Source organism: Myxocyprinus asiaticus, chromosome 32, assembly GCF_019703515.2.
Source record: "Myxocyprinus asiaticus isolate MX2 ecotype Aquarium Trade chromosome 32, UBuf_Myxa_2, whole genome shotgun sequence".
NCBI classification, from domain to species: domain Eukaryota; kingdom Metazoa; phylum Chordata; class Actinopteri; order Cypriniformes; family Catostomidae; genus Myxocyprinus; species Myxocyprinus asiaticus.
This window is the reverse complement of record NC_059375.1, coordinates 9,117,435-9,261,613: the sequence shown is the minus strand read 5'-3', so window position 1 is coordinate 9,261,613 and position 144,179 is coordinate 9,117,435. Positions and strand designations below refer to the sequence as shown.

The 144,179-nt window shown below is 40.3% G+C and overlaps 2 protein-coding genes and 1 long non-coding RNA gene across 6 annotated transcripts; 1 reads left to right on the top strand and 2 right to left on the bottom strand.

The window, feature by feature from the left end:
• Positions 1-57,367: 57,367 nt before the first annotated feature.
• LOC127423377 (uncharacterized) lies at positions 57,368-62,423 on the bottom strand. Of its 2 annotated transcripts, none has more exons than XR_007894310.1 (5): positions 62,299-62,423; positions 60,827-60,885; positions 60,320-60,464; positions 57,809-57,942; positions 57,368-57,688 (listed from the first exon to the last, which is right to left on the bottom strand). It is a non-coding gene; the product is annotated as an uncharacterized LOC127423377 (long non-coding RNA). The 2 variants fall into 2 exon arrangements; XR_007894311.1 differs by lacking the exon at positions 62,299-62,423 and adding an exon at positions 61,098-62,233.
• Positions 62,424-62,576: 153 nt separating this feature from the next.
• Positions 62,577-102,183, top strand: LOC127423371 (phytanoyl-CoA hydroxylase-interacting protein-like). 2 transcript variants are annotated; one of them, XM_051667622.1, is made up of 5 exons: positions 62,577-62,782; positions 91,317-91,513; positions 93,320-93,494; positions 93,699-93,816; positions 96,952-102,183. In XM_051667622.1, the coding sequence occupies exons 1-5, from the start codon at positions 62,674-62,676 to the stop codon at positions 97,487-97,489; spliced, it is 1,137 nt and encodes a 378-aa protein (XP_051523582.1). In that variant the 5' UTR covers positions 62,577-62,673; the 3' UTR covers positions 97,490-102,183. The 2 variants fall into 2 exon arrangements, with proteins under 2 accessions (XP_051523582.1, XP_051523583.1); XM_051667623.1 differs by lacking the exon at positions 62,577-62,782 and adding an exon at positions 81,314-81,459.
• LOC127423368 (protein FAM13C-like) lies at positions 101,661-129,505 on the bottom strand. 2 transcript variants are annotated; one of them, XM_051667616.1, is made up of 10 exons: positions 129,204-129,505; positions 122,080-122,272; positions 120,183-120,324; positions 113,627-113,708; positions 112,431-112,636; positions 109,021-109,104; positions 108,813-108,908; positions 103,913-104,097; positions 102,200-102,301; positions 101,661-101,807 (listed from the first exon to the last, which is right to left on the bottom strand). In XM_051667616.1, the coding sequence occupies exons 1-10, from the start codon at positions 129,430-129,432 to the stop codon at positions 101,684-101,686; spliced, it is 1,443 nt and encodes a 480-aa protein (XP_051523576.1). In that variant the 5' UTR covers positions 129,433-129,505; the 3' UTR covers positions 101,661-101,683. The 2 variants fall into 2 exon arrangements, with proteins under 2 accessions (XP_051523576.1, XP_051523577.1); XM_051667617.1 differs by lacking the exon at positions 109,021-109,104.
• Between the last annotated feature and the right edge of the window lie 14,674 nt (positions 129,506-144,179).

Sequence of the window (144,179 nt, the reverse complement as noted above, 5' to 3'; positions counted from 1 at the left end):
CATATTTGGCAGTATATGAAGAAACAACATTGTGAATAAACTGTAAGAAACAGGAGATATTTAGCGTTAACACGTGACCAAAAGCAAGAGATTTAATGCAAGACTGGATTAAATTAAATTAAATTGGTTGACCCTGAGCCAGTGTGAAAGAGTTTCGGGCCAGTTCACACAACCATCACTTAGCCTATCAGGCCAGTGCTGCATTGTCACTTAATCTTACGTTTGCTGATGTGACGAGGAGTGAGTGCACACGGCCGGTCCCCAATCAGTTTAATCAGTCGAGGAGAGGGATAAGGCCGAGCCGGATGCGGCAGTTTGGGAGAGAGAGAGCCACACGCAGCTGCCGTGTGTGTTTATGTTTGTGTCTTTTTAAGTTTTCATTAGACATTATTTTGACTGTTCAGCCTGTTCCCGCCTCCTCCTTGCCCATTTTAACCCTGTTACATTGGTGCCAAAACCCAGGATAGAGGAGGGATGCACTGCTGTGGAGTCCTCGCCACTGCCGGCTGCCAAAAGGGAGCAGCCGTGGCTGTCCAGCGGGGGACGGAGGAGTCACTGCCGGCCACCATCCACGAGGGGAGGAGGGGCTCGCTGTTGGCCGCCTGGAGCAGTGGACCCACTGCCAGGGGCGGAGTGGCTTGCTACCAGCCGCCAGAACATGGAGGGTTTGGAGGAATGGCCGCCATCCGCGAGGGGAGGAGGGGCTCGCTGCCGGCCTCCTGGAATGGTGGAGCCGCTGCCAGCCGCCAGAACGCGGAGGGGCGTTCCATCCACCAGGGGTCGGAGGACTCGCTGCTGTCCGCCCAGGGAGGAAAAGCTGTCGTCCGGCAGAGGGTGGAGGAGTGGTCGAGGACCAGGCGACGGCGTGTCTGGGAACCGGCGGCAATTTTTTTTTCTCTCTCTCTCCTCTCTTTCTCTCACTGTCACTCTGCCTCGCTCTTTCCCTCTCCCCTTTTCCCTCCCCTTGTCTCCCTCCCAGATCTCGAGAGTAGTGGATAAAGCCTGCCAGCAGGCGTGGCCGGAAGGGTAACACTGCCCCAGGGAGGAGTGTGACGAGGAGGGCGTGACAGGGCCGTGAGTGCGCACGGCCGGCTCCTAATCGGGCTAATCAGCCGAGGAGAGGGATAAGGCCGAGCTGGATGCGGCAGTTCAGGAGAGAGAGTCACAGGCAGCTGCCCTGTGTGTTTATGTTTGTGTCTTTTTAAGTTTTCATTAAACATTATTTTGGCTGTTCAGCCGTTTCCCGCCTCCTCCTTGCCCATTTTAACCCTGTTACAGCTGATTATGTACATTGCAAACTCAAACATTTGTATTTCTAAGTTTACCTCAACTTTTTGACCAATGATTTGCCATGACTCTTCCAGTTGTTCATGGGGATTGAATATATTGCACTCACAAAAGCAATTTACCAAACAGGAATGTGATATATGGAAATACATGCAAAACACATGTATAATGTATGTCCATGTATGGTTTTCACTTACTGTGTATAAAAAGTCAAAAACATGTACATAAATGCAACATATATTTGAAAATACAAAAAAACTGTATGTAACATACATTTTCCAAAATCATAGTCACATTTTCCTGAATTATAATTGTGTGCATATGTTCATATATGGCCATATATCAGAATTCTGTGTGGGATTCTGGCGATTAAATCCTTTAGAGTTAAGCATGAATAGGAATATATACAGTATATATATATATATATACACACACACATATATTAGGGCTGTCAATCGAATTAATTACATGGTACGCCAATTAATTCATCGAATTGATCGCAAATATAAATATTTGCTTAGAAAGCCCCTCAAATAACAATAATTAACTAAATAATGATTAAATACTTATAAATAGTTATATTTAAATCATTATAAATAAAATATATATTATAAAAAATAATAATATAGATAATTAAAATGCATTACAGCATTATGGCACAGGAGTAAAGCATTAAAAAGACAGTAACACTTTACAATATTTTTTTTAACATTTGTTAACATTAGTTAATAACATTAGTTAATATGAACTAACAATGCACAGTACTTTTACAACTTTTATTAATCTTAGTTAATGTTAATTTCAACATATAATGATACATTTCTCAAATCAAAAGTTGTGTTTGTTAACATTAGTTAATTCACTATGACTTAACATGAACTAACAATCAACAATTGTATTAACAAAAAGTACATATATAATATTAACAAAGATTAATAAATGCTGTAAACAATATATTGTTAATTGTTTGTGCAGGATACCTAATGCATTAACTAATATTAACGAATAGAACATTTGTAAAGTGTTACCAAAAAGACGATTCAAAAAGTGGCTTTAGTATGCAATATATTGTTTATTTCCATATTATCTAACTTATGTCATCTGCCTATCATTGTCCTATAGTTCACACGATCCATTTTGCAATTGAATTCATCAATCAGTCCGAGATTTATTATGAGGGCTTGTCTAAGGACGCACACCTACGTCAGACGCTTTTGGAGCATCTCATATGCGTCGCGTCATAAACATACCGTTTTTAGGTCGCTGTGTCAAGTTAAACATAGTTTGAAGCTTAGAAAAACACGTCTTGAGATCCCTTAGTTCGTATGGGCGCTCCATCAAGCTGTGTTTGAACGCAAGAACGTGTTCTCGTCTTGTTTTGTCTGCTGCCAGTGAGTGTGGTTTGTTCTCTGCAGTGTTGCCAACTAGTTTCAATGCAAAGTAGCTAAAGCCTGCTCAAAAAGTCGCTAAATGTCGCTAGATGACGTCATACGTTAATTAGCATATTCGGGACGTCATCGCGTCTCATTTGCATTTTACATAGTGTCCGCCCTTTACGTGTTTGCTTCTCTGTGCTTACCGTACATACTGTAATACCCTGTTAATTCCCTATATCTATCAGTCACTCAGAGAGAAAGTTAGAAGCGACAGAAACTTTCTTATCTTTTCTCTCACACAGCGCTCAGCCATAACAAACCACTATGTGCATATTTACAAAAAAACTATGAGCATATTTACAAAAAAAAAAAATAAAATAAAATAAAAATAAAAAAAAACAACAACAAACTATGTGCATGTTTAGGAAAAACTGTGCATGTTTACAAAAAATACTATGTGCATATTTACCAAAAAAACTATGTGCATGTTTACAAAAAAAAAAAAAAAGAAAAGAAAAAAAATCGATGTGCATATTTACAAAAATACTATGTGCATATTTACAAAAAAAAAAAAACTATGTGCATATTTACCAAAAAAAACAAAAACAAAAAAACTATGAGCATATTTACAAAAAAAAAACTATGTGCATATTTACAAAATAAAACTATGAGCATATTTACAAAAAAAAACTATGTGCATATTTACAAAATAAAACTATGAGCATATTTACAAAAAAAAAACTATGTGCATGTTTAGAAAAATACTGTGCATGTTTACAATTTTTTTGCATATTTACAAAAAACACTGTGTTTGTGATTCTGATCTAATTCCAGATCACTCCATGAGGGTGCTAAAACAGACTTCATCATCATCCACAGGATCCATAACCTCAGTGCTCTCACCCTGTGGGGCGATATTGGGTGCAGAGGAAGAGAGAGAACCTGCTGCAGGACATGTTTTAAATGAATAGGCAGCTGAAGTGCCAAAGAGCTGCAGCACCTTATCTGGCAGTTTGTGCTCATAGCATGCATCTCCAGATAGCCTCAAACCATATCTAATATAAAGAATAGAGCTGGGGTCTGAAGGGACATACGATTCCTGAGTTTGTTTTTAATTACACCCCTTTGACTGACCAGCCTTTCTACCTCAGCATTTGAGTGTGGGAGGGAGAGGACAGAAACTGCAGCAGAAGCCAAGTCTTCATATGGGTTTATACCTGCTGAATCCCGGTGATTCTTCACCTCAGCCCAGAATGCCATGGTGTTTGTTGTTTCCCACCATTTCTGTAAATGAATAGACCTCCACTGATTAATAATTGTATCTATTGTGTCTGGGCAATATCCTAAAAGGTTTGCAAGTTTTGTCATGTCTACCAGGCTCTTGCTGTGCTTTAGTGTCTCCCCCACACTGAACAAAGACAAGTGCTGCAATATCTCCACATTATCTGGGAGCCTTGCTCTTAGTTCATTAGCTAAGGAGATGGTGTAGCTCACACATTTTCCTTCGGATGCAGTCCTCCTCCTCAGGAGAGAGGTTCAGCTGTACTGCCTTGGACTCAAATGTATAGCCAAGGTATGGCTTGGGAAAGATGTGTCCATCTATTGGCTCTTTGAGCACATCAATTTTTGCCATTGGGTTAATGATCCTGCTGCAGACAGACTTTATAAGCCTCATTAAACAGTCAAGCAGCTTGAGTGGATCTGACTGTTCCCCCTCAAAAGCCTTAACTGCAGACTGCACCTCACTAATTATAGATTTTAGAAAAGTGAGGTACAGGAGGTTCTGTGGGTCACTGTACATGGAATGTACAACATCTGCCATGTAGCAGTGTTCACTTGCCATGGTGAGGCTGAAATGCAATTTTAGCTCCTCCTACTGATCTAAGATTCTGGACATGGCAGGCTCAATGGAAAGCCAGCATGTGGCACAGACCTTAGTTATCAGTAAAGGCCTCTGCCCACAGTTTATTGTCTCACAGATAGCCTTGTATGCTTCTCTGTGCTTTGGTGAAATAGAGAACCAATTATAGGTTTCTCTAACCAGGAATTCCACACTATGTGGAAGTGTGTTTTTGGAGGCAGAGCTTACAGCTAACTATAGTAAGTGACACACACAGCGGATGAGGACCAGATGTTTTAAGTCACCCTCCTCCCTCAGAATTTTGTGCACACCATTGTACACTCCTGTCATTACAGATGCATTATCTGTGCCAATGCCAAGCAGATTATCCCTCTTGAGGCCACAATTCCCAAGAAAATATAAAACGGCTCTGGCTATTGTTCTAGCATCTCCTCCCTTCAGCTCAACAAGGCCTAGGTAAGTGGCCACCACATTTCCCTTGTCCTCACTAAAATACCGAATTACAATCCCAAGGTACTTTGGGACACTTACATCGGTGCTTTCATCAAGAAGGAGGCTGTATTTGATGTCACCAATGTCAGCCACCAGTCTTTTTAGCAAATATGGTGCCAACACACCATTGATCATTTCAGTACACTTGGTACGGTGCATCCGAAAATGTAGGGCTGCACTGGAATCTGGAAAAGCAGCCTTACATGCCTGACCAATGCGGTCACACGAGAGAATGGAACAATGCTCTGCAATAGCCATTGCTGCCTCTGCCTGTTTGAAAGAGTTAGTGTTTTTTGAAGAAAATGGCAATGTAGATTGCTTAGATCGGTTATATGGCTTGGACTTTTCAGTGTGCAGTAACACAGTAAAGACAGTAACCCCTTGTGTCATTGCCCACATATGGCTTCAGCCACCCCTTGAACACAGGGATTAACTCCCATTCTTTTCTATACTTTTAGGAGTATATTTTAGAGTGTGACATGTTTTTTGAATGTGTATAATGTAATAATGTAATAAATGTAGTAAAATGTAAAGTTTGTTATGTGTTTGAATAAAGTACAATGTACAGAGTTGTCTAAGTAAGTGTCTGAATTCAGAGAGTTCAGAAACAGGAATGAACAACTGTCTAAAAAATCTCTTGTGATTAAGTGCATGAAAAGAAAAAAATAAACGGTTAAATTAAACTCTTTAAATTTAAAACAAAAGGGAGCAAACAATACAGATTCGTGATTGGTCCTTGACAACGCTGTTTGCACATGCGCAGCTCATTCACATCTATGTCAGCTGCCGTGCGGTCAACTGATTGTGCTGCTCCACCTTCTCGCCTGCTCACCTCTCTCTCTGTCAGTCTTACTGAACAGAGTAGGCGCAGAGAGAGGTGTGCCTCCGAGTCCAGGCAGGAAAGCAAGACCACGCGCTCACGGGGCAGTACTGGCGACTTTCTTCTACGGAAGGTAGCTAAGGTTTGTCCAAAAGTCGCTAGATTTGTTGCTAGGCGCTTTTTTGAATAAAAGTCGCTAAACAGGTCTGAAAAGTTGCTAAGTTGGCAACACTGGTTCTCTGTATAACCGTGTTGCCCAAACAGCTGAAGTTTCGCTTACTGCCCCCTGGAGAAAACAGATGGTACTTCAAGATTGAATTGCTCAGATGGAAGGAATATTCCTTATCATGGTCCGAGGACATGACTACTTGCATTATTTTTTATATAATTAATGCGTTAAATCGACAGCTTGATATATATATATATATATATATATATATATATATATATATATATATATATATATATATATATATACAGTTGTGCTCAAAAGTTTGCATACCCTTGGAGAACTGGTAATGTATGTCTCATTTTTAAAGAAAACATGAGTGAGCAGGCAAAACACATTTCTTTTATTTCTTATGGGATTCATATTCAACTGTAGGTTATAATAGAATGGCACAATCATAAAACAAAACACTGCAACAAAGAAACAAATGAAGAGACCCCTGTTCAAAAGTCTGCATACCCTTAGTTCTTAATACTGTGTATTGCCCCTTTAGCATCAATGACAGCGTGCAGTCTTTTGTAATAGTGGTCTATGAGGCCCCAAATTCTTGCAGGTGGTATAGCTGCCCATTCGTCTTGACATAATGCCTCCAGGTCATGCAAAGTCTTTGGTCGTCCGCATGTTTGAGATCTCCCAAGAGTGGCTCGATGATATTAAAGTCAGGAGACTGTGATGACCACTCCAGAACCTTCACCTTTTTCTGCTGTAACCACTGGAGGGTCAACTTGGCCTTGTGCTTAGGGTCATTGTCATGCTGGAAAGTCCAAGAGTGTCCCATGCACAGCTTTCGTGCAGAAGAATGCATATTGTCTGCCAGTATTTTCTGATAACATGCTGCATTCATCTTGCCATCAATTTTCACAAGATTCCATGTGCCTTTAGAGCTCACACATCCCCAAAACATCAGTGAGCCACCACCATGCTTCACAGTGGGGAAGGTATTCTTTTCACTATAGGCCTTGTTGACCCCTCTCCAAACATAACGCTTATGGTTGTGACCATAAAGCTCTATTTTGGTCTCGTCACTCCAAATTACAGTGTGCCAGAAGCTGTGAGGCGTGTCAAGGTGTTGTCGGGCATATTGTAACTGGGCTTTTTTGTGGCATTGGCGCAGTAAAGGCTTCTTTCTGGCAACTCGACAATGCAGCTCATTTTTGTTCAAGTATCGTCGTATTGTGCTCCTTGAAACAACCACACCATCTTTTTCCTGAGCAGCCAGTATTTCTCCTGGGGTTACCTGTGGGTTTTTCTTTGTATCCCAAACAATTCTTCTAGCAGTTGTGGCTGAAATCTTTCTTGGTCAACCTGACCTTGGCTTGGTATCAAGAGATCCCCGAATTTCCCACTTCTTAGTAAGTGATTGAACAGTACTGACTGGCATTTTCAAGGCTTTGGATATCTTTTTATATCCTTTTCCATCTTTATAAAGTTCCATTACCTTGTTACACAGGTCTTTTGACAGTTCTTTTCTGCTCCCCATGGCTCAGTATCTAGCCTGCTCAGTGCATCCACGTGAGAGCACAGACACTAATTGCAATTTAAAAAAGCCACAGATGTGGGAAATTAACATTTAATTGCTCTTTAAACCTTTGTGTGTCACCTTGTGTGTCTGTAACAAGGCCAAACATATGAAATCTTTAGTTTTTTGGCAATTTCAAGCATTGTATAGCCTTCATTCCTAAAAAACAAAATTATTGACTGACGAGTTTCTAGAGAAAACTGTTTCTTTTTTGCCATTGTTTACTTAATATTGACCTTAAGACATGCCAGTCTATTGCATACTGTGGCAACTCAAAAACAAACACAAAGACAATGTTAAGCTTCATTTAACGAAACAAATAGCTTTCAGCGGTGTTTAATATAATGGCAAGTGATTTTCTAGTACCAAATTAGCAATTCAGCATGATTACTAAAGGATACAGTGTTGGAATGATGGCTGCTGGAAATGGGGCCTGTCTAGATTTGATAAAAAAGTACTTTTTTCAAATAGTGATGGTGCTGTTTTTTACATCAGTAATGTCCTGACTATACTTTGTGATCTGTTGAATATCACTTTGGTGAATTAAAGTACCAATTTCCTTTCGATATAGCAAAATCTGTACATTATTTCAAACATTTGGCTGCCAGTGTATACAGTTGAAGTAAGAAGTTTACATACACCTTAGCCAAATACATTTAAACTCAGTTTTTCACAATTTCGGACATTTAATCATAGAAAACATTCCCTGTCTTAGTTCAGTTAGGATCACTACTTTATTTTAAGAAAGTGAAATGTCAGAATAATAGTAGAGAGAATGATTTATTTCAACTTTTATTTCTTTCATCACATTCCCAGTGGGTTGGAAGTTTACATACACTTTGTTAGTATTTGGTAGCATTGCCTTTAAATTGTTTAACTTGGGTCAAACATTTTGGGTAGCCTTCCACAAGCTTCCCACAATAAGTTGCTGGAATTTTGGCCCATTCCTCCAGGCAGAACTGGCGTAACTGAGTTAGGTTTGTAGGCCTCCTTGCTCGCACACGCTTTTTCAGTTCTGCCCGCAAATTTTCTATCGGATAGAGGTCAGGGCTTTGTGATGGCCACTCCAGTACCTTGACTTTGTTGTCCTTAAGCCATTTTGCCACAACTTTGGAAGTATGCTTGGGGTCATTGTACATTTGGAAGACCCATTTGTGACAGAGCTTTAACTGCTTGGCTGTGTCTTGAGATGTTGCTTCAATATATCCACATAATTTTCTGACCTCATGATGCCATCTATTTTGTGAAGTGCACCAGTCCCTCCTGCAGCAAAGCACCCCCACTACATGATGCTGCATCCCCATGCTTCATGGTTGGGATGGTGTTCTTCGGCTTGCAAGCCTCACCCTTTTACCTCCAAACATAACAATGGTCATTATGGCCAGACAGTCCAATTTTTGTTTCATCAGACCAAAGGATATTTCTCCAAAAGTAAGATCTTTGTCACCATGTGCACTTGCAAACTGTAGTCTGGCTTTTTTATGCCAGTTTTGGAGCAGTGGTTTCTTCTTCGCTGAGCAGCCTTTCAGGTTATGTCGATATAGGACTCGTATTACTGTGGATATAGATACTTATCTACCTGTTTATTCCAGCATCTTCACAAGGTCCTTTGCTGTTGTTCTGGTATTGATTTTAACTTTTTGCACCAAACTACATTCATCTATAGGAGACAGAATGTGTCTCCTTCCTGAGCAGTATGATGGCTGCGTGGTCCCATGGTGTTTATACTTGCATACTATTGTTTATACAGATGCATTTGGTACCTTCAGGTGTTTGGAAATTGCTCCCAAGGATGAACCAGACTTGTGGAGGTCCACAATTGTTTTTCTGAAGTCTTGGCTGATTTCTTTTGATTTTCCCACGATGTCAATCAAAGAGGCACTGAGTTTGAAGGTAGGCCTTAAAATACATCCACATGTACACCTCCTATCAGAAGGTAATTGGCTAATTGTCTAAAGGCTTAACATCATTTTCTGGAATTTTCCAAGCTGCTTAAAGGCACAGTTAACTTAGTGTATGTAAACTTCTGACCCATTTGAATTGTGATATAGTCAATTAAAAGTGAAACAGTCTGTCTGTAAACAATTGTTGGAAAAATTACTCATGTCATGCACAAAGTAGATGTCTTAAATTATAGTTTGCTAATATTGAATCTGTGGAGTGGTTAAAAAATTAGTTTTAATGACTTCAACCTAAGTGTATGTAAACTTCTGACTTCAACTCTATATATATTTACATATAAATTGTAATGACTTTTCCATGCATTTTTAGGATTTTGCTAATTTCCATAACTTTTTGAAGCCTGGTAATCACAATTTTAAAATCCAGTTTTTCCCATGACTCCATCTGTGTTGTATTAGACATTGTTGTTGCAAATTCTGCTGATTTAAATGTCAGGTGGATAACATTATATATAACATCCCTAATCGAGTTTTTTTTTTTTCTTCAAATGATGATTTATTGTTGATGTTTATGCAGTTATTGCTGATTAACTGTATAATTTGCAGTTATTTTCTAAATGAAAAATTATATATTGCAATTTTTAAATGAAACAATGCTTAACGAAAAATAAAAAAATTTAAATTTAAAATAACATTTATCAGTATTTATTTATTTTTTTTCCAGTGGGTCAGTAAAAAAGTTGTTAGGCTAAGTAAAATGCAACTACTTGCCCAACCAAGACAGCAGAGAAAAATCTTTGTTTCTGAGCCCTGTGAATGGACATAAAGAGGCAGAGACTATGGGTGGATGGAGGGCTGGGGAGAGAGGGGGAAGGGTGAGTTGGGTTTTCATGTAGGCTGCTAGAGAATGCTGCAGGAGGAGGGGCATTCAACCAGCAGATTATTAATTTAACAGCAGGGTGGGGGAACCAGATTAACTGCCTTCTCACTCTGCTTTAGGGGGGCATGACGACAATACTGTATCTCTAGCCGATTTACACCACCACACACTGTTCCAACATCCGCTAGCAGTGGAGATCTTGGTTAAGCTCTCTTTTGCCTCTGTTTGATCTGAATCAAAAGCATCTATAGTGTGACTGTTCAACCATGTGACCTTATTAAAACCTGACATGATATTAGACAGTCTATTGAATTACTTAATCATGTGAATGATTTGTTTCATGCATTATGGGCACAGTTAGATCTTTAAACCCTTAAATACATTCCTACATTCCAAGCTTTTAGGGTTAAGTCCAAAGTATTAAAGCCTGACCAGTATGGGATTTTTGGGATCGATACCTATTTTAGAGGGGGAAATTCACAGATTACCGATATGGTGGCCGATATTGTTAACTTTTTAGCTGGAATGCAAACAGACCTTTTCTATGTGGATTGTGCACCAATTTTGCACCGATATGATTATAAAAAGGTACTCAGAAGGCTGCTTTCTTAAACAAATATTTTTATCAAAGAATATTTGACATTATTATTGTACACTGTCAACACTGGAAAAAGTATAATATATCCCTCTGAAATGTAGTGGAGTGGAAGTATAAAGTAATATAAAATGCCATAGTAATACTCAAGTAAAGTACAAGTACCTCTAAATTGCACTAAAGTACAGTTTTCTTGCTTATCAAATAATCATTAGCAATATTTCGCTGTTAGCGTATAACAAAACAGTCACAAACTATAACTCATGGTTCGCTGCTGCCGAGTCAAGATATAAACAGCGGCAGCGATGTTACACCGTATTCCAGTGGAAAACCAGACTTTTAAATATTAAATTTTGTAAATGCAATGACTGGAATTGTTCGGTTGAAGTTTGGTGAATACATGTTTACACATTAGCTTTCACTCAGCTGACAAGGTATGAAAGTAGGTACGTGGTTAGCTAGTTAACTATAAGCTCATTGTCAAGGAGAGTAAAAGATGGACATTGTTTATTTACTATCCAGCATTGCGTCTCACCAACTAGGTAACAACGTAGTGTGAAATCAACACTCAACAGACACAATCCACCACCGCACCATTGTCTGTTGAGCTGCAAAAGATGTTCTGATGTTTATCTTTCAGTCTGCTACGTTACTGACTGCACTGACAAATTATAGCTGGCTAACAGCAAACAGATGTGATAAACATGAGTGACATGGTTGTCAGTGACAGGGTTAACGTTATATTAGTTATGTTGAAAAGGGAAAATGATGGAGACATTGTTTATTAACTTTCCAGTATGTATTTCACAAACTAGTTAGCAACTTACCGTGAAGACACCGCTAACCTCAGGACTGTCAGCAGAAGCACCGTCAGCTCAGCTCTGTAAACAGTGGAGTCGGAGCATGCTCTGCTGGACAAACTATGTTATGACACCAATTCTAAATCACCCAAGCATTGTTTTCTGCATTATATGTTCTGAAAAAAAGTTTTAATATCTGCGCATATCGGAAAACATATATGCCGATACCGATATATCTGTGAAAGGCTTATATCAGCTGACCGATAAATCTTTATATTGATGATGGCTCATACACAAGGCATATTGTAACAGAAATTCCTCTCATCTAATATTAGTAGCCTGTGTATACATATTTGTAATTATTTGTACTGTTGATAATAACAATGTCATTATTTGGATTCATTTGTAGATTTTAAGTATTGTCTTTTGTACTTTATTTACAGTTTCACTCTATTCAACTGTCTGTCATCTTGTCTATGTCAACTGTTTAAAATCATTAAAGGAGCAAGAAGGCTCGTTATCCTGGCTCTTGAATAGAGTTTGGCTCGCTGTTTAACTTTGTTAAGGCTGTGGCAGCAAAACATATAGAGAGAACAGTCCAGGACTAGTATTTCAAAAGTGGTTCATATGACTCAAGATGTATACCAAGTCTTCCAAAGCCATACAATACCTTTTTGTGAGGACCAGACAGGAATTAAGGTTGTTATGTACAGAAAATTTTCCTTTCCTTTGCAACTCTCAAATCAAATATGGCAGCATTAGTTGTGCTGCATAATATTTTAATATTATATACATAATATTTCATCAGTGATGTTTGGTCACATGACATGCAAGAACCAATGGAATTTAGAGTCACTTAGTGATTTTTCACAATTGGGCCCAAAGGTTCTGAGCACAGTGAGGACTAGTTCCAGTAGCATTTCCACTTGAGCACAGTTTGGCACGGTAGGATTTCAAACTGTTCTTGTCACAGATTTCTTGGCATGGTTAAGCCAGGTGCACACTACATGGCTTGCAGTCGACACACTGCGACTCACAGTCTTGTTTTCCATCATGATGGTGCGCACACTACATGACTGATCACAGACTGGGTGAATCAACTACACAACCTTTCTTCCCTGACTGAGGCCCTGTGTACACCTTGTATAAATATGCATTTTGGGTGATCTGATCATAAGTGCTCAAGCAATCACTGTTACACCTGGTTGTCTCTTTGGACCACTCGTGTTTGGATTTCGTGGGGAATGTCTCTGATTCCATGAGAACATATATCAATCATTACGTCTGTGTATTACTGAATTATAATAAAATGTAAAAAAGTAATAGAAGAAAAAGTGCTAAAATCCAGTGCACAGTTTATCTTAATTATACACAAGCATGCTGTTTATAGCTAAATTTTGAGTGATTTTAGTGCAATACCTGTATTTGAGCTTCTATTGTGTGTGCTTATATATGTCCCAGCATGTTGATATCAGACACACTGAAGAATTTTGAAGTTCTTTTGCATTTACATACATTTGCTTTTCAAAATTGTATAGATATATACCTTTAAATCCACCGTAACCGGCAAAGCTATTTTTTTTCAGGCGGTGCTCTGCTGCTGTGGCACTATGAGCCCAATGTCTGAATGTTTCTGAAGTGGTCTGGACAAATCTCAAAATAGTTTAGACCCCATTACCACTGTCTTGAACATCATCCCGTTTTAAATGGATCGACCAAAACTAGTGCCCGACCGATTTATCGGATATTAGCCTTTCACAGATATATTGTATCGGCGTATATGTTTTCCGATATGCGCAGATATGAAAAGTTTTTTTCAGAACATATAATGCAGAAAACCATGCTTGGGGTGATTTAGAATTGGTGTCATAACATAGTTTGTCCAGCAGAGCGCGCTCCGACTCCATTGTTTACAGAGCTGAGCTGGCGGTGGTTCTGCAGACAGTGCGGAGTTAAGTGGTGTTTTTACAGTAAGTTGCTAACTAGCTTGTGAAATACATACTGGAAAGTTAATAAACAATGACCCCATTATTTTCCCTTTTCAATAGAACTAATATAACGTTAACCCTGTCCCTGACAACCATGTATCTCATGTTTATCACATCTGTTTGCTATGTTAGCCAGCTATAGTTTGTCAGTGCTCTCAGTAACGTAGCAGATTGAAAGGTAAACATCAGAGCATCTTTTTGCAGCTCAGCAGTCAACGGTGCGGTGGTGGATTGTGTCTGTTGAGTGTTGATTTCACACTACATTGTTACCTAGTTGGTGAGATGCAATGCTGGAAATTAAATAAACAACGTCTATCTTTTACTCTCCATGACAACGAGCTCATAGCTAACTTGCTAACCACGTAGCTACATGCATACCTTGTAAGCTGAGTGGAAGCTAATGTGTAAACATGTATTCACCAAACTGTTTTGTTCAGGATTTGCAGTTTGGTACCCCCTTCAACTGAACAATTCCAGTCATTGCATTTATAAAATGTAACATTTAAAAGTCTGGTTTTCCACTGTTGAAAGTTTCCCCTGATCTAATATAGCAGAATACGGTGTAGAATATGGTGTAACACCGCTACCGCTGTTTATCTCTTGACTCTGCAGCAGCGAACCATGAGTTATTGTTTGTGACTGTTTTGTTATACATTAACAGCGAAATATTGCTGATGATGTTTTGATAAGCAAGAAAACTGTACTTTAGTACAATTTAGAGGTACATGTACTTGAGTATTACCATGGCATTTTCTGTCACATTATACTTCCACTCCACTACATTTCAGAGGGAAATATTGTACTTTTTCCAATGTTGGAAATATTATACTTTTTCCAATTTTGACAATGTTTAATAATATTGTCAAATATTCTTTGATAAAAATATTTGTTTAAGAAAGCAGCCTTCTGAGTACCTTTGCATAGTCATATCAGTGTAAAATCGGTGCACAAGGTCTGTTTTCATTCCAACTCAAATATTAACTATATTGGCCACCATATCGGTAATCTGTGAATTTCCCCCTCTAAAATAGGTATTGTATCGGTCTCAAAAATCCCATATCGGTAGGGCTCTACCCAAAAAATCTGATAACAAAATGAATTCACATATTTGCACAGTTTATTCGTGATAATGTCAACAATCACGAAAGAACAGCTCACACCCATTTTTGTGCTTTTTTACAAATAAAATAAATATGGAAAACCACTACAAATAATAAAGACCGTGGGTGGGGAGATGTGGGTGATTTTTAAAATTGATTTTCTGATCATTTTTTATTAGCATGTATGGCGCCCTGTGCGAAACCCGCTTCAACACGCCCCCAAAGTTGTTGACGGGGGGGATTGTATAAAAAAGTTGTTGACAGGGGGTGGTTGTATGGTGCCTTGGGTGAAACCCACTTCAACACAAAGTTGGGGGGGCGGGGGGGGGTGCCTCGTGCCGCCCCCCCCCCCGGAAGATGCCGCCCTGGGCAACTGCATGTCGCCCATGCCATAATCTGCTACTGGCCATTTGCATAATTTATTACATGACCAATACCAATATACACCAAATACTCCACATCCTAATGAATTATTGCAGATGTTATAACAGACTGTTGTATGGTTGATGGCGTTGTGACATTATTTGATCATTTACACACAAGACACCTATAATGAAGGGCCCAAACTGGAGGAACAAGAGCTGCTGCCATAAGCCAAAAAACACACTTTCAAAGGCTGCCATCTCATTAGCATCAATGACTTGCAGCTTTTGATAGTGGGTGGGGCTTCAATTAGAGCAATAGGATTTTGTGTGTGTGTGTGTGGGGGGGGGGGGGGGGTAATACATTCTGTGCAAAATCATCAATGATTGACGTCACTTAGAATTCACACTTAAGCAAGGATATTCCATTTTACATATGTATTGCTTTGTTTTCATTCTTTTATTCTGCACTTGCATAGTTTATGTTGCACTTGCAACTATTCTGTCTAAATCTGCTGCAAATCCAGGCTCTTCCAGTATTCTGCTACAATTACATATTTATCTAGTTGGGGCTGATTGGGGATTTCCAAGGACGGATTGAGACCTGAGAGGCCCATGGGCCGGTACACCATGGAGGCCCCCCATTACATGACTACATTCACCTTTACATTACAGGACGCTAGCCAGATTTGGTTGGATTTTTCAAATAGTGGAAGAAAAGTTTGTAGCAATGTCTAACACGGCCAATTATATGTACTTTTTAATTATGAACCGATTCAAAATCATGTGTTATTAATAGGGATGTGCATGGTATTCAAATGTCAAAATCACTATTTGGTTATTCTGCACGTGTATAGAGTTCTTCAACCCAATCTGAGTCCGACGGTACCCGACAAACCTACAGGTTTTGGGCCAGGTTCGGGTCAGTTTTTCAAAGTAGGCTATATGGCAAGTTACGGGCTGTTCACGTGTGCGTCTGCGCTGTTTTTAAATTGTTTTTCTATGTAAACACGCACTGGATGGACGTCTTTGATCGTTGCGCTGCGCCACAACTCAGGATCGTTGCATTTTTTAGACACTGCATTAAATTTAAAGAACATTAATATTTATAAACGTATCTCCAGACACCTGTGTTCTGTTTCACCATTTGTTGCGCTGCATCAAGCTTTTTCAGCGCTGGTGTCACAAATCAACATTCTGATGAAGTTCAGGTTGCAAAGAGGACTTAATGTGACTGTTACACGTGATTCCAGATTATTTTTCACCTGGCAAAAGTTTCAGCACTTGATAAACGGTGAGCCAATATTTTTCCACCCTTTTGCTCTGGTGTGCAGACAATAATTACACAAGTTAAATGCAGAATCATTTAAAAATCAAAGCATCCCGAAGAGGTTTATAAACCGTATTGTGAGCTGCCTCATGGAAAGTGAACCTGCCCGGGCAGAATTACGCATTTTCCATTGATTAAGTATAGGCCTACTATGTTGCAGGCAGTGACAGAGATTATTTTTGTTCGAATTTAATGTGATTTTATCATTTGAAGATCTATGTATTGTGCTATTTAGGCTCATAGCTCACTGTGCACTTTATTCCCTGCTATCTGAGATTGTGTTTGACACATCTATGGCAATAAACTTTCTTTATTCTTGAGTCCGACTCCCGACAAATAACAGAATAACCGTTCGTGAAAACTCACGGTTAACCAAATATTACAAAAGGTTACTGTGCACATATTTAGGCTATTAAGGCATATTTCGCTTTATCATTAAACATTAAATGCATGCACGACTTAAACATTTTAAAGTCCTCCATACTATTGCAAGAATTCTGTCGCTTATATGAATTTAAACCATCAGCTTTGAACACCGCCATGCTAAACTGCACCTTATTTTGGAAGCGTTTTGTAAATCAGACGCTGTTCTCTGTAGTCCATGAATTAAACGCGCTGCACCTGTGAGATGCAGATTCCCTGAGCATGCACTCGAGTGTCTGTGCTCGCGCTGCTATAGTCCAGCACGCATTCGGTCGAACAAATGGTATTTCACATAAGGCTGACATTTACCTGGATTTATAATAGATATCTCAAAATAAATATGAAAAAAATAAATAAATAATTGATTTAGAGCTCGGGGCCCTCTGGGTATAGTGGCCCCTTGGCAACGGCCCTCACATACAACAATGAATTACGGCCCTCCAGTGGCCCAGATCCGGATTTTCAGACAAGGGCCATGCATGGGCCATAACTGGCCAAAATCTCAGCCAATCAGTAACCCATAACCGACCCTGCACTGGGCCAGAACATGGATAATATCAGTACCGAATCTCAGCCTTATGTATACCATATAAGGCCTTGGTCACCAGCCTTTTAACCAGACACCCCATAACTGAGCCACACCCAAGCCTCATCTAACCCAATTTCTGCACAGAATCTCTTCTCAGCCATAATATCCCCAAATCATATACATGTAGAATAAACCACAAAACAACTATTGCATGAAAAGTTTTTATTTTTGTATATATAAAAATCAGGTCCTTTAGACAAATTACAATTTTGTTAATTTTGTGTGTTTTTTGTTCAGTGCACATACACAAAACATTTACAATGATCTTAACTAAAAGTAAAATAAAACAAACCAAATAAATTGAACTAAAATAAATAAAATTAACACCTGCAACAGGTAAAATGTAATTAATTCAATGTTTTCCAATTATCACAGTTATACATTTTGCAGAGGGGACAAAAGGAAAGCCTTGCCTTAATGCAATATACATGCACATTCTAAACAAATTAAAGGGATCAAACAACAGATTAAAAAAAAAAAAAAAAAAATACATTTGTATGATCACAGTAGTTATTTTATTGCCCCACCCTAATAGCTGCATTTGTATCTGTGTGTGTGTGTGTGTGTGTGTGTGTGTGTGTGTGTGTGTGTGTGTGTGTGAGAGAGAGAGAGAGAGAGAGAGAGAGACAGTCTAGTCAGAATTGAAGTGAGTTAACAGTGTCTTGCCCTTCTTTTCTCCTCAACCGCTTCTGCCTTCCTCAATTTCTTTCAGGGGCAAACTGAAGCCATCTATTTACATAAACTTTAGTCTCGGTGAGGTCGGTGGTGTTGCATGTCAGGCGATTTTTTTTTCTTTCCTCACAGCAGCTAAGGACACAAAATGAATAAATAAATAAATAAATACAAATCATTAAAACACAGGCATTGCTAGATACTATTTAGGGGTGCTTCAGCAGGGTCGAGTGCAGGATGAGCAAAGATCAGGATCTGCTGACCGTCTGAATGAGAGGAGACGGCTTGTCGTTCTTTTAGTTCAGCAATCTTGTTTAACAAGAGAAAAGGGCTAGATAAGTTATGAGTAAAATTAACTTATGACATTACAGTGACATCAGGATGTAATTGAACTTCAAATCATTTTTGGGCCATATTGTTGTCTTTTTTGTATAGTCATGCACAGCAGTTCACAAAATGAAAGGTATGCTTTATTTTGATTTGTGGGAAAAACTCTTATAATGCTAAATTAATATATAAGGCTAAAACACTGCTAAATTCTCTTGGTAGATTTGTAGACACACAAATATTAATGAAGTATAATTACAATTGTTTCGGTCACGAACAACTCAGTATGTTGTCAATGGTTTAAATGGATGGTTGGTTAGAAAAATGAAAATTCTCTCATTTAATCACCCTCATGCCATCCCAGATGTGTATGACTTTCTGTCTTCTGCAGAACACAAATTAAGGTTTTTGGAAGAATATTTAATCTCTATAGGTCCATACAATGCAAGTGAATGGTGACCAGAACTCAGAAGGTCCAAAAAGGACATAAAGGCAGCATATAAGTAATCTATATGACTCCAGTGGTTAAATCCATGTCTTCAGAAGAGATATGATAGGTGTGGGTGAGAAAGATCAACATTTATGTCCTTTTTTACAATAAATCTCCACCTTTGACCAGCCCCGACCTGTATGTGGCTGAATGTGTGGAAGTCACTTCCACACTAGTATGTGAAAATGACTTAAATATTGATCTGTTTCTCACCCACACATATCATATCACTTCTGAAGACATGGATTTAACCACTGGAGTCATATTGATTACTTTTATGCTGCCTTTATGTGCTTTTTGGACCTTCAAGTTTCTCATCACTGTAGCGAATTACATCAAATAACTAATTTAGATCTTTGCACGCATTCTCCCACCAATATATGTCGGGAAACAGTATGTTTGAGCTAGGAATTAATTTAAACTGGTCTTATTCTACATTATTATGTAAGGAAATTTATAATGGAATTAGTCACGTTCGACAACCGTTATAAATTAGATAAATGACAAATAACTAGTTTATTTGTCTGAATAAAATTCTCCACTATTAAAATTGTAATACAACATCTTGTTGTATCTGCTCACAATTTCTACTGTAAGGAATTAGCTTTAATAAGGGAATTATGGTTAATTCACTTATTGGATTAATATTATTCTCATGGCTTATTGAAAATAATATTACACATATTTAGGTACAGCTTTGAAGTGAAATCTTTTAAAAACAGGGATGGAATTATTTATCAAAATATACCACATTCAAATTATCTTTAAATACAGACAAACTTTATTGCTATTCTAAACATAAAACTACTCTAACACATACAACATGAAACAGGTTGGTGAGTAGTGACAGAATGTGAAATAAATGATCAATACATAGAGTCTGTTGACATTGCCTTAAGAACCATCTATCCTTCTTTGAGTCTACATTGATTTGCAATTGGATTACCCAAAGTATTTAACTAATACACCAGCACTTTGAGCAAAAGTCTGGAGATGTACTTGCATGTCGTTGCGTTTCCTTGTGTTGCTTGGTTCTTTGGCGTTTGAAGAAAGTTTGTTTCGTCGATGTCTTGGACTCTGTTATGATCGCTGATAGTTTGTTGCCTGGATGAAGCGAGGCCTTCTGCAAGGAGGACTCGCGACTCCCGTTGGGTGTCTGAACCGTAGAGCAGAGAGTGAGAGGCTTCCTCGGGACTCCGGGTCCCGAGTTTTCCTGAACTCTACATGGCACGGAGGATCTGGAGCTGAAGAGCTGCAGTGAAAAGCAAGAGACGAGTAGAGAAGAAGCAGCGAAGAAAGTAAGAGAGCGTGTTCTTCCTGTTTAGGAACTTTTGAACTGAAATTGGCCACACCCCAAAGGCGTCCTGAGCCAATCAGAAGTGGTTTTTCAGAGTCACATGGTCGACTGGTCCGTCCTTCACAGTTGATTTACGATCCTTTGTGTGGTAGATTCTCGCTCAAAATAGTGAATGTTTAATTATGAACTTTTATACCTTGAAAACGGTGCAAGAGACATGACATTCGTTGTCATCAACATTCTCTACGTAAACAAGCAAACATTTACATACTGTGACATACTTTCATGGGTATTACACGTGTAAGTAACAAAACATGAAAATCCCTGATTACCAATCATACTGGTTAATTCATTGGTTTTACAACATGGATAAAACATTACACGTTATGAGAAACCTGATTGTCAGGGTATATTATCAGTTTAGTTATCATTCTTAGTAGAATGAGATGAATAATACAAGATTAATGATTATACTTATTGATTTGTTAGTTAGAAGTGATTACAAATCACTACACATATTTTAAAAGGTACATCAGGCTATAATCATTAATTTGTCAGTTATGAAATTAATCACAGGTCAAAGTAATTTTCAGAATTATCTAGCAAGGCTAGGTATGGTGTACATTGTAGGTTTAAATGCATTCTGTACATTTAAGAGGGTTAACTCAGTGAAGGTACAATGTTCATGGATTCCTTAACGAGTTTCCGTTTCCTGATATGGCCGCAGATTTATGCATTTAAGGTCACAAGGTCTTACTTAGCCATTTGGTCTTACAGAGGGTTTAAGTTTGTGGAACAAAGAAGGGTTGTCCATATGGGTTAGCTCTGTCATTACAAACTCTAGTTTGAGATTAAGCAGGAATGGTGGAGATGGTCTCCTTCAGCAATTTAGGCACCATGGATTCGTTTTTATGACTCTCTAATGGCTTGGTGGCAACTTCGATTGCGGAAGTTTGAAGTGGAAGCAAACATCTGCAATTGCTGGAAAACAAGCAGAAGACAAACACAAACAAACAACAAGACAACACCTCCATAAAAGCTAAAGCGCTGGAGCAGAATAATGAATTATTCAGTAAGTGTTCTAGCGTTCAAAGTATTCTTGGGATATTTTGGCATTATTTGGACTCTTCTACGATTGTTCGTTTTAGAGTCATCTTTAATTATCTTTAGTGGTTCAGAAACCAGAAAGGGTAATTTGGTTTTGACTGAGGTGAATCGTCGTGAATACGAGAAATCGTTCATTTCCGTTAGGTGAATTCCTTCCGCCTTGTTTCTGTCACGATTCAGAACCAAGGGTGTAGGAGTACCCATTTAAAACCAGAAGGATTGAATTTAGTTTGACACTATTCACTCGGGAAGTACACATGAAGTCATAAACATGAAGGATTGCGTTCTTTTGGTTCAGTTGTGTAGCTTAACGTGGTAAGCTCCTTCAATTTAGTTGGGACGGTTTCTTTGTCCACAATATCATGGCATATCACGGATAAATGTCTTATTCACATGAGGCTTTCTGAGTGCTCTATGAATTCATAGTGGCTCGTGAACAAAGCATGAGAAGTCAATCCTGATATCATGCCCTTGACATTCTTGCTAGCTAACTGGATTAGCTTTAGCATTTTGCCTATTAAGTGTTTCCTATCATAATATGTGGGGAAGTTATATAACCAGTGTTGAGTGGTTAGTGTGACCTTGTATGGACTTAGTGTAGGGTAGCTAGGGTTTGAATACCTTAAAGTAATGTTGGGTGCGTTATCTATGAGGAAAACAGCTTGATATTTCCCTAAAGTGTTTGTGTGTGTTAAAGGTGTGTTGTAAGAACAGTTCGAACTATGTCGGACTTTTTTAGCTGTATGTGAGACTGTTGTAAACTGTGTGTCAGACTGTTTCAACCCGTGTCAAGACTGTTTTAAGCTCCCTCTTTTTCTGGTCTTGGAGATCGTTTCTGTCGACTTGGTTTCGGTGGACCCATTTGAAAATTGGCACTTTGTGTCTTGGCTAATCTGGATCCTCTAGGTGACTGTGGGTGCTGATGAAGCCACAGTTCATAGAAGTCTTTCACACAGTTCTTGATGTCTGTATATATCTCATCATGAGCTGCTGTATGACTGAGTTTCTGTCATGTTGAATTAGGATGTGGTTGAGGCTAATGGCTGAGTTTTCGGTCCGTAAGCCGGTGCCGTGTCAGTCACTGCTGTGCCTGACACCTGTATTCCTGTCACTGGTCGTGACAGAAGTATGGAATGTCTTTATGGTCGGCCTTGGGTAGATTCTGCTTGAAGTATGCTGTGAGTAGCTTCAGCAGTTCTGGTGAGTTTTCTGCAGGTGGCTCATCTGGTTCGTGAGCAGGCTTAGTTCTGTGTCTGTGTGCAGGCTCAGTTCTGTGTCTGTCTGCACAGTGTTGCAATTTTTTTCATCATCGGTTGCCTTCAAACGTCCATCTGGGTTCCCATGTCGTCCTTTTTTTTGGACTGCTTGAGGGACGTGGTCTGTTCCACGGTTTCTCCCAGTGGTTGGATGTGCATATGGGTCTGGCACTAATGTGGGGGTCACGCTCTTGAACACCATGTAGTTTACTTTGCTCTATGTTGAAGAACCTGGCTTTGCTGTGATGCCACATATCTTCTGATGCCAGCCTTTGGTTTTGAGAGTTAAGTCTTGAGACTGACGATGCCTTGTGGGCCTTTCTTGAGGCCATTCTTTGTTTAACATAAGCCTTGTGTGCTAAGTCACGCAGTTATTGAGTTGTCATCATGTGAGGACAGGCTGTGACTCCTAGATGGTATCTCACCGTGGGATGCAGGTTTCGGATGAAAATGGTTTTGAAGTTGAATTCTACTTCCATCTCAGGTTCGTTCCGAGACTGGAAGTAGTCTTGCCGTAGTCTACGGTAGTAGGCTTGAATGGTTTCTTTCCATCCCTGTTTGGTGTTCAGGGCAGTAAACAGTTCTTGCCCAGACTCTGGGTCTGAAAATTCTTTAATTAGGGCCTCTCTCAGATGTTGGTAGTCAGACTTTGTGTGGTTTGACTGTCTGTCAAGAAAACTTTGTACCTCATGGCTGGATGTTATCCATAGTAGGTATTAAGTGTCTCTGTTAGTCATCTGAGGCCTCATTTTCAGGTGGAAGTCTATGTCACGCAGGTAAGCATGGATCTTGTGACCCTCAGCAGGATTTGGGGTGAACTTGTCAATGTTCCTTGCCACCTTGTCTAGGTCTTTAAAATCCATTCCACATGCTGCTTCAGGATTTGTTGGGATGTTTACCCTTTCATTGCTGTTGGAGAGGGGTTCTTTGAAGAGGGCCACTGAGGTTTTGTGCTGCGGGCCATCGTGTCTCTCATCATGTGGAAGCTTTTGGTTGTAGGATGCTGCTTTGTCGACCAGGGGTGCTGCTGTGGGATGCCCATCCATCTTAAACTGTAGCCTTAACTCATAAGAGTGTTTCAGTTCATCTCTGACCATGTCAAGCTCATCTTTGGTGAGGTCAAGTTGCTGGGTCAGGGTTTCAATTTTAGTTCCAGATGGCCTTCCAAGGCCTTGTGTCGAGAGTTCATCTTTTTCAAATCAAATATGGCCTTTCCCAGTTGCGCTTCGGTGTGCTGGAGTTTCTTTTCCAGGTCCTCTTGGGTGGCTTTAGCCTGCTGCTCTCTGTGCTTGGCAGCTGTCAGGTCTTCCTGGGGCCATTTGATTTCTCACATTGACACTTGTTCAAGTTGTTTGGAGACCTTGCGTCATTCTTGGGCTTCAGCTTCTTGCTGGTCTATGCATGGCATGCATTAGCACCTTTTGGGTCTTTGTGGACTGCAGCTTTAGGTCATTTACTTCCTGCGTCAGATGGGTGGCATTCTTGTCACTCTGATTCATCTGGTCTTTGAGGTTTTGGGCCAAGTAGTTGGAGAATTTTTCCAGCATGTCACTCAGTATTGCCTTCAAGTCTTTCCAGTGGGCCATAGGGTCAGTCTTCAGCCACATGTTGGCACACCGTAATGGAAGACTAGGGAGAGAGAGCTGACACAGATATGCACGGGGTTAAGGGCCTAGGTGTAGTGTTACAGCTAGGTGTTGGCTTCAATGTGTGGGGACACAAGTGAAGGGTAGTAACAGCTAAGTGTTGTTTTCAGCAACTAGTGAAGTGTAATTAAATGTTTCATTCTTTTTCAGTCTGACAGGATTGACACCATACACCTGTTTATGTGGTACAGTTGAACTGCTTACCACAGATGCCTCAAAGGCACGCTCGGGGGGTGGTGATGGTTACCTGGTGCTTCTCTCTGCAGTTTATTTCCGGATGTGGCTGTGTTTGTATGCCGGAATTTGGATTGTGTTGATAAACACAAAGAAAGTAGTTGCGTGAGGTTAAAACTAGGGAGAACACACAAAATTTGGTTAATCCAAGATGACTTTTATTGATGACAAATATTTTAACCAGAATTATCTGTGGTTTGACAGGCTTTGTCTCTAGATTGTAAACAGTGGGAAGAGAAAAGTTAGAGGGAGACAGAGAATTAAAAATTAAGTGGAAAATAAACAAAGACTAAATGAACAAAATCCACCAATAAATATTCTAATGTTATGCTTAATAGCAATAACAGGGGTCCTGATTGAGGCTTGGTGCTTGTTGATCGTGATTGTGTAACAGAATTTTATTGGAGGGATTTTATCAATTTAAAAATTCCACAATGGGGAAATCTTATTCTGTATGGTCAGGAGATTGAGTCGATTATGTCTAGAGTGGGGGCCCTCCACACAGAACAGAATCAGCTCAGTGCCCAACACACAAAAGTGAAATAAAATAAAACCTACAGGCAGAAATTTAAATCAACCAAGCCAGCAGTAAGGACTCTAAAGAGATGGACCAATGAAGCAGAGCGAGAACTACAAGCCTGCTTCGATTGCACAGATTGGAGTGTTTTTGAGGCTGCAGCCACAGACCTGGACGAGCTCACAGATACTGTTACATCATATATCAGTTTCTGTGAGGATATGTGCATTCCTACTAGGACTTATTTAAAGTTCAACAATGACAAACCATGGTTTACAGCAGAGCTCAGGCAACTTCGTCAGGCCAAAGAGGATGCTTACAGGGGTGGGGATAAAGTCTTGTACAATCAGGCCAGGAACACACTGAACAGGGAAATCAGAATGGCTAAAAGAAGATACTCTGAGAAGCTGAAAAACAAGTTTTCAGCTAACGAACCTGCATCAGTGTGGAGTGGCATGAAACAACTCACAAATTACAGGACTCCTACCCCCAACCCTGTAGCGAACCAACAACTGGCTGATGACCTGAATGTGTTCTACTGCAGATTTTGAAAGGCCCAATCTCACACCCCACACCCACACTGACCTTCATTTCGCACAAACACTAACACCTCCTGCAACCCCCTCCTCCCCCCTCCTGCTACTCAACCTGCACTTAAGATCTGTGAAGATGATGTGAGCCGCGTCTTTCGGAAACAAAAGACGAGGAAGGCTTCAGGCCCAGATGGCGTATCACCAGCATGTCTTCGATCCTGTGCTAGCCAGCTGGCCCCCATCTTCAGATCTTCAATAGATCATTGGAGCAGTGTGAAGTCCCATGCTGCTTCAAACCCTCAATCATTATTCCTGTCCCAAAGAAACCAAAAATCACAGGACTTAATGACTACAGACTAGTTGCCCTGACGTCTGTGGTCATGAAATCATTTCAGAGACTGGTGTTGGCCCACCTGAAGAACATTACTGGACCCTTTCTAGATCCCCTTCAATTTGCTTATCAAGCAAACAGGTCTGTGGATGATGCTGTCAACATAGGATTGCATCATATCCTGCAACATCTGGACAGACCAGGGGCATATGCAAGGATCCTTTTTGTGGACTTCAGTTCAGCTTTCAACACCATCATCCCAGCTATACTCCAGAATAAATTACACCAACTCTCTGTTCCCATGTCTATCTGTCAGTGGATTACCAGCTTTCTAATGGACAGGCAGCAGCTTGTGAGACAGGGGAAACTCACTTCTAGCACCTGTACAATCAGCACTGGTTCCCCCCAGGGTTGTGTGCTCTCCCCACTACTCTTCTCCCTCTACACCAATGACTGCATCGCCAAGGACACCTCTGTCAAGTTCCTGAAGTTTGTAGATGACACCACTGTCATCGGCCTCATCCAAGATGACGATGAGTCTGCATACAGAAGGGAGGTTGAACAGCTGGCTGTCTGGTGCAGACAAAAAAACCTTGAGCTGAACATGCTCAAAACGGTGGAGATCATTGTGGACTTTAGGAGAAACACCCCAACACTGACCCCTATTCTAAACAGCACTGTGGCAGCAGTGGAGTCATTCAGGTTCCTGGGCACTACCATCTCACAGGACCTGAAGTGGGAGACCCACATTGACTCCATTGTGAAAAAGGCCCAGCAGAGGTTGTACTTCCTTCGCCGGCTGAGGAAATTCAACCTGCCACAGGCGCTGCTGATACAGTTTTACTCAGCAGTCATTGAGTTTGTCCTCTGCACTTCAGCAACTGTCTGGTTTGGTTTAGCTATGAAATCAGACATCAGAAGACTACAAAGGACAGTTCGGACTGCTGAGAGGATTATTGGTTGCCCCCTGCCCCCCCTTCAAGAACTATACACTTCCAGAGTGAGGAAAAAGGCTGGAAAAATCACTATGGACCCCACTCACCCTGCCCACTAACTTTTTGAACTGTTGCCTTCTGGCCGACACTTCAGAGCTCTGAGAACCAGAACCGTCAGGCACAGTAACAGTTTTTTTCCCTCAAGCTATCCATCTCATGAACAGTTAAATTGCCCCATTGAGCAATAACTTTGTGCAATACACAGTTTAGTCTTTCTTATATTTATCCAACACATCCAACCTCTTTCATTCCTCTGAGAAAAAAAAGAAAGAAAACATTTGCACTGTACATAACAGATTGTTTTAGATTTGCACTACCCATGTGTATGCGTGTATGTATGTATGTATGTATGTGTCTGTACGTATGTGTATAATTAGTTTTATTTTTTATTATTATCTATGTCTTGCTGCTTGCTACACTGGAAGCTCCTGTCACCAAGACAAATTCCTTGTATGTGTAGGCATACTTGGCAATAAAGCTGATTCTGATTCTGATTCTAATACACCAGCACTTTGAGCAAAAGTCTGGAGATGTACTTGCATGTCGTTGCGTTTCCATGTGTTGCTTGGTTCTTTGGCATTTGAAGAAAGTTCATTTCGTCGATGTCTTGGACTCTGTTATGATTGCTGATAGTTTGTTGTCTGGATGAAGCGAGGCCTTCTGCAAGGAGGACTCGCGACTCCCGTTGGGTGTCTGAACCGTAGAGCAGAGAGTGAGAGGCTTCCTCGGGACTCCAGGTCCTGAGTTTTCCTGAACTCTACATGGCACAGAGGATCTGGAGCTGAAGAGCTGCAGTGAAAAGCAAGAGATGAGTAGAGAAGAAGCAGCAAAGAAAGTAAGAGAGCGTGTTCTTCCTGTTTAGGAACTTTTGAACTGAAATTGGCCGCACCCTTAAGGTGTCCTGAGCCAATCAGAAGTGGCTTTTCAGAGTCACATGGTCCACTGGTCTGCCTCTTCACAGTTGATTTATGATCCTTTGTGTGGTAGATTCCCGCTCAAAATAGCAAATGTTTATGAACTTTTATATCTTGAAAATGTTGCAAGAGACATGACATTCGTTGTCATCAACATTCTCTATGTAAACAAGCAAGCATTTACATACTAACTGTGACATACTTTCATGGGTATTACATGTGTAAGTAACAAAACATGAAAATCCCTGATTACCAATCTGTCAGAGTTTTTTGCTTTAATGTTATATTTTGGCCACTAGAGGCCCTCATTGTGTTTCATTTCAGTTTCCCGCCATTTTATCATGTGTTATTGTTTTCACATTTGCCTCGTTCTGGGCTGTGTATTTAAGTTGATCACTTCCTTTTGTTTCTTTGCTTGGTTATTGATGTTCCTAGCCAGTTGCTGCCGTAAGTCTGCTCTAGTTCTAAGTACTAAACTTTGAAAGCCTTTTGGATTGTTTTTTCCCTGTGTTTATTTTTGCTGATTTTTGGTGTCTTTTTCCTGAGTTCTTTGGAGATTATTTTTCCTCTCATTTTGGATCCTTTTTGGATGAAAGATTTTTCTGTTTTGAGGTTGTTAGTAAGAAATTGCTTTTTGTACCCTTTTTGCTATTTTTGTTAATAAACTCTTCTGAGTTCTTTTTAAGGACGCATCTGACTATTGGGTTCAACTCCCTTCAGTGGTAGAAATTTAGACTCTTGCGCCAGAGACACAAGTTCGAATCCCGGCTCTGATAGAATAACCCACCTTACTTCTCTCCTTTGTCTCGTCATTTACCAGCACCAGGAGAGAATGTGCTTTCACCTTATACAGACTCCAGATTTCCCTATTATCCTCGGTCACCCCTGGCTCCTCCAGCATAACCCACACTTTGACTGGTCCACTGGCACTGTTCTCAGTTGGGGTCCCACCTGTCAGACTACATGCTTGGCCCAGAACTCCCCTGATCTTGTTCCCGAGTCCCAAGAAGCCCTAGATCTGTCTCAAGTCCCTGCTCAGTACTACCACCTCAAAGCAGTGTTCAGCAAAAGGAAGGCCACCTCCTTACCTCCTCATCGCCCCTATGATTGCGCCATTGAGCTGCTCCCAGGAACCTGTCCCCCCAGAGGTCGTATATTCTCTCTGTCTCTCCCCGAACGAACTGCTATGGACAAATACATTAACGAATCCCTTGCGGCAGGTATCATCCAACCATCCACTTCCCCTGCTGGAGCTGGATTTTTTTTTGTTGGGAAGAAGGATGGCGGGCTCCAGCCATGTATTGATTACAGGGGCCTTAATAAGATCACTATTCGAAACCGCTATCCCTTACCGTTAATGACCACTGCTTTCGAAATTCTGCGAGGAGCCTCCATCTTCACTAAGCTTGACTTGCGCAATGCCTACCATCTCGTGCACATCAGACAAGGAGATGAATGGAAGACCGCCTTCAACACGCCCACTGGGCACTATGAATATTTAGTTATGCCCTTCGGTCTCACTAATGCTCCTGCAGTATTTCAAGCTCTCATCAATGATGTTCTCAGAGACATGCTCAACCAATTTGTGTTTGTCTACTTAGACGATATCCTTATCTTCTCGAGTTCCCTCCAAGAGCATGTAAAACACGTCAGTAAGGTTCTCAGACGTCTTCTTGATAACCACCTTTATGTTAAACCTGAGAAATGTGAGTTCCATGTGACCAAAGTTCAGTTCCTGGGATTCATTATCAAGCCTGGCCAGATACAAATGGACCCTCAAAAGGTTCAAGCAGTTGTGGATTGGCCCTCCTTCTCGTCGGTAAAGGAAGTACAGCATTTCCTTGGCTTCGCCAATTTTTATCGCAAGTTCATCAGGAACTTCAGTACTGTGGTGGCTCCTTTATCTGCCCTCACCAAGGGGAACACAACCAGCTTTAATTGGGGACATGAAGCAGAGTTGGCCTTCAGCAAACTCAAAAGCCATTTTACCTCTGCACCTATTCTCATTCTCCCTAACCCAGATAAACCCTTCATCGTGGAGGTCGATGCTTCAGATGTAGGGGTTGGAGCTGTGCTGTCCCAAAGGGGGGAGGACAACAAGTTGCATCCATGTGCATTCCTTTCCCACTGCCTTACACCGACTGAGATGAACTATCATGTAGGGGATCGAGAGTTACTGGCAGTTAAGCTAGCACTTGAAGAGTGGAGGCATTGGCTTGAGGGGGCCAAACACCCATTCCAAGTATTCATGGACCACAAAAATCTGGAATACATTCAGCAGGCAAAGCGACTCAACCCCCGCCAGGCACGTTGGTCCTTATTCTTCAACCGATTCGAGTTCATCTTATCCTACCGCCCCGGCTCTAAGAACCTAAAACCTGATGCTTTGTCCCGAGTGTATGTAAACACTCCTCAGGAAGATTCTATTGCATCGATTATCCCCAGTTCCAAGATAATAGCTCCTATCAGGTGGGATCTGGAAAATACTGTAAAACAAGCCCAAGCCCGAGAACCTGACCCAGGAGGGGGGCCAACCCACTGCCTGTTTGTCCCTAAAGCTGTCCGCTCCCAGATCCTCCAGTGGGGACACTCCTGTCATCTCACTTGTCATCCTGGTACCTCTCGCACTCTTGAGTTCCTCCAAAGACGATTTTGGTGGCCAACTATCAAGGAGGATGTGACAACATTTGTAAACGCATGTCCCACGTGCAATCAAAGTAAGGTCCCTCACCGTTCTCCTCAGGGGCTATTGCATCCTCTCTCCATACCTCATAGACCTCGGTCTCATCTTTCCATGGATTTTATCACTGGACTTCCGCTATCACAAGGCAACACCACTATCATGGTCATAGTTGATAGATTCTCCAAGGCCGCCCGATTTATTCCTCTGCCCAATCTACCCACCGCTAAAGAAACTGCTGAATTGTTTATAAACCACATCTTCCGAGTCTTTGGCATCCCACAAGACATCGTCTCTGATCGAGGACCCCAATTTTCCTCCCGATTCTGGTGGGCATTTTGTCAATCTCTGGGGGCTACAGTGAGTCTATCTTCTGGGTTCCACCCAGAGTCCAATGGGCAAATGGAGAGGCTTAACCAAGACCTTGAGACTACACTGAGGTGTATGGCAGCTAACAACCCATCCTCTTGGTCTTCCTTCATCATGTGGGCAGAATACGCTCACAATACCCTTCGCTCCTCTGCTACAGGAATGTCCCCTTTTGAGTGCCAGTTGGGATACACCCCTCCACTATTCCCTGAGCAAGAATTGGAGGTTGCAGTTCCCTCTGCACAAACCAAATTTCCACTTGTGAACAATTAAGATAATTATTGTGTTCCATTGATTTTTATCACTGTTTATCACTGTTTTAGATGCCTTGATTCAGCAAATTGAGTGTGGGAGCAGTTCCTCTGGTGCCTCCAGCAACAACTTTGTTTTTCTTTTTTCTTTTTTTTTTTTTTACTGTTTATTACTTTTGTGATGAAGATAAATAAACTCTACAGACTATGTGAAAGTTGTTTTTATTTATAGAATTGTTTTTCACCAAATGTCTTGAATCTTTGTTGAAACTTCGATGTCGTTTCAACATGTGATGTTGAACCAACATCAGATTGCAACATTGATTCATTGATGTAAATACTGATTTTTGGTTGAAATGTCCATGCCGTTTCAACATTAACACAGGATGCAAAAGTGATGTAAGATCAACATCAGAATGTAACACTGATTCAACAACATAACCATTGATTTTTTTGTTGAAATTTCAATGTTGATTCAACAATTGTGACATAGAATCAACATCGCAGTGTAACATTGATTCAATGACATCATTCTTTTTTATTGAAATTTCAACATTGTTTCAACACCAACTGAGGGTGCAAAAGTGATGCAAAAGTGATGTTGAACCAGCATCAGTGTGTAACATTTATTCAACAACAGAAACATAGATTTTTTGATGAATTTCAACGATGATTCAAAATAGTGATGTAAAATCAACATTGCAGTGTAACGTTAATTCAATGCCACTAACATTGACGCATCAACGTTGACTTAACATTGTTTCAGTGGTTGCTTGCTATCTGGGTAATGGTGTCAAATACTGGCCAACACACCATTTATATAGTCCATGCCTGGGGTTTCAAAACCTTTTTTTATGCCAGGACCCACCTAGATGGGTATAATCTTGGGTTCACTGGTTGTACCCTCATCGATTTTTGCTGATGAAGATACACGTATTTTTTTAGAAGAAAATATGCTCGCCCTTTGTTTGTATAAGCAGAATATTTGGTTGTGAGGTGCCATTTGAGTTTTGAGGGTTTAATGCTAGCACTGCCAAACGTTTCTAAGCATAAAAGGATCTGAGGGGCTTCCTAACCATCTGGACCTATGCAGGCAATCAAATCAATGTCATTGTAAGACTGGTCATATTTTCTACGTGGCTCCTTTTTAGTTTTTTTGTTTGATCTTGGTCTGAACAGTTGACAGAGGTCTGTGATGCTTTTACTTTTAAAAACTTTTCCATTTTCGCTAGCATCAACTAACTGATTCCACTTGCATTGTCACTGAATGCTAGCATATGTTAATGATGCCATGACTCAAGTGAGTCAAATGACGGATTCAGTAATTCTTTCAGTGAATGATTTGTCAGACTAATTTAAACTGGCAGCTCCTGATTCATGAGTCTTTTTGAATTCCTTAAAATAGGGGAGATCAAACTATTTTATTGGGGGCCAGATACAAAATAACAATAATAATAAAATAATGTATTGCGGGCTGCATAATTGTAATAATTAAAATAGGTTAGATGCTACTAGATTGCCACTATTGCATCATCTTTATATTGTATGCTTAATATTATGTGAGCTTAATTCACTTTGTGTTAATAAAGGATATTTCTCTCACCAAAAACACTAGTAATGGAACAGTGAGGTAAAAAATTTTATATAAAATATTATACTGGGTAAGAGTTTCTGTTACTTTCACTGCCTTTGGATTTTGTGTATTTATTTATTTTTTACATCCATTCAGTGTCACTGCAAAGCACATATAGAACTGCTACTGTGCAGTGTTGGGTGTGACACTTAACAATAATCAGAACCAGATTACATTTTCCTGCTATGACTGGATTCAAGGAATTACTCTTTATTTTTTAGAAATCCAATCATAGTTTCTGTTGTTACTTGTTTTACAAATGCAATTTTAATTTGATCAAAATGATTGCTCTCCCTTTTATTTGGTTGATGCGCATGTGCGAGACTGCAAGCTGAATGCATGCAAACTTACTGCAAGCTGAACAACGCTTCATTCACATCGTAAAATTTTGATTTAGCAAGCACAATAGCATCTCAAAGAAACTGATACAATAATACTGTCATCGCATGTTTTTGCTGCCATCGTAGGCTCTTTTGTGAATCAAACAGTTCAAGAAGTCAATAAAAATGGTTTGACATGAGTATAAAGAATGTTCAGTTCACGTCGAGAGGAGAGTGTCCATCACCATTAACCTTCTCTGATTTAGTTTAAAGCACCAAAGTTAATTTGTTATCGCATTTGGCATGTGGCGAGTGTTAAATTTAGACCCTGTTTACATGAATATCTAACAAATATTTATTTGAGTAGCTATGTTGACACGTATGACTGACCTTTCTTTTGTAAGAAAATTGTCTACTACCTCTCGCTCTTTCTCCACTCCGTTCAATGCGTAGGTTGTAAAACCTTGCAAAGGTATTGGGTGTAGCCCAACCTGCAGCACTGCATATGTCTGCTAGAGAAGCCCCCCTTGCCAGTGCCCAGGAGGACGCAACACCTCTAGTGGAGTGCGCCCGGACTCCCAAGGGGCACGGCAGTTCTTGTGACTGGTTAGCCAAGGAAATGGCATCCACAATCCAATGGGCCTGCCTCTGTTTAGAGACAGCTTTCCCCTTCTGCTGCCCTCCAAAGCAGACAAAGAGCTGCTCCGAGCATCTGAAGTTCTGGGTGCGGTCCAGATAGATGCGCAGGGCGCGAACTGGACATAGCAACGACAAGGCCGGGACTTCCTCCTCTGAAGGGAGCACTTGCAGGTTCACCACCTGGTCCTGAAAGGGAGTGGTGGGAACTTTGGGACTCCAGGCATTCACTGGTGACAGAGAGCGCCTGTAGGTCCCCCACCCTCTTGATGGAAGTGAGCACCACCAGGAGGGCTGGCTTCAGTGACAAAGTGCTGAGCTCGGCCTGCTCCAGTGGCTCAAAGGGGGCTCTCTGTAGGGCAGGTAGGACCACAGAGAGATCCCAAGAGGGAATCAGGCGCGGTCAATGAGGATTCAACCTCCTCGTGCTTTTGAGGAACCTGGTGATCAGGTCGTGCTGTCGTGAGGGTCTCCCATCCAGTGTATTGTGATATGCTGCTATGGCAGCCACATACACCTTCAGGGTAGAGGGAGACAGCCGTCTCTCCAGCCCTTCCTGTAGGCCTGACAGCGCAGCTCTGTGGGTCTTCCCCACGGGAAGAACACCAGTTTGCGAAGAGATGCCACCGCTGGCAGAAGATCCGTTAGGTCTTCCGCGACCCTTCCAGGAGCCAGACATGGAGGTTCCAGAGGTCTGGCCGCGGGTTACGGAGTGTGCCCTGCCCCTGAGTGAGAAGGTCCTGCTTCAGGGGAATGCACCAGTGAGGGGCTACTGCCAGGAGCATCATATCTGAGAACCAAGCCTGGTTGGGCCTGTACGGTGCAATGAACAGGACTTGCTGCCCCTCCTCCCTGACTTTGCACAGAGTCTGTGCAATGAGGCTCACTGGAGGAAACACATACTTGTGTAGCCCTCGAGGCCAGCTGTGCCCCAAGGCATCCATGCCGAGGGGAGCCTCGGGCAGGGAGTACCAAAAGGGGCAGTGAGAGGACTCTCAGGGGGGCGAACAGGTCTATCTGCGCCTCCCCGAATCTCTACCAAATCAGCTGGACTATGTGGGGGTGGAGTCCCCACTTCCCGTGGAGCGTTACCTGCTGTGTCTGCTGACTCCAAAGGAGGAGGCAGTGGACGAGTTGCACCATGCGATGTGAGCGTACGCCACCTTGACGGTTTATGGATGCCACGGTCGCTGTGTTGTTGGTCTGGACCAACACGTGCTTGCCCTGAATCAACGGCCGAAGCCTCCTCAGTGCCATCAATATTGCCAGAAACTCTAAGCAGTTGATGTGCCATTGAAGTCAGGGCTCTGTCCAGATACTGCTTTCCCGTTGCACATGGCACCCCAGACCGAGTTCGAGGCATCTGTCGTGACCACGATGCACCTTGAGACCTGCTCTAAGGGAAGGCCCGCCCGTAGAAATGCCAGGTCCGACCAAGGGCTGAAAGTCTGATGGCACTGTGGCGTGATAGTCACACGCTGGGTGTCATGGCACCATGCCCACCTTGGGACTCGAGTCTGTAGCCAGTGCTGATGTGGTCTCATATGCATCAATCCAAGGGGGAGAAACGCCGCCGAGGATGTCATATGCCCCAGGAGCCTCTGAAATTGTTTCAGTGGCACTGCTACCTTCTGCCCGAAGCTTTTCAGGCAGGTCAGCACTGACTTGAGCACGCTCGGTCATAAGACATGCCATGAGAAAAGAGATGATCTCCATACCGAGAAAAGAGATGATCTGCGCAGGGGAGAGCTTGCTCTTCCCCCAGTTGACCTGAAACCCGAGTCGGTCGAGGTGCAGAAGCACAAGGTCCCTGTGCGCACACAATGGATCTCGCGAGTGAGCTAGGATTAGCCAGTCGTTGAGATAATCGAGAATGCGTATGCCCTGGGTTGGTTCTACTCTCATGCAAATCTTTCAATGCCTTGGCCTGGTGGACCTGCAGGATGGCCATTGCATGCAGTGCGGGTGTGGTCTGACCCGTGGCCTCGTAAGCCTTCGTCACCAATGAGGAAGAGAACTTACAGGCCTTGGAAGGGAGCCTTGGTCAGTCCCTCCAGGTGGCTGCACCCTGCGGGCATAAATGCACCGCTATGGCGCGTTCTACCTGGGGAAGCTCGACATATCCCTTATCCACACCGCTGTCGAGGGTAGTTAGGATGGATGAGCCTGCAAAGCGTGTACGGGCAGAAAAAGGTGCCTTCCACGACTTCATTGGCTCTTCGTGCACTTCTGGGAAGAAAGGATCTGGGATCCCAGAAACCAATCATCCAGCCGTGAACGCTCAGGGCAAGGTGGAGGGTTCCACTTTAGCCCGATGTTCGCAGCCGCTCGGGCAAGCATGGCTGCCATCTCAGCGTTCGCCTCATCCTGAGCTCTACAGCCCGTGGGCGGGAGCTCAGAAGATTCATCCGCTTCCGACAGCAGATGCCCACCCTCCGATGCTGCGACCGATAACTCATCCTTGTCATGAGCCGTGAACGAGACATTAAATCTATCCTGAGGCGGACCGCCTGCATCGCTTGAAAGCTCTTCCGGTTAGAACGAGCGTGCTGGGGGATGGGAGGTCCGCAGGGGCTGAGCTGGTGGAAATGCTCCCATGTCCACATCCAGATCGCCCGCGGCGCTCGCCGACCCGGCCGCCTGAGTTTCAGCCCAGGACGGAGCGGGTTGGGAAGCAGCCACGGTGGCTCCTTGCTTCATGAAGAAGGAAACATAACCCCTCCATGAAAGCTGCTTCAGCGTGCTGGCGCCCCAAGCACTCGAGACAGATTTCGTGGTTATCCGGAGGGGAGAGATAACGGCCACATCCAGTAGCACAAAAGCGAAAGGCTGTCTTTAAAAAGACGCCAATCATTTGTGCGAGCTCTTTTAGTAGAAAATATACTCTTTTAGAATATACTCTTTTAGCACCAGTAGACTCAGCTGCCGAAGCGCCCAGGGAAAGCACAACACTCGACCGTGTGAGGGTGACCAATAACATGCGCCGTAAATCCAGCAGCATAAGCATAGGTGATGTATGAACACAATACATGCATTCGGCTCTGAAGAAAAAATCTGAATGAGTGGTGCATGCAATCTCCTTTTATACCCGTATGTCCAGGGCGGAGAGTGGCCTGAAAATTCCACTCGCCAATTCTCATTGGCCTTTTCTATTTTAAGCAAAGGTGATTGGGGCTCTCAAGATCGAACCCCTAGTGTCACTACATTGACACAAAGTCGAGTGAGTGACAGACATGGAACCTCGGTTACACTTTCTTTGAAGCCCATATTTATAATGCATTGTAAAGCCTGTTGTTGGGACAATCTGGCACTTCAGAATCACAACCTGTAAGTATGCTTGATTATTTGTGGAATTATCTTGTACCGAGAGTTCAAATGTGGAGTTTTGTGTTGTAGCTATGGTGTACACCCAGTGCACAGCTGTAGGCCTCTGCTAACCTGCTAGCTAATGTTTTTGTGTTGAAATAGTTTTGCTAATCAGCTGTGGGCCCACTTTTACCTACAATTGTGTAGAATTATGCAGATTGTTTGTCGTTCTTACTGTCATGAATAGTGATCAAGTGTAGAGATGGATTTAGTTTTACAAATGGTAATTTTACGTCTGCAATCCATGGTAGTGCTCTGTTAATTTGCTATGTAATGTTATTGTTTTGGTAAGGGTTTACTATTCAGCTGTGGGCCGGCATTTACCTAAAACTGTGTAACAAAATGGTTGAGCTCAAGAGTCTTATATAAGTATATAATTACAAGCTGTAATGTAATGGCCGCTATCCACGGTAGTCCACGGCTAACTTGCTCACAAACCGGGAGTAAGCCTGTGTTCTCCGTCCATAGCTCGGAGTTCTATGTTCGGCTACACCCATTCCAGCAAAAGATGACTAACTTAGATGCACTACGTGTCTTTTACTTGAAGCTTTGTGAGGTTCACAATAATCAAAGTGTACTTGTACAAATGTAAAACTTACCACTGTGAAAATTCCTGCTCAAGTTGTGCTTGTGAAAGTGGTTCGGGTTTACAGCTTTTTCTTCCAAACTTTCATTATCGGACTCGGGCTAGAGCTGGAATGGCAAAAACTGACACCACAGTTACCATAGTTACAATAGTGTTTACATCTGTTAAGGAAGCCTGAAACTCAGTTATGGTAAGGGGCATTACATTTCTGACACGCAGCTGAACAATCACAACAGACTGGGCCGGCTGACCAATCAGAGCAGACTGGGCTTTTTGGAAAGGGGTGCTTTAAAGAGACAGTACCTAAATCAGAGTGTTTGAGCAGAGGATGAAAATAGGTTTAGCAGAAATGTACAGTATGAGAAAATAATGTTTTTGAACATTAAAGCATGTAAATCTATTCTAGTAGACCCCCAAAATAAAGTCATGAACCTGTAATTTAGCATAATATGGGATCTTTAAGTTTTCAAATAAAATTTGTTGTCGCAACGGTAATTTAGCAGAAAAATTGATGATGGGCACAAAAAGCTGTGCATTCGGAAAAATACCACAAGCTAAATTCAACTGCTTGACTGTTGTTAATGGTTCTTCTTCCCTCAAACAATTATTTAAACCCAAATAGGGAACAACTTTCTGTACATTATCTTAAGGTGTATTTTTTTCAAGACTCAAGTCATGTGATTAAAAGTTCAATCTTAGTTCAATCTGAACTAATGAGTCTGAAAAATAAAGAATATGAGATCAACTGAAATTACCATTAAACAAGATTGGTTTGTTAACCTCTAAGTTACAATTGTTTATTTTCCTATTTGAACTAGGGTAACGGTTTCTTAATGATGGTTGATCCAGTACAAGTAAAAAAAAAAAGTTTAGGTACCACACTGTAAAATATCCTGTCAAATATTTCAGTTGCAGAGTAGTTTAGTTCTACTCTGTTAAGGGTTCTGATTGCATAGGCAAGGACTTGTTCAGTATCTGGACCTGTTTTCTGTGTCAGTACAGCACCAAGACCTGTGGCACTAGCATCTGTATAGATGGTGAAAGGGAGTTCAGGATTTGAATTACCTAAGACAGGAGGAGAGGTCAAAAAAGTATTTTATTGGTCAAATGCCTGTTGGCACTCAGGAGACCAAATAAACGGTTAACCTTTTCTCTTTAAAATGTTTAGCAGCTCAGCTATTTCAGAGAAACCTGGAACAAACCTATGGTACCATACAGACAATCCAAGGAACCTTTGTACCTCCTTGAGGTTTTTGGGAACTGGATATGACTCAATAGCTTTCACCTTTTCAGGATCTGCTGTAAGACCTTTGGTGCCCACTATACAGTATCTCCAAGGAACTTTATTTCCTTCAGATAGAACTTGCCATTTTTAAGACTGATGGTAAGACCAGCGTGATGGAGCTTGAAAATTCCTTTTGAAGGTCAAGGAAATGCTCAGATACAGTGGAAGAGTAGAAAAAATAATGTCATCAAGATAAACTAGACAACATTGACCACGCAGCTCTCCAAGGACAGTTTCCATCAACCTCTGGAAAGTGGCTGGAGCATTTTTTAGGCCAAAGGGCATAATATTGAAATGGTATAACCATTTAGAGGTGATGGATGCTGTCTTGGATTTGCTTTCCAGATACATGACCACTTCCAATATGCACAATTTAAGTCAATAGTTGAACAGATGGAAGAACCTGCAAGAGACTCATGGATTTCTGCAATGTTCGGAGGAGGATAGGCTTAATTTTCTGTGTTGGAATTAAACTTCCAGTAATCGATGCAGAATCCATGGCCTCCGTCTTTTTTCGGCACTTGAGTTTTCCAAAGTGATGGGTACATACTTGGGGGTTGGACCAGTGTTGTAGTACTCGAGATCGGTCTTGGTCTCGGGACCACTTTTTAAAGGTCTCGGTCTCGACTTGGAAACAACTGCATTTTTACTCGGCCTTGTCTCGGTCTCAGACAAAGAGGACTCGGGATTTTATTTCAAGACCGGTCAAGACCACAACTGCGGGGATATCACTAAATTGCCTGTGCATTGTCTGATTTATTTGTTAACACCATTACTATGATTGGATGTAAAACTTCCTGCTTCAAATGCAAGCAATATCTTGACTCATTTCTAATTTGAAATTTTTGTTAATGTTAATGGCTGTCACCCTCTCAGCTGTCACTCATTATTGTTCTAACAAACTCTAGTCTGCTGTCAAACGCAACTCCTCACATGCCCACAAAATGATGCTTCACCATCACACTTGTAGTAAAAACATTCAGTCAGTGAACCGAATGAATGAATAGAATACAACAGGTGCATTGTTTTACTCAAAGACTAAAAGCTGTTTATTTGTGCACAGCATAGAGTTACAGATGTTATGAACAGATGTGGCTTACTTGTCACGTTTCTCTCATGAAAAATAAAAAGAATATGAAAAACTGTTACATATGATTACTAAAAGCAAATTCTCCTGTTTTAAACAAGTCCAAAAACACTGTGATTCGCTGTGTAGATTCTGAGGTACTGTAATCTTCACGGAGCGCATTTGATATCTTAACCAGTGAGTGGAAGCCGGGCAGCTGCTCACGGGTCCTAGTGCCTGCCGGATCCAACCTCTGTCAGTGCAACTTATGTGTTTTGTTTTCTCTCTATCAGCAACGCGATTTTGACCCGGTGCGACTTATAGTCAGGTGTGACTTTATTTTTGGAAAATACAGTAAATAAATGAAAAATGAAAAATTTAAAATGTATTTGCTGTGCCGTTGCAAGAATTAATTTGCAAGAACAAATCTACAAATTGGAAAAGACAAACATTTTTTGGTTTTTCATTATCCAATTAGCGTTCATGACATCTGTGACCACAGCATACCTATGTTACTTGCATATTTTGCATAGCCAAATTTCAAACATTACGAGTTCACGCTACTAAGACAGACAGAAAATATGGACAAGTTCTTCAAAAGGAAAACTATCCACGATGGTTATGTGGGATAGTGGTGTGCCATGGGATTTTTTAATCGTAAAAAGTGTGCAATGGCAGAAAAACAATTCGGAAACACTGACCTAAACCACAATGAGTTCATCTGCAAAAAAGCGTCCAAAACAAAACACACAGCAGTATGTAAATTCTGCAATGCAATAATTACCGAGATAGCTGGGACCACGTTAAGCTTTTATCGGCACTTAGAAAGGAAGCATAAAGAAAGATAAGCAAAGTGTAAGTGATGCTAGCAAAGCTAGCTAGCTAACGTTAGCAATATGCCTCTTGCTGCATTCCATTCAACTCAGAAAGTCAGATTTTCCAACTTCCTACTGGGAAAAGTGCAATGGAACACCACTTGAAGTCGTAATTACAACTTGGAAAGTCATGCAGAAATTTTAAACTCCGATTTTGCCGAGATGTAGGTGCGTGACATCATACAATCTTGTCGGCACCCAGGAAGAGGAATGGAATGCAGCATCAGTACCTAAACTCATCTTCACTCCTCACCCAAAAAGATTTTGCGAGAATTAGCAATACATATCTATGTATTTACTCTTTTTTTTAAGGCTTTTGTTTCAGTTGCTTGCCAGCTATTTGCCACCTAGCTAGGTCATAAAGTTATGTAGCTAATATATATAAAGTTACGTTACATCAACGTTAGTTAATGTCAGTTCCGACATAAACGCTATATGCCGCAGTAATGCTCCCTCACTTGGGTGAGAGAGCTAGAGATGTGACAGCAGAGAGTGGAGACCAAGTAATGCGCCTCCACTTAAATGAAGAATTTACATCTTAAAAAGGCTGCTTTGCTTATGTTTTGCATTCTCTGTTCTACTTTCTAGATTTAGCTATGTGGTTAGAAAATTGCACACACTTATACAAGGCTTGTTGTTGATTCAAAAACAACAAAAAAAAAAAATATATTGTTTAAGAAACGACAGAGAAAAGTGAAGACTTAGTACTGAATAATTGTTTGATATATTCTGTACTTGATGGTTTCTAGGAGTCATCCAGAAAACCTGATGCGATGCTTTCACAACAATGTTATTGTTTTAGGTGGATGGTAAAACTTGGAAAAAGAGTGTTGAATAAAGATGGTTAAGTTGATTTCAGCTGTTAGTGTTTGTTTGCTCATAGAAAATAAAGGAAAATTCACACACATAAAATTTACCTCTGCAATGCCTTTTGATTATTTTATCAAGACATTTCTCATGGTACACTGATACACACACTCACACATATATATATGGCAATAAAAGAGGTGAATGAAGAGGAATCTTCATTTGCTTGCTGTGGGTGTTTTTATGGGAATGTGGATCTTTCAGATCAATTTAAGGAGTGCCTATGATTTGCATGTTCCACATTTTATCGTAAGTGTGTCATGCAATGAGGGACTCGCACTGGTGTGGTCTTGGTCTTGACTCGGTCTCACCCTGCCTTGGTCTTGACTTAGTCTCAACCCCTTAAAGTCTTGGTCTTGTCTCGGTCTCGATACACTCTTGTCTTGGTCTTGACTTGGTCTCGGTTTAGGTGGTCTTGACTACAACACTGGGTTGGACTGTAGAATGTATTTCAATTCTTTTTTTCTCTTTCCTGCAAATGAGCAGCAGACACAGTTAAATAAATGTAGTTTCTGACCTCCATACGTATAGGTTCCAGTTTAAGTGCAGTTGTGGGAATGCTACTAATGAGGGAAAGCCCTGGATGTGAGTAATGATCTCCTTGGATGTTCCGTTTTGCATAATTTCCCCATCCAGGTACTCTGGCATTGCCAGGTTGGAAAAGATAGACAATGGAAGGATGCTTTTTAAATCCATAAACACAATCTGTAACACTGATTTGTAGTTGAATCAAGGAGATGAAGTCTAAACCCAAAACTAATCCATAAGCCAGAGCTCATGGTGCAAGCACAGCCACAGGTAATCTAACCATATTGCTATGCAATTCAATGGGCAAGTCGGTCCAGCCAAGAGGTATTTCAGCTTCACCATTTACCAAATACAAAGGACCATGAGTCCAAGGTTTTAGGTCTTCTTCTGGTCTATTTAACTCAGCCCATAGATACTCATGTATAAGAGTATATCTAGCTTCTTTGTCAAGAATGGCTTTTCCATACCATGATCCAATGTTGAGTGGCACAACAAGTTGTTGTGGAATGGACTGATGTTGCAAAGGAGGATGTGACTGTGAATTTTGAGCTTTCAGGGACTTCTCAGTGTCTTTCTTATGATACTTTTATATTTAAGTTACTGCTGATACAGAGTTTTTGTTAGAATGACCACTAAACTGTGAATTCCAGGACAACTGCTTGTTTATTGCTGATTGACTGAGTTGGTATTTGTACGATGAGTTTTATACTGTGCACATGAACCAGGAGCCTGAGAGCCTTAACATCACCAACAGAGAACAGGTGCTTTTTCCACTGACTGTCCAGTGGTAGATCCTATAGGCTTTGCACTGGTTTTCTGGGCTTTGATCTTACGCTCATATTTTAATTGCTGCTTCAAAGTCTCTTTTCAATTGGTGACCAAGTCGCACAAGTTCATCAATGTTCTGCACTCTACCCTGAAATTGGCTGGCAAGGTAAGGTTTGATGTTCTTGAGCAGTGGTTCCCAACCCTGTTCCTGGAGGCCCCCCAACGCTGCACATTTTGTATATCTCCCTTTTCTGACACACCTAATTCAGGTCTTGGAGTCTCCGCTATTGAGTTGTTAAGTTGAATCAGGTGTGTTTGATTAGGGCGATATACAAAATGTGTAGTGTTGGGAGGCCTCCAGGAACAGGGTTGGGAACCACTGTTCTTGAGAATAAACTTCACAATATCAGATTCTGCCAAGCTAGCATTTCATCTTCTTCAAAGGGAGAAGAATTTCTGTTGCCTTAATCTTCAACCAGAAATTCAAACTCTTCCCAAGAGGAAACTTTGGACCTAGTGATTTCCCACCAGTCATGAGCAGTGCCATGCAGAACGGTTCTGAAAGTGGCAAGAATATCGTTGTCAGATAATGGGTGTAAAGCAAAGAACTCTTGACACATAAATAAAGAAATGGGTAAGGATCATCTCTTGGCCTTCCATATATAGGAAATGTAACCCTAATATGATCAGTTTTTGGAACAGGGTTGAGGTCGGAAACAGAAGGAACAAGTGTTAGATGTAAAAAAGGTAAATGTAATAAAGGGGAAGTTAAAAGATGGGAAGGAGGAGTCATTTGTTTTTATTCTTCTGTTCAGTTCTGCCATTTTATTCTTATGAGTTTCACTAGTTTGATCTATTTTCATACACACATTCTCCACTTTTGAAGAAAGGCTCTTTAGAATTGTGGCACATTGATCAAAGTGTTTGACCATTCCATTTTGTTTGTCAGGCTTTTTGAATTGCTTTGTAGTCGTTTTGAACCTCAATTTGCAATTGATCCACCATGATGCCAAGCTCAGATACAATTGATAACTTTATTCATCTCCTCAGAGACCACTGTTCATCACAGCTTCCAGTTTTTCCTGACTGAAGGATACCACTGCAGCGTAAAAAAGGAGAAAATAAAATATTTATAGCAGATGGTACACATAAGTATTTTAACCGTTATATACACAACTCTCTGCTCAAAGAAAATTCCCAAACTAGAACAATGCATAGAGAATAAAGTTTCAGCACACAATGTCATCACCATAACAAAAAGCACAATTCCAAAGCACACAAGTACATTTTTACAGTTCACTCCTGTCAGAGAATTTTGAGTCCTTGAAGTAATTTTGAGAATTAAAGTCTATGTTCACTCTGCCACTCTGTAATGGTAGTAGACCCAGTACAAAACTGGTTAAGGTGCCAGAGAGTAAAATATGCTGTCAGCTTTTTATGTAGGTATAGGCAGTCGGACCACCTACTCAATTCAAAGAAAATACACGAGGCATAATTTGAAACCAAAATCTCAGCACTTTATCAAAAAAATATAAACAATGTGTTCTCAAATTCATAAAATCAGCAGCCAGTAACAAAAACACAATTTGCCATCACAAGCAACAAAAACATTTTCATAGAATAATATTAACATACTGAAGTGCACTGAAACGATACTGTATTCACAATTCACAAAATCGCACCAATGTAGTCAACAACTTTTTAAACAATACTAAAGCTGTTAAATCAAAACAACAGAAAATAAATTAAAACAAAATAAAATAAAGAGAGTCTCAAATAAGAGAGAAAAATTTATATATTTCTGAAAGCTTCTGGGAATTTAGAAGTCCGTGAAGGCAGAGAAAGCAGTGGGTTTTTACCCAGGTGTGAATGAATCAACGGTAAGCCAGGGGGAGCTTGAGAAAATGCGTGACACAAAGAATAATTAAGGCAACACAGTTCGGCAGCACCAGAAATGTTAATTAGGAAAAAACAGGAAAGTTTCACCTGGCCTTGCACGGTTCTTCTCCTGTAAGTGTCTACTAATTCCCTGTGTCTTTCCGTTATCCACAGATCTGAAGGAAATAATCCCAAAGATTTTGACAAAGTATCCAGTTTCTTTGTCTTAAAGGGGACCTATTATGCAAAATTCACTTTTACATGGTGTTTGAACAAATGTGAGTTGGCAGTGTGTGTACACAACCAACCTACAATGTTGAAAGTCCACCCACTCCTCTTTCTTATATTTCTATTAATCTAAAACAGTGTCTCAAAGTGATTGGTTTTCGTTTCTGCTCTAACGTGACATCATGTTAGAGCAGGCCTCGCCCACGACTGGTGACGGACTCCACCCTATTATCATAGATCCTCCCCTGAGTGATCTACACACAGTCCGACATTTTTTTCCATGCAGGAGCAGCTACGGTGAGAAGAATAATGTCTCATCTTCATAAGCGTCATAAGTGTTCTGTTGTTGGCTGTAAAAGTGAACATAAGAGTCTTCATGTACTCCCGGCATCAGAACCACTGAAGACGCAGTGGAAAAATTTTGTTTTTGAAGCAAATGTGCCCCAAAACATACCAAAATTTGTGTATGTTTGTGCAAATCATTTTACACTGGACTGCTTTGTGAATGTGGGTCAATATAAAGCAGGATTTTCCAAAAATTTTATTCTCAAGCATAGATCAGTACCAGCTGTTTGTGTATCAGCTTTATATCCTGAAGATGTAAGTATTGCACCTTATATTTTGTAAATGTTTGCAAATCGCCTTTCCGAATGTGCTTGTTAGCTGAATCCACGGGTAATGCAGCTAAAGTTACCATTGTCTCTGATTGTATTCATGGAGAACAGAGCTATGTTGTTATTTTTACGCTTACTGTCTGTATAATTCATAACCGCAACTTAATTATGCACAATACAGTAAGGTGTTTGTCTTTTTGAAAACTATGTACGTTTTCTGTGAATATAAGAGAGTTGTACTAAAGTGGAATGAGTGGTTCTGATTTGTTGTTGCTGTAGTATCCGAAGCAGGAGCTGTAAAGGCACAGCCCTCTTCCGGAAAGGGGGCGGGGAGCAGCAGCTCATTGTTTTTGATTCCACCCAAAAAGAGGCATTTACAACATGGTATAATAAATGATCCATTGGGTATTTTGAGCTGAAACTTCAGACACATTCTGGGGACACCTGAGACTTATATTACATCTTGTACAAAGGGCAATAATAGGTCTCCATTAATGGTGATAAATCCCACACAAAGATATTCTTTGTCTCTGTATTTCCCACTTGGCTCTCAAGCTTCCTTGTCCTTCTGCTAACTCACACATGCTCTAGCCCAATTCTTTCCTTCTTTTATCTTATTCACCATCCAATTTTCTAACCTTCACTGACACTTCATTTTAATATTGATATTATTTCTTGCTTTGTCATTATTATTATTCATATTATTGTGACTGATTCATTTATCATTTATTTTATTTTTAAGAAATAGATTTTTAAGTATGGTCTGCAACAAGTTACAAACAATTGACTTGGTTTGGCAGTTCCATTGGGGGAGGACTACTGGAGATTTTAGAGGAGATTCATAGTGGGGTATAGAATCAGACATTTCATCTTTTAAGTACCTCATCATCATGTTATCTCCCCCTTGATCCCTCTGTTGGCCAACATCCTATGGAACTACTTCCACCCTTGGAGTCTCTTACAGAATCCCTGGAACTTTTGTGTTGTGTTCTGTAGGGGTAAGAGAAGAGTGCACCTTGCAACACCATCACATTCCTATTAAAACCTGGTTTGCATGCATTAGTTTCTAAAATTGTGAGCAAGAACTCATCCTTAAGGTACTACAACAAACAATGCTTGACAGAGGGAAAGGGCAAACACTGGGATTTATATACACAAACACACTAATGGGAAAATGAGACACAGGAAACACTCAGGCAGGGAACTGGGAAGGGAAGCACAAGAACCCAAAACTAATTTCAAAATAAAAGTCCAGCCTCCTAGCGACCTCTAGTAGGGCACTGAACACAGGATTCAAATGTCCAGGGGAGAATGTTGGTGGAGCACGAAACCACGTGGGATCAGGAGAGGTAAGAGACCATGGAGGATCAGAAAAGGGCAGAGACCATGGGGGATCAGAAGAAGGCAGAGACAACGGGGGATCAGAAGAAGGCAGAGACAACGGGGGATCAGAAGAAGGCAGAGACCACGGGGGATCAGGAGAGGGCAGGGCTGACAGATGACCAGGAGGCAAATGGGGAGCCGACAGTCGACCAGGAAAACAGGGCTGATCCAAAGGGCGACCAGGCAAGGCGGTCAACTCAGCAGTCAGGGAACTAGCCGACTTAGCAGTCAGGAAACTAGGGGACACAGAGGCCAAGGCACTAGGGGGCTCAGAGGTCAAGGCACTAGGGGGCTCAGAAGGTAAATTCAAGACACTAGGGGACTCAGAGGCCAAGGCAGCTGGGGATGCTGAGGGTTCAGTGGTCAAGGCAGCTGGGGATGGAGCGGTCAAGGCAGCTGCAGACACAAGGGTCAAGGCAACTGGGGACGCAGAGGTCAAGGCAGCTGGGGACACAGAGGGCCCAGTGGTCAAGGCAGCTGGGGATACAGATGGCTCAGTGGTCAAGGCAGCTGGGGATGCAGAGGGCTCAGTGGTCAAGGCAACTGGGGACGCAGAGGGCTCAGTGGTCAAGGCAACTGGGGACGCAGAGGGCTCACTGGTCAAGGCAACTGGGGACGCAGAGGGCTCACTGGTCAAGGCAACTGGGGACGCAGAGGGCTCACTGGTCAAGGCAACTGGGGACGCAGAGGGCTCAGTTGTAAAGACAGCTGGGGACGCAGAGGCCTCAGTTGTCCAGGCAACTGGGGACACAGAGGACTCAGTGGTCAAGGCTGCTTGGGACGCAGAGGGCACAGTGGTCAAGGCAGCTGGGGAATTAGAGGATACTGAGGATGGGACCACCAGGACAACCAAAGCTGGGACCACCGGGGTTGAGACCGCAGAGGAATAGGACCATTGGTACCACCAAAGCTGGGACCACCAGAGTTGAGTCCACCAAGTATGGGACCACTGGAACCACCGAAGCTGGGACCACCGGGGTTGGGACCACCGAAGATGGGACCACCGAGACCACTGAAGCTGGGACCAGCGGGGTTTAGACCACTGAAGTTAGGACAACTCTCTTCCTTCTCCTCCTCTTGACACTCACCACTTCCATTGATTTGAGCATTGGATTCCACAGGGGGGTTAATGCCATACCCCCACTGTGTAGGAGAAAGCAAGCCTTAAGGCATAGTCGAAGTATTACACCAACAAGAGTTCACATTTTTTTCCTGGCAGACAAGACTTAATCGGCTTGTTTAAGCCGAAACAATAAATGTCTTTCAGAGCAATATCTCCCCAATCTAATATACTGGCCAGTGCGCAAAATAGTTCAGCATATTCCTCAGTTGTCTCTGTCTCTTGCCGAAGAGCCAATTTTTCTGTTGCTGGATCCAGGAGGCGGTGGGTGTTCTGCTGAGTTTCTAGTGTCGGGTCAAGCTTTATGTTATGACATCCACGTGAGGTTGTAGAACCCAAGTGCAGAAATTTACTAATTGAAAATCCACAGCAAAGCATCAAAAACATAAAAAGACATGGTCTTAATGACACTTCAACAAACAAAGCTTGACAAAGGGAAAGGGCAAACACTGGGTTTATGTATACAAACACACTATTGGGATAACGAGACACATCTGGAAACAATCAGGAAAGGAACTGGGAAGGGAAACAACACAAGAACCTAAAACTAATCTCAAAATAAAAGTCCAGCATCCTAATGACCTCTATTGGCCGTCCATAATTTGTGAATGATTTTGTGAACCTGTACTAAACTAGAATCCAAAGTACCTCCTTCTTAATTCATCTTTACCTTTTGTAAGGTCTTTGGACATGGAGATGAAGAATTATTAAAGGCAGTTAGTTTGTTAAAGGTGCTATATGTAAGATTGACAACAAGCGTTTGAAATGGGTACTGCAGTCCAAATTCAAAATATTGGAGAGTTGTCTGCCCCACCCCAGACTCGAAGCTCATGTGGGTTGCCAGAATGAGGACACGCAACAGGAATGAGCTGTCTCCATCTTCCAAAGGCATCTCCAATATTTATCCTTGTTTTACTATGCCTCTGGTCATGGTGGTTTTTAGATGGATGGCGAGGCTTTTTAGGTCGGGTGGAATCTGTTATCTCTGATCCAGTTCGTTTGCTGACTTCCATGGCTGCAGCACGCAGTGTTGTTTGCCTGCAAACTTGTTCAAATCTGGCAACCCGGTGGTGTCGAAATACTATTGGTGAGTGGGCAGTGGGCAGGATCACACAGGACAAAACATAAACAGAAATTCCGGCCCGGAATGGAAATTTCAAAGTAGAATATACTGGCTGTAGCATTGTTATCGGAGAAGCCAGTATTTCAGCTTAGCATGTTTCCTAATTCTCTAATGACATATTATGGTCATTTTATGATTTAGTACAGTAAAAATATTACATATAGCACCTTTAACTTGCTAAACCATGCCTGCTGGAAAATAATTTGAAGAGTTGGAATGATTCAGAATTTCAGATTGATGGACAGCTTGCACAATTTATTTATTTATTTATTTATTTATTGCCAAAAGTATATAAAAGGAAAAATTCATTCTTCTTGTCGGCTGGTGATACTCACATTGATCTGGAAGAACAGCCAGAACATGGTATTTGTTCCTTATTGAAATCGAAGCCATGTTTGTTTTTGAAGCAAGGAGGAAAATAAAAAGAGGATCTCCAGGAACCTCTTTTCTGGTGGGTTATAATCAGTGTATGATTTTCACAAGCAATAAAGTTAAAATCATTGGCTTGAAAAGCCTTTTCATGCTAGCAGTGTTGATTTTTAAGGCCCAAAAAATTAGGCATACAAAAATCTTAAGTGCAAAAGACTGCCAAACTTTTTGTGTGCACACACTGGTAAAGGAATGGAAGTATTCACCAAAAAAATAAATAGATCAAATCAAATCAGGCAATAAAATGTCCTTGAATTTAACAAAATACCCTCATTGCAAGGGTGTTCACCCCTTTATTCTTTTTAGGCCTTAAATCCTCTAAGTGCTTGTTTAGGGGTCCCCTTATTAAATGCCTATTGTCTTTGTTCCACCTTACTTGTCATGTATAAGAAAAGTGCTACTTTCAATGCTTAGCAATCCTAGAAATCATGCTTTATGTCAAATGTTTGAAGTTGTCAAACAGGAAACATGCAAAGCTCAGAGTTTCAGTGTCAACTCTATGCAATGACAATTTGTGCATAACTTCACAATGTATCTTAAGAATACTTGTTTCCTTTAGCCAAGCTTTTTAGTGAAGGTTTTGTCCTACTTGTTGTGGAAACCAGTGTTTAAATGTCTTATTTTTTTATCAAACTTTTGCAGCTCTACTGCCAACAGACTTCCACAAAATTGTGCAAACTCACAGATCTTTACAAATAAAAGGCATAAAGCAAAACATCTATGCATGATGAAACTTAATAAACTTAAGTTAATGAAGCTTGAAACTTACCTTTAAAGCTTTGGGCTAGTGCTCTCCCTCTACTACAACAGACTTCTCAACAAGGGTAATTTTTGGCGCAGGCTCCTCACAGCATCCTTTTCATCAGTGGACCATTTCAAATGGCTGTAGGAAACATCATACAATTCCCCTCAAACACCAAATAACCACAATCCCAATCTAAGTATATGTCACTGAAGCTCTTGATATGTCGAAGATCAGCTTTGGGATTTTACACTTTGTAAAAATTATTAATTGACTTCTGGACATTTGCCATTGTGCTGTGATCCACCACTTGTATATGCTTTAACTGGCCCCTCTCAGCAGTGAGTTACAAACAGCTTTGCCTTCTCTTAGTTCTTTCAGGTGCTGGCTAGTAATATGATTATTTGATACCCTGCGCACAGTAGTATTGAGGATGAAGAAAGTTTAGTAGCATTAACAAATTAGGTAAAAGATGATAAAACATTTCTAACCCAAGCTTTGCAGACAAATAAACAATGCATGTCGATATTTTAATTATTCATTGATTTGTTCAATAATCCTCAGATTCCTTGACCTGTCTGTTAATCCTTCCTGTAAAGTGATTACCTGTTATAGACAAAAATAGTCTTGCAAATGGGGATGGCAGTGGCAAAATGGTTGTTCTGTATGGGTAGGTTGTTTCAGTGGCCATTCTTCATTAGTATAGTGAACAGTACAAGCACCTGCCACACGTAAGCCTGGAGTTATATTCCCACACAGGGAAATTCCTTTTTTTTTTTTAGAACTATTAAAAACTTGCCCAACTATGGAAGATACAGGTAAACATTGAAAAAGATTATGGTATGTTATGGTAAAGTTCAGCCTAGGGCTATGGCCAGGGGCCTGTTCCATGAAGCCAGTTTAGGTGGCTAGCCAGGTAAGCTTTAGTTTTATTTGCACCAACCCTGGGTTTTAGGTACCAGGAAAGTGAGTCAGCCTTTACCAGTGTTCATTGTCAAAGTAATTTATGCTCCATGGCTAACATGCTCCGTAGCAGGTTTTGTTCTGGGTAACAGATTGCTAACAGATACTGAAATAATAAGCTGTGAGTAAAGGGACATCTCTGACGCAATGTAGTCACTCCCCCATCTCTCTTTACAAAAAAATCTTCGAAATCCACAAAATATCCTATATGTGATAAAGTATTTAAATATTAATTTTCCCCAAACTGAGTCTTGTATTTTATTTAAATAAACTATAGTTTTTTTCTCTTTCCATGTTCCACGCAGTTGGCTGTTTGCTGCAAATGTCACTTATTCATGTGTACATGTGCATGAACTAATCTTAAACTCAGAATAAAAGACTCAGTTGACAGAGAAAGTTCATGAATTCTGTAACAATTAATCCTGATAGCTTCATGGTACAGCCCCAGTTTTTTTTTTTTTTTTATTTATTTTTTATTGTTTCAAAGCACAACATTTGATGACATGTCACAGGGATCTTCAGTAAATTCTTATTTAAGCATTCAACTATTAAATGCATAACCAGTGTCTTTATCCCACCTTACTCATCATGTACTAGAAGTGCTACGTTCAGTGCTTGGTTAACCTTGCAATCATGCTGCATTCCAAAGTCCAACAATCCAAAGTTGTCAAACAGGAATCAGGCAAAGCTTTAGGGATTTCACAACTTCATACATGGCAACTTGTACTTCATTTCACGATGTATCTGCAAAAAGATTGTTTTCCTTAGACAATCTTTTTAGGGTGAGTGTCTGTCTTGCTTGCAAATCCCATAAACTGTTCTTATTGAGGAAGCCCATGTATAAATGTCATCACAACAAAAGTAACAAATTTGTGCCTCTCTGCTACCAACAGTTTCCCCCAAAATAGAGCAAGCTCACAAATCTTTTGCAAAAGGCAAAAGATTTATGCATAATGAGAAAAAACTTGAAATTTACTCTCGAATCTTTGCACCAGTGCTTTCCATCTACTACACAAGACTTCTAAACAACGGTGATTTCTGTGTAACCCGCTGCTTACCTCACCCTAGTGACAGTCCTTCTGGCATTTGGCCACGCCCCAAGCCGATAAACATGTCTGATTCCTTAGAGATCTAACTCTTCCCAGTGATGAGTTCTCCAGTCCTCCGATTCTGCCTTCAGAGCCCAAGACCAGAACCCTCCACTCTTCCGGTTTCAGAGTCTCCCCATGAGTTCCTCTGATCAGTCCCCCAAGCATCGCTCCATAAGACTTCTTTCTCCTCTCTCAACAAGAAGGCTTCAATTTTCCACATCCCCCGACCGCTCAGGCTTCATCTTCTTCCTCTCATGCGGTAAGTCCTTAAATTCCTTAAATTTCTAAATGGACAGTCAACAGTCTCCATTGAGCCCTCTCAGCTGCAAATGTCATGATCTAGTAAAGCTCAGCTTTACGAAAGGTACCTTCTTTCTCAACAAAATCCAAGGGAAGCTCCTTCCAAAATCACTAAATCAACTTCTCAGCATGTGACACACTTCTCTTCCCACACTCAAACCCTTGTAGCACCCCCAATGTTCATTTCATCCACTACCTCTTCCCAAATGCCTGGCTCTGCACCACAGCTTCTCCTGAATCCCTCACCTTCCTCATTTAGTTTGCGTCAACCCTGGGCTTTAGGTACCATGAAGGTGGGTCGGCTTTTACCAGTGTTCATCGCCATAGTAACTTATGCTCAGGGGCGTCATGCACCTAATTTTTTTGAGGGGGCACCAGGGTCAACCAAACCCAGCCCACCACCACCATCATTTATGCAAAGTTCATATTGATGCAACAAGCAGTATAAATCACACGTTTTAATTAGCAATTGTTGCATTCCATTGCATTTTTATTTCATGTCTGACATCTTCAGACAGTTTTACATTACTTTCTTGCACTCTTGCCACTTATTTTGTGCACACAGGACATAAGAGGCAGAACAAAATGTGTCTCAGCTCAATAGAGAGTGAGCTGAAGCCTATCTCTAAAGAAAGTGAACATGTAGCCTTCCCCTGAATGAGGTGATTACTGTAAATATAGTTTTATGTGTTCAGTTATAGTTATAGTTAATAAAACTAAATGAACTTACTAAAAGAAAATATACAGTATATTAACCTTTCCATTAAGGGGCAACATTTGACCCCTGGAGTTGTTTTTCTCAGACATTTATTTATTTATCTATTTTATTTCAAGAGGGCATTATTAGGGCATCATCTGGCACAACAGTTCTAATTCATGTTTCACCTTTGTGGTTTTAAGAAATGTAACGTCTGTGTAAGATCAGTGATGGCTAATTACACTTTGTTTGAAAAAAACTTTGTTTGAAAAAAAACCTTTTAGCCTTTTGACATTTGCATATAAATTACTGACCTGGCCTCCACGTTTACATTTATATGGGTGCTAAATTGCAGATGGTCTTTATCACTATCAAAAGGATGCTAAAACAGGTCTCCTCTGAAGTGTCTCCATCAAGCTTCAAACACATTCCACAGAAAGGGGGGTGACACATTCCACAGAAAGGGGTGACCCCCCCCCCCCCCGTGCCAGGCAGCAGAGCAGTTGTCTGTCTCCAGTAATTCCAATACACGTCACACACACACCTAAAGACATTTTCTCTATTTAGGCCATAGTAAGCAGTTATAAATGTATCTGCTATGTGCATGTGTTGTATGTATATTCCCCTATTATATTAACTTGGTTAAAACCCTTTACTTGTATTAGTTAGACGTTAAACGCATATATTCAAGTGTATGAGTGTATCTCTGCTTTAATATCGTCTGGAGGTTACCTTCTTGGTATCAAAATGATCTTCTCTTTATTTCTCACACCATAATGGGTGACCCCCATGCCAGGCACCAGAGCAGTTGTCTGTCTCCAGTAATTCCAATACACGTCACACACACACACCTAAAGACATTTTCTCTATTTAGGCCATAGTAAGCAGTTATAAATGTATCTGCTATATGCATGTGTTGTATGTATATTGCCCTATCATATTAACTTAGTTAAAACCCTTTACTTGTATTAGTTAGACGTTAAATGCCTATATTCAAGTGTATGAGTGTATTTCTGCTTTAATATCGTCTGGAGGTTACCTTCTTGGTATCAAAATGATCTTCTCTTTATTTCTCACACAATAATGTACACCATGTGATCGTGAAATGCATTGAACAATTCTTACTATGTTTTGAATTAAAAGCTGCACTAGCGGTCCAGATCAGCAATAAAATGCGAATGGGCCATAAACGGAGACAAAGGAAGTTTCTCCCGCTCAAAATGCATGCCTCTGATTGGCCACTCCACCCACAAAATGGGTGCGGCAATGAACTATCAAAACTCCAGAGCGCAGACTAATCATCGCTCAAAAACTCTTCTTCTTGAGACCAACACACTCCAAAACTCTCTCTTGAGTTTAACCTTCTGGCAGTGTTTACCTTCAAGTAACTTTGTGGATTTCCTGTGGACTTCTTCAACTCACTCCTAAAGAAATCGTCGAGAACCTCGTCTACCGCATCAAGACTCTTATTCAGCAACAAACCAATGCAAGTAACCATTTACAACTGATTAGATGCGCGTTTAAGTTTGAACCCCTTTTAAGATGAATTGTGCCTCTGATGATTCTCATTTAGGTTGTGGTTAATTGATGTGAAATATTGCCATTCTGTGCTCTCTGTCTCTCTTTTCCTTACATTCCTTCATTCTATATATGTATGTTTTGCTTAGTTTGTTTGTATGTTAGTTATAGTTTCATTTATTAAATCCCCTATATTCACGATTGATTGTCTCTGTGTTCCGCTCACAATTCAAAGTCACTGAATGTTGCTCCTTGCTACATGCTAAACTACTGCTAGCACTGTATAAGTAGGAAGGCTATTGTTCCTTGGCCAGGAAAGTAATCTTCCAAGAGTTGATAAATAATTATATTGTCTGCTCGCTGGACGGACAGATCAAGTAATTGTAATATCGATTCTGCTACAGTTAATTCTAAGATCTAATCTAAATATTTATTATTAATTATAACCAGTTATAATTAATTATAAATAATTCCCTTTTAAGCTAATTTGCTACATAAACTATAATTTTCACATACAACAGTGCATCATGAGTTATTAGGATTTATAATGAATATATTAATTAATACAATTTCAACAACATGACGGCTAGGGATGTGCAAAACTGCATAGTTTCAAAATTGACATGATAGAGTGTGGTCATCATTGTCAGTGGCACATGGTTACAAAAATGGAGGGGAGTGGATACAGTGACAACCAGGACGGAGAGCTATGGCTGTCTGGGGTGGCCATGGCCACCCCCTAGCTCCGCCCCTGCTCTTAGATGATAGTCTAAGAGTCTAAATTCCAGGTCGAACATCAGCATTTCAAAATACCATGGCTCATATGTAGGCTATTAAAAAAATAAATAAACAATCTGTCGATGCATTTAAAATAAATAAAGAACTGAACAGGGCATCAACTTTTAAACATAGGCCTCACCAAGTTGAAATGAAATGTGTTTCCAGTGCCAGCTTGTTATAATCCACTGAGAGAATTTATTTTATTTTTTATTCATGAAAGGATCAAAAAGAAAAAACAAGGTTCCACCCAAAAACACTAACAGTATTCTTAACATTTTACAGAAAATTCATGAAGAAATGATGCAAAGAAAGAGAACGAGGATGCACAATTTTATAAAAGAGAAGAACCCATAGACGAGAGAGTCGCTGCACCGTTTACAATAACAGTGATTGGACGAATAGCCTATACTGTGGAAAGGTCGCCAAGCAAACCATATCTGTTTATCTTTCGTCTTCTGAAACATGCCATGATAACACGGAATACTGTCTTTTCATCACGCCAGTTATCACAATTGCCATCACTGTTTGACGCATAACCAGTTTCCCCTAGAGAGAGAGCGTAAAAAGCATGATCCGTCTCGATCCGTTCAGCCGCCCGCCGCCTTTCTCAATGGATACAGAATCTGCGGCTAAAGAGGAACCAGGTAAAACTGCCTTTTGTTACTTAAAAAAAAAAAAATTATAATGACTGTAAAGGAGAGGTACTGCTGCTATCTTTAAATATGAAGAGAAGAGAGTGTTACGCTGCAAAATCAGTCAAATGCATTTCATCACCAAAGGAAATGATCAGTGACCGATCAAACAAAAATACAGACAATCTATATTAGACTATGAATAAAAAATATTGATTGTTCCACTGAGACATAGTTAGGAAACGTTAACTGCACAAAAGTTGATCTAATTAATTAGCTTAACATCGCTTTCCCATATGTGCTCGACCTTCCCTGTGAGTGCGATCTGAGGCAGCCACAGGACTTCACCTTTAGCGGAACATGGGATTCAATTGGACTGACAACAAAAAAACTAAATTTAGCATGTGAACAAAGATTTCTGCCACATACACATTCTTGTTTACACGCGATAATCATTCAATTTAATTATCGAAGGTGAAAATATGTTTTTTTAAGTTCAAATAATCCATTTAAAATCCTCTTGGCTCAAATATCTGAGGGGGCACGTGCCCCTTACTTTGAATGAGCATGACACCTCTGCTTATGCTCCATGGCTAACCTGCTCCATATCAGGCTTTGTTCTAGGTAACAGATCGCTAACAGATACTGAACAAATCAGCTGTGAGTAAAGTGACATCATTGATGCAATGAAGTCACTCCCCCGTCTCACTTAAAGAGCACTGTGAAGGACTCAATTCATCTGGGAAAGGAGGAAGTGGGAGCCGGATCCACATTCAACAAGACTTTAATTAGACAAAACATCACACTGAAAACACAGCAATACACACACACACACACACATAGAGCAGCCGTGTGTGTCTCTCTCTCTCACTCTCTGGCATCCCTGGCTATTCCTTAATCTCCTTTCCGTTGATTAGGCAACTTAGAGCTGGGCTTGCATCCTCACGGCCGGCCATACCCCACTCCTCCACCGCCCGATTCAGGCCGGGGCGCCATCCGGACTGGCTTACTCCCCCCACATCTCTGGAGGGGAGACGCTGCCCTTCTGGCCGTTCTGCCACCCGATGGTCCTCCCCGCCTCCTGAGAATCTGAGAGAAACGAGGGGAGGGAGGGAGAGAGAGAAAGAGTGAGCGGGAGAGACAGAGAGAAAGAGGAGAGAGAGAGAAAAGAAAACACTCTTCATTGGCTCCCATGGGCACGCCACCCACCTGGTTCCTCCACCTCCCGGCAGATGGCAGCGGGTCCTCCATCTCCTGGTGGACGGCAGCAACGAGTTCTCCTGGACAGCGTGCCCTTCCTGCTTTCCCGGGTTTCGGCACCAGTGTGAAGGATCTCAGTTCGTCTGGGAAAGGAGGAAGCGGGAGCCAGATCCATTCAACAAGACTTTAATTAGACAGAACATCAAACTTAAAACACAGCAACATAAACACACACACAGAGCGGCCGTGTGTCATCCCCGGCTCTTCCCTTATCTCCCTCCCACTGATTAGGCAACTCAGTACTGGCCACACCCTCCTCCTCATCACAAGCACCTTACAGAAAAAATCTTAGATATCCACAAAATCAACTCTTCATGATAAATTATATAAATATAGATTTTCAGCAGATCCAGTCTTTTATTTTATTTGTTTTGCATTTACCTACTCTAGGCATAAAATATATGTGAAATAATATAATATTAGGCTATCTATAAAAAGCTAGTGAGATTAATTAATATAATACTTGCCAATAATTATTTATTTGAAAATATTAAAAGCTAAAACGCTTCACTAGAAAGCTAAAGACAGTGATACATGCCTCCCAAACCCCTTCTTTCAAGGACTAGAGATGAACATACAGTATATCACTTGAAGTTCAATTCAAGCAGTACACAAAATACATCTTTAAAAAACCAACAAATATGTCTTATTATTGCACACCAGCTATTGAATACAGTATTCAAATGCTCACTTTTTAATTATTCAGTAGAATCCTATATTAAATTTTAATAGTAATAAATTATATTAAGTATTCAATTTAAATGAATATAAAATCTTTTATTTTTTAAATAAAGTTTTTAAGCTTTTAATATTCATAAGTCTATGTGTTCTTGTTGTGGACCTATACTGATGAGCTATAACATTATGACCACCTGCCTAATATGCTGTTGGTCCTCCGCCTGCCGCCAAAACCGTGCCGACCACCGAGGCATGGACTCTATAAGACCCCTGAAGGTGTCCTGTGGTATCTGGCACCAAGACATTAGCAGCAGATCCTTCAAGTCCTGTAAGCTGCGAAGTGGAGCCGCCATGGATTGAACTTGTTGGTCCAGCACATCCCACATGTGCTCAATCGGATTGAGATCTGGTGAATTTGGAGGCCAGGGCAACACCTTGAACTCTTCATCATGTTCCTCAAACCATTCCCGAACAATGTGTGCAGTGTGGCTGGGTGCATTATCCTGCTGAAAGAGGCCATCAGGGAATACCATTGACGTGAAAGGATATACCTGGTCTGAAACAGTGTTTAGGTAGGTGGCATGTGTCAAAATGACATCCACTTGAATGGCCGGACCCAGGGTTTCCCAGCAGAACATTGCCCAGAGCATCACAATCCCTCCACCGGCTTGTCATCTTCCCACAGTGCATCCTGGTGCCATCACTTCCCCAGGTAAATGGTGCACACGTACATGGTCGTCCACGTGATGAAAAAGAAAATGGAACTCATCGGATCAGGCAACCTTCTTCCACTGTTCCAAGGTCCAGCTCCACAGCCCCATACACAGCAGGGTGTGATGCACTGTGTGTTGTGACACATTCCTCCCATAACCATCATTAAACTTGTCTGTGAGTTGTACCACAGTAGAACTTTTGTCTATTGCCTTCGTTGCCCTCACGCATCGATGAGCCTTGGGCGCCGGTTTATGGTTTGTCCCACCTCTGACAACTGTCGGTAGGTATTCACCATTGCTGACCAGGAGCACCCCACAAGCCTTGCCGTTTCTGAAATGCTCTGACCCAGTCGTCTGCCTAAAACAATTTGGCCCTTGTCAAAGTCGCTCAGGTCTTTACTCCCGCCCATTTCTCCTGCATTCAACACGTTGACTATAAAAACTGATTGTTTGCTTACCATCTAATCTACCCAGACCTTGATATGTGGCCTTGTTAGGAGATGATCAACGTTATTCGCTTCACCTGTGAGTGATCATAATGTTTTGGCTCATCGTTGTAAATGAATTTACTTACGCATCGATATACTGTATCAGCTGTTACTTCTTGTTGTGTAAATGTCTTAAATTTCTTCACAATTGTACAGTCATCCATTGTGCAGTGTAAATCATGAGTTTGAATTCTTTGTGATTTAATTATGAAAAATAGATATAACTTTGGCTTTTAAATTCATGCCTATCCTTCCACACTTCTGTCATCTGTTTGCCATTCATTGGTGAGATTATCTATTTATGCTTGTGTCCTTTTTGTTCAAATTCTTATTTTGATAAGTGTTGTTCATGAACTCTTATTTAGAATTTTTGTGTTTTCTGTTTCCTGTCATTATGTTGCCTATGTGTGTCTTGTTAGTCAATTAACTTCACATGCATTTAAGCGGCTTTGCCATCTAATCACTCTCGCTTCATCCATTCCAGCTTTAGACGAAAAGAATGGATCCATTTCACTAAACCTCAGTTGCAGTGCGGACCTTAATCTATGCATCAATTTCCTTTTTTAATGGAATGGTCTTACCTTTTTCTATGATGAATTTATCTTTCTTTGGACACAGTGTGAGCTTCCACTCCGGTCACGGACTCTCCCATTCAAATCGTAGTGTCAGCTCTCCCGGTTGGATGCAACGCAGGCTCTCTCATTTGAATCGCAGTGTGGGCTCTCCCTTTCAAAAGCAGTGAAAGCTTCATGTTATTTACACTGTGGCCTTTCCAGTTAAAATCATTTTAATGCAGTCTGAGCCTCCATTCGGATGCAGTGTGAGCTTTCCCGTTCGAATGCACTGTGACCCTTCATGTTAGTTTTCATGGAGGCTCTCCTGTTCAAACTTTGAATTAAAATTAACAGTATTTGCATACACATCAAAGAATATATTAATATTAAAGATCTATGTATGTACTTGCTGGGGAATTTGGTATGTTTAGTGACTGACCCTTAATCACACCCGGCCAACACTTGCCACATGCTGAAATTTTGTCATTAGCATGGTTCATATGGACTGTCCACATGCAGCCCAGTTTTTCTTACCTCATCCACCTTTACGTGTCTGTGCTTGTTGTCTATGCAGGTGTCTGGAGTTGACTGTACTAAAAAGAATCATAAAGCAGTCATAGTATGCATTTGTTGAATGTGTTTGTATGGGCTCAAAAGAGTATACATTGAAAGGCTAGCAAGCCAGACCATGCACAAGACATAACGGCATGTGAAAAGAAGTATACCATAGCCTTTAATGTGTATGTGGTGATTGATTAAGTTTATTACACTACTTATATTACAATCAACCACTTCAAGGGCTTACATTCTGATTTTTAGCCAACAGCACTCTCAAAGCACCCGCTGATTGTAAGTTTCTGGAGGGCACATAGACTTGAAGTAGTGAGTGTAGATAGGGGGGTGTGGAGCCACTGGTTGTTCTTTAAGTGAGCATCAATGCCTTGAACCTGATGCCAGCAACCAGTGCAGTTCGATGAAGAGAGGCATGACGTGTGCTCTCTTTGGCTCGTTAAAGACCAATCGTGCCACAGTTCTGGATCAAGTGCAGAAGTTCGACTGTACATGCTGAAAGTCCTGCCACAGAAGAGCATTGCAGTAGTCCAGTCTAGATATAACAAGAGACTGAGAAGGACTTCGCTGAAAGTGTATTTTTTTTTTCACGCACTCGTTTCTCCCTTTACAATGATTCATGGGCTCATTATATATCTCATTATTTCCAAAATAATAGAAATGTAACAAGAATATATGTGTAGTACAAGTAATGTATTTAAAAATAATTAATTGAAAGTTGGTAACTATGATCTGATTGCAAGCCTTTCAAATGTAATGCATTACACAAACTTCAGCTAAAATAGGTATTAGATCACATTAACTACTTTCTGATTGCTATCATAGTCAATCACATTACACCAAACTCTGCTTGCCACACAAGATGTTTCAGTATACCTGGTTTACTACACACACAGATATCAACATTTGTAATACAAAACTTGATAATGGTGGCAATAAACAAAAAAACATTTTCAGATAGAAGGATCAACTCTAAACATTACAAAACAAGCTGCTAAATATGACATATAAACAAAAAACTGCAACAGCAGAGATAAAACCAGCAAGTATAAAATTCAAATGTATTAGCATAATTTATTCATGCAGCAATGCATGGTGAGGATCAGCATCATTGCTTATTCATTGTCGTTCTATCCACAGTACTGCTTAATCAAAGTAATGCCCATGGCCAATTTCACTGTAGAAATACAAGAAGATTGTTATGTTTACAGTAAATTTTGTGTTTTCCAGTACTGTAAAATTACAGTACAACTACAATCTTTTACAGACAACTTAGTCGCAGTACATTTTAAGCTGCTAGAACTTTGTAATAGTAAGTAAGCATTATTTACTTGATCTGATAATTATTTTACAGTGCATTTCTTTACAATAGCAACAATACCCAATTGCAAGCCAAGTGGCACATTAGTATAATACAGTCTTAACACAGTACTTACACTTTTATGTGATGAAGTGTGACCATTAAATATTTGCATGGGAGTCTAATCGCTGGAGAACACTTAACTGGAGAGAAGTGTTTGGTGAAGCACCATTGCTCTTTGCCCTTGACTATGGTGTCTCTGGAAGAGATCAGCTTTGGATGGAGCGGCCGTGACGATGTGCTGACGTGGCCATCATCAGCACCACACTGTGGAAACCCATGGGAGAAAGAGATAGCACACACACACACACACACACACACAGAGAGAGAGAGAGAGAGAGAGAGAGAGAGAGAGAGAGAGAGAGAGAGAGAGAGGAAGAAGAGGTGAAGATCTTTGTCCTGCGGCACTGCAGTCACAGTCAATATCGGAGTAGCGTTCATTAGAGGCCGAATGATGGAGGTTCCACGCGTGGGACACATTGTCAGTAGCCCCACAAGCCCGTGTGAGGACATGATGAAGAATCTTAGTCTGGATGCGATCCAGCTTTGTGAGATAGAAGGTAAGACGTGTTGGTTTGGCTAAGTTATTCTGCCATTCTTTTCCGCTCAAGTAGCACATGCTGGTGTGGAGTAGTGTCGTTTATTTAAGCCTTTAGACGGAAATATTATTGCATGCAAATGCATTTTAAGGCGCATGCATTTAAAGACTGGCTGATGCATAATATAGATTTGAGATGTCATTCTGTCATTTCCACCCGGACAGCTGAGCGTGCCGGTGTTGAGGAGCATTCTCAATGCAAGCTCTCTAGACAAGGAACTATTATTTTAATAAATGCAAAATCAACCACTCCCGTGCGGGTTCGTTTTTAAAAAACTACGTTTTAGAGTAGCTACTAATTCACTGTTGTCACAGTTATTTGTCAATCAGATGCATTTTTAGCATTTGCATTTAAAGACAAATGTTATTTTAATGCATACAGAACGAACTCACGAGCTGAGTTTAGCTTTGAAAATTGACGATTTTGACCACTAAATCAACTGTTACTGCTAATGTATTTTCTTTGTCAGTCAAATCAATTTTAAATGCGCATGATGCACACAATAGATTTTGGATGCGCTTGAGATTTTTCTCTTTATTATGTTCCTTTTGATTATAGAAGAGATGCATGTGTTGCCAGCATTATAAGATGATGGTGCTTTAATACTCCATGCGCTTGCATGCTTGTTTCAGTTTAAAACGCGCGTAATGTTCAGCACCATGGACACGGTCATTGAGTGTGCATCATAGAAACAATACCAGATTGCAGCTGCATGCAACGGAGGCTATACGACCAGTAAGCAGTTCACTCACTCAGCTCGTAATGAAACAGCAAAATGTTAAGTCGATCAAGAATAATCCTGGGTGACACATGCTTTTGTATCTAGTGTGTGTGGTTTAGTGGTTTACTTAATTCATCGTTAATGTTTATGGACAGGGTGTACATGGGTGTATCCCAATGCAAGCATTTGTGTCTTAAGTTATTGATTTTCCAGAGAAAATGGAGTGGAGACCATAGTACACTGTCATCATTTGTAAAATCTTATGATTTGCACCCTTATTTGGGATGACAAAGCATTTACATATTAAAGCACAAGAACATTTTCCCACCATGTTCTTTTCTTTGATATTTTAATGCTTCCCTTACAGAAATATGATATATGCCCATATTAACATACGTGTATTAAATTATAGTTCATACTGTATATTTGAACATACAACATTGTGTAGATGTACTGTACATTTAAATTCCACTATTTGGCAAAATATGTTACATGTATGAAACTGAATTTTTTGTAGTATTTTATTGTATTTTTTTTATTATTTTATTGCATATACAGTATGTACAAGTAAGTGACTTTTTATATAAGTGAAAACCTCATTTACATATATTTCATATATTTGTTTTGTGTATATTGCCATATTTCAGATTTCTGTATGAGTAGAATATTTAGTAATCAGAGCAATAGTTGACCAGGCTGATGAATTGGCTGATATATGGAAATTTTTTGATTACTGACATTGTCTGGTAACTGTGCCTGCTTGATTGATAAACAAAATTGGTCATTTGGGCTAGTGTCATTTCCAAACTCTACCAACCACCTTGTCAAAAGATTGTGCACAGTTTCTGTTTTCAAATATATATATATATATAATATTTATTTCATATTTATTTATTTATTGAGTAAACATTGCAAATAAAACAAGTGCAAAATAAGTTTTCACTTAAGTGTTCATGGTACGGTGTAGCCAGATGGCAACAATTTATTTCACTTTCTTACCTTTCAGATAAAACTACAACATAATGCATTGTTGGAAATGAAAGGGCAGTCTTTTAATGTACTGCAACCATGAATATGCTGTTTTTAAGCCACATGACATATGATTTTACTCTAAGACTCTTTTTCAGGGGTCACCCTTACAGGATGCTGAAGTGCTCCACAAATTGCTGCTTCTTTGATAAGATAATTAGATGTTGTTATTAACCGATAAACTTTATCTAACATCGTTTTACAGAATATCAAGGAAATATTAACATGCCATATGGCAACACTTACCACAATGTAGCTCTATGGGTTGCTATATGTTGCTATTTAACTCTGTACTGAAATGGAATTGCATTAATGCATTTTCTCATATTGTATGTATTTATTTATTTGAAGTATTTACCATTATGTAATTACATTTATGCATAAATAGCAAAATTAGGATTTGTATTTTTCTTTTCAGACAAAAATCAACATTGCAGTGTTTTATGGAAAGGGCAAGAAGTGTGCACAGTTCCAAACAACTCTTCCAAATGACAACAGTGAGGATGAGCTTGGCTGTAGTAACAGTGAAAATTACATTGATGATCGAAAAATGCATGATAATGCTTCACTCAATTGACATTTTTAGGAATTCCAAGTGTAAAAATATATCAATTAATTAAAGAAATCTAATTTTACTCAAGGAGAAATTTATTATATTTAAGAAAAATTAGTTTTTGGACCATTTACCATTGTGGCGCAGAGTTGTCATTGCAATGTTTTCCGTTTTCTTTCCAAATTTTCACATTTTTGTCATTAGAGCAATTTTATGTCAGTAAATAAAAATTCAACAGTTTGAACATAATGCTCACAATACAGGGTTCAATTCAGCAATTATGATTACAATTTATTATATATATTGGCCATCAGCCACACTATCTTTTAGTTGTCGATATTGGCTTTGACCATTAAAAACATATCAGTCAGCCACTATTGTTCAGTATTAATGAAAGTAACAAGAGGTGATATGAAGATAACAGCATTATATCAAGCCAATGCATTTGCATGGACTTAAACAAAGTAAGAACATGCTTTTGTTTTCTATTCTATGCCAGCACTGTGTAGAGGAACTCAAAGTACCTTCAGCCATGCTGTCACAAGTAAGAGAGAGAGAGAGAGAGAGAGACACACACAAAGAGAGAGAATGTTCTTATTGACACGGTCTGTGCTTTTGAGTCATATAATGGCTGTGCACTCTATTGATTTAGTTTATATTGTTATAAATTATTTAATAATTCAAACAGTCACTGTTATGTAATTTATGGCCACAGAGAATCTAATTAGATTGGTTGATGTATATTGGACAATAATTTGCGATAATGACAGTTCAGATCTGAACCAGGAGGGAGCATGACGAGGATATGATACATATGACTGAGTCACAATGGGTACATTCTGTTCAGATCCATCTGTCCCCTGTGATCCATACCTCTCCCATATTATACACCAAAACGCCTCTCTCCATTTCTGTTGACACACAGTAGTGGACATCTGTGTCATGGTTTAGAGGAAAGGTTTGCCAGTTTTTAAAGGTTAATGAGCATATTCCCACTTTAGGTGGGTCATTCTTGGAAACAGTGCCATTTGTGTAAAAAAAAAAATAAATAAATAAAAAAAAACAAATCTTAACTTTTTTTATTATTTCATTTGAAAATGTTAGTACTGCTGATCTTTCAAGTAGGCTAATCATATTTTCCCATTTCGGGCCATAAGTAGGCCTACCGCTATAGAAATGGGGGATAACCATTATTAAAAAATATATCAGTTTACCTTGTAATACATCACACATGTTTTGTGGCAACCCTGTTACATTTAAAGCTTTCTGGGGACACTATGGGGACACAAATTGAAGATTTGTCCAAAAATGTCTAAATATGCAGTACATAAATGTATCAGAAAGTAAACAAAGGGACAGGATGTGAAAACAGGAGACATACAGTATACAGTACAAAATACAAAACTATTTATACCATTATATTCCATCATTAATTGGTGTATATATGTGCATGTACTCTTATACGCTGCAGTGCTACAGGATTTTTAGAAAAAGAAAAAAATAATAATAATAATTTAAAAGATAGTGAACGCATGATATTTAAAAATTAAAATCTAATAGTGATGAATGGAGACATAAACAAATTGATTCCAATGAAAAACACATTCAGAAATAACATTTTGAATTGTAAATTTAAAAAGATTCAAATCTATCAAATGCTGTTTGTAATTTCTGTTATTTATCCTCTTGCTTATATCAATAGTAAGTCATGGACACACAAACTGTAGCACACAAATGGCATTCATGAATATGTCTCAGGTGTTTACACTAATAGCGTAATTTATGACCTTGTTGTGAATACTTGGTGCCAATATGTTAAGTTCATCTTTGTTTGACTATAGGATTCAGTAGAAATTAAATCAAGCATATATTTCCATCATAAAACTGTTGAAGACTGACTCAAGGGAAGTTTTTGATTCTGAAACACAGAACACTCTAAGAACAAGCATGCATTTGTGAAATGTAAAAAAAAAAAAAAAAAGAAAAAATAGGATGAGTCGATTCTGTGCTTCAGCACTCTTAGATAAGCATGCATGGAGGGAGGCATTTCTTCACCCTTGGGGCCACCTCAGATGGGCCATTCCTTTGTGTGAGCCTGACAGTGCTAGCTAATTACCTCTGTCTATGAATATACAGCTTTGGCCAGCTGTGTGTGTGGGGACTGGCTCCAGTACAGGGGCCACCATCTGCCAAGCCTGCCTGCCTGTTTAATGAAAGAAACGATTTAGCACGGCCATCAATTTGCTAATTGTGTCCACTCTGCACACAGCACAGCAAAAAGACAACAAACCAAACGTGAATCAGACAGAAATAATAGAGTTGATTCATGATTATTAGCCCATTCTGAGCTGAGCATGCTCATAGAAACAGCAGTGCTGTTTAAATTGGTGGAATTTGGACTTTAAACTGTTAAGGGTTACATCCAGGGGGATCTTGCTCGTATTCGTAGGTATTTGCATTTAAAGTGTACATTCATTTTCGTATGTTTGGTAGATATTGAAACATACAATATCATATTGGCAGCATCTAAAGTGTTAAGCTCTTACATATGTACAAATTTAGATACATACAAATGTTTATAGATCCCCTGAAGACTGGTTGGAACTGAAATGGTCAAAGCATTTGCAAGAGGTACATTTATCAGTAAGTGATGGAGAAACATTGTCTCCTTTTTAATACCATATATATATAATTCAAGCAGAGCAATTCAAGCATGAAGTACTTTTAAAGGGATAGTTTACCCAAAATTTTTAATTCTCTCATCATTTACTCACCCTCATACCCTGTCAGGTGTGTATGACTTTCTGTCTTCTGCTGAACACAAACAAAGATTTTTAGAAGAATATCTCAGCTCTGTAGGTCCTCACAATGCAAGTAAATGAGTATCAACATTTTGAAGCTCTCAAAAGTATATAGGCAGCATAAAAGTAATCCATAAGTCTCCAGTGGTTAAATCTATATCTTTAGAAGCGATATGATCGGTGTGGGCAAGAAACAGATCAATATTTAAGTTCTTTTTTATTAGAAATTCTCCTCTCTTCCCAGTAGGTGGCGGTATGCATGAAGAATGTGAATCGGCAAAAACAAAATTAGAAAAATGTGACAGTGGAGATTGATATACTATGGCTGTTTTTCAATGTGTGTTTTTTTGTGTTCTTGCATTCCCGAGGAGTCGTTCGACATCATCATCAACTGCCAAAGTTCAATTCCAATACTCAATAACACAAGTACAGAGAATGCATAAAATTACCCTTATATGTTCTTGATCAAGCCGATTATCGAGGATGCATCGGACGGTGATTTGTGTGCAAGAACCTAGTACAATGGTGGCAGACTAAGGACATTTATCGTTGTGTTTTACCTCAAGAGTTTCCCGTTGTAAGCTCGTGAAAGTCTGACAGCTCATGAGAGTCCTTATACTCCATCAACATTTGTTGTTTTGTTGGGCATCATTTTAATGAAGTAATAAACACATGAAGGAAACGAGTGTTAACAGATTTTATTACATTTTAACGTGTCACTAGTCCTGCAAAACCTCACTGGTGTGATGAAGATAATGCTATCACTGGTGTGTGATATGCCAGTAGTTCTCTCACTGCCTTTAAATGTGCTGTGACGGTTAATTGCGCAACAGGAAAATCGCAGCACATCTCAAAATTCGCAATAAATGGATTCTACATCCTCCTGTTCTTCTGAGTTCGTTCTTCCAAGGTAGCTTGGCAAGATTGGTCTTCATAAGAACGCAAGTCCATTCTCTGCATTCTTTGCATTGAGACACATTTCTTTAACTTTGTGTTTTTAAGAGCTGTGTCAGCAATGGGCAGTCAGCCCGCTTCACAAGCAGCACAGCCACAGAATGAGATCCGGTCACACAGGACAGGACAACCTTGACAGCTTGGCGAAGCACAACAAAATGCAGTGGTCTCAAGGCGTGATTTTCAAAGCTTCAAGTAATTTTCACTTGACACAGTGTCCTAAAAACTCAGCGTTTATGACCTTTCAAATCATCCATCTGACATATGAACATGGTCTAAAAATTAAAAATGGCACAGACAGAACGCAAGAATGACAAACTCAATTGAAAAAATGGATTGCTGTTGACTGTAGGCTTGTTTAATAATATGGAATTAAAACAAACAATATATTGACTTCTAAAGTGTCTTTTTGTATTGTCTAATCTATGCTTTACTTGTCTGCCACAATAATGCACATAATTTGAATGTTTGAATTATTATATTTCTTTTAAGTCCTACATATAATATTTTTTATTATACTGTATTGTTTTATCATTCATATTATTATATACAGTATCTATATATCTATTTTTGGGGGCCTTTCTCAGCAAATTCATTGACAGCCCAATTTCTAAGACATGTCTACATATCATAGTATACTAATCTATGCTGATGGGGTTTACTACAGTGAAAGGATGCTAAACTTCTAATAAAAACAGAAGACTGTGCCCTTCCACTCCAAGTTCATGTTTTTATGCCGCCTCAAGTGCAAACATCACAACAAAAGAAACACCATGCTAGACTTGTTTTTCTCAGATCTCATTTTACTCAGTGGTGTTACATAGCTGGCATCACAGTTTCACCCTGTGTGTGTGTATGTGCTTCTCACAACTTATCTGTCTTTAAACCAAAGTGTTAAGATGGTTACATGCCACATTGCTGCTCTATTAAGAGATTTAATCATATATATTCACTCTGAATTCTCCCTTGACAAGTCCATTGTTCACTCTCATTGAACTGAACAAGTTATTAAAAGGCAAGCAATACAACTTTCAGGAGTTGGCAGGTGAACTAGGAAATGTATCATGCATCATAGCTTCTTCCTACAGTAAATTCATAATTAAATAGAAATGTAGTTAAGAAAACACACATTGCTTATTTTAGCAATAAAAGTAAAAAAAAATAAAAATAAAAATAAAAAAACAGGACTATGCAAGCATCTTCAAAAAAAGCTAAATTTAAGCACAGTGCGCATTATAAACCGTATGAAATATCACACGGCAGTAACAGATACCAGGTTTAACCTTAAACAAAGGCACAATCAAAGAAAAGGCACCAAGACAAGTTTTATGTTTCGCAATACAAACCAATAGACTGCACAATGAGGAATCAAATAAACCTGTGAGGACGACCTTTGTGAAGATACATGTTTCAATGCTACTCTGTTAAGACCCTCTCAAACTATATGGCATGCATAAGTTAGAGTTCTGTTGGTGTTTACATTGTAAAATTGACTGTTGGATGGCTCCTTATTACACTTATTACACAACTGCTTGGCCAAATAAATATCTAAATGGACAATATTGATGGTAATATTGATTGGAATTTAAATGATCTTATTAGCCTACTTGTAGAGATCGCAGAGTTATGCGAGACATAGGAAGAATGACTCGAAATACCTGGATGACCGGTCTGATATCACTTTATACCTAGAAATATAAGACAGCTTGTTGGTGCGATTGACCATTGGGATGGGACTGTCCAACTGCCTTTTACTTGAATGGAAATGGCAACTGGTAGCTTTCTTCACGTTTTATGCACCTCCTTGTGTTTGGGTATTTATATGGCTTTGATTTACCTCTTTGCCTTTTATAGCAACAGAAAACATATTTTACATACACTACAATTTTCAAAATGCTCTGGTTTGGACAGGTAGTGTTCTGATACGTTTTCTTAGTTTAATGAGACAGGCCTGCTGTGTGGCCCATATGCTGCTGCGGCCGTACTGCTGCCATAAGCTCTTTCTGTACACTCTCCGGACCCTTCCCTCTGCACCTCATAGAGGGGCGGCACAGTAGATCAAGCCAGCACCAATTCACCTGCCAATAATTTAGCTTTTGCTAACAAGACTCCACTGTTTCCTGTCATATCTATTGCAAATTCTTACTCATGAAAAACAGAAAAAAGTCAAATGTGTTAAAGAGACACTTACTGTGCATGCACAAGTGAATTTGTCTCACCTAAAATCCATTCAGTTAAAATATATCCATTCATTAAAATATAAAACACACAGTATGTCATGTTAATCAATTAATTAAAATAATTAAAATTAGCCATCACCTGCAAACTCAAATAAACATCAACACATTTTTATGTTAAACAAAGATACAATATTTGCTATATTTGCCCCCACTGTTTAATTTTTGGGGACATTGTTGTCACTTTTTGGAGCATTTTGGCCCTGAGCCCCTGTTACTGTAATTTCTGACCTTGATTCAGACCCAGTAAAACATTTCAACTCATTTAAATAAAAAAAATGTACATTTCATATTATTTTTGTGAAAACTGCCTTGAATTTTTGTGAAGTGTTTTTGTGCAATGTAACTCTCATGTTGGATGAACATAATAAGAATAAACGTTTTATAGTACAATGTTTTTATTAGTTAAAATTGGCAATGCATTACTCCAAGATCAATTTTAGCCTTATGATAATGTCTTACAAACATACGATTCCATAAATATCATGAAACACCGACCAATGTCATCAGAGTCCTGTCAAAAATCCTACCAGTTGAGACAGCATTTCCTACAAGAGCTATTTTTTATTCTATCGCCAGTCAAACATCAAAACAGCTCTTTGAAAACCAATGTTGTCTGCACATTTTCCACTTGTCATCATTTAAATGATGCCTTAGCATTGGTCTAAAAGCACTGAGAAAAAAGCATGTGCCACATCTTCTAACACGATGATCCATCTCCCCAGGGATCACTACAGTGGTAATAATCTTCAGGAGCTATTCAAGCAGTTCATCATTAAGGGTTTTGGCTAATTTCCATTGCTCAAGATCTTTAGATTCTGGACAGCTTTGAGAAAATGGGAACTTACGCATTAAACTCAAGGGTAGATAGGCTGCATTTGATGCTGTAATTACGGTTTCTTAAAAGATTAGTTCACCCACAAATTCTCTCATGATTTACTCATGTTTAATCCATCCCATATGTGTATGTCTTTCCTTCTTCAGCAGAACCAAAATGAAGATTTTCATAAGCACATTTCAGCTCTGTATGTCCATACAATGAAAACGAATGGGTGCCATGACGCTGCTGGCTGTTTGACAGTCCAAAAGGCATATTTAGGCAGCATAGAAGTACTCCACATGGCTCTAGTTGATCAATAAATGTCTATTGAAGCAAACCGAAAGGTTGGTGTAAGAAACAAATCAATAATTAAAATGTTTTTATCTTTAAATTGCTGCTTCTGCCCACCGCTGTATATCTGTTTGAAATGGCATAATAAAGTTTTAATTATCTATTTATTTTTTATACAAACCAATCGATTTGCTTCAGAAGACATTCATTGATTATGTGGAGTACTTTTATGCTGCCTAAATATGCATTTTGGACAGTCAAACAGCCAGCAGCGTCATGGCACACATTCGCTTTCATTGTATGGACATACAGAGCTGAAATGTGCTTATAAAAATCTTCATTTCGGTTCTGCTGAAGAAGGAAAGACATACACATCTGGGATGGCTTAAAGGTAAATCAGGAGAGAATTATCATTTTTGGGAGAACTAATCCTTTAATGTTCCACTCTGTCTCACGAGAACAGCTGGGTTCTTCAAATGGTTATTCAGCAGATTATATAACTTTCAATGTCAAGCAAAGTAATATCATGATATCAAGTTGAAGTTATGATGTGAAAGAACAATTTAAAACAGTGAGTGTTGATATATATATATAAACTAACAATGCCATTCCAACTGCCCAGAACACATTACTAACTGCCTAGCAACCACCTAAGAAGGCCCAGTGTCTGCAATGTTTTCTTGCACTGCACAATTGGCAGCTTTATTTCTCCATCACTGTTTCAGGGGCATCACCCATGTCAACACTTCCCTGACCAGAACAAACAATGTGTCATTGAATTTGCACAGTACGAGTGCTTTGATTTTCCCATTCTCTGCAGCATTCGTCCGCTCTGATTCCACACATTAAAGAATTAAATGCTACTCTATTTATAGTTTTGGGACCAAGAACTGATGAAACATTAATGCGCTCTCTCAGACAAAAGAGTGGTTCAGTAATATCATCACCCTGGATATATTAAACTCCTTCATGCCTGCATCTTCAGCAGGGAACTTAAGCAGGAGAAATTATATAAACATGGACAGCAGCTGCATTGTGGTGAAGAGTCTGTGTGTGGTTTATTAGAGTCATGGGTAATGTATGTTTAAGACATTACCCATGAGACACTGGCTTTTTAACTCTCCGAATGAATGTAAGGTTTTACAAGTTGGTACAAATTGGTCTTGGTGCACTAGATCTGCTTACGCTACTGCAGAGCAAGTACGAAGACTTACTACTGATAGAACATACACTATATTGCCAAAAGTATTCGCTCATCTGCCTTTAGACGCATATGAACTTAAGTGACATCCCATTCTTAATCCATAAGGTTTAATATGACGTCGGCCCACCCTTTGCAGCTATAACAGCTTCAACTCTTCTGGGAAGGCTTTCCACAAGGTTTAGGAGTGTGTTTATGGGAATTTTTGACCATTCTTCCAGAAGCGCATTTGTGAGGTCAGACACTGATGTTGGATGAGAAGGCCTGGCTCGCAGTCTTCGCTCTAATTCATCCCAAAGGTGCTCTATCGGGTTGAGGTCAGGACTCTGTGCAGGCCAGTCAAGTTCTTCCACACCAAACTCGCTCATCCATGTCTTTATGGACCTTGCTTTGTGCACTGGTGCGCAGTCATGTTGGAACAGGAAGGGGCCATCCCCAAACTGTCCCCACAATGTTGGGAGCATGGAATTGTCCAAAATCTCTTGGTATGCTGAAGCATTCAGAGTTCCTTTCACTGGAACTAAGGGGCCAAGCCCAGCTCCTGAAAAACAACCCCACACCATAATCCCCCCTCCACCAAACTTCACAGTTGGCACAATGCAGTCAGACAAGTACCGTTCTCCTGGCAACCGCAAAACTCAGACTCGTCCATCAGATTGCCAGATGGAGAAGCGTGATTCGTCACTCCAGAGAACGCGTCTCCACTGCTCTAGAGTCCAGTGGCGGCGTGCTTTACACAACTGCATCTGACGCTTTGCATTGCACTTGGTGATGTATGGCTTGGATGCAGCTGCTCGGCCATGGAAACCCATTCCATGAAGCTCTCTACGCACTGTTCTTGAGCTAATCTGAAGGCCACATGAACTTTGGAGGTCTGTAGTGACTGACTCTGCAGAAAGTTGGCGACCTCTGCGCACTATGCGCCTCAGCATCCGCTGACCCCGCTCTGTCATTTTACGTGGCCTACCACTTCGTGGCTGAGTTGCTGTCATTCCCAATCACTTCCAATTTGTTATAATACCACTGACAGTTGACTGTGGAATATTTAGTAGCGAGGAAATTTCACGACTGGACTTGTTGCACAGGTGGCATCCTATCACAGTACCACGCTGGAATTCACTGAGCTCCTGAGAGCGGCCCATTCTTTCACAAATGTTTATAGAAGCAGTCTGCATGCCTAGGTGCTTCATTTTATACACCTGTGGCCATGGAAGTGACTGGAACACCTGAATTCAATTATTTGGATGGGTGAGCGAATACTTTTGGCAATATAGTGTACATAGGACATGCTGCAATGATCATGTATGACATTCTGCTGCTGCACAATTGACATTTCGCTAAGCCCCACCTTAAAAGCGTTTCTAAACAATCCTATCTTTGCAACTGTTGCCGTCCGCCATTTCTCTGACAAGCGCTTGGTTTTTTCTAACGAGATTGTTGTGGGAGTACTGTGTGTTTGAGTAGTTTTAAGGGAAATTTTATAGAAATGATCCATAAAATGTAAAAAACATTTACTAAATGTACTTGTAAATTGGACACAAGGTATCTAGAAAGGATACATGTAGTGTTTTTTTCTTTATTTTTAAGTAAAGAAGACCATACTATGGATTAAACTTGTGTCAGCCCTCATTCCCAAATGAACACGTATAACATCAGCAAGGACACCTAAAATTGCTCCAAGGTAAATTAAAGCTAATAACTTTGATGTTAATTAATTTATGAATTGATTCATGTCTTAGTAAAGGCAACTGTAAATAAAGAATTCACAGCATCATAGTGAGTGTGTTATGAGACTGTGGTGATGTAGGCATGGCCAAGCGAGTATTAAGAGGGGTACATATCAAAACTTGGTGGATTCAGGTTGCAATCAAACCTCTATTTACCAAAGCTTGGTTCATTCCGAGGCTTTGGATACAAGCCTGCGGGTGAAGGTAAGGTGTGAGCATGGGGATATTCACGATTACCCCTTAGTGCCCATCACTATTCAATTCAAACGGCAAAAGCATACTCATATTCTTGCACTCTCATACCCGTATTTTTTCATTATTAAGGATCGGTTGTATCGAGTGACGCAGGACTCTCAGACAAAGGAGGATACAACCCAATTGTTAATACCGAAGTGCCGTCGGGAAATGCTATTCCAGATGGCTCGTCATAATCTGATGGCGGGTTACTTAGGGCAAGAAAAAACACTAAACCGCCTAATGGCCCGTTTCTATTGGACGGGCATTCACGTGGATGTTCACAGGTGATGTTCGGCATGCCGTGAATGGTGAATCCAAGTTCTTGTATTACTCCCCAGATTGAGCTCTAAATTACTTGCCAAGTGGCAAGGGCCCTTTGAGGTCACACGGCGAGTCTGGGAAATCGATTGTGAGGTTAAATGAATGGATGGAGTTGGAGCATGTCAGATTTTCCACCTCAGTCTCCTAAAACCATAGAGAGATGCGGTCCCCATGACTTTGGCGATGGTGGTACCGGAGAGAGAGGAGTTTGGACCGGAGGTGAACATAAAAGCCACCGATCGAGTCACCCCAGTCACTTGTGGAGACCACCTCTCACTGTCATAAGTCATGGAGGTTGCCAGGTTGCAAGGAGAATTTTCCGATGTGTTCTTGCTTCTTCCCAGTCATATGAATTTCATTAGAATTTCATATGAGCACCATATCGAGATGACCCCAGGGGTAGTGGTACGCTGTCGTCCCTACCAATTACCCGAGCACAAAAAAAGAAGTGGTTCAGGAAGAATTAAAAGCCATGCCAGATATGGGGGTAATAGAAGAATCCCACAGTGACTGGTGTTGGTTCTGGTTGGTGACGGCTCGGTCTGGTTCTGTGTGGATTATAGAAAAGTCAATGCGGTGTCTAAATTTGATGCATACCCAATGCCTCGTATTGATGAACTGCTCGATTGGTGAGGCGCGGCTCGCTTTTATTAGACACTGGAGTTAACAAAGGGATACTGGCAGATCCAGTATCCCTGGATCGAGCAGTTCATAACTCCCATGTCCCGTGAAAAGATGGCATTTTCCACACCATTCGGATTACACCAATTCGTGACACTTCCTCAGACCGCACGCTGCATACACCGCTGCCAATCTGGATTACATCATTATTTACAGTAATGATTGGCAGCGGCACTTGCAGCATCTGAGTGTTGTCCTGAGGTCGTTGGTCATGGGCAGGTGTGGCCCCAAATTGATAAAATCGCAGTGACTGCAGCCTGCCCGAGAACTAATACCAAAAAGGAGGTGAGACATTTCCTGGGGTTGGCTGGCTATTATCATAGGTTTGTGCTTAATTATTTGACCGTCACCAGCCTGCTGACTGATCTCACTGAAAAGGGGGCACCAGATCTGGTCCAGTGGACAGAGCCTTGTCAGAAGGCGTTCACATGGGTGAAAGCTGCACTTTGCAGCAGGCCGCTCTTGCATTCCTCTGACTTCTCTCTACATTTTTGTTGCAGACGGATGCGTTGGACAGGGGGTTGGGGACTGTATTATCCCAGGTAGTGGAGGGGGAGGAATGCCCTGTGCTGTACATCAGACGGAAGCTCTCGTTGCAAGAGACGAAGTACAGCACGATTAAGAAGGAGTGCCTGGCCATCAAATGGGTGGTCCTCACACTCCGGTACTACCTGCTTGGTTGGGCCCTCACCCTCTGTTTGGACCACTGCCCGTTCCAATGGCTCCATCACGAAGGATGCCAATGCACGGATCACCTGTTGGTATCTGGCTCTCCAGCCTTTTAAATTCGAGGGGGTCCACAGGCCGGGGGTGTAGATGGCTGTGGTGGATTTCCTCTCTAGAAATGGAGTGGGGAGTAAGTCACCGGCTGGATGGCTTCCCGGCCTGAGTCGGGTGATGGTGGTATGTGGTGATGTGGGTGTGGCTGAGCAACGTCTATGGAGAGCAAGGCCGGGGGAAGGAGAATGGTAAGGATTGGCAATTGTGGGAAATAATCTCTAATAGCTGTTCTGTGTTTCAGTGAGAGCTGGAGGGGGATAAAAAGGGTGTCTAGACTGCTGGAGGTGAAAGAGAGAGATGCGTGATTGTGTGCTCATGCATTTTATGTTGTGCTGAAAAGCAGTTTGTTGATTGACGCTGAAAAGTGTAGAATTAAAACTCACGCTGGATTGTTTACTTAGCTCCCGCTTTCTCCTTCAGAAAGAACTCAAGAAAGTAAGAGACTTTGTCACAGAGACGTTATGAGCAGTTCTGTTCACTCACACCAGGTGTTTTCAAAGTCTTAAACAATAAGTCCTTCTTCCACGAAAAACAGCAGTACATTCTGGCCACTTATTTGAAGTTTTATCAGGTATTTTCCTCTAGTGTTATTTGATCAAAATTCATCATATTTCAGGTGTTGTTGGAGCAATTCACCAATGATGATCAATAACCTTAAAATCAGTCTGACAGGTTTATTCAGCAATACATCATACACTGGTGCGTGATTAACGGCTATAAATATTTCTGTTAATAATATAACTGTATTCTGCATTATTTTGATTAAAAATCCATTTTGCCCTTATGACAATGGAATTTCTTAACTGTTTTTTAGTCTATATTTGTGATAAACTCGTATCACATGAGCCAGTCTCCACCTTCATTAGAAACGGCACTTGTCACAAACACATGAAGACACATCGACCCGATATCATGTTGAACTCATTACAATGGACACGTCGTGACAGATGAACAGAGCCAGAGCTGTATGGTTTTCTAATAGATTTGTGAGTGCACAGGACACGTTTCGAAAGGTCACACACACTTTGTGAGTGAGAGCAGGGAGATTACATCGATTTCATCATTGCATGATGCAGTAAACCAGCTTATATATAAAAAAAACTGTGCAATTTACTGTAAATGTTAGACAAAGAAAAAGCAAACAGGTTTATTGGCTAAATGATTAAATGTCAGAGGACCTATAATATTAGCTTGGGCCATGTTAGCAAACCGATTGGTTAAACCGTTTACATATCAAAGAAACGATCTGCTTTGTCCAAGGAGTGGGCAGGATAATTGACTTACAGACTACATGTTCAAAGGACCTACCAGCTTTGGCCATGTAAAGTTTCATGAATGAACTAAAAATTATTTTTACACAAAACTAGATTAAAAAAAAACAATTTATTATCATTATTATTTATTTTTTTTTACAATGATGGCTAAGTTTGGAATGATATACTGTTCTTACTATTTCTTCCATATATAGCTGTGACAGAAATATTAATAGTAGTATGGTAGTATGCCATTCTGAACTTAGCCAATAGCTGGACTCCACTTGCTGAATTGCAATGACAGGTGACCACCCTGTAGCGTACTACTGTTTGAAATGTTTATTATGGAATAATGTCTATTGTTTTTTTTTGTTTTGTTTTTTTTATGGTAAAAAATAAGCTGTCAATCCACTGTTGCACTTGTGTATATGGTTGAGTGACAATAAAGGGATTTGATTTGACTGATTTTTGGTTTGTAGGTAGTATACTGCAAAAGTTTTCAATATGTTGTAAGATAGTATTCCCTTTTGAACATAGCCAACATTTAAAACAGTAGTATAGGTTACTATATTTTTGTCACCTGATGTCATTGCATGTTTAATTTATTGAGTGGCAACCAGTTATCATCTTGGAAAGAAAAATGGTTATTCTGCATTTCTGATCCAATATTATGTACCAGTTTTAAGACTGGTCTTAATATTTAGCAGTCCAATTAAATAATGAGTCAAAATGGAGATGTTAATAATTCATGGTTGATATTACTTCCGGTGTATTCGTCACACTGGAAATGGAAGATTGTGAACATTGTACTGTGGCATACAGTATTCCACACAGGGTTTTCTGTTGTATGCTGCAGAAGGTCATCTGGGTATTCCATGCTTAGAAAATGTGCATATTGTGCACAGTATGCATACTCTTCACTGCAGAAATAGTAAGGGTAGTACGGTAGTATGTTATTCTGATCATAGCCTCAAGATATTATGGTAAATTCCCAGTACTAGAGTCTCAGTACTTGCTATACAAAAATAGTCAATATGTGGTGAATTTGTGGCAAATAAGTAGTGGTGAACATACAGGAAAACTGGCATGATCCAGAAAGATGGTCTAGTTCTGTTGTTCAGTGCATTGTTTTATCATGTAGTAATTCAATCAACATACATTTTTTTTTTTTTTTTTTTTTTGCATGTGTTTTTAGATAATCCACCAATCATGGGCTTTTATGCACCAACGTTGCATACAAAATATTACCCAAATATAAGTGCTCATCATAAAGGAATACAATTTTAATCCAAATGCATCTATTTCACGATGAAAAATGTAAATCATTCAGGTGAACTTTGGCTTTGGATTTCATCCACAAGTGTCTGATGAAAGGCTCTATTGCTGCATCATGTTTCCCATGTATTATTCATTAGAGTGAATGTAACAAACAGCCCCTCTCTGTGTTAATGCTCCAGAGCGGTGGAGAGCTGCTCAGAGTGTTGTTCAGCTCAATGAGGGTGTTGTAGGGCTCATGGAGTGGCCCACCAGAGAATGTTGAGCATGAAGATAGCTATTGTCTGCAGTCTCATGCGTACATTGTTGTCTGGTCATGTGAGGATGCCAATGGATGTCATCATTGTGTGGCTTTATTTTGCATAAGAGCAGAGTCCCTAACTATGCTATATTTGGGTGAATAACATATTCTGTAGGTTTATGAATGTTCATCTTTATCTAATACAAAGATAGCAAGAATTAACTAGATGCTAGGTGGTTGTGGGTGGTTTTTATGCAGTCGCTGAAGTATTCTGAGTGGTTTTTAGCATGTTGCTATATGGTTGCTTGGGCATTCTGGTTGGTTGCTATGAGGTTCTGGGTTGCTGCTTGGTGGCTGCTTACACCAAGTCTCTTTGGTCTGCTTTCCTCCTTCCATGTAAGATTTTTTTCACCTATTTTATTGTTCGCCAAGTGAAAATCATAAGTCTGGTTGCGTAGGAAAGTAATAGCACCTCTTCTCAATAAGCTGGACAATTTGAGGCATCATTCATGTCCAAAGCACAAACGTGCAGGACAAGATACATGCCAATGTTTAATCTAGAAACCACTTTGTAATGCCCTAGCAAGGAGGCAAAAGGGTTTAGCAAAACCCTAGCAACCAGTCAGAACACCTTAGCAATGCTTTAGAAAACAGTCAGAAAAACCTATGAGCCACCTAGCAACACCCAAGCAACTGCCTAACAATGACCTGCCAACCACACCGAGCACCATAGCGAGGCCTACATCCCTTCAAGCTTCAATTCTTTCTTCAAACCATCAAAAAAATTCACATATAAGACCTGTGTAAACTTCAAACTTCAAACTAACCTTCAAACTGCTTTAAACATCCAGGCTTTGTCAAGCCAACATTCAAGGCTTGCCTTGACAAATGATTAAGAACAGTACGTTTTTGTTTTTGTTCAATATCTTTCACTTAAAATTGTGAGTGTGTGTCTCATTCACAAAAAAAAGATGGATTCCTCTTTCCTACTACCACAACAGAAAATAGTCTCTAATACGCTAAACTCTGCAGCTGTTAGACAGTTTAAGAATGATGTCATCTTTTGGAAATATGACAGATAGTGCAGAGGGTGGGAAAGGATGGGAGCAGAACTTTGCTTCACTTTCTGCTTTCCTAGTGGAAATTATGTTTTGGATTTGGAGACTTGATTACCCAACCAAGAGACATGTCATCCCAACTCTCACTCTCTTTCTCGCTCTGTAATTTCAGTCCAGCACTGACCCACAGTCAGTCACTGAGTCTGTCCACAGCAGAGACTGATGACATAATCTGGGCTCCACCTATGGGAGTGCGCTAGGCTTGTAAAACAAATGCTAAAGCTACTCTAAGCCATTTGCGTGTGGCTCAAGCTCAGGGTGCACTGGAGACAGGTCAGTGCACTTGAGCTGAACAGGAGACCATGTCCCCTAGCCTGATATCTCATAGCTACTGCATTACAATCAAAACTGCTACTCTCGTGTGCGGAACTCCATGAGAGGACGTGTTCATCTTGCAGGTAGGTGAAATAGTTTCTCTCCTTGGCTATATAATCTCCTCCAGGCTTAAACGCTTGCATCATCATCAGTTGTTTTCTGTGCTGTTGTGGAGTAAAGATTACCTGGAACCGGATGCTGTGAGCGGATGAAAGCCAGAGAGGGTGTCTCTGCTCTGAAATTGATGCTATGACCTTCACTGCAAAACATCACTTTATCAATCAGTATTTTTGTCATATTCCAATAAAAATATCAATACATATTTAAAACAAGGACATATTTACTTGAAAAGCAAAATTGTGGCTTGTTTTCAGAGAATATATCTTTTTTTTCTTACCCCACTGGCAAATAAATATATCTTGTTTCTCAAGTAAATTTATCTTGACTTCTGGAATTTTTTTGTGATTTTTACTGGAAAGCAAGACAAAAATACTGATTAAGAATATTATTTTTTTTATGTTTGTTGTGACTGATAAATATTAAGTTAGTATTAATGAAATAACATTTATATGCTTTATCCTATGTTCATCTTTCTGCCATTGCTAGTACTTTGCAGAAATATAATTATAGAGTTCTTTATGATTATGAACTATAGATTCTATCTTCACAGACAGTTTATTAGGGTTATTAAAGGCATCATCAATCTACAGATGATAGTTCTGATGCAAGAATAATAGAAAGAGAGATTTCAGAATAAATTTTTATATTATGTATCATATTGATGGGTAGCCAAATTAATTTGACCCACTGCAGGATCACTTAAAATAAAGTGAAGGGGAAAAGGTGATTAACCCTTTCATATGTACAGCTTGTAATGTAACTGGCTGTTGCAGAAAGACATATGTGTGATGCTACTCTGTGTGATGTGTGATGTGTGACGGTTAATAACTGGGCCCCACAGAGTAGCGTCACACATGTGTTTCTGCAACAGCCAGTTACTTTACAAGCTGCCAGATTCAAATCTGCTTTTGCGCCAACACAGGCTGCATTGGTCAAGTGTCTGTAATTTATATTCACTCAAATAGTTACTCATACAGTCTTTTAAACCACAGAATACATTTATTTTATATACATACATCCAACTCGTCACCAAAGTTCCACGATTAAAAGTTTACAGCTCTTATATGCACAGCCAATACATCAAACGCGATCTTCCTCCGATGTGTGTTGCCATTTTTTAACGTTAGTAGTGGTTGTCATTCATCAAACAAACAGCTACTCAAAGAGTCTTTTCAAGCACATAATATGTTTATTTTATGTAATAAACAGCCAAATTCCAAAGTGAACCTTTTACTCATGAAAAGGTTAATAATGGTGACAAGTCACAGAACGTCACGGTTACTGTCGTAACCTCTGTTCCCTGATGGAGGGAACAAGACATTGTGTCGATTTAGTGACACTAGGGGTCACCCTTGGGAGCCCCAAACACCTCAGATCTTTGAGAAAAGGTCAATGTGAATTGGCGAGACATACGGGTATAAAAGGAGCTGGCTCGCAACCACTCATTCAGGTTCGGGGCAAGATGTGTTGTGTAGCCTCCGTCTGCTTCCTCACTGTCGAGAATTGCTGGGCGAAGTCCTCGTCGTGTCGCCGAATAGGCCGATCTGGGAGATGGGGGCGTTGAGAAAGCGAACCTTGTCCGCGTCCCTCATCTCGACCAGATTCAGCCACAGGTGGCGTTCCTGGACCACGAGGGTGGACATCACCTGCCCAAGTGCTCGCGCCGTGACCTTCGTCGCCCGGAGGGTGAGGTCGGTTGCTGAGCGCAGCTCCTGCATCATATCGGGATCAGGACTACCCACGTGCAGTTCCTTTAGTGCCTTGGCCTGGTGTACTTGCAGCAGGGCCATGGCATGCAGGGCAGAGGTGGCCTGACCAGCGGTGCTGTAGGCTTCGGCAGTCAGAGATGACGTCGTCCTACAGGCCTTGGAAGGGTGTGCCAGGCGATCCGGCCAGGTGGCTGCGCTTTGCGGGCACAGGTGCACCACAACTGCCTTATCCACCTGAGGGACCTCCGTATACCCATGGGCTGCCTCGCCATCGAGGGTAGTGAGAGTGGACGAGCTGGGAGGTCGGTTTCAGGCAGAAAAAGGTGCCCTTCACGACCTAGTCAGCTTGTCGTGCACTTCCAGGAAGAAAGGGACCGGGGGGGGGGGGGGGGCATGACTGTGAGCGGCACCCCGAACCCAGGAACCAATCATCTAGCTGTGAGGGCTCAGGGGAGGGTGGAAGGTTCCACTCCAACCAGACACACGCGGCAGCCCGGGCAAGCATGGCGCTCATCTCGCCATCAGCCTCAGACTGGGTGGGCCAACCCGAAGGTGGCAGCCCAGTCGAGTCCTCGGCATGTGACGTCGCCAGTACGCTCTCCGATGCAGCGATCGAGCACTCATCCCACTCCGGAGCTCCGAAAGGGACACTAAGCTGGCCCTGGGGCGAGCTGGTCTCCTCTCGGAACTCGCTGGGGGCAAACGAGCATGCTGGGGAATGGGAGGTCTGCAGGGATTTATCCGGCGGAGCCACGGCCATTGAAGCCCCCAAATCGCCTCCAGCGCCAGCCGGGCCGGCCTCGTACCCGGAGGTAAAAGGCGAGGCGATGGGGGCGGTTAGAGTGGCTTTCCCCTGGAAGAAGAAAAGCCGCGACCGCATCGTTGCCATGGTCATATTCTCGCAATAAGAACATGAACAATCCACGAACGCTGCCTCAGTGTGATCGTTGCCCAGACACGTGTGGCAGCGCCCGTGGCCGTCGGAAGCGGAGAGATAGCGACCGCATCCAGGAATCACACAAAGACAGAAAGGCATCTTTATAAATATGTGTCTTTAAAAAGACGTTCAACGTCAATGTGTGTGCTCTAATAGAGAAAATATACTCTTTAGCGCTGTCAAAGTGCCCAGGGGCGAAATCTGCACTCGTTATGCAGAAGGAGAGAAAGACGCTGGAAATGCGCCATATATCCACGCTTCTTAAGAGGTGAATGGAACAGCAGTAGTATTCAGCTCGCTGATAGTACAACCGCTCAGCTCCGAAGAAAACATCTGAATGAGTGGTTGTGAGCCAGCTCCTTTTATACCTGTATGTCTGGGGGAGTGGCATGCAAATTCCACTCGCCAATTCTCATTGGCCTTTTCTCAAAGATCTGAGGTGTTTGGGGCTCCCAAGGGCAACCCCTAGTGTCACTAAATGGACACAATGTCGAGTGAGTGACAGAAGGGGAACCTAAGATATTGAACTTCCCTTTAAATATACTGTATGTACATTTTAACCTAAAATCTTCATGTAAAATAAATAAATTAATTAATTAAAAAACAACGCAGATATGTTTGCTGATGATTTTTTTACTAAGATAAGCTTCTTAATTTAAGTTCATAACAACTAAGTATCCACATTAATTCTTATCATGGATAGATATATTAATAGCACACTCTTTTGGGAGGGGAGTCCTTTCCCACACATCCATATCACCCCATTCAAATGTCCTTACAAGGAAAAAAGACAAAATTAGATGGATTTTGCATTCCTAGGCTTTGCTAAACTGAGTTATTCTGTGCATGACTGTGTGTCCAGATCAATGATGATGATTCTAGATGACAAGTTATTAGTGCTGCTTAAGTTGTCATTAACAAATGTAGGCCTGTACAGTATATGGTGCATAGTATCTGTACCAGTCTAAAGTTTTGACACCCTTGACTGAATTTAGATTTTTTTTTTTATAAACAGTTGATTTAAAGGCTTATGCTTACATGCTTGAAATTGATTTAGCAGAAAATATAAATTCTGCCAATGTATAAGTTTCTTTACATAACTAAAATTTTAATTTAACAAGCATGTTAAAGTATCCAGCAAGAGTCCAGCATACTTACATAGAAACTCCTTCAATACTGTTGAAAAAGCATCACAAGATGCACTTATGAAGTTGTTTAAAAGAATGCTCTGATTTTTAGAGCTGTAATCTAGACAAAGAAGGATGGACAAAGAAAAAGCTACTTTGAAGAAGCATCTGATTTAAGATGCTGGTTTGTACATTAAACATTTTTCGCCAACAGATTATTTTTTTATTTTTATTATTATTATTATTATGTGAGCAGTTTGGATTTTTGATCCTCTTAGGGCTTTTTAAAGTAATTTTAGTTACAGCGTCCCACAAACTGTCCTTTCATTACATCTTATTGGATGCATGCCCTTAATGTCAGTTTGCTATGCTGGATAGTTCTGCTTTAAAAATACTGATGCACAAAGATTTTATTGGTTAGTTATTGGGCGAATCTCACAAAACCTGTCAATAACATGCCTTGGTCTGAAAATGGAGCCTATTTTATTTATTTTTTTTTCTTGGTTGTTGGCAGATAGGATGTTCCAAGCTTCTTGGAGAATTCACCAAAGTTCTTCTATCTATTTAGGCTGTCTCAATTGCTTCTGTCTCTTTATGTAATCTCAGACTGACATGATGTTCAGTGGGGTGCTTTGTGGGGGCCATGACATCTATTGCAGGGCTCCCTGTTATTATATTCTAATCATTTCTATTTGCAAAATTAATGTTTGGGAGTCTAACATTTATATTTCCTATTGACACAATAAAGCTGAAGATATAAATAACCATCTTAAGACAAATGCTTTTGTGAAACACCTTATGTGCCTAAGACTTTTGCACAGTACTGAATATACAGTATATATTCATAAAAACATACACAAAATATACATACACTGATGAGCCAAAACATGAATGCAGGAGAAATGGGCAGGAGTAAAGACCTGAGCGACAAGGGCCAAATTGTTATGGCAAGACGACTAGGTCAGAGCATCTCTGAAACGGCAAGGCTTGTGGGTTGCTCCCGGTCAGCAGTTGTGAGTACCTATTGACAGTGATCCGAGGAGGGACAAACCACAAACCGGTGACAGGGTGTTGGGTGCCCAAGGCTCATCAATGCACGAGGGCAATGAAGGCTATCCCGTCTGATCTGAACCGACAGAAGGTCTACTGTGGCACAAGTCACGAAAATTTTAATGATGGTTATGGAAGGAATGTGTCACAACACACAGTGCATCGCACCCTACTGCATATGGGGCTGCGTAGCTGCAGACCGGTCAGAGTGCCACCATCAAAAGTGCATACAATGAGCAGGTGAGCATTGGAACTGAACAGTCGAGCAGTGGAAGAAGGTCTGCTGGTCCGATGAGTCCCGTTTTCTTTTAAATCACGTGGACAGCTGTGTACATGTGTGCCGTTTACCTGGGGAAATGATGGCACCAGGATGCACTGTGGGAAGACAACAAGCTGGTGGAGGGAGTGTGATGCTCTGGGCAATGTTCTGCTGGGAAACCCTGGGTCTGGCCATTCATGTGGTTGCAATTTGACACGTGCCACCTACCTAAACATCGTTGCAGACCAGGTAAACCCTTCATGTCAATGGTTTTCCCTGATGACAGTGGCCTCTTTCAGCAGGATATTGCACCCTGCCACACTGCACACATTGTTCAGGAAAAGTTTAAGGAACATAATGAAGAGTTCAAGGTGTTGCCCTGGCCTCCAATTTCCCCAGATCTTAATCTGATTGAGCATCTGTGGGATGTGCTGGACCAACAAGTCAGATCCACGGCAGCTCCACCTCGTAACTTACAGGACTTGAAGGATCTTCTGCTAATGTCTTGGTGCCAGATACCAAAGCACACCTTCAGAGGTCTTGTAGAGTCCATGCCTCGGCGGGTTGGCACTGTTTTGGCAGCACGCGGAAGACCAACAGCATATTGGTCATAATGATTTGGCTCATCGGTGTATATACAGCACATGTGTGCTCTATAAGTGTGTTAATGACTGTGAGTCTCTTTACTGTGTTTGCTGTGTGGGTGTGTGTTAAGTGAGGTGGACAGCTCTACACTTAATATGTCACTTCCTGCTGTTCCAGCTACTTCATACTGGCAACCTACACAAACCACCCACATAAAACTATGATGATAAAGCAGACTTCCCTATTCAGAAATCTCTCATTTGCCTTGTTTCTCTGGTTATGAATAAGGAGTACTTGTGATCTGAAAGTGCCATTGTTTTTTCTTTTATTAAAAAAGTGTTCCAGAAGTAATTCTCATCAGTCAGCACAGGCCTACTATTGAGACTGTACTTGGTGTCAGAGTGCTCCTCCTTAACGTAGGTGGTCTCTTGTTCTCCTGAGTCTTTGTTCTGAGAACGCATTCTGCAGGCAAAAGATAAAACAAGAAATGATTCAGCACTGGGAGCTACAGTAAGGGCCTGGCGATGAATCATTCATTCAGGTCCTTTCTGATGGTTGAGAGGAAACTGCTCACCCTCAACATTTCATCTGAACAGACTCAGGAGGACGTCTCCCGTATGGTGCTTTGCCAGCTCTAAATTAATTCCCTTCATCTCTCTTTATCCTGCGTGTCTTTGCACAGCGGTTTTAGCTGACTGGGCAGGTAATATGTCTGTGTACAGCTCTATTTTTCTGTGCACCCTCTCTATCTTTCAAGTTCATTCATTCGCATTTCCCTATAGAGATGGGGTAAGTAGACAGGGCCACCTTGGTGCCAGGACAGGGGGAGTTTAGGGATAGAGTTTTTCGCATAGCCAGACCTCTGACTAAACAGCAAAAGGTTTGGTCCACATTTTAGCTTATTCTAGTCAAGAATTGCCTACTTGTGTAGTGACCAACTACAGTTAGTATTGTTTTGTATGCCGTTGAGGGGTGGGTTTATCTGAATACCACAATATTAGACAGGCATGAAAAACAGCTGCGAGGCATTCTTCAAAAAATTATTGTACAGAAAATAGTGAAAAAATTTGTGTGACATCCTAAAAAACCATGAACAAAACTATGCAAGGTAAAAAAAAAATACACATCCAGAGTATATCACTGGAAATACACTATATTGCCAAAAGTATTCGCTCACCCATCCAAATAATTGAATTCAGGTGTTCCAATCACTTCCATGGCCACAGGTGTATAAAATGAAGCACCTAGGCATGCAGACTGCTTCTACAAACATTTGTGAAAGAATGGGCCGCTCTCAGGAGCTCAGTGAATTCCAGCGTGGTACTGTGATAGGATGCCACCTGTGCAACAAGTCCAGTCGTGAAATTTCCTCGCTACTAAATATTCCACAGTCAACTGTCAGTGGTATTATAACAAAGTGGAAGCAATTGGGAATGACAGCAACTCAGCCACGAAGTGGTAGGCCACGTAAAATGGCAGAGCGGGGTCAGCGGATGCTGAGGCGCATAGTGCGCAGAGGTCGCCAACTTTCTGCAGAGTCAGTCACTACAGACCTCCAAAGTTCATGTGGCCTTCAGATTAGCTCAAGAACAGTGCGTAGAGAGCTTCATGGAATGGGTTTCCATGGCCGAGCAGCTGCATCCAAGCCATACATCACCAAGTGCAATGCAAAGCGTCGGATGCAGTGGTGTAAAGCACACCGCCACTGGACTCTAGAGCAGTGGAGACGCGTTCTCTGGAGTGACGAATCACGCTTCTCCATCTGGCAATCTGATGGACGAGTCTGGGTTTGGCTGTTGCCAGGAGAACGGTACTTGTCTGACTGCATTGTGCCAACTGTGAAGTTTGGTGGAGGGAGGATTATGGTGTGGGGTTGTTTTTCAGGAGCTGGGCTTGGCCCCTTAGTTCCAGTGAAAGGAAATCTGAATGCTTCAGCATACCAAGAGATTTTGGACAATTCCATGCTCCCAACTTTGTGGGAACAGTTTGGGGATGGCCCCTTCCTGTTCCAACATGACTGCGCACCAGTGCACAAAGCAAGGTCCATAAAGACATGGATGAGCGAGTTTGGTGTGGAAGAACTTGACTGGCCTGCACAGAGTCCTGACCTCAACCCGATAGAGCACCTTTGGGATGAATTAGAGCGAAGACTGCGAGCCAGGCCTTCTCATCCAACAACAGTGTCTGACCTCACAAATGCGCTTCTGGAAGAATGGTCAAAAATTCCCATAAACACACTCCCAGAAGAGTTGAAGCTGTTATAGCTGCAAAGGGTGGGTCGACGTCATATTAAACCCTATGGATTAAGAATGGGATGTCACTTAAGTTCATATGCGTCTAAAGGCAGATGAGCGAATACTTTTGGCAATATAGTGTACGTAGTCAAGTTATTATAATAGTATGAGATGGGGAAACCGTAAGTAATCGTACAAGTTGACTTGTACATAAACATATGACTTTTACTCCCATAGAGAAAAACAAATTAACCAACAATGTTATTACGATTTTTTTTTACGTTTAAAGGCCTTTTCATGAACTTTCATGAAGATTTTGAATAGAAACAATAGGTTTCTATGGAGCCATTCACACCGGGAGCGAACATTTGCGCGCTGACAAAGCAAGGGTAATTTTTTTACAGTGAGTGTGTCGACCGGCGATGAAACACCATGAACAGTAAATATGAGCTTTGGATCATATGTCTGCAACCTCTGCAGTTACCAAAACCAGTGCAATTGGTGGCCCTAAAGCAAAACCAGTTGAGAACCACTACTGTGGAGTGTGCAAAGGAGTTTTCATTTTGTTTTCCTGATTTAACCATCCACAGGTCTAAATGATGACAATGTTTTCGTCTAAATTCTTTCAGGGCTAAAAGGGAGATGCTTTGAGGTGGGCTTGATTGTGTTTGTGTTGATTACTTGGGGGAATAAATCACATGAAAAGATGATGATTGCAATGTGGAAGTCTGGAAGTCTACTGAAAGTTTTACAAGGATGAATCAGCCAAGTAATTACTAATCCAGTCCAACAGTTGATTATTAAACCCAAACTCAATAATTAGACTTGGGGGTGGTGTCTTTTTGCATTGGGCCACCCAAAACTAAAAATCTAGTTGAGTTGAACCCTATCAGTTGAACCATACAGCATACTCACTGAATTTGACTTCCATTGCATTTCCATTGTCATTCATAATAAGAGAAATGACCCAGTTCTCTACAAACACACTTTGATGCGATGCCCTGTGGCACATCCTGACAGTCAATATTCACACTGGAGGGACCTCTTTTTATAGATGCTAGTGTTGTAGTAATGGACCAGTACTCATACCAGGATGCTCAGTGGTGACCTGGATAAAGGAGGGCAAACTCATGAAAACATGGTATTGTTAGCAATTTTGTCCTTTGCTTTAATCTAAATATCAAATCTCCTTAAGATCCCATGAAATGGCTTGACGTGCACAGTTTTCTTTCCTATGTTGACATACTGTATTTCCTTTTGAAACAGGAAGCATTTTATTGGATACATCCCTAAATTCTAGAAGAGTCATCAGTATTTTTGATCTATTTTCCCTGTAAATTTTAAATATGTATATGTTTGCTAATTTTGTCAACTTTTAGGAGTACACTAACATAAAGATGACCTTAAAGCTAAGAGACATGGGCTGTGTTCGGAATGACACACTAACCGTAACATTCTTATTACTTCTGCCATATGGCAGACATAGTAAGAGTAGTATGGGAGTATGCCATTGCGAACTCAGCCATGAACTAAAAGCCATAAAAGATTTCAAACAGACTTTAAAGGACAGGAAGTTTGGGCAGAACATATTAAAGGTCTCGTCCCCTTTTTGTAAACAGCCCATAGGCTACAGACATGAAGGTTGCAGGTGGTATTAGAGGGAGGGATTTTCTGCAAGATGTCAACGTTTAGGTCAGGACACTAATATTTAGATGGCAACAAGGCTAACAGATATGGATTAAATGCTACAAAACTCCTATTTTGATATTAGGGGTCTTTAAAAAAATCTGTGTGAGAACTTGTAAGATGTTTAGATGAAATCCAGATATATTTTAAATAAGGTAAATAGAATCCACCACAAAGAGTTTCCTCAGACTTTTCATCTGTTTTCTCTCCCACCATCTCTCTCCATCTCTCAGGCAATAAGTCCATGGACAGCGGCATTGCAGAGATGGAGGAACTTCCTGTTCCCCAGAACATCAAAATTAGCAACATCACGTGCGACTCCTTTAAGATCTGCTGGGACATGGACTCCAGAGCAAAGGAGCGGATCACACATTACTTCATCGACCTCAACAAGAAAGAAAACAAGAATGCCAACAAGTTCAAACACAAGGTGTGTGCTTACAGATTCTGGGTACATTCTTTTCTCTTCATAGCCTCATCTGACCTGCCATGTATATCAAACCAAATATTCAGCAGTGTTCACCAAAAGATTGCCAGAACATTATATTTTTTAAGGGATATGATCTGTATTAGTTTTTCTTAAAGAAATAGTTCACCCCAAAATGAAAATTCTCTCATCATTTACTCATGTTATCCCAGATGTTTATGACTTTCTTTCTTCCATTGAACAAAAACAAAGATTTTTAGAAGAATATCTCAGCTCTGTAGATCCATTGCAAGTGAATGGTGATCAAAACTTTGAAGCTCCAAAAAGCACATAAAGGCAGCATAATAATAATCCATTTGACTGCAGTGGTTTAATCCATGTCTTCTTAAGCGATCTAATTGGTTTTGGGTGAGAACAAACCAAAATATGACTCCTTTTTCACTGAACATCTTGCCATTGCAGTCTCTAGGCACAATTAGGATTTCAAGTTCGGAGGTGTAATTGAGCTGGAAATTATGATCTCTAAGGAGACTGCTGATGTCAAGATTTAGATAAGAATAAGTTACATTTTGGTCTGTTTCTCACCCAAAACTGATTGGATTGCTTCATAGGATGTGGATTAAACCACTGGAGTCATATAGATTACTTTTAAGCTGCCTTCCTGTGATTTTTGGAGCTTCAAAGTTTTGGTCACCATTGACTTGCATTGTATGGACCTACAGAGCTGAGATATTCTTCTAAAAATCTTCATTTGTGTTTTACAGAAGACAAAGAATTCTAACTATATCTGGGATGATATGAGGGTGACTAAATGATGAAAGAATTTTCATTTTTGCTTTTATCTATTTTTCACCACTACTAGTATTTAATCAATATACCAATAACTGTATAGAAATATTGGTATATTATCCTATTCTAAACAAACAAATAATTAAACAATCCAGTGGAGACAACCACCAGTACCTTTAGACTAAGGGATGAGCCAAACTCACCCAAATACCATTTATGCCCACCCAATCCCAAACCTTTTTTGGTTGCAAAACAACGCAACAGTGACCAGCCACTTTTTCAGTGCCCTTGGTTCTGGATGTATTTTTAACATTCATTTTAACATTCAGATTTCAAAAACTTCTTCAGTAGAGAGTTCTAAGCCTTGAACAAAACCAATCAGCTCTGAGATGAATCACAATATTATAAACTTTTGATTCAAAGCAAAAAAAAAGTACTTAAAAATCTGGAAAAAAAAGTCAAGAGTGTGTTGACTTAAGTTATTAACTATAAGTGAAAAATACAATACATTTGAACATATTTGTGAAATATTTAAATACATAGAAATAGTTTTTCCAGAGTGTACTGAAAGAAAGACAACTTGATGTCAATATCATTTATTTGCAGTGCTTTATGGAAGTAGATGGTCACTTTTGGCACAATACCTATTTCGGTGGCAAGTTCTCTGATTGGTGGATCTCTCTTCAGGATTATGGGTAGTGTAGTTCTTCACTAGGAATTTGGCAATTAAACTTGATTTATTTATTTTTTTTAAATAAAGTTGAAATCACACTGACTTTGCTTAACCTCTGAGCTCATTCCAAATCATTAAAAATCAATCTCTCGATGTAGAAAATTAATAAGAATTTTATTTCTGGAACCCTACTGTGGCACAAAATTTTTATCTTATTTCTAAATTTGCTTATAGACCCACTTATTTTTTTGAAGGCCCCCCAAATGGCAAATCCTATGACCACAAGAACAGAACATATAAAACTGCCCATGTGTTATTCAATCTGGTCCATTATCTGTCACCTCCAGGACGTCCCCACTAAGCTGGTAGCAAAAGCGGTTCCCCTGCCCATGACAGTGCGAGGACACTGGTTCCTAAGTCCACGCACCGAGTACACTGTGGCTGTTCAGACCGCGTCCAAACAGGGTGATGGAGACTACGCCGTGTCAGAATGGAGTGAGATCATTGAATTCTGTACAGCTGGTAAGATGCACATTCATGCTTTCCCAGTCTAGACTGGAATATCTATGAGAATAGTGACAGTGCACTTTTCTAGGTGAAGAACTATATTATTTTGTTCTTTGAAGAATGAAGTGTTGCTATGGCTTTTATGGACCTATCAAGCCATGCTATTGGCACATATTGTCTCCTCTTCACTTAATTTCTTTTTTTTTTCTGTGCCCACAGATTATTCCAGTGTTCATCTCACACAATTGTTAGAGAAAGCTGAGGTCATCGCTGGAAGAATGCTGCGGTTTTCTGTCTTCTACCGAAACCAGCATAAAGAGTACTTTGACCATGCAAGGTATGTGCTTCTCTGGGGTAACCAACATTAGACTCTTAATATTCGTATTAGAAGAATATTCACAAATGACTCAAATGTTTTAGATAAGAACACATTGCAAAAAATCTTTCATCTTTCTGTCTTCTGTGGAACACAAAAGGGGATGTTTGGAGTTTAGCCATTAAAGTGAATGCTGTGGCTTTCAGTCCCTTAAATTCTGCCTAATATTTTATTTTGTGTTCCACGGAAACCAGAAAGTTATATGGGTTTGGAGCAACATGAGTGTGAGTAAATGACAGAATGTTTCCTTTAAAACAAGATACATTTACTTGAGAAGCAAAATTGTATACGATAATAAGACTTGTTTTTAGAAAATATCTGGCATCACTGGCAAATTGCTTTTTCTTATTTTAAACATAAATCTAACAAAATTTAGTGAGATTTACGCTTAAAACAAGAAATAACAATTTGCCAATGGGGCAAGAAAAACTCTAGATATAATCTGAAAACAGGTCTAAAATTTTGCTTCTTAAAGGGATAGTTCACCCAAAAATGAAAATTCTCTCATCATTTACTCACCATCATGCCATCCCAGACGTGTATGACTTTCTTTCTTCTGCTGAACACAAACAAAGATTTCTAGAAGAATATCTCAGCTCTGTTGGTCCATACAATGCAAGTGAATGGTGATCAGACCTTTGAAGCTCCAAAAATCACATAAAGGCCACATAAAAATAATCAATAAGACTCCAGTGGTTAAATCCATTACTTCACAAGTGATATGATAGATGTGGGTGAGAATCTGGTAATAAAATGACTTAAATATTGGGTGAGAAATCCCAAAAGGTTTGATTTAAATATTTGATTTAGTTTTCTTTATTGCAAATATGTTTTTCTTTCCATCTAGACCATCTCTCTCTGTTTATTTATTTTATTTATTTTTCTGAATGAAATTACAGGGCAATGAAATTTATTTTATTGAAAGTAATATTTCATTATGATTGAAGTTTAGTGAGAGTATGTAGCTGGAGAGAAATAAATAACTCTCAGTACACAAAAAGCAAATACATTTAAGTAACCTTAGAGATTTAAATATCTTCTATATTAATCTAACTGCAAAAAAATCTATCTAGTACTGATTACAAATTACATGACTAAAATTGTAATCAGTAACGGATCTTTTAGATTACTCTTTCATTAATCATTAGTAAAATCAAACAGCAACTTGCAATTTTTCATAATAAAATTTAAATAATTAAAATTTCATGCAAATAAAGAAATGTAAAAAGAGAACCTCCAAGTACTTTTGTACACTTAATAGTAACTTTCATTAATAAATCATTAACAAATATTATATTATATAAATATTAACAGATCATTGGTTACTGTATATTCAAATAATATATAGACATAAGAGATAATGTGCTTGTTAATGTTTACTAATGAATTTAAATAACATTACATAATGCTTAACAGGTTGTTAGTTAATGTAAATTCAAATACTTACATATGTTTTTTTTTGGGTTTTTTTGTCATCGTGTGAGCCGTACTGGTCAAAATGTTTAGATGTTTTTTCACCATGGCAGTCAACCCTGGAAATGTTTGATATATATACAAATTTCATTTATGTTCTATGTTTTTTTTAACACTGACTGCTTACTGTACAATACAAGAATGTCAGTTTTGTCTAGCTGAATGATATTGTGTATCACACTAAGCTTTTTAGATACCAATTTCAACAGTAGGTAAAAGTTTACTGGGAAATGTCAGTACTGTACAATACTGTAGTACACAGAAAAAGGACATGCACATTTGTATGTATACAGTAGATTTATTTTTGTAGCAATGTGTTACAAAAAATTCACATTTGCTTGTCCATTTTTACACATTTCTTACATGTAAAGTCATACATAGTGAACAGAAAATTGCCCCAAAATTACATCCATGCCAAAAAAAAAAAAAAAAAAAAAAAAAAAAAAAAACAGCAACAATGAAAATACCTGCGATAGTTCTGTAAAAAAAACAATAAATTGTACCTCCTCACAGAACGAAACACTACAAGTTCCCATCTTCTTGGTGGACATCCTGTCTCTCTTGTTGGTCTGGCCAGAGATTTAGCAGACATCACAAACATTACATGTCATAGATATTTATGGAATATACATGTATGTCTGACAGATTTTGATAACTGAATGGATCATTTTGCATGTGCATATTTTAATATGAATATTAAGTGCTTTATGCACTACACAATACACATTAATGTTTGCATTATACTACACATATAATTAATAGGTGAAACTCGTGAAATGGCTGATATGAGTCAAATTGTAGACACTGTATTTTTATATTACAATCTACAGCCTCAGTGGACAATGCAAGTGTACCATCATACTACAATAGTAGGTCTATGCACTGCAAACAATAAAAAACTGCAATATAAAAATGCAAAACGAGGATTTAATAATGATGAAATACTTTATTGAACATGAAAATTAATACGCAGAAATATGCAGTATAACATTTACAATAATATATTTTTAATCGTTTATTTAGAAGTCTGCCACTGTTGTCCTGACTCCTGAAACTATGACTGGACTGACTAAACAGCTGTCGCACTCGCTTCCCGCTTCTCGCGACACAGCCGGACCCTCTTCCTTAGCTTACAGATATGACGTAAACACACAAGGACAAATTACATATCCCCCATATTTCACACCAAATCCAACCCGACAGTTCAAATTCCCTCAAAATAAAAATCATTATTGTAGGCTTACTGTAGTGAAGTCAAGGACATGGTATTGAACATGGATTTTTTTTATGTACTCATTACATAGTGCAGCTTTCATGTCCAGCTAATTAGTTACCAAGGTCTGTAAAGGCTACAGATTTGCTGTTTGTTTGTTGTGGTATGTATTCATGGTTTTACTTTTTACACATCTTTACAAATCATTTATAAATTATTTGTTAATATTTTAGCAGTACCCAATCTAAAGTTGAAACTATCATTGCTTCTTAGGACTGAATGTGGAGTCTTTTTTAATGGATATGATATTTGTAATGCATTGCTCAGTTAACCCCCCACCCCCACAGAAAAAAGTTTGTATTTCTTGATGAAAGCTGTAATTTGTAAAGTTTCCTCTATTCTTATTACAGGGAGGCCAAAAACAACAAGATGTTGCCGTCAGTTAAGGACAACAGCGGCAGCCACGGCTCACCCATTAGTGGGAAGCTAGAGGGCATCTTCTTCAGCTGTAATACTGAGTTCAACACAGGCAAACCCCCGCAGGACTCACCGTATGGCCGCTACCGCTTCCAGCTAGCGGCCGAAGCGCTCTTCAACCCCGAGACCAACCTGTATTTTGGTGACTTCTACTGCATGTACACGGCCTATCACTACGTCATTCTGGTGATCGCTCCGAAGGGCTCGCCAGGAGATGAGTTCTGCAAGCAACGTCTGCCAGCACTGCAAATCGCCAACAACCGCTTTCTGACCTGCTCAGAGGATGAAGACGGGCAGCTGGTGTTCCACCACTGCCAGGATGTTATCCTGGAGGTCATCTACACTGATCCTGTGGATCTGAGCATGGGAACGGTAGCTGAGATCAGTGGTCATCAGCTCATGAGCTCATCAACAGTCAATGCCAAGAAGGACCCAAGCTGCAAGACCTGCAACATCAGTGTGGGACGCTAACCCTTTAAACTGAACCTTTCTGCTGCCTTGAACAGCACAGAAACTTCGCCTTCACCTGTTGCCGTCCCATAACTCTCCTGTTGAATTTACCCAAAAGTTCCTTCTGATGTCTGAAAGGCTTTGTTCAGACAAGCAGCAAAATCGGATTTTGTGGCGCTTCCAACATAAATCTGTCCAGTTGCTTGGAGTGTGAACAAACACTTGAAATCAGATGTTTTCGAAACCAGTCCAAAGCAGTGTCATTCAGGAAGCAGCACATACAGTATGTAACATCATACAAAGTGCACAATATTGCCTCAAACTGTCTGAATACACTCATATTTGCTTACTCTTTGCTCATATGGCAAACTATGTGACATTCACTATGCAGTGAATAGTGAATGAGTGAGCAGTTTTGGACACTGTAAATGCATGAATTTGTAAATACAGTAATGCCTCTCGCTTATGTAGTCTAATGTACCTTGTGAGTTCAGCATAAGCAAGATGGACATGAGCTAAAATTTCCACTTTTCTGCCCTATCCTCAGTCAGAGTCAGAGAGGGAATTTATATTCTGAAATAATAAGTTTTGCGTTCCCTCACAATATGTTTTGTGTTCCCTCAGAATAGTTTTGCGTTCCCTCACAATAGTTTTGCGTTCCCTCACAATAGTGTTCCCTCAGAATAGTTTTGCGTTCCCTCACAACAAGTTTTGCATTCCCTCATAATAGTTTTGCATTCCCTCACAATAAGTTTTGCATTCCCTCACAATAGATTTGCGTTCCCTTACAATAAGTTTTGCATTCCCTCACAATAGTTTTGCATTCTCTCACAATAAGTTTTGCGTTCTCTCAGAATGGTTTTGCATTCACTCACAATAAGTTTTGTGTTCCCTCAGAATAGTTTTGCGTTCCCTTACAACAGTTTTGCGTTCCCTCACAATAAGTTTTGCGTTCCCTCACAATAAGTTTTGCGTTTCCTGAGAACAGTTTGGCATTCCCTTACATTCATTTGGTGTTCCCTCACAATAGTTTAGCGTTCCTTCAAAATAGTTTTGCATTCCCTCACAATAGTTTTGTGTTCCCTCACAACTGTTTTGCATTCCCTTGCAATAAGTTTTGCGTTTCCTCTGAATAGTTTTACGTTCCCTCACAATTAGTTTTGCATTCCCTCACAATAGTTTTGCGTTCCCTCACAATAAGTTTTGGGTTCCCTCACAATAGATTTGTCTTCCCTCAGAATGGTTTTGCATTCCCTCACAATAAGTTTTGCATATACTCAGAATAGTTTTGCATTCCCTTAGAATAGTTTTGCGTTCCCTCACAATAGTTTTGCGTTCCCTCACGAATAGTTTTGCATTCCCTTAGAATAGTTTTGCATCCCCTCCGAATAGTTTTGCGTTCCCTCCGAATAGTTTTGCATTCCCTTGCAATAAGTTTTGCATTCACTCACAATAGTTTTGCGTTCTCTCACAATAAGTTTTACATTCCCTCAGAATGGTTTTGCTTTCCCTCACAATAAGTTTTGCGTTCCCTCAGAATAGTTTTGTGTTCCCTCACAATAGTTTTGTGTTCCCTCACAATAGTTTTGCATTCCCTCGTAATTAGTTTTGCGTTCCCTTGCAATAGTTTTGGGTTCCCTCACAATAGCTTTATCCATCTCTTACAAAATCTAATCATGATTTTATTACAGTAACCATAATTCAACTATGTTATTTGTAGTAAAACCATAACCACAAAGTTTACCATGGTTTTACTACAGTAACCATATTTGCTAACTTATATTTGTATTAATACCTTAGTAATAAGGAAACAATGGTAACCAAAACTAACCACAACTATGGTAAAAATATATTTATTTTTTGCCAAAATGATTATGATTTTTATTACCATAGTTATGGTTTTCTTATGGTTCAACTACAAATACCAAATACTGTAGTTGCACTATGGTTACTGTAGTAAAGCCATACGCAAAGTAACCAGAACGCAAAGTAATAATGAGGGAACGCAAAAATTTTGGTGAGGGAACGTAAGCTATTGCAAATGAATGCAAAACATTTTTTGAAAGAAAGCAAGCTATTGCTAAGGCATTTTAAGGGAACACAAAGCTATTTAAGAAAATAAATTCCCTCCCTGTCCTCTAAGGGGCTCCCTACTTTCCACACTGACAGTTTCTCTCAGTAGTTTAATGATAACAAGTCTCAATGCATCATGCTGACACTTATTATAGCAACAGATGTGGATACACTGGATATTGACAACTCTGTCTGAACAAACAAAACAGATTTCATCACTTACTAAATGAGAGTGTAAACAGTCAGTCCTAAAGATCAGATTTGAAAAATGAATCTGATTTATGTGCAGTGTGAACAAAGCCAAAGACTCCTCCGCAGCATGTATCTCGCTGCTTTTGACAAAATGCCCTTTTCTTTTACTAGCTCGTCAATCCTGACCTGGTTCGGGTTAGATATGTCATGCTCCTATTTTTCTATCCATGTTGGGATGTTGACCCCTGTCAATCAAACTGCTTCTTTAACCCTTCTTTGGCTGTCAAACCTTTAATGATGTCCTCTCCCATTAGAATGCAGCATTGTAACAGTTTATCAAAGTTTAACACAAAATTCTCACAACAATCAGTCAAGACAACCATTTTGATGAGGCATTATGAATGTGATAATGTGATGATTATTATATTGAGTGAGTTCTCGGATATCTACAACAAAATAAAAATAAGTGACTGGAAGCAATGATTGCAATTAAAACAAAAAAACAACATAAAAAACATTAACATTAGCACTTCCATGACTGTTCTTCAGCAGTGTTTCATGTTATTTATTCCAACCCATCCAGTATACTGTGATTTAACATATAATAAATGTGATGAGACGTGTAGATAGAAAAATATTTATTTTTTAACTGGTGAATTAAAAAAAAGGACAGAACCAGAAGTGCACAATACAGAAGATTTTGGCAATGGAAAAGAATGGGTTCACGGTAAAGCAAATATATAGAGATTATATATTAACTGTATAAACCAATATAGAATTTACGTGCACTAAAGCTAACATTCAAAAGCTACATTTGTCATTGTGGATGTGTACAGCAAATAAAGTCTGGGACAAATATAACATGACACAGAATAATCACACCTGATTGTAGCACAATTCAACAGTTTACGCTGGTTGGCATGCAAAGACACTACACAAAGATTGTAATAGTTCAATGCAGTAAGAGCCGTTTAAGAAAGATGTTGATTGTTTCATTTTGAGAGAGTAGCTACTTGAGCAGAATTGCACTTAAAGCACTCATCTGCTTCTTATGAACATATCTTCTGCTTTGGGCTTCAGTATTTTTTAATAGTTTAAAATGTGATTGGACAGTCTTCAATGGTGATTTTAACCACTGACTTATATCATGACTTGTTTTTCTATGTATAGGAGGAAAACTGTGCTCTGTGATGGCCATGTACCATACTTAACACAATTTTAAACTGAATAGATTTACTCTTGATATCTTTTAAAATACAGTCCTTGGCTTTCTGTCTTTGCTATCCGGAAATTCTTCGGGGAGAATATTTAGTACTTCTCATTTCGTGCTCCAGTCATTAAATATCCCTTATTTTTCCTTTATTTTTTATGAGAAATATATACAACTAACTTGGTCTCTGCATTTATATGTGAGGAAATCACTGACATTTGCATACAATTATTATTTTAAGTGCTCTGGGTTGTTTTCTATAAGGGCATTGCATTATTTGAGGTGGCCAGAGCTCCTAGCCCCAGAGAATCATGGATCCTCATTAGTGTGCATATGCTCACCATGTTCCTAATTAGAATAATAAACTAGCTTCATACAAGAGCAAGACAATTTTAAAAAATCTCCTCCAAAAATAAAGTGCCATATTCCGTAAACATAGATGAATACTCTATATTTCCTTTTTGCCCTTTAAAATATGAAATATGAGGTTTGTATAGATCCACCTTGCTCTGTACACAGCACAGAGATGGCACACTGTGTTTATGTTGCAGTAGCCATCAAAAGGCCTTGCTCGGTTCGGCCCACCCATTGAGTCTAGGACTTCCAGAGTGGTCAAATCAACACAGAAATAATATTAAAGTGCATTTTAGCATCGTTATGGCACAAATATGTCAAATGTAAAAAGTCAATTTGGTCCAAACATTGGGTGAATACTGAAAGGCAGAAAGAATCTCTTTGACTCAAATTGTCTTTGTGGTTTCCTGTTTGCTGAGCAACACTTCCAGTAAGCGTAATTTGGCTTTGAGACTTTTGTACTCCTGGTACTCCACGGCCATGGGAATTCGGTCATCTTTTTGTGCAGTTCTTCATTATTTTTGTAAAGCAGGAAAAAGAAAACAACAGATACCACATAAAATATATGACTTTGTGAAATTATCTTACCAATAAAACACACATGTAACCCTTGAGTTGCCTTAGTGAAACAGTTTTGTACATCACTGGATTGCAGATAAAACGAAATGTATTTTATTTTGAAAAAAAAAAAAAAATGCATATATTGTGTACACAAACATAGTTCTTTTTTTTCTGGTGGAATTATTTTGTGTATCATTGATTAGATGTGCATATGCTAACTATGCTGAATTGTTTTGTATCTTGATTTTTCCTGTTTTCTTCCTGTCTTGAAAAAGTCAAACGTAACATAAACTATCATTAATAAAATGTGTTAATGCCACAATAATGTATCTGTATTTTACCTTCCCATCTGTTTCAAGAACTGCTCTTCAAACTCTCTGATGGCTTTACGTCGTCTCTTTTTCTCTGCTCGAGTCTCCCGCAGACACTCCAGCAACTCAGACCTGCAATTAAATGACACTTTTGTGTTTATAAATGCTTCTATTTTTCACTCACACTTTTCTAACTTTCATGCATTGGTGTTGCTTTCTATACATATTTTCTTTAAATATGTTTTTTCTCTATACACATTTTCTCTGATTTTGTATGCAATCAATTACACTACACAAAACGGCCAAAAAATTCCAATATTGTTTATATATATATAGGTGGCCAAAGGTTTGGAATAATGTACAGATTTAACTCTTATGGAAAGAAATTGGTAAAAAAAAATAAAAATAAATAAAAAGCTACTTCAAAGGGTTCTCATCAAAAAAATCCTCCACATGCAGCAATGACAGCTTTGCAGATCCTTGGCATTTCAGCTGTCAGTTTGTCCAGATACTCAGGTGACATTTTACCCCACGCTTCCTGTAGCACTTGCCATAGATGTGGCTGTCTAGTCGGGCACTTCTCACACACCTTACAGTCTAGCTGATCCCACAAAAGCTCAATAGGGGTTAAGATCCATAACACTCTTTTCCAATTATCTGTTGTCCAATGTCTGCGTTTCTTTGCCCACTCTAACCTTTTCTTTTTGTTTTTCTGTTTCAAAAGTGGCTTTTTCTTTGCAATTCTTCCCATAAGGCCTGCACCCTTGAGTCTTCTCTTTACTGTTGTACATGAAACTGGTGTTGAGCGGGTAGAATTCAATGAAGCTGTCAGCTGAGGGCATGTGAGGCATCTATTTCTCAAACTAGAGACTCTGATGTACTGTTCCTCTTGTTTAGTTGTACATCTTGCCTTCCACATCACTTTCTGTCCTTGTTAGAGCCAGTTGTCCTTTGTCTTTGATGACTGAAGTGAACACCTTTGTATGAAATCTTCAGTTTATTGGCAATTTCAAGCATTGTATAGCCTTCATTCCTCAAAACAATGATTGACTAATGAGTTTCTAAAGAAAGCTGTTTCTTTTTTGCCATTTTTGACCTAATATTGACATTAAGACATGCCAGTCTATTGCATACTGTGGCGACTCAAAAACAAACACAAAGACAATGTTAAGCTTCATTTAACGAACCAAATAGCTTTCAACTGTGTTTGATATGATGGCAAGTGATTTTCTAATTTTCTAAATGAGCAATTTAGCATGATTACTCAAGGATAAGGTGTTGGAGTGATGGCTGCTGGAAATGGGACTTGTCTAGATTTGATCAAAAATGACTTTTACAAATAGTGATGGTGCTGTTTTTTACATCAGTAATGTCCTGACTATACTTTGTGATCAGTTGAATGCCACTCTGGTGAATTAAAGTACCAATTAACTTCCGAAACAGCAAAATCTGTACATTATTACAAACTTTTGTCCGCCAGTGTATATATATAATATGGATAATGATTTGCCCATTTTGTGTAATGAAATAAATTACATAACAAATAGAGGAAATATATATGGAATATTGTCTACATTCAAAAATTATGAAAATATGTACAGACAAAAAATCAATAACTATAACGAAATAAAAAGAAAGACTCAGAAAAGAACTAAATGTTACAAAAAAATTAAGCAAAAAATAAAAAATTCAGTGTGTTTTAAATTCAATGTAATATAAAATATTTTTTTTATCGACGTGTACCTAGAGGCCTCATGAAGGTTGGACATGGTTAAGGCTGATTGTCTCACTGTCTTTATCTCATCCAGCGGAGACACAAACGCAGGGTCACTGTCTCCCTCCTCTTCCCTACAGCCTCTCCTATCTGTGAGACACACTGGTGGAGGTGTGTACCGAACAGAGTCATCATCTGACCCCTCTTCTTCTTCCTGTGATAGAAGTAAAACAGTGTCTTACTGACAATACTGTTTAAGAACAATAGAAAAAAATGCAAAGCTACCATTTTCTTTGTGCTAAAAATAAATCCAACATAGATTTCTTTTCCAAAAAAAGTCCTATTGAAGCAAAGAAAGAAATCTTTCACCCAAAGAACAAGAAAAACTTAAAAGAAAAAGAAATTACGAAAATAGTGTCAAATATTAAAAAATTTAAAGTTGTCATATCATCAGGAATAAAGTTTTCCTTAATCTTATTAGATAAAAGAGTTCGTTGCACTATGAAAACTGTATCTTTTAGAATTCAAAACTTCCTTCCCAAGGGAAAAATAAATGGGATGGGTGGCGAGGCAGCACATGCAGATTATATTTTTATTTGATTAAATCGTAGCCTTTTGCTTTTCACCTTATGCGCCAGAGAAACTAGCGTGCAGCCATCTTGGAAATTTTGTCTCTGAACTTCCATTCTAGCAGTTCTATCCACAGTTTTCCTGAGCAAACACTGGGTGGCACCATGATGATTCTAATTGCCTGTTTTGTATTTCTGGTTTCGAGATGGAAAATAAAAACTGAATGAGCGATCCAGAGGAGAACAACAACCATTTAAATGTTACCTGGTGTAAAAATTAATTTCAGGCTCAACTTGTGCAGTTATAGTTGTTGGCTGTCATAACAACTCAGAATAATTAATGATATCAAGGTAACTCACCTCGGATCATCGCTTTATGTCATCTACACACTCATGTGAGGCACTGTCTAAAAAAAACAGTCATCTCGGCAAATTTTTTTTGACAATTTTTACAAATGTAATACCTTAAACATTGCATTACCCGCTAAGAATATACGCCAATGCGAGTGAAAACACTGGAGACTGGAAACTGAAAACAGTCGAATCATGGAACACTTCAGGAAAAAGGTGGATATAGAAATCTATGTGTGACGAGGAGGAGGCCGTGAGGACGCATGCCTGGCGTTGAATCGTCCTAAGCTGTGTGTGTGCGTCTTTGTATGTTTTGCAGTTTATGTTATGTTTGAGTTCAGGTTGTCATTAAAGCTTTACATTGACTGCTCAGCTGGTTCCTGCCACCTCCTTGCTCATCTTAAGAACATCGTTACACTATGGTGTTGATGTCAAAGTGTAATTAGTTAGTGAAGTGGATTTACAGGTTATAGAGTTGTCAAAATTTATCATGAATATTTTAAAATGTTCAGGGGATGTCATAACAACTGGAAGCAGACTGGGGAGATTTTAAAACAAGAGTATTTAATTCATAAATACACAAGATCCTACCTTATACTGTGGATGGACTGATATGCCTTTCTGCTCATTAAACTCCAAGAGACAACACAAAGTCATTAAAAATATCTCTGTAAGACACCTCTTAGCATCTTATCATGTCATTCACCCATCGCGTTATAAACTCATCAAAAAAAGAAATGTCATCTCACTTTCAACTTCTTTTATTTTCAGCAAACTTAACATGTGTAAATATTTGTATGAACATAAAAAGATTCAACAACTAAGACATAAACTGAACAAGTTTCTCAGACATGTGACTAACAGAAATGGAACAATGTGTCCTTGAACAAAGAAGGGGTCAAAATCAAAAGTAACAGTCAGTATCTGGTGTGCCCACCAGCTGTATTAAGTACTGAAGTGCATCTCCTCCTCATGGACTGCACCAGATTTGCCAGTTCTTGCTGTGAGATGTTACCCCACTCTTCCACCAAGGCACTTGCAAGTTCCCGGACATTTCTGGGGGGGAATGGCCCTAACCCTCACCCTCTGATCCAACAGGTCCCAGATGTGCTCAATGGGATTGAGATCCGGGCTCTTCGCTGGCCATGGCAGAACACTGACATTCCTGTCTTGCAGGAAATCACACACAGAACGAGCTGTATGGCTGGTGGCATTGTCATGCTGGAGGGTCATGTCAGGATGAGCCTGCAGGAAGGGTATCACATGAGGGAGGAGGATGTCTTCCCTGTAACGCACAGCATTGAGACTGCCTGCAATGACAACAAGCTCAGTCCGATGATGCTGTGACACAATGCCCCAGACGATGACGGACCCTCCAAATCGATCCCGCTCCAGAGTGCAGGCCTCGGTGTAACGCTCATTCCTTCAATGATAAACACAAGTCCGAGCATCACCCCTGGTGAGACAAAACCACGACTTGTCAGTGAAGAGCACTTTTTGCCAGTCCTGTCTGGTCCAATGAAGGTGGGTTTTGCCCATAGGCGACGTTGTTGCCGGTGATATCTGGTAAGGACCTGCCTTACAACAGGCCTACAAGCCCTCAGTCCAGCCTCTCTCAGCCTATTGCGGACAGTCTGAGCACTGATGGAGGGATTGTGCGTTCCTGGCGTAACTCGGGCAGTTGTTGTTGCCATCCAGTACCTGTCCCGCAGGTGTGATATTCGGATGTACCGATCTTGTGCAGGTGTTGTTACGCGTGGTCTGCCACTGCGAAGACGATCAGCTGTCTTTCTTGTCTCCCTGTAGCACTGTCTTAGGTGTCTCACAATATTGACATTGCAATTTATTGCCCTGGCCACATCTGCAGTCCTCATGCCTCCATGTAGCATGCCGAAGTCATGTTCATGCAGATTAGCAGGGACCCTGGGCATCTTTCTTTTGGTGTTTTTCAGAGTCAGTAGAAAGGTCTCTTTAGTGTCCTAAGTTTTTATAACTGTGACCTTAATTGCCTACCGTCTGTAAGCTGTTAGTGTCTTAACGACCGTTCCACAGATGCATGTTCATTAATTGTTTATGGTTCATTGAACAAGCATGGAAAACATTGTTTAAACCCCTTACAATAAAGATCTGTAAAGTTATTTGTATTTTTACAAAATTATCTTTAAAATACAGTGTCCTGAAAAAGGGACGTTTCATTTAGTTCAGGTGAGCAGATTTTTTGAGTGTTAAACCGGGACGGGGGGAGGGGTGATATTTATACAAACACACTATGTATACACACACACACACACACACACACACACACACGAAAGTGTATGTTTTATTTTATATTCCGTTTACCAATTCCAATTTTAATCACATTTAAGCCTCTAAATTACATTTAAGTATAGGAGTGCTGTAGACTCACACCATCAACTCTTGGGGAAAAATACTTTCTGTGCTCCCACACGTAATCCATTTTGATCGACTCTTCACAGTAGCTTCAATACAAACAGGAAGTTAGATGACAAAATTTTGAAGAGCGCAGCATGGAAAAGGGGCGGGGTTGAATAAGGTGAATAGTGATGTTTCATTTGTAAACAAATCTGTCTTTTTGAACAAATCTTTAAAGTGAGTGAATCACTCTCATTCAACTCCATACACTCACTAATATTTCTCGTTCACTGGCATCTCTCCCTTTCGAAGCCAATGAGCTTTACTTCTTTTCATGCCTGTAAAGACTGACTATAGTGCAAGCAAAAAGCATTCGAGTGCGGGCTGTGAGGCAGCATATCATTGGTTTCACATGCTGTACGAATATGCCCCTTTACTTAACCAGTAAAGTCGGTCATTTGAGTCTGAACGAGATGAGACGTCTCGTTCGTGAATGAACTGAATGTACTGGTAAACTTTTTCGTGAACTAAATGAATGACTCGATCATCTTGTTCATGAACGAGAATCTGCTGACTAACTGAACGAGAGGAGGCATGTAGTTCCTTCAGTTTGCATTGTGAGTCAATCCTGTTCAACAAGGGGAGAAAGAGGTGAAATGCACTGAGACAAATTTATATGTACTGTATGCACAAAACATAAACCCCAATTTATGAATGTGTAAAAATGACTAAAGGGAATACAGTTAAAAGGACATGAATTACAAATTGAAATGTTCTGCTTTGGTGCACAGTGTCATATATTTAGGATTTTCTTGAACTTTTTATATGTCTGGGTAAAAGTTAAGCCCAGTATTTGATACAATATAGGAAAATAAGACTTGCCATTTATGTGAAAACGGTTGTTGTGTTTAAACTCAAATTTTAAGAGTCATTCGTACATTTGTAGACGTGCAAATTCCATTTGTGTTGCTTTAAAGACTGACTTTAGCACGAGCCAATAGTATTTGCGTGCTGGCTGTGAGGAACAAATACACCCCTTCAATGAACCAACAGTTGGTCATCTAGTTCATGAACGAACTAAATGAACTGGTGCACTGATTCGTGAATGAGATGAATGAATCAGTCATCATGAACGAGGATCTGCTGTTCAGCTGCCGTTCGTTCAGTTCGTCAGTCTCATTCAAAAAGAAAAGGGGCCGAATGAATTATAAATAAAAATGAGTGATGACCACACATTACTATCACATATGAATGTTATTGAAACTCATAATGATTTTGTAGGCTAGTACTGTTGTCTATTTTTGTATAGCTTTATAAATTTGACTTGATTCAAAATATCTGAAATGAATCAAAATCACCACAACTATCACACAAGGACATATCACAATTTTTGTTTTGTTAAATGTGCATTCAAAAATGTATTTATACCCAAATATGCCAAACTTCGTGACTTTCTGCGTTTTATAGTTCATTCTATTTTTAGGACTGGATTTCGCTGTTCTGTCCGTGTTTGGGCCCTATATGACCCCATTAAGGACACTGTGGACCTACAATGAAGATATTTAAAAAATGTTATATGTTTAAAGCAGAAAAAGGTTGTGTCTGAGCTGATATCTGTATGTATAATCACACTTACTATGGTTGTGATTGTGGGAGTGGCACACAAGAGATGTTTCACCACCTGGTATCTGTCGTAAAGTGGTTTCACCAGGTTTCTCTCTTGTTTGGTCCCCTATGGCCACAGAGAAATAAAAATACACTTTTTTCAGATATTAATGCCATAATCCTATCTATGCCTTATTAACTGGAACATTTCTGTGTTTAAATGTGAAAAAGCCTCTTACAGGGCGACCATGCAAGCTCTCAAAATACAACAGACATTTCTGCAGTGTGATCTTCTCCAGGGCCATCTGTCTCTGGGTCATTTCCTGTGGACGGCAGACCGTGAGTTTAAGTTACCAGTGCAGCCATGTTCAATTATTATGAGCGACTTTAGGCCTGTTTTCTCATAAAGTTGCATATAGGTTGTGTTCTTGGGCTTTTTTGTGCATGGCCCCCATAGCGCAATAAATTTAATTTGTTATAAAATATATATATATTTATATAAGAATTTTTGTGAAAGTTAACTCAAAACACATTATTTTGCAGCAAGATGTAACTAAGCCTTTTTTAAACTATATTTTATGTTTTGTATATGGCTATTAATTTAATGTGTTAATTTAGTGCGAATAATTATATAAAAAATAACATTAACACAAATAATCGTGCCTAATGACCTGTATATAAATTCCTTAATAAAAGTATGGGTTTTTTTTACCATCGGAGAAGTGTTCATTTTTACACAGTTGTTTGTTTTAGTCATAGTTTTAGCCTTTTGATGAAAATGTTCTTTAAAATTAGTAAATATTTTTTTCATGTCATATTCATTCATTTTAATCTCTCATCAGCAAGGCATTTCCGTCCACAGAACTGCCCCTCACTGAATGTTTTTGGTTTTTGGTGCCATTCAGAGTAAATTCTAGAGACTGTTGTGTGTGAAAATCCCAGGAGATCAACAGATACAGAAATACTCAAACCAGCCCATCTGGCACCAACAATCATCCATGCGATTATCTAATCAGCCAATCGTGTGGCAGCAGTGCAGTGCATAAAATCATTCAGATACGGGTCAGGAGCTTCAGTTAATGTTCACATCAACCATCAGAATGGGGAAAAAATGTGATCTCAGTGATTTGGACCGTGGCATGATTGTTGTTGCCAGATGGGCTGGTTTGAGTATTTCTGTAACTGCTGATCTCCTGGGATTTTCACGCACAACAGTCTCTAGAATTTACTCAGAATGGTGCCAAAAACAAACAAACAAAAAAAAAACATCCAGTGAGTGGCAGTTCTAGGGGACCTACACAATATTAGGCAGGTGGTTTTAATTTTGTGGCTCATCGGTGTATAAAAACAGATACTACATACAAAATACTGTTCAGCTGTCATTGCTGTGAAAACCTGAGCTCCTGAATAATAGCATATAAAGAATATACTGAAGAATTAGCTACTTTTCAGGGTTTAGCCTACTGTATTTTGAACTCTTCTTCTTTATGCTTTAGAGACTGTAATTCATTTTCCGTGTTTAGTCAGTTTAGGATATTGCATGCAGCGTGTTATATATATATATATATATATATATATATATATATATATATATATATATATATATATATATATATATATATATATATATATTTTTTTTTTTTTTTTACGGAAACAGCGTATTCAAGTTACGCATATTATGACTAGCGCGTAACTTAGTTCAAGTTCACCTGTTCATTCGCTTCATTGTTTGAGCAGATGCAAGTTGTAATATTACATATATGTTGTGGATATAGTGTTTAATCTCATGTATATATAGGATACGTTTGATTGAGGTAATTAAGCCATTTTAAAGCGGTACATTTTGCTGGTGTTCAGCGCTTTCAACTCACGCAGCTCAAGCATTGAAATCCCCAACATAATTAATTATTGTATTAGATGAATCCATATCTAATATCTTCTTCTATAAACAGATGTTTCTCTAGATGTTTCTTCTTTTGTTTATATCTTGCAGTGTTAATATCTTGCAGTATTATTTTTTCTTGTCATATTTTAGTCAACAGTATCCTTTATTAAAATTGTTTAATTATCACCATGATGCATCTTTTTGGTTTTGTATTCATTATTGTTGACGAAATAAAAAAAAAACCTTGGTCAATGAATGTTTTCGTCAGTGATTTTGTTGATGAGTTTAACACTGCATTGGAGCAATTTAAGCTTGAAGTATATGTAACGTCAGTATGGGGCAGTCAGCGCGCCTCAACAAACCTCACAAACAGCGCCGCCACAGAATGAGTGCCGCTCACACTGAACGCGTTCTTGACAGCTGGACAAAGCACTACAGAATGCATTTTGAGATGCCATTTTTAAAGTTTCAACTACTTTTAACTTGACACAGCGTCCTAGAAATGCAGCGTTTAATATGCTAAAAACCAGTGAGACAATCCACAAGTGTCCATCTAACTTATTCGTACATAGACCAAACATTAAAAATAGCGCAGACGGAATGTAAGAGCACGTTTTGTGAGAACAGCACAGACTGACGTACTCAATTGCAAAATTAATTATTGTTGACTGTAGGCTTATGTTCAATGATATGGGAATAAAACAAATACATCGATCCTAAAGCCACTCTTCTGTATTGTCTAATCAAAGCTTTACTCATCTGCCACAGTAATGCAGTATATTTCAATCTGTATATCTGAATTATTATAAATTTATTAGAGATGTCGCCCTCGTGAATCGTGTCAGCCTGTCAGCTGATTAATATTGTGGAGGATGAGGGTTTAAGAGATTTATTGCGCATTGCAATGAATATGCGAACTATGGGGACTATTTGGTTTCAATAAGTCAACCTCCCACTTAGAATTTTGTTTAATGTTACTCGAATTGGTGCTATTTTAGTGCATTTCTATCTTTATAATGTGGAAAGTTTTATTTGAAAAAATTTAATAAAGCATTATTGTTACATTTTGCTTTGTTTTGTTTTTTCCTAAAAAGAAAATAAATGCCTTTTGACAGAAAAAGCATTACTGTTACATATTGCTTTTTTTTGTTTGTTTGTTTGTTTTTTCTAAAAAGAAAATAAATGCCTTTTGACAGAAAAAGCATTCTTGTTACATATTGCTTTGTTGTTGTTGTTTTTTTTCCTTAAAAGAATATAAATGCCAAAATCTGCAATTAATCGCAATTAACTATGAAAAATCATGCGATTAATCATGATTCAATATTTTAATCATCTGACAGCACTAAAATTGATATATTATATCTATAACTTTAAATTATTATGTATTACTTATTCTGAATTATCTTTATTTGAGGGCCTTTCAAGCAAATATTGCTATTGTCGGCATGTCGTGATTAATTTGATTGAAAATTTTAATTGATTGACAGCCCTAGTTTTTATTATTATTATTTTTATTTACAATTTTAATATATTTTTTTATTCTATGTTTTGTTTTATTTTTTCTATGTTGATCAATGAAATTAAGCAATTCTCCATAACTCATAAACCCTGTTGCTTTTGATTGGGCAGGTCGTTTATTTTGGGCTTGTTTTGTCAGACCAAGATGCTTGTTTCTCTTGCGAGATTTGGCAACAATGCTGGCTACACAAACATACATTCAAACGGCCACCTGACCCGCCAGAATGCATGCGCAGATGGCCTCACCCTCATGTTTTCTGGGAGGCCGAGAGCCTGCCGTTTCTCTCGCAGCCGTTTGAGGAGCGAGTCCACAGTTTCCTCTAGACAGGGTTTGTGATGTTGAGTCTGCTGTTCTGGCGCTTCCTGCTGGCCGTTCGTGTACCTGCAGATATCCGTGGACTCGCTGCCGTCTTGTCTTCGGAATTCATCAAATGACTGTCTCAGCTTTAAATCTGGGGAGAGGGTTGAACCAGTTCGCTGAATGAGATGTTAAGATACTGTTTTGCGTGAATTATTTATTTCAAGATGAACAGGAAACAAACAATGTTAATTTGACCTCTCTGTATACTGAAAGTTAGGCTCATCCGGTTTAACTTTAAATGTTGTTATGGTTTATTATGGATATTTTATTTTAAACCATCTGTAGATGTATTTGAGAAAACATTCAACAAGGTAAACTGCTTTATAGTTTGTTAAATATTTTACAGACTGTTGTATAGAAGTGAATACAGGGGCATAGATTCCGGGTGACATGAGGGGAGGTTACCCCCCCCCCCCAATAATCAAAACAACCAAGTACAACACCCCCATTATTTATACCCTGATCAATGGAAACATGAGTAAACACTTCACGCTGCAACCCCCCGATGTTCAAGCCCTTGAGTGCAATTATTTACTTCTTAATAAGTCACTTTCTTTATATATTCCTTACCTGCTTTAGTAACAAAATGCAAATTAATACATTAGTAATTGAATTTCTGTTTTAACAAGTTCCATTTTGTTATATAGTGTATCAGTCATTACTTGATGAATATCTAATATTCAGCTTTTTAGTTAAAGCACAAAAGGCATAATGTACACTGAACTGGTCGTTATCACAAAATAAACCCTGACAGGGTGTTTAGCATTATGTGAGAAGAAGGAGATTGTAGAGAGATACGAGAGGCATGAAAGTAGAAAAGCTAGGTAGGAAATCGATAGCCAACGATTGGACAACGGTCAATTATTCAGTGTAGTGAATGCAGTGACTGACCAATCACAACTGAGTATTCAAGACAGCGGTAATAAATTCTACAATTCTGATGTAGACCCATAACAAATTTGATAAACTCATCATTTTTGTTATGGTTTGTTAATAATAATAATAATAATAATAATAATAATAATATAAAACAAAGCCTATAAATGATTTTACCTTCTATTCTATGGTCTGGCATTCTTACCTTTGAGCTGTTTGCGAGATCTGGCCAGTTCACTTAAGAGCTTGACAATCTCTGGATTTGCTGATTTATCATTATGTGAAGGCTGTTGGTGAGAAGAGAGACAAATCATCACAGAAAATATAACTGCTGTTATAGTCTGGAATCAGTCTTTAACAGGTGCTCCTGATCGAAGAGCATCAGCCCAGCAGTACTAATCCCCACCAGCAGAGGGGGCAGGAAACTATATAACTGAATGTCTGTTTTCTTTTGGGGACTGAAAGTAGTTTGTTTGGGCTAACCTTTTTCCCAAACTTTTTGTCTTTATATAGCCCCACAGCCCCATAAGGCTTAGGTGCACCTTCATCAACACCAAACCAGAAAATTATTCCTTTTAACTCATATTATACTGAATATTTAGCAATATAATTACTATTATCACATAAGTCACTTTAAAAACACACACACAATCGATACTGTGGGTGAATCACAGACCGACCAAGTAGCACATACACCATCTGCCTAATAATGCTATTCTGATATGCAGGTTGGCGCTGTTTTGGCGGCACGAGGAGGACCTACACAATATCAGGCAGGTGGTTTTAATGTTGTGGCTGATCACTGTATATCCTTTTACCATTGTCATCCACACAGATTTATTAAACATGCACATATTATACACATTTTTTTTTTCTTTCCTTAAAATGATATGAAGAAAAAAATTAGATTTATCTTTATTAGTTATTTAAATCTATTTACTTATTGAGCTCTTCTTTTTTCATTTAAAGGGATAGTTCACTCAAAAATGAAAATTCTCTCATCATTTACTCACCCTCATGCCATCCTGGATGTGTATGACTTTCTCCTGCTGAACACAAACAAAGATGTGTAGAAGAATATCTCAGCTCTGTAAGTCCATACAATACAAGTGAATGGTGATCAGACCTTTGTAGCTCCAAAAATCACATAAAGGAAACATAAAAGTAATCTATATTTATTCAGTGGTTTAATCTTATGTCTTCAGAAGCTATATAATAGGTGTGGGTGAGAAACAGATCGTCCTGGTTACTTTCGTAACCTCCGTTCCCTGATGGAGGGAACGAGACTTTGTGTCGATGTAGTGACACTAGGGGTCGCTCTTGGGAGCCCCAAACACCTCTGATTTTGAAAAAAGGCCAATGGGAATTGGCGAGTGGAATTTGCATGCCACTCCCCCAGACATACAGGTATAAAAGGAGCTGGCTCGCAACCACTCATTCAGGTTTTGTGCTGAGGAGCCGAGACAAGGTCCAGGCCATTTCAGCGGGTAGTTCAGTATTGTGGCAAGAGGTACACAACGTCTCGTTCTCTCCATCAGGGAACGGAGGTTACGAAAGTAACCAGGACGTTCCCTATCTGTCACTCACTCAACGTTGTGTCAATGTAGTGACACTATGGGTCCCTATACGAAACGCCACAATAAGCTGAATTGTGTTACGTGGACTGGCGGTGCGAGATGGGCAGACCGCTATGTGCCTCGTAGCCAGCGCACCAGGCCATCACGTAACCTCCCCCAACGCACTTATGAGCGTCGAACGGTCCTTTGGGAACAAGTCGACTTGCCCAACAAATAGGGACAGCTGTGCCCTCTTTTCCTCTTTTTTCTCCCCAAAAAGAGTGGAATTTTGTTTACCGGCTGGGGGCCATAAGTGTCTACGTCGGGGGGGGGTCACTCCCAAGGGGAAGACACGGCGGAGACCACACCCCGCCCGGGGGGGGGGGGGGGGGTATTTTGAGTGGAAATACGTCACATGGTCTTACCGAGTCCTGTCAGAAGTATGTCATGTGGAGAAGTCCCATGGTAGGTCCTACCCAAAGGGGGAGGAGCACTACAAACACAGTGATTATTGGAGGAACCTCTGCCCAAGGAAGACGCAGTTTACCGACAGGGAAACGATTTAGCGGAAGATATATCACGTGGGGTCACCTTTGGGGAACCAGCACATGTGGAGCACCTACCCCAGTACAGGGCTTAGTTAGCACATGTACTGGGCCGGCAGCGAGTTTCTCCGCAAACTCGTCTGCCACAGGGCTATGGAGGAAAGTCATCCAGGGATCACAACTTGTGAACACAACTGGGAGTCAAAAGTGCACGTCTTCACCTCAGGGGAGGGGAAAGGCACTATGCACAAGTGGTACACATGGCCAGCTGTCCCGTAACTTACCTGCTTGTACCTGACATTATACGGGATGAGACCGGCTCAACCTGGAGATTGTAGAACCTTGCAAAGGTGTCTGCCAAAGAGGCGCCATTGGTCAGGGCCCAGGAGGCCACCACACTCCTAGTAGAGAGGGTTCGTAGCCCCACAGGGGGCGCACGTCCTGAGCGTGATATACACAGGACACAGCAACGCCAAGGCTGGGTCTGCCTCCTCCCGGGGCAGCGCTTTCAGGTTCACCACCTGATCCCTAAATGGGGTCGTGGGAACCTTGGCACATAGCCCGGTTGGGGTCTCAGGATCACGTGAGAGTAGCCTGGACCGAACGCCAGGCACGTTTCACTGACAGAGAATGCCTGCAGGTCCCCTACCTTCTTGATGGAAGTGAGCGCAGTCAGGAGGGCAGTCTTCAAAGAGAGTGCCTTAAGCTCAACTGAATCTAGGGGCTTGAAGGGAGCACCCCGTAGAACCCAAAGGACTACAGAGAGGTCCCACGAGGGGATGAGGCGTGGTCTGGAGGGATTCAACCTCCTAGCGCCTCTCAGGAACCTGATTAAAGTCATGCTTCCCCAAATACTTACCATCTACTGCATCGTGATGTGCCGAAATGGTGGCTACATACACCTTCAAGGTGGAGGGGGACAGCCACCCCTCCAGCCTTTCCTGCAGGAAGTAAAGCACCGATCAGGTCCCTGTACGCACACAACACATCACGAGAGTGAGCTAGGATTAGCCAGTCGTCGAGATAGTTGAGGATGCGGACGACCACTTCCCTTAGCGGGGCAAGGGCTACCTCTGCGACCTTCATGAAGACGCAAGGGGACAAGGACAGGCCGAAGGGGAGGACCTTGTACTGGTACGCCCGGCCCTCGAAAGCAAACCGCAGGAAGGGTCTGTGTTGAGGTAAAACCGAGACGTGGAAGTACGCGTCCTTCAGGTCTACCGCCGCGAACCAATCTTGATGCCGGACGCTCGCTAGAATGCATTTTTGCGTCAGCATCTTGAACGGGAGTCTGTGCAAAGCCCGGTTCAGTACTTGCAGGTCCAAGATTGGCCGCAACCCACCGCCTTTCTTTGGTACGATGAAGTAGGGGCTGTAAAACCCCTTCTTCATCTCAGCTGGAGGGACAGGCTCTATCGCACCCTTCCATAGAAGCACGCAAGGTAGCGGCGTTCTCGCCCTTCACCGAAGTGAAGCGGACGCCACTGAACCTGGGCAGGCGCCTGGTGAACTAAATCACATAGCCGAGTCGGACGGTCCGGGTCAGTCATCGCAGTCAACGTCGAGGGGGCTCGAGCCCCGTGGCCATGCTGAGTCCAGGGACATCGAAGCACTTACCTGACTCCTGTTACCCAACATAAGATTGGCCGGGGAGGGGGGAGGAGGAATATTGTCCCCGCAGTCCGTCGGAACCAACCCGATGTGGGCATGTTCGTGCCACAGTTGGGCGCGCAGGGGCGGGGGGCCTGCCGCTGGAGTGCCAAACCTGCCAAAATGGGACCGTGGACGGCGGTCGTGATGACGGCCGTGCGCACTGGATATGTGACCCAGGGAACAGTCTTTTGTTTAACTTTTGGGAACTGCAGCCTCTTGGGCATGCGGCAACATAAAGTGGAACAAAAAATTCTCCTCCCGGCCCTCCACCGGGGGATGGAGTGGTCTGTCCACCAGCTCCAGAGTAGCGGGTCTCCTCATCCCTGGGTCACCCATCTCAGGGGTGCTTCAAAGCCTTCCTCGGGTTCTTGGCGGCCGGCCGTGAGACAGGTGGCGTCTGCTTCCTGCGGTGGGCTCCACGCACAAGTGCACCGCGAACACCTTATTCACCTGGGGGATCATCGAATACCTCCTGGCCGACTCACCATCGAGGGTAGTGAGAGCAGGGGAGATGAAAGACCGGGATTGGGAAGTAAAAGGTGCCCCCCACGATCTCGTCAGCTCCTCATGCACCTCCGGGAAGAAAGGGACCGGGTGGGGCGCGGCCGTGAGCGGCGCTCTGGGCCCAGGAACCAATCATTGAGACGCAAGGGTTCAGGGAAGAGTGGAGGGTTCCACTCTAGCCCGACGCTCGCGGCCGCCCAGGAAAGCATGTCCGTCAGCTCCGCGTCGGCCTGAGACTGGGCGACCATACCCGAAGGAGGAAGCCCAGCCGAAGCCTTCACGTCAGACTGGACGAGCCTGCTCTCCGATGCTGCAATTGAGAGCTCATCGTCTTCCCGGGCTCCGAATAAGAGGTCGAACTCACCCTGAGACGAGCCGGCGGTCTCATCCGAGAGAAAGCGAGCATGCTGAGGAATGGGAGGTCCGTGGGGGGTTACCCGGCGGAATTGCTCCCATTGAAGTCCCCAAATCGCCCCCAGTGCTAACCGACGTGGCCTCATACCCGTAGGTAGAAGGACCGAGGTGGGGAGCCACTGGGGTGGCTTGCCCTCTTACGAAGGAAAGCCACAACCGTAACGTTGCCATAGTCATGTTCTCGCAATGAGGACATGACCCATCCACAGACGATGTCTCTGCGTGGGCAGTGCCCAGACACGTAAGACAACGATCGTGGCCGTCAGAAGCGGAGAGATAATGACCGCAACCAGGAATAATACACAAACGGAAGGGCATCTTTAAAAAGACGTTCCGTGAGTGCCACTCTTTTAGTTAGAAAATATACTCTTTTAGAATATACTCTTTTGGTTCTGCCGAAGCGCCCAGGGGCGTTCTCTGAACACCACAGGTGCAGAGGGGGAGAAGCCACTGAAATGCGCCGTAGATCCAGCAGTTTGAGGTGAATAGTAGGGAGACTGAATTCTGTGCACTGAACGCAACCGCTCGGCTCCGAAGAGAAAATCTGAATGAGTGGTTGCGAGCCAGCTCCTTTTATACCCGTATGTCCGGGGGAGTGGCATGCAAATTCCACTCACCAATTCCCACTGGCCTTTTTTCAAAATCAGAGGTGTTTGGGGCTCCCAAGAGTGACCCCTAGTGTCACTACATTGACACAACGTCGAGTGAGTGACAGATAGGAAACAATATTTAAGGCCTTTTTTACTCTTAATCTCCACTTTCACTTTCAAATGTGAAAGTTAAACTAAACAGACACCACATGTGACTTTCAGATGTAAAAGTGAAAGTTAAAGCGGAGACTTAGCATAAAAAAGACTTCAATTTTGATTTGTTTTTCACCCACACCTATTATATTGCTTCTGAAGATATGTATTTAACCACTGGAGTCGTATGGATTACTTTTATATTTCCTTTATAAGATATGTGGAGCTACAAAAGTCTGATCACCATTCACTAGCATAATATGGACCTGCATACCTGAACTATTCTTGTAAAAATCTTTGTATGTTCTGCAGAAGATAAAAAGTCATACACATCTGAGATGGCATGAGGGTGAGTAAATGAGAGAATGAGAGAATTTTAATTTTTTTTAAATATAGGTTTAACAAAGCAAAAAAGACAATTTTTGAGACCAGACAATCTGCTGAAGTCCCCATGAGGTACACATACCGCTGGTTTGGAATCACTGATCAATGGTAATGGGACAAAGCTCAGATTTTTATACAACTATCTGTGAGAAAAACAAGTGCATTTAAAGGTGCTATATGCAAGATTGACAACAAGCGTTTGAAATGGGTACTGCAGTCCAAATTCAAAATATCGGAGAGTTGTCTGCCCCGCCCCAGACTCTAAGCTCATGCGGGTTGCCAGAATGTTGACACGCAAATTAGCTAACTCAGCATCTGTTTTAAAGGATTTCTGGGCTTTAAGCTGTCTCCATCTTTCAAAGGCATCTCCAATATTTATCCTTGTTTTACTACACCTCTGGTCATGGTGGTTTTTAAACGGATGGCGAGGCTTTTTAGGGCAAGTGGAATCTGTTATCTCTGATGCAGTTCGTTTTCTGGCTTCCATTGCTGCAGCACACAGTGTTGTTTGCCTGCAAACTTTTTCAAATCTGGCAACCCGGTGGTGTCAAAATACTATTGGTGAGTGGGCAGTGGGTGGGATCACACAGGCCAAAACATAAACAGAAATTCCTGCCGAGAATGGAAACTTCAAAGTAGAATATACTGGGTGTAGCATTGTTATCGGAGAACCCAGTATTTCAACTTAGCATGTTTCTTAATTCTCTAATGACATATTATGGTCATTTTATGATTTAGTACAGTACAAATATTACATATAGCACCTTTAATATAAAAGAAAAAATTATTTGCTCATTCTAAAATTTCCACATTATTTATTTGTGCTCAGCATATTGGACCAAAGAGTTTGTTGATTTTGAAAATGGATAAAACAGAACTTACAAAAAAGTATCATGGTATTATGATGGTTTTATGGACATAGTGCAATGGTAATAACACGTTTTTTCAAAATGTATTCTCACCTTATAGTTCATTTCTTGCTCAAAGTGCTCTTCAAATTTCCGTATTTTCTTCTTGAGTGTTTGGATGTGTTTGGTGAGGAGAGGGATGGAGGCGACTTCTTTAGCATCTCCAGGAACCTCCGTTCTAACAACCCCACGAGCCCTAAAGAGAGCAAAACCACACATGTATGTAAACATAAATAATATTAATATATTAGCATTTACTCAGACACCTACAGGTAGAGTACATTTACAGACATACTGTAGTACACTGTATAGTAGGCTATATATGGTTGATCGTTATATCAACCAGGCCAATCAATGTGCTAAATATTGGCACCTTGAGTCAATTTAAAAATCTACTCACAATTTTATACAGTTTATATTGTTTTGAATAAACATCGTGTAAAATAAATGTTAATTTAATTTCTGCAATTTTTTAACCTATACTTAATAATGTGTACATGTGCAGCAGAGTGCCTTTAACCTCATAAATCGTGACTACAGTATATTCACAATACTGTAAAACATAGCCTTATTGGCATGTTCCTTCTTGCTTTATTAGGTAAATTCAATAAGTTCCATGGTTCTGCTAGAAGTTATAGGGTCTGTTCCAAAACTTAGTGACCTAGACACAGTGTCTCGCACCCACTGTGAAATTTGGTGGAGGATCAGTGATGATCTGGGGATGCTTCAGCTTAATGCTCCATGCCACACAGCCAGGTCAATCAAGGTGTGGATGGAGGACCACCAGATCAAGACCCTGTCATGGCTAGCCCAATCTCCAGACCTGAACCCCATTGAAAACCTCTAGAATATGATCAAGAGGAAGATGGATGGTCACAAGCCATCAAATAAAGCCGAGCTGCTTGAATTTTTGCACCAGGAGTGGCATAAAGTCACCCAACAGCAATGTAGAAAGCATGCCAAGATGCATGAAAACTGTGATTGAAAATCAGGGTTATTCCACCAAATACTGATTTCTGAAATCTTCTTAAGTTAAAACATTAGTATTGTGTTGTTTTAAAATAAATATGAACTTGTTTTCTTTGCATTATTCGAGGTCTGAAAACACTGCATCTTTTATGTTAATTTTGACCAGTTGTCATTTTCTGCAAATAAATTTGGGAGAAATGTTGTCAGTACTTTATAGAATAAAACAAAAATGTTCATTTTACTCAAACACTTACCTATAAACAGTAAATCCAGAGAAACTGATAATTTTGCAGTGGTCTATTATTTTTTTTCAGAGCTGTAGATATATGCACAAACTTATATCAATTGACCCCTAGTATAAACATTTTTCCTAATACTAGTGAGCTGCCTACTGATGCAGCATTTTGAAGCATTATAATCACACTCCCGCAGCCAAGGCTGTTCCAAAAATTAGCAAGGATTACATGCTACCTTGTGTTGTCCTTAGCATGTATCCTTTACGGAGAAGATATTGCAACATTGCAACAAACTTGTGTGCGTGTGTGTGGAATTGCTGCTAGTGTATTGTTTTCCAAATTGGTCTTCTATGACGGCTGGGATGCTGCCTTTTGCCGTGGTCAATGTAGTCAGTAGGTAGCGAGGCAGCTCACTAATTTTTGGAACAGAGCTAGTGACTCAGATAGAGGGCATCATAAATAACAACATGTTTGGAAAGGCCTATGCTTATTACTCATCTCAGCACACACACACACACACCCATATACACCCACAGAGTGGTGCACATACAGTATGGGTTGTTACAGATGTCTGTTTCCATCACAACAGCATTAGTCAGTAGGAAACTGATGTTGATGATGTATTACTGGGTCACTATGTTACTAGCTGCAGTTTAATGATTCGATGGCCTGCTGTCCAGAAAAGGAACAAAGAGTTATTTCCAGCTGAAAGAGCCGTGTGTGTGTGTGTTTGTGTTTGTTTGTACATGATGAGATGCTGTGTGCTGGGTGGAGACGGGGCAGACTCTGGGTCTGTGTTGAAGCGTTGGCTCTGGCTGAGGCTGGAGCAGCGTGGGGAGAGCAGGGGGCTGTTGTCATCTGTGATGTGCTGGATGAGTCGACTGGGCCCTGGGCTCTGCCGAAGATCACTGTTACAGTCACCCTCTGCCAGCCTGCAGTCTGAATACAAACACACACACACACATCAGAGCCCTGCATTGAAATAAAAGCAGTGTGTCATAATGCTACTAACATTGAGATTACAATTCACTGTGAGCTATTCATTTGGAAAAGACACTGATGAAATATTCTATAAAATGATATAGTCTTTACTACATACAGTGTATATATATATATATATATATATATATATATATATATATATATATATATATATATATATACACACACACACAGTGCATTCAGAAAATATTCAGATGCCTTCATTTATTTCACATTTTGTTATGTTGCAGCCTTATGCTAAAATGCTTTAAATTATTTATTTTCACACCATTCTACACTCCATACCCCATAATGACAAAGCAAAAAAAAAAAAAAAAAAAACAAATTTTGATAACTGAAAATGTATTAAAAAGAAAAAACTGAAATATAACACTGACAAAAGTATTCAGACCCTTAACTCAGTACTTAGATGAAGCACCTTTGGCAATAATTACAGCCTCAAGTCTTTTTGGGTATGATGCGACAAGCTTTGCACACCTGGATTTGGGTATTTTCTGCCATTCTTCTTTGCAGATCCTCTCAAGCTCTGTCAGGTTGGATGGGGACCGTCGGTGGACAGCCATTTTCAGGTCTTTCCAGAGATGTTCGATAGGGTTCAAGTCCGGGCTCTGGCTGGGCCACTCAATGACATAAACAGAGTTGTCTCTAAGCCACTCTTGCATTGTCTTGGCTGTGAGCTTTGGGTCATTGTCTTGTTAGAAGGTCAACTTTTGGCCCAGTCTGTGGTCCTGAGCGCTCTGAACCAGGTTTTCATTAAGGATATCTCTGTATTTTTCTGCATTCAGCTTTTCTTCAACCCTGACCAGTCCCCAGTCCCTGCCACTGAAAAACACCCTCACAGCATGATGCTACCACCAACATGCTTCACCATTGGGATGGTATTGCACAGGTGAGTGGTGCCTGGTTTCCTCCAGACATGATGCTTAGAATTGAGTCCAAACAGTTCAATCTTCATTTCATCAGACCAGAGAATCTTGTTTCTCACAGTCTGTGAGTCCTTTAGGTGGTTTTTTATGTGTCTTGCACTGAGGAGAGGCTTCCGTCTGGCCACTCTGCCATTACCTCCTGAGACCCGAGCGTGACTGCTATGTGCATTTTAAGTTTCCTTTTTTGATTTGTAACTAGTACCCCCTAAGAAACATGAAAAAATAAATAAAAAATGTATGTCCTCATATGTGACAGCGGGACTAAGTTGCAAAATTTTAAATAATTATTATTAATAATAATAATCATAATAAAAAACAAGCTATAGAAAGTCCGAGTTTTTTTTCATCAAATTGTTTATTATGTTTCCAGGTGTGTTTGTTATTCATGTTTTTAAGACGTTACAGACATTGTATCAGAAATTAGCATAATTAATTCTGATTCAAAGTAATGTCCATCATCATCCAATCACTGCCAACCATGTTAAATTAAAATGATACATTATAAATTCTGAATTTATGTACTGATTATCATTGTCCCATGTCTGTCAAACATGCTGAGTGGTCCAAACATCATCTGCAGTCTGAAACTGAACTTTTGGACAGATTTTAGGATTGAATGCACTTAGCGGCATAGAAAGCTATAGGATGCTCCCTTGCTCCCTATTTAGTGAATGACTTAACCTCCAGTGTGCTGTCTGTCTGCACTGGTCTCAGAACAGTTTAAAATTCACCTTATTGTCATCCTAATTCCATATAAAGCCTCTTAAAGCAATATTTTTCAGCTTTTGGATGCATCCATTGATTCTCAATGTGATAATGAACAGTAAATGTAGGATATTTTAACTGAAATGAGCATACAGTCCACAAATGTGGTCATTGTGTTTAACAGCATGCCGTTTCGCGATAAATCCCTCAAATGTTTAAAATGGCATATCGGATCAAACTAGAGACTCTAATCTTTTGACTTAAACAGGTTTCCATGTAAAACTTAATGAGGTTTCTCACCAAATGTAGTTTTGTTGGTGTTTCTCCCAAAGACAAACTCCTCTGTGATCGGTGGCTTGTTGTTTGGTCACATGACACTGTACGTCGAAAGTTTAACCCTTTACTGACAGCACAGAGTCTCCTGATCTGAGATCAGTCGGTTTAAATGAAATTAAATTATGCGTTACGTATAGTGAAGCCAAAATGCAATGTCCACGCACGTGGACGTGGGGTCTCAGGAGGATAAAGCCCAGATCGGTGGAGTGTTGCAGTGATGGTTGTCCTTCTGCAAGTTTCTCCCATTTCCACACATGATCTCTGGAGCTCAACCAGAGTGACCATCAGGTTCTTGGTCACCTCTCTTACCAAGGCCATTCTTCCCCGATTGCTCAGTTTGGCTAGGCGGCCAGCTCTAGGAAGAGTCCTGGTTGTTCCAAACTTCTTCCACTTAAGAATTATGGAGGCCACTGTGCTCTTGGGAACCTTCAATGCAGCCAAAAATGTGTTGTAGTCTTCCCCAGATCTGTGCCTTGACACAATTCTGTCTCTGAGCTCTGCAGGCAGTTCCATTGACCTCATGGCTTGGTTTTTGCTCTGATATGCAGGTTTCCGTGTAAAACTTAGCTGTGAGACCTTATATAGACAGGTGTGTGCCTTTCCAAATCATGTCCAATCAACTGAATTTGCCACCGGTGGACTCCAATCAAAGTGTAGAAACATCTCAAAGATGATCCTGAGAAATGGGATGCACCTGAGCTGAATTTCAAAATAAACTTGTACTGATATATGAACATTTCTTTTTTTTCTTAATTGAGTGCGATGTTGCTATTTATAACAGAATGAAAAACACAACAATAGAAAAAAAATACTAGAGCATGTTTTTTAGAAAACGTGAGCAGTGTTTGCTGGTTTAAAAACTCACCATCACAATGCTAAGGTGTTGTGGGTGGTTGCCAGGACACTGCTATGTGGTTCCTAAGGTGTTCTAAGTGGTTGTTAACAAGTTGCTATGTGGTTGCTAGTGTGTTCTGAGTGGTTTCTATGGCAAAGCTATGCTATTGCTAGGGTGTTGTGAGTGGTTGCCAGGGCACTGCAATGCAGTTCTTATAGTGTTCTAAGTGGTTGTTAGCACATTGATATACTGTATGCAGTAAATCCATTATACACACCTTCATGACTTCAATAAATCCAAAATGCAGCAGTTTCCATGCATGATTAATAAAATCAATGCACAGTATAAATTGACTCAAGCAAACTTCAGTACTCCACACTTCTGTAGAAATAACAGATCTAGTAGACACAAAGGAAAACAATGACACATACTCAGAGAGATGGGAGAAATTCTAACGAATGGCGTGAATAAAAACAAGCTGAGACAAACACACACACAAAACACAGTCAGCTTTGAGTCACCATTGACTCTCTGACCCACAGCTAAAACTATGAGAAAATCTCCAGACAAACGAAATAATTATAGCATACAGTACAGTGGCCCCAAAAGGTTTTTTGTTTTTGTTTTGTTTTTTACACTTCAGACACACGTAAAAATTTATAAATGTCATTGCATTAGATAACATTATATCAAAGCAAGTGACATTTATTTTAAAACAGAAGTGTGTAACTTTTATGGTGCTAAAATATTTTCTCTTATCCCATTATAAAATGCAGAGACAACTACTGTATAAGTAGGACATTCGTACTCTAGGTTGATTTTCTTGAAAACTGTAAACACTGTGGCTCTATGGCGTTATAAAAATTGCTGTTTTTGTTTTGAGCAACTTGTCCACCCTGACACAGCAACATTGACTCAACCAATGGCGTGAGCTGGGGGTGGGCCTATCTTTATTTGATCAACAGCAAACAAGGGAATTCAATAAAGCTTGATATGAACTGAATCGGCCCTTTTGATCCTATTACTAAAAAAGTCCTCTGGGAAATGTCAAAAGATTTTGCACAACATTTAATTACATCTTGTCCACTGGAATGTATACAGTTGAAGTCAGAAGTTTACATACACTTAGGTTGAAGTCATTAAAACTCATTTTTTAACCACTCCACAGATTTAATATTAGCAAACTATAATTTTGGCAAGTTGTTTAGGACATCTACTTTGGGCATGACACAAGTCATTTTTCCAACAATTATTTGCAGACAGATTGTTTCACTTTTAATTGACTATATCACAATTCCAGTGGGTCAGAAGTTTACATACACTAAGTTAACTGTGTCTTTGTTACGAACTGCCTTGTGTTTTTTCCCTCACCTTCAGTTCTGTTTCAGTGACTGTTTGGTTTCCCCCTTGTTCATGGCCTTCATTTTCCAGTATGCACCTGTTTGATTTCACTCACCTACCCTCCATCTTCCACAGCTGTTCCCTGTTCCCTAATTATTCATTTATGTATAAATACCCTCTTGTTTTGTTCACTCATTGTCGGTTCTTGTCTGTTTGTTGTATGTTAGTATGTAGTGTTCTTAGCAAGCATACTGCTGTTATGTTTGATTTCCCTTTTTCTCCAGTGTTCTATGTTCATCATTATTCTTTTATCTTCATTTTCTGAGATCCTTAATAAATATTCTGCGTTTGGATCCCCACTCTCAGGTCTCGTCCTTTCTAGCAGTGTAACAGCCTTTAAGCAGCTTGGGAAATTCCAGAAAATTATGTCAAGACTTTAGGCAATTATCCAATTAGCTTCTGATAGGAGGTGTACTGACGTACTGGTGTACCTGTGGATGTATTTTAAGGCATACCTTCAAATTCAGTGCCTCTTTGCTTGACATCATGGGAAAATTAAAAAAAATAAAATAAAATATCAGCCAAGACCTCAGAAAAAAATTGTGGACCTCCACAAGTCTGGTTCATCCTTGGGAGCAATTTCCAAACACCTGAAGGTACTACATTCATCTGTACAAACAATAGTATGCAAGTATAAACGCCATGGGACCATGCAGTCATCATACTGCTTAGGAAGAAGATGCATTCTGTCTCCTAGAGATGAACGTAGTTTGGTGCAAAAAGTGCAAATCAATCCCAGAACAACAGCAAAGGTGAAGATGCTGGAGGAAACAGGTAGACAAGTATCTATATCCACAGTAAAAACGAGTCCTATATCGACATAACCTGAGAGGCTGCTCAGCAAGGAAGAAGCCAATGCTCCAAAACCACCATAAAAAGCCAGACTACAGTTTGCAAGTGCACATGTGGACAAAGATCTTACTTTTTGGAGAAATTTCCTCTGGTCTGATGAGACAAAAGGTTTTGGCCATAATTTATAGAGGAAAAAGGGTGAGGCTTGCAAGCCGACGAACACCATCACCACCATGAAGCATGGGGGTGGCAGCATCATGTTGTGGGGGTGCTTTGCTGCAGGAGGGACTGGTGCACTTCACAAAATAGATGGCATCATGAGGAAGGAAAATTATGTGGATATATTGAAGCAACATTTCAAGACATCAGCCAGGAAGTTAAAACTCGGTCACAAATGGGTCTTCAAAATGGACAATGACCCCAAGCGTACCTCCAAAGTTGTGGCAAAATGGCTTAAGGACAACAAAGTCAAGGTATTGGAGTGGCCATCACAAAGCCCTGACCTCATTCCGAATTTTTGGGCAGAACTGAAAAAGCGTGTGTGAGCAAGGAGGCCTACAAACCTGACTCAGTTACACCAGTTCTGTCTGGAGGAATGGGCAGAATTCCAGCAACTTATTGTGAGAAGCTTGTGGAAGGCTACCCAAAATGTTTGACCCAAGTAAAACAATTTAAAGGCAATGCTACCAAAAACTAACAAATTGTATGTGATGAAAGAAATAAAAGCTGAAATAAATCATTCTCTCTACTATTATTCTGACATTTCACATTCTTAAAATAAAGTAGTGATCCTAACTGACCTAAGATGGAATGTTTTGTACGATTAAATGTCAGGAATTGTCAAAAACTGAGTTTAAATGTATTTGGCTAAGGTGTATGTAAACTTCTGACTTCAACTGTACATATACAGTACTTGTATCAAATATTTATACCTGTAAAAATGTGTCTAATTAACTCTAAAATAATGCACATGAACCACGATTAATCACGATTAATTACAGAAAACTGTGCGGTTAATTAGTTTATAAAATAATCGATTCACAGCCCTAGAAATAACATAAAATACAATTTTATTTCATTATGTCTTCGTTATCTTTATTATGTATTCATTATTTTTTATCTTGTTTTAAGGATGTTTAGATATTTGTACATGAAAAACAAGACAAAAATACTGATTAAAAAAACTTTTTTTCAGTGCACTTTCTGGTTGTCAAACATCAATGAACATATATATAGTTATTGTAATGAAGTACAACTGTGGTTACTCTGCTAGGACAACTGTGTGGACTCGAGGGGATCTGACTAAAAAGTATTGCAAAAATAGAGAAAAGCATAGCATTATTTGTTTGCATAGGCCACTTGTTACAATAATTTATCTAATGCAATGACATTCAGACATTTTTAAGTGTAACTTAAGTGTCCTAATACTTTCTTGGGCCACTGTGTGCAGGATAAACAAGTAAAATGTATTTAAGAGGAGGTGCACCAGAGAAAGTAGGATGAAAAAGGTGTAGGATGCATGCTGTACGTGTATGCATGTGTGCGAGTCGTGCTGTGAGGAGGTGCCTGCGATCTCAGCACCCCTCCATCACCCAGCGTTATTAATAAATACCAGAGTGAAGTGGTGAGTCCAAGTGACCCTCTTGTGCCCAAAAATCAAGAGAAAACAAAACAAGAGCCATTTTCTTTACAAACACGTAAACAAACAAGTCCAGCTCTCACAGCCAAGATCAGTCATGAGATCAGCATCCATTCATTCATGCACACATGCTTCTGCCCATTCAGTTTAGCCATCGGGCATCACCAATCGCATGCTGCCCATCCAAAGTCCATCAAAGATTGTCAGCACCACTGCAGCTTTCGGTTGTCTTACCTAGTGAGCTGTTTTCTTCTTCCAAGCCAGTGCATGAAGGAGCCTGGATCTCCTCTTTGAATCCCAGGGTGGGTGGGCTGTCTTCGGGAGAGGGTTGTGAAGATGGGCTGGAATCTCCTTCAAGAGCCTGGAGCTTCAACAGTGAGCTCTGCAGGCAGAAGCAGAACATGCCGGATTCAGTGTTTGGAGCGCAGGAGGTAGAGTAAGCGTATGCGCTGTCTCTCTGCATGCATCGAATGGAGGAATGCTAGAAGAAGGATGCAACTGCAGTCTCACACGCCCCTCTGCTCTGCCTCCATCAGTCCTGCTCACAATACACGCATGTGTGTGCACGTCTGAGGGTGTGCGTATGTGCCACTCGGCGGAAAAAAAGCGGGGGAGAGTGGGGGGGGGGGTCTTCTGGCATCAGCAAGCCCCTCGGCAGACTGGCTAAAGCTGGTTCTTCTGATAGGAGAACATGTGTGGTTAGAGAGAGGAGGGAGCGTTTGAGTGTATGCAGAAGGATGCACGTAAGGATGCGTGTGATATAGAGGAGGGTGGGGGTGGTTTCTCAGATTCAGCTTGGCGATTATATAGGCTTTTCCCGCATCTGGGGGCGGGGGGGTGGTTAGCTGAGGTTCTCACTTGCAATAATGACATCACCGCTCCTCCCAGCATCCATTCATAAAATAGAAAGCAGCACAATGCAGCTGCAGTGGCGAAGAATCGTGCATCCTTTAGATGTTACAGATGCGCATGCACACGTACACCAGGAAGAAATTACAATTTTTATTGAGGGTCCGTATTTGCCTCCTGGAATGGATTTTCAGGGGCATTTTTACATTTTTGCAGGCATATATTTGTTTTTATAACATATAACACACAGGGGTGAATTCATAAAACAATTGCTGCACTTTTGCGCATCCACATTTTCTAATATACCTGGTTAATTTCTGACCCTAACAAACACACTCATGTCAGGAAGACTGATTTTCTCATATGCCATTACTGTTTGGCCACATCATTAGCTCTCAGTGCTGCTGTAGCCATATACTCCCATCTTCCATTTCTTCTACTCCTTTTTTTCTCTTTCTTATTTCATAAGAGGTGGGTTCACTGTAAATTCTGGTCTGAGGGTTAAGACATGAATGAGTCATCCCCCTCTCTCCGGCCCCCTCCCTTCCTCTCCTCCATCTTCCATCTTTCTCCCGTTCATCCACTGTGTTCCAAGGGGAATAGATTGCATGGTTGTATGGAAAGGGTAACACCCCCCGAGCACCACTGATGCTCATCAAACCCACAGTTTTGGCATATTTGGGAAAGAAACGCTTATGTAAAACAAGAGCAATCAAACTGATATGACCAATGAAACGATTATTAGTAATAATACAACATTTCTCTGGAATGCAATGAGTCATCAGAGAGGACATCATGCATCTGAGAGCACGTCTGATGCTGTAGTTGAGCATCTTTATAGAGCGCAACAGTGACTGCCCACTTATTTAGTGGCCTTGGTTACAGAAGTGTTTTTAACATAAATTTTAAACATTCTGTAATAAAGAGATCTAATCCTTGAACCAAACCAACCAACTCTGCAATGAATCACAACATTAGAAACTTTTATTTAAGGAAAAATTATCTGAAAATCAGAAAAAACTAAAACTTTGTACTTAAATTCTTTAAGTTGGAACAATCTACTCAACAAGCTCTGCAAATGACAATGATAATTTAATCAGAAAATATAGACTAGAAAATCATTAATTATAAGCATAAAATAAAATATCTTGAAAATATATTGAAAAATGTTAAAATATAAATATACAGTAGTTAATTTCAAGTGTAGGAAGACTGATTAGATGTATGTAGTGGACGATTGCTACTGAGCTCTTTGGTGTGATTCCTGTTTCCATGGGAACAGTATCTTCTCTGATTGATGGAACTCTCTTCAGGGTTATGGGTAGTCAGTGCTGGTTAGTAATGGGCTAGTTAGTAATCAGATTTTTGATTATGTAGATTTTAAATTTTTAAATGGTGTGTGGCGGTTGGGGCGTGGTCGAGCATTCATCCGGAGAGAAAGCGGTAAGGGTGCACACACCTGAGTGCTATAGTGTCTAACACCTGTTTCTGATGGCAGTAAGCACTGGGGAGAGCGATATATGGAGGAACCATGCCAGAGGAGAGGAGAGAGAGACAAACACAAAGCTGACTAAGTGTGCTTATATTAAGCTGAAAAGCTATTTATCTGATGAGAGTGTAAATAAAATGTACAGTTTGTGTTGAAGTTTCCATCCTCCGCTTCCTCCTTGTCCACATATATAGAACCTTGTTACATGGTGCTAACTCAATGACTAACAAATAGCAAATTGTGGTTTGATTCATGTTTGCTCATGTTTAATGAAAGGAGTGTAAACTGGTACTGAATATACTTTCTAATATATATATTAGATTAACATCAAAACATGCAATAAGTAATCTAAAAGCAATCATATTAGATTATCAAAAAAGTTTAATCTAAAATATTAAGCTACTAATTACAATTTTAGATTTTAGTACCAGATTACATTTTAGAAGTAATCTACGTAACACTGTGGGTAGTGTAGTTCTCCACTGGAAATTCAACAATTTAACACATCTTTCTAAATGAAGTTTGAGGATGGCTTCTATGGAAGCACATACTATAGCTAAACAGCCTCAGATCTCATGTTAGGTGTGTCTTAAATCTATAGTATTTAACTTTTTCACTGTTAACCCTCTGGGGTCGATGATCGTGCCGGCACATCCTGCTGGATTTTTTCCACATAACAGCGGAAACAACTTAAAATACTCTGTCATTTTTGGGCATAAAGATAAGTGTAAGACATCATTAGAGACTAGAAAGGGTCTACTTTTATTTGTGTACACTCACAATAACAACAGAAACTTGTGCTTTTGTAAAATAAAGAAAATAAACAGGGTGCGCTTTCAGCCGTTTCTGTCTCCACGAGCATCTTTCTGAAACACGTCACAAAAATGAACTGAAACTCTGCGAATATGTATCACACAAACATGAAACATGTCTAAAGAAAGCTTAAAATGTCTACTTTTAAATAAAATAATTCAAATTTAAAACAAATATTCTCCTGCAATGTAATCTGTATGAAACAAAGCGATGTACAGTTTCTCCTGGCTCAGCTAATTATCGCTAATGTGATCACAACAACCAGCAGAGTGCGCTATTCATACGGTAATGTGCTGAGGCGATCAATGCAAATGGTAAACGCCCCCAACAATGCCTTAAAAAGCATCAAGTTCATTCACTTTCCTGCGCGTTTGGAAGATGGCACGCTACACAGGTGAGGAAGCAGCTGGATAGTGACGAAGAGTTCACATTTTCCTCAGAAGAGGAGTGGGAATCCAACGATGAACGTTTGAAGAGCGACTTGATCCAGCCAAGAATATAATTTCGGAAGAGTAAGTCATTTAGTTTTACTTACATATTAGCTGACATGCTATTTTACATAAACATGTACATATTTTACTAGTTGGACTATTTCCAGACTTGCCAGCCAGGATTCAGAGTATTGAAATTTGAAATATGTCCTAATAGGCAAGTTCTTGTTACATTTAAATGTTGTTTCGGCTAAAGCAGGTATTTAAATTGTATGCTGTATGATATAAATATGATACAGTATGTAATATGATATAAAAATAATATGAATGTTTAGATTATATTTTAACTAGTGTTTATGCTGCCTCATTATCATCAACGAAGCTTGTGCTTGCAAATATCTGTTCGAGTGTAAATGTGTAAAATGTGCTGTAAATATGCCCATATTAGAAAATCAGCATATTAGAACGATTTCTGAAGGATCATGTGACACTGAAGACTGCAGTAATGATGCTGAAAATTCAGCTTTGATCACAGGAATAAATTGCATTTTACAATATATTCAAATAGAAAAGTTATTTTCAATTGTATAAATTTTTTTGCTGTATTTTGGATCAAATAGATGCAGCCTTGGTGAGCAGAAGAGACTTCTTTTAAAAACATTAAAACATCTTTTAAATGGTAGTGTAGGTCTAAAGTTTTTTAGGGGTATAAAGTCTTTATGTAAAGAAAATGTATAGTCAGATTACTTCTTTTAATTTAAACTTGATTTTGTGAATAAGCTACAAACAATAAATTAAATTATTAAGTCTCCTCACATTCATTCTCTCTCAGGGGAGGGGTCTTTTTCTCCTCAGGTGTAAATCACATCAATATTCATGATCATCCACGCCTCCTCACATATGGCCTTTCTAACACTAAAAGTGTCTTACAAAGTTAAACTACTATATTGTTTTGTATGAATGAGTGATCAGGATGGTTTTCACATAATTTTTGTAGCAAAAACTCTAGGCTACAAGATCCAGTTCTCAAAAGTCTTGTGAACAAATGTTTAGTATGTGATATATGGCCTTCAAAAACCATGCATAAACTTTATTTTCTCAAAAATACAAACATGTACATACGTACATTTTGTTCACATATTATTGTAGCCCAGTTGTGCTGAATATAGTGTCATCAGACTTTAGCCATTAATATGTTTTTAAGCAACTGAAAAAAGCACAAATGTCAAGGCATGTCAAAATTCTCCAGGGCCCAAAACACCCTCAGACCCCAGAGGGTTAAAATACTTTCTGTTTTGTGTTGCATTGAGAGTTGGAGAGGGATAAAAGGGCAGTCCAGACCGCCGGAGGGGAGAGAGAGAGACACACGCAGTGGTGTCTATGTGTGCATTAATTTAAGTTGTGCTGAAAAGCAAACCTTTGTGTTTTGCTGAAAAGTGTTAAAAATAAAGTCTTACATGAATGGTTTATCCAGCTTCCGCTTCCTCCTTCACGAGAGACCAAGAAATCTGTCACAGCGGTGTTGAAACCCGGGACTAGGAGGAAGAAAACACCGTCATGGAATCCTCACCATTGGCCGAAGTAATCAAGACCCTCGCCAGCATTCACCAAGCCCAACATCAGACTCTGCTTGAGCTGCATGTGGAACAGGAGCAGCGGTTCCAGGCGCTCTTCCAGGCTCAAGCGGAGGACCAGCAGGTGCTACGGAGATTGGTACACCAGGAGGGGTCATCAGCCATGATCCCTATGGCTGTGCCACACATCATGCTGGTGAAGATGGGACCTGAGGACGACCCGGAGGTGTTCCTTGAGCTCTTCGAGTGGATGGCTGGAGCATGGAACTGGCCCAGTACTCAGTGGGCAGCACGCCTGTGCCACTGTTGTCCAGGGAAGCCCAACTCGCAGGCCAACAGCTACCTGCTTCCAACCTCCTGGTGTACAAAGACCTGAAGAAAGTCATCCTGCAACGGGTCAGCCGAAGCTCAGACACCACCAACATGCCGATGCCTCACGATGGAGGTGGAGACATTAGTCCGGATCCCCGGCATGCCACAGGCCACCCACACTTGGTGGATTCAGGTTGTAACCAAACCTCCATTCACCAAAGCTTGGTTCAATCCAAGGCTCTGGATACAGGCCAGATGGTACAGATAAGGTGTGTGCATGGGGATGTTCAAAATTACCCTTTTGTGATGGTCATTATTCAATTTTGGGGACTAAAGCATAGTGTCGGGTGGTGGTTAGTCCCCACTTCTCCCATCTACTAATCTTGGGTATGAATTGACCGGCGTTTACAACTTTATTGAGGGGAATATGTGTGGATGGGTTCTGCAACAAAGTGTATCGTGTGTAGTGTGCGATTTGCTACTGGTGAGGCGGTGCCAGGGCCGTCTACGTCAGCTCCACATCAGGAGGATGTTGGGGAGGGGGAAGTCTCGGCTTTCCCAGCCCTTAGAGGATTTCCTGTAGGGGATTTCCTTCTGGAGCAGATGCGAGATGAGTGTCACCAAGTGAGAGTGATTGATGGTCAATGCCTCCAGCCGGATATTGCACTCTCATACCCATATTTTTAGATTATCCAGGATCAGTTGTAACAAGTGACGCAGGACACTCAGACAAAGGAGGATACAAGACAATTATTTGTACCGAAGAGCCGTCAGGAAATGTTATTCCAGACAGCTAATTATAAACCGATGGCAGATCACTTGGGGCAGGAAAAAAACACTGAACCATCTAATGGCCCATTTCTTTTGTTGGGCATCTGCAGGGATGGTCGCAGGTGGTGTGCAGCATGCAGTGAATGTCAGCTGGTGAATCCGCCGGCCACCCCAAGAGCACCATTGCACCCGCTTCTGTTGATTCAGGTCCCCTTTGAAAGAATTGGTATGGACCTCATCAGGTCATTACAGCGTACGGCATGCAGGCATCGCTTTGTGTTGGTTCTGGTGGACTGCGCAAAGCAATATCTGGAAGTGTTACAGAGTCAGAAATATCTCCCGAGTGGGTATTCCGAAAGAAATACTCACTGATCAGGGCACTACAATTATGTCACGTACACAACACGAACTGTACGAATTATTGGGGATTAAATCAACTCAGACCAGCATTTACCACCCCCAAACAGACGGCTTGGTTGAACGATTTAATCAGACCCTGAAGAATATGATTCGTAAGTTCATGAATGAGGACACTCAGAATTGGGACAAGTGTCTCAAGCCCCTATTATTTGCAGTCTGAGAGGTCCTGCAATCCTCCATGGGGTTCTGCTCATTTGAATTATTGTATGGGTGATGACTGCACAGTGTGCTCAACGTCCTACGAGTAAATTGGGAGGAGGGACCTTCAAACAGCAAAAACGAAATTCAATACATTCTTGACCTGAGATCAAAACTCCACACACTGGTGCAAGTAACACAGGAGAATTTGCTCCAGGCTCAAGAACATCAAAGCCGGATGTATAATAGGGGCACTCGACTACGGGAATTTACACCAGGAGATGAAGTCCTTATATTGCTCCCCACATTGAGCTCTAAATTACTCGCCAAGTGGCAAGGACCCTTTGAGTTCACACGGTGAGTAGGGGAAATCGATTATGAGGTGGATAGATGTGGAACATGTCAGATTTACCACCTCAACCTCCTAAAACAGTGGAGAGAGGTGGTTTCTGTGACTTTGGCGACGGTAGTTCCAGAGAGGGTGGAGCTCAGGCCGGAGGTGGACTTAAAAGCCACCGATCGAGTCACCCTAGTCACTTGTGGAGACCACCTCTTACCATCCCAAGTCATGGAGGTTGCCAGGTTGCAAGGAGAATTCTCTGACGTGTCATAGAGCACCACATCGAAACGACCCCAGGGATAGTGGTACACAGTCGTCCATACCAATTACCTGAACAAAATAAAGAATTGGTATGGGAAGAATTGAAGGCTATGCTAGATATGGGGGTAATAGAAGTATCCCACAGTGACTGGCAAAGCCCAGTGGTTCTGGTTCCTAAGAGCAATGGTTCGGTCCCGTTCTGTGTGGATTATAGAAAAGCCAATGCGTTGTCAAAATCTGATGCATACCCGATGCCTCGGATTGATGAACTGCTTAATCGGTTAGGCACGGCTTGCTTTTATTTGACACTGGATTTGACAAAGGGATATTGGCAGATCCCCTTAACTCCCATGTCCCATGAAAAAACAGAGTTTTCCAAACCGTTCGGATTATATCAATTTGTGACGCTTCCGTTTGGTTTGTTCGGGGCCCTGACTACGTTTCAACGGCTCATGGACAGAATCCTCAGACCGCACACTGCTTACGCTACTGCCTATCTGGATGACATCATTATTTTCAGTAATGATTGGCAGCGGCACCTGCAGCATCTGAAGGCTGTCCTGAGGTCGTTGAGATGAGCGAGACTCACAGCAAACCCAAGGAAATGCGCAATTGGGCGGGTGTAAGTATGGTATCTCGACTTCCACTTGGGTCATGTGCAGGTGCGGCCCCAAATTGATAAGACCGTAGCGATTGCAGCCTGCCCAAGTCCTAAGACCAAAAAGGAGGTGAGACAGTTCCTGGGGCTGGCTGGCTATTATTGCAGGTTTGTGCCTAACTATTCGACCATCATCAGCCCACTGACTGATCTGCCTAAAAAGGGGGCATCAGATCCAGTCCAGTGGACAGAGCTGTATCAGTAGGCATTCACACAGGTCAAAGCTGCACTTTGCGGTGGGTCGTTATTGCACTCTCCTGAATTTTCTCTCCCTTTTATCTCCAGACGGACGCATCGGACAGGGGGTTGGGGGCGGTACTCTCCCAGATGGTGGAGGGGGAGGAACGCTCCATGCTGTACATTAGTCGGAAGCTCTCGCTGAGAAAGACTAAGTACAGCACAATTGAGAAGGAGTGTTTGGCCATCAAATGGGCGGTCCTCACCCTCTACTGATTATCTGTTGGGGTGTGCTTTCACACTCTGTTCGGACCACGCCCCACTCCAGAGGCTCCATCGCATGAAGGATGCCAACACATGGATCATCTGTTGGTATCTAGCTCTCCAGCCTTTTAAGTTCGAGGTGGTCTACAGGCAGGGGGCACAGATGGCTGTTGCAGATTTCCTCTCCAGAAATGGGGGGGGGGGGGTGTAAGTGAAAGGCCAGATGGCTCCCCGGCCTGAGTCAGGAGAGGGGTATGTGGTGATGGGGGAGTGGCAGAGCGACGTCTTTGGAGAGTGAGGCCAGGAGAGGAAGGGAGGTAAGGATTGACACCTGTGGGAAATTATCTCTAATAGCTGTTTTGTTTTGCAGTGAGAGCTGGAGAGGGATAAAAGTTCAGTCCAGACCGCCGGAGGGGAGAGAGAGAGAGATGCACGCAGCAGTGTCTATGTGTGCATTCATTTATGTTGTGCTAAAAAGCAAACCTTTGTGTTATGCTGAAAAGTGTTAAAAATAATGTCTTAAGTGGATTGTTTATACGGCTCCTGCTTCCTCCTTCACGAGAGAACAAAAAATCTGTCACACATTCATATATTTTCTTGAAAACTGTGGTGCTGTGAACATTCCTCTGTTTGGGGGCGGAACTATCTGTTTGTTCGATCAACGGCAGAAGGGGGTGTATTCAGAAAGCTGTTTTGAAAACAATATTTCTTTTTTCAATTCAGTTTGGTGGTGCCAGGGCTGGCTGGCGCTGACTAAATTGATGGCCTACTATCGTGTCCTTGAATAACATATAACATGCGAGGAATGGCAGCCAGTAGAGTTTCTGGTGCCCCCATAGGGTAAGATGGCGCCTCCCCCTAGGGAGTTGGTGCCCTAGGCAGACTGCGTAATATGCATATAGGGAGCAGCAGTTGTGGGTGGCATTAGTGGTGCAGAAATTACATCAGCTTTAAAAAGTTTATACATTATCACTAAAAATCTCTTTCTCTATGGAGAAAATAATTTGGATCCGGAACACTTCTGCTGTGTTTTACTCTCAATGATAATAATTTGAATAGGGTTAATATCCTTGGCATCTCTTCCTTGTTCCATGGGAAGAGGTTTATTTCTGTAGCATCACTGGTAACCTGATGTTGTTCCTTGCCATTTGACATGCAAACTCAGAATGACATTACAGGAGAGTAGGTGCTCTAAAATTTCTCTGAGGGAATTGGATTAAATGACAATTCACAGCACTATATTTTTACATACTGACAGATGTCCATGACACTTGTGTAGTAATTGTATAAATACATATTTGGATGGATTTATCTTTCAACAACACAATTTCTGCATATGTTTACAATATAGGGAGTCAATGCAGTTTTGAGGTAATCAGGTCTGGATGAGAGTTAACTCATAAAAAGCATAGTATCAATTAATTTTGAGATTTTTTTGTTTGTTTTTTGCCACATTATTGCACTTTGCATTCGTCAGTCTTCGAGGCTGATAATATGAGGGATTCTTTGTTTTTAAATTTAAATAAAAGCTATCTTTTTCATGTAAATTAAATTTTTTGTCCTTGCTAACAGCGACCAGAATGAGAGACAGGCCATTTTGAGTCGCTTGGTTTCCATTTATGTGTTGTCACATCTGGTAGGCTCGCTCACAATAAAATTTGATTGGTCCAAATTCCTGCTCCACATTACTGTATATTAAACATCAAATATGTTCTGATTGACTTTGATTAATTTGTGTTGCACACTTTCAGTGTGGACAGACACATCACTGTAAACTTGGTGATATCTTGCTTGGTTAGGACACATGTAATAGTATATTTTTCAGTATAGGGCACCCGAAGCCACCAGGGCTGCTATGTGATCAGTATAGCCAAATAATTATTTGCAAAAAGTGTACAGCACTGGGCACACAGCTCGACTATATGCATGCCAATAGTCTGATGGAACCTATCAAAACTATAAAAGAATATTGCAACCGCTTTGAAGAAAAGACATGCAGAGAAAATATGTAAATTGTACCTTTCTTGGCCTAAGATCTGATGTGGTGAAATTAGTAAGACAGCTGGTTAGTTGCATGGGTGAACTGGGTTCAAGCCCACCTTTAGCCAATTTCACTATTTCCCCCTTATCGTTCCATGTAAACAAAGACAGACAGTGGCTATACATGTCATAAGAAAGTCATTTATTTTAAATAAAAATGAACACAAAAGGTGTAAATAAAGTGTCTAAGAGGAGTATGATATCACTGAAAATAAACACTGTGTTCTCATTGTGATCTGGGGGCTCACTATGTTGGGCAGTGCAGGGAAAGGGGTGATGGGCACACGCACGCCTTTCCCGGTCTGGAGCGCGTGGTTGGCGGCTTTTCCCAGCGGCTCGGCATATCACAGGCCGGCAAAAAGCTAGGGTCATGGTGGCGACTCAGTTTCCCGTTTCATGGACCTGAAGAGACCGATCTAAAGTCACGCTTGGCATTTAAAGACAGCAATGTTGAGGTATTATTACGTGACACATCAGGTGCATTTCTTCCCACTGCCAGCGATGTAGTTAAGTTCAGTCACAATACTTATACTACATACACTGATGTTGTTAGATTATAAACTGCTTTATTATACACCAGGATGCAAATAGCATGTACCACTATTTACAGCAAGTGTAAACATAATCTACTGTAGCCTACCATACCTTAATTTGGAAATTTTATTATTTCTTATTCATTTGGACATAACTTCATTAAATATATTTATAAATTTTTGCATATGTTTTTGTTTGTTTAAAAAATTATGTTCTTTCTTTCTTGTACTTCTGAAGTAGATATATGTACCTGTGCTGATAAACTACAGTTGACAGTTATGCATTTTATAACTTTATGCTTATGAATAAAAAGACTTGTTTATTTGCACAATTTAAACTTGCTTAGTTATTGATGTTGGGTGATGTTGAATAGCTGAACTTGTATGTGTCAGGAAATATCACCAGGAGAGTAGGATGCAAGTGCAGTATGGCAGTTTAATAAAGTTTAGGCAACAAACCAGTAAAGACGACAGGCAAAATTCAACGTGTACAGGTAGAAGGTCAGGTGATCGACAAACAGACATAACTGGGCTAGATGTAAACTCATGGTCAGAACAGGCAAAGGAACTATAACAAAGTATCAGGCAGACTATGAAGGCTTGGTAACGTTTCAGACACAAGGAATAGAGCATATACGTCGCACTGACAAAACGTGACAGGGTTTCTTATAAAGGGTACGATCATAACTGGGGTGATGAGGTGCAGGTGAGGCTCGTTTACCGTGGCAGGCATGGGCGCGGGCTCGTTTACCATGGCAGGCATGGGTACTGATCTCCCGTGAGCAATGGCCTTCATGGCCAAACGCACTGACATCAGTGGGGGATCATTCACCTTGGAAGATAGTGCTGAAAACAATGAGGTACGCTCCGTGGTTGTTACCACTGACTGCGATGGGGAAAATCAACCACCGGAGCTTGGCTAGTGTTAGCCCCCTACCCCAAAATGTATTTAGTCTTGCATATACGATTTTCAAGGGTTCCATGGTTTCGTTTGGAGGTTGCAGTGTTTTCTTGACAATAGGCAAAAAACGATGTAACAGCAGAAGCTCAAAACGGATTGATAGATCAATGAATGAGTTGAGGGTCAGATGTTTATCCATGTATGTCAGCTCGGTAGAGATCTCCGAGTTTAAACCTCGACAAAATATGGATTTGAGTGCAGGGTCATTAAAACCACTTTCAGCGGCGATTGTTCTGAATTCCAGGGCATAATCAGACACACAGCGATTTCCTTGAGTGAGGTCTAAGAGTTTCTCTCCCATTTTTCTGCTATCAGGTGAGTTAATAGCGATAGTCCGTGTAGGAGGAAGTGATGCAGAGATAGCTTGTGTGATGGGATCAACCTTGGCATTGAGACCAGGTATTGTTGTTGTTGTTCCATTAATGGTCCATGATGAGTGAAAGCTTGTTTCCACTCCATGTTGTCTGCTGCATCCATGAGAATCGGCGAAGTATTTTGTTAGGAAATATAACCAGCAGAGTAGGATGCAAGTGCAGTATGGCAGTTTAATGAAGTTTAGGCAACAAACCAATAAAGACGACAAGCAAAATCCAACAATGAGTACAGGCAGAAGGTCAGGCGATCAGCAAACAGACATAACAGGGCTAGACATAAACTCGTGGTCAAAACAGGCAAAGGAACTATAACAAAGTATCAGGCAGACTATGAAGGCTTGGCAATGTTTTAGACACAAGGAATAGAGCATATACATCACACTGACAAACCATGACAGGGTTTCTTATAAAGGGTGCAGTCATTACTGTGGTGACGAGGTGCAGGTGAGGCTGATCAGAGTTCAGGTGATTGGGATGGAGGTAGTGCATTGTGTTGTGGGAATAGGAGTCCGGGGCAGCCATGTTTGGAGGCCGCATTGCTTGCTGGGAAACTGAGTTCATGACAGTATGAACTTGTGGGTGGCCCCATTTTGAAAATCTGCTTAAGGACCCCAAAATGCTAGGGCCGGCCCTGTGACTTTTTCTAAGTAAAAAAAATAAAATAAAATTACCCATTTTTCATACTGTACATTATAATATTATGATGCCTTATTTCACATGTAATGTGTAAAACCAACAGACAAAACTGTAGGCTATAGATGTATAATATTAGATATCATATAATTTCTGCTTTGATCATTATCATATTGTCATAACATGAAAGTAATTATCATGTAATCGGTATCAGACAGAATTTTTATATCAGTTCATCCTTAATTTATTGAAATATGATCCACCAGAGCTTAATAGGTAGTCTAAATGTCCTAAAGTTATGTAAGTAGAGGATTACATCTAAAGCAATGGGTGCTAAATTTAAAATGAAGATATACAAATTTTTATATATATTGTTAAATATATAATAAATTATAATAAAATATTTATATATTTTTTTCTATATTGTTTTTCAAAAGGAACTCAAATCTATTTTACCTCAGAAGAAGTTTGATGTGTGTCTTGATCCTCTCTCTGTAAAAACTTCAGGCTGTGAGAGAAGAAAGAAGTCCTGGTAAATGGATATAAACTTGTCTGCGAAATATAACATTACACTTGTATTAACAACAGAATATCTAAACACAACGCATGTCATAAATCAATCAATCAATCTATCTATCTATCTATCTTATTAACTTGTGAATGTAATAAGATGACTTTATCTAATAAAATTAATCTCGTCGTTTCAGCATTGGCATTTTGTGTCTTCATTAACTTCATTTTGGGGTGGAGTGACACAGAACTGGTTCCTCCATTCTGCATACACAGATCTGACAAACCTGTGCAATCCTGAATCTTGCTCTTCACACACAGTCTCCATCTATCACAAAACAAGTGCACAGAGATAGTCACATCAGCACCTGATCACAATATTTTTATTACGTGTATGTGTAATCTATAAATGTGTACAATTCATTTCAACTGATGATTTAAAATTCATGCACACCTGATCATTTTTTAATTGATTGTTTTTCTTAAAGACCCCACGAAATGGCTTGACAAATGCACTTTCTTTGTTGGGTGGACTTTTAACTTTTAACACAGGACATGGGAGCTGGACAGTAGTCTTAGCTGATGTGATTGTCGTGAATCATGATGTGCTACTTGCTACTGCTAGTCAGTTTAGGTTGTATAAGGGCAGTGGTACTCAAACCTGTTCCTGGAGGCCCTGCAACACTGCACATTTGTTTATTTTCCTATTCTGATACACCCAATTCAGGTCTTAGAGTCACCACTAACAAGCTGATGAGTTGAATTAGGTGTATTTGATTAGGGAGATATCCAAAATGTGTAGTGTTGGGGAACCTCCAGGAACAGGGTTGAGAACCACTGTATTAAGGGGAGGGAGCATTTTATTGGACAAAGTTTGTAAATGCCCATGAGTGCAAGATGAGTCATCAGTATTTTTGGTCTGTTTTCCCCAAGTAGAAAGACTAAATTTTAAATGTGGATATCTGTTTATTAATTTTGTCAACTTTTGGGAGTACACTAGCATATAGATGGTCTCAAAACTAATAGACATGGACTAAAAGCCACAAAACTCCTATGCTGCATCCTAATTCGCCTACTTATACTATGCCCTTAAAATGTGTACTCCTTTTGTGATGGAAAAATGACTACTTTTTAGTGTGTAGCTAAAAGGTGTTCAAGTATTGGGACATACTATCACATCATACACTGATGAGCCAAAACATTATGACCACTCACAGGTAAAGCGAATAACGTTGATCATCTCCTAACAAGGCCACATGTCAAGGTCTGGGAAGATTAGATCAGGGATGTCCAAACTTTTTCTACTGGGGGCCACATGCAAAAAGAAATAAGGTGTTGCGGGCCTCACTGTTGTAATAATAATAATAATAATAAAAAAGGCTAGATGCCACTATTGCATCATCTTTATGTTTTATGCTTAACATTATGTAAGTTTTAATCACATTTTGCATTAATAACGGAAATTTTTCTCACCAAGAACGCTTGTAATAGAACAGTGATGCAGGGTCAGAAATTAAGAGGGGCTCGGGGCAAAAATGCCCCCGAAAGTGACAAAAAAATGGCCTACAGTTCAAAATGTTGGGGGAAACAATGCCCTGGTTTCTGTTTTTTTATTTAAACCATCTGATATAGTTCTAAAACATTAAGTACATTTTTATATGT

What these genes read in the sequence shown, in the direction of transcription:
- LOC127423371 (XM_051667622.1), top strand. Translation starts at nt 62,674, where the DNA reads ATGATGGAGGTTCCACGCGTGGGACACATTGTCAGTAGCCCCACAAGC. An exon ending in CCAGCTTTGTGAGATAGAAG is followed by an intron (nt 62,783 to 91,316) that starts GTAAGACGTGTT and finishes TCCATCTCTCAG; the next exon opens with GCAATAAGTCCATGGACAGC. An exon ending in CCAACAAGTTCAAACACAAG is followed by an intron (nt 91,514 to 93,319) that starts GTGTGTGCTTAC and finishes TGTCACCTCCAG; the next exon opens with GACGTCCCCACTAAGCTGGT.
- LOC127423368 (XM_051667616.1), bottom strand. Translation starts at nt 129,432, where the DNA reads ATGCAGAGAGACAGCGCATACGCTTACTCTACCTCCTGCGCTCCAAAC. An exon ending in AGCAAGAAATGAACTATAAG is followed by an intron (nt 113,709 to 120,182) that starts GTGAGAATACAT and finishes TCTCACCAACAG; the next exon opens with CCTTCACATAATGATAAATC. An exon ending in AACCTTCATGAGGCCTCTAG is followed by an intron (nt 102,302 to 103,912) that starts GTACACGTCGAT and finishes ATTTAATTGCAG; the next exon opens with GTCTGAGTTGCTGGAGTGTC.